We start from the raw sequence: 140,091 nt of genomic DNA, 5'->3' as shown, positions 1-140,091 counted from the left end.
AATCCCCATACATTTTATTATAAGATGGTCGTCCATTTTTAAAGGGCTCGGCGTTAAACTGCGCGTGCGCGTAAAATTCCATGTCGCAGATTTCTGGCGACTGACCTGGGAAATAGATATTATAATTCTATTGTTTTCTTTGAATTTGTCTTACTGTCAGTAAACCTTATTTCAAGGTTTCTGATTTCACTCTAGCTTGTGTAGTTTGTATAAAGATGATGTTTATAGTTAGATATTCGAGTATAGTATATCTAGAAATTGCAATGATAGTATTTTTGATGAAAAAATGATAACATTGTCTCGTATTGTACCAGGTGTTTATTCTAGCTGTTTGTATATTATTACTTCATTATTTAAAAAAAAACTATTGCTTTGAAATGCAATGCAAGATAAAAAAACTGACCCCAAATGAACATTTCTTGAAGAATTCTGATACATTTTAATTTTACACTGTGTTAACGTGTATGTATACATAAGTTTTTTCTTTGATTCTTGTCTCGGGTATTTAGAGCCGTAATTCGTGTAATTCAAGCCTGCAATTTTTCGGTTCGTGTTTTTTCATTTGTTTTGTTTGGTTCTACGTTATAGGAACAATCGCTTTTTCAAATTTCCAAACTGCGCATGCGTATAAAGATTTTTTATAGATTTTTGCGTATGTGATATACCTATTAACTCATATTGGATAAAGAAACAGTCACTAGTTGCATTTGACGAAAGAATTAGTACATGCTATGAATATGCGGCTACAAGAGGAGATTTTCGCAAGTTGTTCTCCGGTCCCACATGGGACACAAATCTTAGCTCATAGTGAGGGGGTGGGATGTACTCGTCGACCAGCTGCACATGACGAAAGAATAGGTACTATCAATGCGCGGCGGCGTTATCTGTGGCCTTGGGTCCCGGTAGTAACCTCCCATGCAGTCAAGTGAAGGCACCGTCAAGTTCCTCGGAACTACAAAAGACCTTTTAAGGCGCCCCGACATTCGAGGAAGGCCGAAGGTTCAAGCACTCGCTTTGCAGAGAAGAGTCGCAACTTCACCTGTAGGCAGAGACTTGTTCTTTTGTGCTGTGGTCTAGGGGATCTCCACAAATAATTCAAAAATAGTACTTGGAAGAACACGGCCATGATAAGACTCGTTATCATTCAATGCAAGGTCCAAAAGAAATAAGCAAGGTCATAAATTTCTCCATATCATATATTTTGCGTTACTCTGTATAGTTTATTCTAAGCTACAAGGGCATGAGAAAAGAGAAAATTGACGATATATTGACTAATTCAATTCCGTAGAACAATACGAATTTGAAACACGTAGTGACAGCAGTATAAATAGAGGATTTTATCTTCTCGTGTTGAAAATCTAAATCTAAATAGAGGATTTGATCTTCTCGTGTTGAAAATCTCTCACTCGTTCGCTACGCTCCCTCGTGAGAGATCTTTTCATAAAATTCGTATCTCCAAGCGGCCATATAATATTCTGTTTATCATATAATTATCAATGAAGTATGTTTGGTTTTTTCAGGCAATTCTTTCCGTGTATTTTTGAATAGCAATCGCAATGGTGTTATCTTCACACTTGAAAATAATTTGTTATTTTCACGTGTGAATATATATATATTTTTGATTTTTTTTTTTTTTCATTGGTAATTATATAATAAATTAGAATAATACATTACGACACTCGAAATATACTGTACCGTGATACGTATGACACGCAGTGGTACGGGTATACGTATCCAGGTACTAAATGACACGCGGTGACACAGAGTATCATGATTCTGATACCCCATGACACTCCATGTACCAACGTATCAAGACCAAGAAATTCTCTTATACTCTACGTATCATGATACGTTGCGTTCATTACTCATGACACGTGAGATTTCAAAAAGATTTCCATTGTCGGAAATTCCAGGATTTTCATTATTTCATGCAGTGGTTTGTCTTAAAAAGAAACGATATATATGCATTTTAAAAACACAAGACAAGTAAAAGGGTGCGCTGTTTTTTATTTCTTTATTTATTTTAGATTTCGCCGAATCATAATGCTTGAATATTGAAAGAATCTGTTTACCGAAAAATTAGTGATCACACGTAATTCGCTTTCAATTTCCTACACCTTGATACTTTTCTCGTCTTTTTTATTACTTTTGTTTTTCACGCCAGGTCAACTGTTTCAATTTTCATATCACTTCATTGAAGCCAAAAATATCTTGGTGTCGCGGGCTTTTTCGGGGAGACTGGTGACTAGCTATTTTGCATATTAAACAGAGCGTAATTTGAGTTATGGAATAGCGCTGGAATGTACAAAAATAAGACGTGTGTACAGTTCATATAAAGAGCTTTCTTTTTATACCAAACTCGTGTATGCAGCTATTATACCCGATTTTTTAGTTAAGTTGAAATGTGAAGCTTCTAGCGAGGTCTATAGATTCTCTTAAAATGAGTATTTTTCGGCTTCAATACGTTTCTTCGCGAATGCGTTTAGTCGACTGTTTTACGTACTACTCTCTTCTATAATCCTTTGGTAAGCATCGTATGTTTTTATTTTTTGAGATAATTGCTTCGTAATTCTAATTTTTCCATACACCTAACACTATGTATGTTGGTGTATATCACTTAACGTTCGGGTACGATGCCAAAACACTACAAACGCTTTGCAGTTGGCGAGTTTATGAAAAATAAGCGAGAACTTGCACTGCAGGCTGCTAAGGAAAAGGCAATTGCTTTATCGGAAATTAAGAATCACCAGCAAAGAGTTCGAAGAGTCAAGACAAAGGTAAGGTATTTGCTATCAAAATCAGTGCAAATTGGTCAAACTTGTATTGGATAACTTCAATATTAACACTCGCTTTTCACAAAAAAATATCTTTATACGTGAAAAATATTGCTTTATTGTCTCTGTATGATATCAAGGCTAGTTTTATTTCTGATTATAAATTTCAAATTTTATTGCTTGGGTTAGATTAGAAGGTAATGCTGATGCAAAGCAATTTCTTGATCTATATGCAAATTCTTCCATCCATATTAAGCAGCAGTAAGGGGGACTCGCGATCACCATTCGGAATCGCCCGGGAATTACCCATGTTTATACACTAGCGTCCCCCGCGGGAATTACCCGTGTTCTGTTATATGTTGCGCGAAAGTTGGGAATATTTGTCTTATATATGCATGAATGTAAAAAGTTCACCAATGACTTCTGTATAATTTGCCTAAGATCCAAAGTTAACATACCTAAGCCCAAGGGTTTCTGGTGTTGTGGTAAGAAAATGCAAATAGAAGACGACACGTCAGCGCAGTGTTACGAATGTGGTAAGAATATTCGTAATGCCGTACCAAATGCTACCAAAGAGCAGTATTATGCCAACGGAGGTCGTAAGAAAACGCCATACAAAAGAATAAAATACTTTAGGGACTGGATGAGTCATATCCAGGGTTTACGACCGGTATATTTAGACAACGAAGTAAAGAAGAAAATCATAGACCACTTAGAAGAGCCAACCCCACAAAGCCTACGGAAGACATTGAAAAAATTAAAACTAGGGAAATATTACAAAGCTATTCCCTATCTTTTGTCTGAAATTACCGGTAAGTCTATTCCCGAGGTTTCTGATATGACAAAAGCCGAGTGGATGTTTTGTCGTCTGGATAAGGATATTCCTTATTACCCTGACGTAATTTACGAAATATTTTACAAAATAGACCCCAACCACCCCCTGTTAGGATGGATTCCGAGAAGATAGTGGACGATTACGTCACATGTTTTCGGCCAATCAAAACCTTCACAATTTTCTTTCACATTTGTGAAAACGTTTCACATTTGTGAAATAGATTTGTGAAACTAATCTGCATATGAACCAGACAGCCGGCGTTCAATATGCAAATAGAATCCTGTCACGCTCTTTTCAAAACAGATGTTTACTGAGCGAGTTTTCTTTGAAGCTCTTCTTTCGCTTCTTGGTAGATCTTTTTGCGAGATTCCTCGGAAAGATCTTTTACGACTGTTTTTTTATTCCTTATATCCGACTTTAATTTCTCGTATTTGTCTTCTTCGGCCAGAATAAGCGAGAATTCTACTTCGTCTATCTTTCTGTCACGCAGAGCCTTTGAGACAAGATCGGTAATTGTATTTACTTTAGCCCTTGACAGAGCTATTGTCGTGTCATGCTTGGATATTTTTGTGGATAGCTTTTTCATAATGCCCGTAGCAACAGCCGAAATAATACCACAGGCTGCCCCAACGCCGGCCAAAGGAACTCCAACAATTACTCCAGGTCCAGTAAGCGAAGTAGCAACGCCGGAGCCCGTTAACACAACAGATATGGACCCTGAAGTTATCGCAATCTTATGTAGCGTACTCCGGGCTCTGACGTACTTTTTTCGGACTTTTTCGTAGTGTTTTGTCTGCCCTTCCAAGTAAGCCAGGATTAAGTTCGCTTTATTAAGCCTGAAATTCTCCGCGTTTAATTCGTTAGGACCTGTATCCTTAGTGGTAGCGTGATAATTGGGAACATCTGGGTACAACTTAGGTGCTGATGGTATAACATCCATTATATATACTAATGTACGACGCTTTTGGGAATGATATTGAGGAGCAGCCACATCACGACAACCGGGATTACTGGAACTGGAGGGCCTTTAGGAAGATGTTTCCGCATGCAGACCCTAGTAAGTTCGAAAGAAGACCCGATGGGATTTACTATAACGGCTCCAGGATGTACAGCAATGAGGATTTGAAACATTCAAAGCTGGAGCAAGTAGGTGATCAGGTGCAGCGATTGACGATTGTACACCCCGTTCATAAAGAAAGGCCACCAAAACCCGAGCATAAAGCACCTAATTTTCCTAGAAACTTATTGTTAACCACGGAAGATTACCCATTGTATGATGCTGAAGGTGGTATGAACGACTTCGATAAGTTGATAACGCATTTGAAGATTCCAGTGGGTCAGCAATCATTTGACGTAGTAGTAAGGGATATCTTTAAAGAGACGATGTTGAAGCATACGTCGGGTAAAGAGGCCAGGGAATGGTTAGCAGGACCCAATATGCGGTATTGGCCGCAGCAGTTAGACTTTGCTATTTGGGCTGCCACTAAAGGTTGTGGTGTTGCCGCAGACATGTTTCACATTTCATTTATGCGGTTTCACGTTGCCTTTACGGTAAGGAGGTTGTTGAAGGAGCTTAACGCACCCCTACCAGGAGATAAGGTATTTGATCCAATGAATAATCGCTATGACGCCGCAGCCCTGGAAAGGTTAATTAATGAGTTCAAACCACAGCAAAAAGATTTTCGTTATAAGGAGGGTAAGACGCATGGGCTGGGTATAGTTTACGTTTGGGGTGCCAATGGTGAGAAGCCGGCTGACTACGGACATCAGGAATACCCAAGTAATGAGTTAGAGTTCGGTGATATGGGCGGCGATAAGGGTAATAATTCATTAATTACTAGAATTCAAACAAACTACCCCGGCACTTGGGATCCGTTCGTGTTAATGAAAGGAAAAGGTTTAAGGAACCTAGCCAGGATTAACCGTAGCATAGAAGCATTCGTGTACTGCATTCTAGGGGCGCAGGTAAATACCCGCAACCCCATTGTTGGATCCCAAGGCGCTTCACAGGAAACGCAACAAGAATTCCTAACTTTATTTGAGTCTGCAATAATAGAAAATGACATATCTAAATCGGTGCAGAGATATCAATTAGCGGTGCAGCAGTCTAAAGTGCGACTGGATTACGCTTTGTCGCCTGGTTGTTGGTTATTGCCAAGTAACTTGGTTATTAACGCCAATTCCGTTGTGGGTTACAACAACAAGCTGCAGCGAGCTACTAAGGATATGAAGTTTGGGGTGAATGACGTGAACTCTGACATGACCAAGGGCATTACTCACTTCGTAGAGAAGCCAAAAAAGTCACACGAAACGAAGCTACCCGTAGTTAAGAAACCATCAAAGAAGGTTATGCCTGCGATACCTGAGGAATATGACCATAACTTATTAAAAGCCGGCCTAGCAGTCGCGGGTGTTGGTCTGAGCTATTATATATGGCGATGAACAACCCCCACGTAGCTGGAGTAGATTGTGTTTATACGACTTACACAGGCGAGAAAAAATACACCCAGGCATCTTGGGTTGATGTCACCGGAATGTCTGTGAATTTGAACTACTCAGGAAAGAAGTTAATCCTTTGTAGTATTTGCATTGGCACGAGCAGCCATGCCAATGTCGGCTTTAGGTTCCTGGATGAGAATGGTGTACTGCAGCCTATGAGAAATAAGACAAACAACAGGGAGCCTACGCATTTCTCAGTAGAGCCGCCAGCGAATAGCTCTGAAAATCATTCCGTTTGGACTTTTCACATGGTTGCCGATTGCCACGGGAAGGTAAAGCTGCAGATAAGAGTAGACGATACGGGAAAGGTTACGGTAAATAGCATAGAGGATCAAAGAGATTACGTTTATAATCACAAGAGCATTAGCACTCTTACGGTGGTTAGCCTTTAAATATATGAATAACCCACATGTAAAGGAAGATTGGTTCCTTCATTACTTGGAGGAGAAGGACTACGTAAATGATGAATGGTTTGACACCGAATTGTGGGTAAAGGTTGGAGGTCTGGGATTAATCATGCGTACTATTAGTATTTCAACGGGGTGGTCATGTAATGTTGGGTTTAGGATCGTTGATGAGAGTAACCGACCATTACAGCCTTACAGAAAAAAAGACAACAATAGGAACCCAGTTCATTTCTCATTTGAACCCTATCCAACAAGCGCAGAAGACTTAACGCCGGTAACTTTTCACATGATAGCCAATTGCCAATATGCGAAGTTACAGATTCGCCCTAGTGATAAGATGACGTCGGGCGCCGATGTCGGTAAGCTGGGTCGCGTTCAGATAAATGCCGCCCCGTCAAAAAATCCTCCGACTGATGCTATTTGGAATCATAAGCCCATTAGCACCATGAGTGTGCTGCCGCTAATACCAAATTATCAAGGCGGTGCGAATACTGTCTTTACTTATCCCCAGCCGAGGACGCCTCGGATACCCGACGACGATAAGCCACCAGTAATACACAAGGATAAGATTAACCCTTCATCTTCTTCAGGAGTACCACTCCAATAGCAACGACCAAGATCCAAATGTTGTTACCCACGAACTTCAACAGTTCGCCGCCGGCCTTCAGTGCCAAGGAAACAACCGAACCCAGCAGCCCAGGCAAGCCGGCTGCCATCTTTTTTCCCAAGTCCGTCAGCCCATTACCTAATTTCTTTACACCCGCGCCTGTGGCCTTAAGCGCGGACAAGATCACGCCTACTACGCTTGAAATAGCGGCCGCGAATGCAAGGGGAATACCATACTTCAAAAGGGCTCTTTTTATCTTTTCCTTGGTGGTAAGCCCCAACTCCCTTTCCAGGTTTTCCTTTTCCGCCTGTAATTCCGCAAGGTGTATTTCAAGCATATCTACTTCCTTTTGAGCTGCTTTCCTTTCTTCTTCGGGACGAGCCTGGTCCGCAACTACTTCTTGCTGCCGCTCTATTTGCCCCTCCAGGTCTTCGATGGCCTGATCTCTTTGCCGGATTTGCTCCTCTTTAGTGTTGATTTCGGCAACCAACTGCCGCCGTTCCTCCAAAGAGCCGGTTATGGTGATATGCAAGTTTTTAGCTTCTTCCTTGCTCATATCCAGGTCTTTTAGAGCAAGATTGAAGGCGTGCCTGGCTCGGTCTCTTTCGTCTAAAGCCGTTTCAGCTTCTCGCTTGAATTGCAGTATGACTTCGTTCTTGCCCTTGATTTCTTTCTTTTGAGCATCGGTTAGCTGCCGTATTTGTCTTTCGTACTTTGCTTCCTTTTCTTTTAACGTTTCTTCTAGCTCGATAACGCGTCTTTCTAGCGCAATCCTTTCATTCAGGGCCCCCAACCTTTCTAACGCACTTCTGGTAGCTAGTTGAAAGCCTCTTAATCTTGCCACGTTAACCTTGACCGAGCCATTTTCGTCGAAGAGGATTTGTGGTTTGGTCCAGCGGTTTTTGTCGGGATATCTCATGTCTTGGACGCTTATGAGGACTTTGTTTCCGCGTTCTGTGAGCCTTACGTCGTCGGCCTCGAAGTGGGAATAGCGCATTCGTAGCTCTTGCGTTGCCCACTCTACGGTTTCCCGCGCGGTTGCTCCCTGCTCACCCATGTTTCGAAGTTCCATGTACTCGGGGGCGGACTCACCGGGGTTCTTTTCGTGCCACATGCGATTCAAGGCTGCCTTGAAGCTTTTCCACCTATTGCCATACTTGTTTTCTAGAGCCATGTCGTAGATTAGGGGGTCGGTTTCCGCGCCTTTAGTCCATGCGTCGTATTCTTCGTCGTTAATGTCTACTTGACCTTCTTCGGTGGTGGGGTCAAAGTCTTCGACTTCCATTATATATGATAAGCTCAAAGTTAAACCCCAACGTATTACCTAAGCAGGTTGGTGGGCTGAAAGCAGAACGCACCTTTCACCGGGTCACCTTTACTCCTAGCAGCGCAAAACCAGGGGAGACGCTGTATGTAGGCGTGCCCCGTCTAACGGATAACCTAGTCTTAGTACCCGGCACCCTGGCTTTGAGGTTTGACCTAGCAATACAACCAAGCACCAAGGACAAGCGCTATGCCGTCAATAACGTGGGCAGGAACCTCGTCTCTAAGATGAGAATCAAGTTCGCAGGGGAATCCCTCTTGGATTTGAATAGGTACGATTTGTTCACCACGTATAAGGATCTGTGGTTGACGACCTTTGACCGTGCACAAAAGATAGAGCAGGGAATTGGAAGCGTTATTCTTCGTAAGCTTCGCAGCGACACCAACCCGGCGCCTACTGACTCCAGCGGAGCAACCGCAGTAGCAGACGCAACAAGGGTAGTAACTGCGTACGGTACCAAATACGTTATCCCTTTGGACTTTGAGGTGATTACGAATCATGGCGCGTATTATCCCAGACAGCTAAGTGAGTTACAGTTTGAAGTAACCTTGGCGGACACCACGAACGTCATAGGAGGAATGGACAGCGCAATTAGCGGGGCTGTTGATCCTTATTCTATCACCAACTTAGAGCTGCAGTACGAAACCGTGTACAGCGAAGAGCTGGCCCGTAGCGCTGGCATGGAGTACAGCTCTGGCAAGGCATTCCTTTACGACCACGTAGTGATGTATAAGACATTTAGCTTCTTGGATAAGACGGACGAGGTCATCAACCAAAGCATAAATGTTCCCCGAAGAAGTCTCACGGGGTTAATGCTGGTGTTTGCTAAGCCCTACGAGGCCGGTAAGCGCGACTCCGAGGCCTTTCATAACCCCAACATTACCAACGTTGGCGTGAATATCAACGGGGTTCCAAACAAGGTGTACTCGCAGGGAATAAAGCCTGCAGACGTCTACAGGGAGGCAATGCGTAAGTTTGGCGACCAAATTAGCCCCGAGGAATTCTTTAAGGATAAGTATGCGCTGTGGATCGACATGCGCACAACGAACGATGAAGACCTACATGGTCAGGGTTTACGGTTGGTAAATACCCAGGATGGTATTACTTTGGAGATCAAGCGCACAAAGAATGCCTCCGCGGGCGACGGCGACAAAATAAATGCGTATGTCTTCGTAGTCTCAGACGCGCAGCTGAGCGTTGAAATGAACCAACTAAAGAGCGTTGCGTATTGAAAAAAGTTAAAATATTTCTCAAATATACAATGCTTCGCGTATTCGAAAACAACAACACCAAACTGCAATGCGTAGTGCAAGGCGACAAACTGTACTTCAAAGCAAAGGAGGTGGCTTTAGCGTTGGGTTATGAGCGCCCGAGAGATGCAATTAGAGCACACGTATCCGAGAAATACCAAAAAAGGTTGGATGAGCTAAAGGGGGCTGCGAATCACCGCTCCCTTGCTAACGCACAGCCACATTCCGTATTCATATCCGAACCTGGGTTGTATGAACTGATATTTAGTTCTAAGTTACCCAAAGCTGTGGAGTTTCGCGATTGGGTCTTCGAAGAAGTCCTACCCGCGCTGCGTAAGGAGGGTCGATATGCAATAGAAAGGCGCTTCGATGGTCCAAATAAGTTGGTATTCAAGATCGAAAATGAATTCGACCTGCATAAGAAAGTGGTGGATTACATCCGCAGGTTCTACCCCCAAATGCTCGTGACCCCTGGTCTAGGCGAACTGCAGGATTCAGACGGTAAACGTTTAAAATGTTGGCAGAAAGGATATCAACGGGGGCAACCCGACATAATGATTCTGAATGCACACGTGCGTTACCGCGGATTCTGCATCGAGCTGAAGACCCCAAAAAGCAACGGGGTACTATCTGAGGATCAACGCCGCCTCTTACAGAGGTACGAAGAAAACGGCCACAAGGTAATCGTCAGCAGCGACTACGATGTCATCTGCAGGGAGATCGCGGAGTACGCAGAGCGTCTACGAATTCCTTGTAAGTTGTGCTGTAAGTCTTTCAAGACCTCCGAGACTTTGGCAACGCATTTAAAGATATTCCATAGGTATAATGGACCAGAACAAATTCGCTGAGTTAAAGTTTATACAAACGCACTGGAGGGATTTGGCGGTAGGGGAGATCTACGAGATAAAGAATTACGTAGTCTTCGAAGACATCGACCGCCTGCGCTTGGTCTTAAAAAATAAAAAAAGAAGATACATCCTTTGGGCGCCCGATAGGATAAGATACGCTATCGAAGGCCAGGACGTTACCCATGTTATGAGTCATGGTAAGAAGGATGGCAGGTGGGTATTTGACATAGTCAAGTATGAACCTGAAAGTCCACTACATTCGTAACAGCTGAGCACTTATGCTCTTCGAAATATACCCTGCCACAATGAAGGCAGGTATTTTTTTTGCGCGGTTTAGGTTTGGGCGTCGTGATGCAATCTGCAGGGGGTTCGCACGTAATACAGTCCATATATTGAAAGGGTGATTAGAATACCTCCCAGAAAGGCAGCTGCGTAGGCTAACATATACCTAAAAAAATATGCCTGTGAATGTTGACGATTAGGTTAAATAATTGTTAAGGCAACCTAGGAAAGGATTTCAAAATATGCCCCAGAATGTTGACATTTAGGTTAAATAATTGTTAAGTCTGCTTGGGATCTATTTCAAAAGATGCCCCAGAATGTTGACATTTAGGTTAAATAATTGTTAAGGCAGTTGAAGATATGTTCCTCTTCTCTTATGCAACCACAGGTATTACATTCCTGCCTCCAATACTCTCTTTTAGTCCACGGAACTCCTTCGGCACGTTCAAAGGAAGGGAAAGTACGTATTATCATCTTACGGTAATCTATGCGATTCCTTAAATAATCCTCTTTATGCGGACAGCGACTCATCAAATCCGCACATTGGTAACAATCCACACCTTCTAAGTCATATCTTTCGAAGTGGAACTTATAACTTCCCTCGTGTGTCTTTCGGTGTGTCTGTAAACGTTGACGACTACTAAGTATCTTATTACAGAAACCACACTGCCTGGTCTCATCACAAACTCCTCTCTTTAGATGTTGCTGCATCCCCAAAGGGAATTCCTTATTACAGCCCTTACAAAGTATACAAATACGCTTGTTTCTGTGTTGCTGCATCTTTTGAACAGTACTGAATTCCTTACCACAATCCTTGCAAGATTTACTTGATTCCTTTGTGCAAACTCCATTACGAACGTGGTATTGTAGTCTTTGCTTGGTGCTGAACACCTTCTTACACAACGAGCAGTCCATATATACTTAACAGTATCTTATCCTCCATTTAACATACGATTATTTAACCTAATTGTCAACATTATCAGACATCTTTTAAGATTCTTTCCAGGTAGTCTTAACAATTATTTAACCTAGATGTCAACATTATCAGACACCTTCACCTTTGGGTTCCGTCATAGACTTAACAAATATTTAACCTAATTGTCAACATTATCAGACATCTTTTAAGATTCTTTCCAGTTAGTCTTAACAATTATTTAACCTAGATGTCAACATTATCAGACATCTTTTGGAATTCTTTCCATGCTCTTACAGCCAATCTAAGTGATGGTTTAACTCGCTTTGGGTTTCAAATGCTTGTCCACACTCCATGCAAACGTAATCCATATACTTACGGGGGATATCGTATAAAGTCCTTAACTGACTCTTTAGCCCACGTTGCCATCGTCACCAGCGCACCAAACCTCTCCGCGCGCTTCAGACCGCACATTTCATCGTACAACTCCTGCACGCGCTCTTTTAACCGGTCTATCTCCTCCCTTTGCCTTTCTATGGTGTCTTTCTTATCTTTTGCGTCGGTGGCAATCCTCCTTACAGCTTCCACTGGCTCCATCTATATATGAACCCAGATCACATGCCTTGTAACGCTCTGATAGTAGGACCCACCGGCTGCGGAAAGACCCAGTTCATCGTGGAGCAGCTATTAGGACCCTTTAGATACCGCTTTGACTATATCGTGCTATTATGCCCCACCTATGTGAATAACCGCACCTGGGGAGGCATAGGAGTGAAAGATGACGACTTCTTTGTAGATATCTTAGACCCTAACGAGTTATCTGGACATCTTAAGTTTTGGCACAAACAATTCCCTAAAGATACGCAAACCTTGCTCATACTGGATGACATTGCCTGCGGGGACGACGTAAAAAAGCGCACCTCCGAGCTCGTTAAGCTCGCCTTCAGCGGTAGACACGACAATATCAGCGTTTGGTTGCTCTCGCAGCAGCTTACCAGCGTCTCTAAGCCTTTTAGGGAAAACATAGGCTCTCTCGTAGTATTTTATACGCCCAGTAAGTCTGATCTGGAAACCATCTTAAGCGACTACGGCGGCGAGATATCCAAGGAACAGTTGCATGAATACATGCGGCATTTAAAAACGCACCAACATTCCAAGATGATCTTCTCCTTAAGGTTTCCTTATGACGTTAATGTATATGGACATTGAGCAGCTCTTAGATGAAGTCCCCACACAGTTAGATGAAAGTAACCTTAAGGAACAACTCAACATCCTTGTGTCTTCGGGGAAGTGTAAAGAAATGATAGGTAAGGAACTTACCCATGAGCAGGTTAATAAGTTGTCGGAAGAAGAAGTCAAGAAGTTCCATAAGAGGTACGAGGCCGCCCTTGCAAGTAAGACCACGGATGCCGTAGCAGACTCCGCTATCCGACTTGCGACTAAATTGCTTGGACTTGCACTGCCTATAGACGACGTGGAGCAACTACAGAAGGACATAAGCGAGGACTATGTCATCGCCCAAGAACTTAAGATAACCTGTGGGTGGTTGTCTTTGAAGTGCGGTAAGTTAATGGCAGTCGCCTCTGCGGCTTTGCACGTGGCTCAGCACGTCGACTTGAAGGAACTTACGGGCACCTTTGGTGCCTCTTGGAAGGACTTCAAGAAGGACAGAGAAGTCGAAAAGGTCTTCCAGGCGGCACTTGCTGAGGTACCTGATCAAGTCACCTCAAGTACTTAATCATAATAAGCTTGATAATACTTCCGGCGCCTAACATGGCAGCCACATATTCTTTGTCTGTATATACGTTATTGTTTTTTATGGTTTGTCGCTGTTATGTAGTCCCTTTTTCTTATATTGATAATTATAACATTAATCGTCATTTGGATCTTGAAAGAAGTAAATCTCTGCACTTTGGTTTAGTGATTAATTCAGTGGTTTCAAGTTCATCTCCCTGGAATGTTTGTCAGTTAACTTCGTTTCGTCTCAAATCTGGTTTCTACAAGTCTCGTATTGCCGTTGGAAAAATATCTAAGCATGGTTATACTTCATTATCTATTCCTGGTCATGATCCTCCAACTGATATTACTATTTCTATGGATATTCATCGTAATCCTGGCCCTTCTTCGTTTAACTCTGACCTCAAGACTACGGTTCAACGACTTCATATGGTTCATCACACTAATAATTATCATCGTTTATTGGATACGCCTCGTCTTTCTTTACAACATTTAACATCTACACCTGTGTTATCCCATGTCTTTTATGGCCATAACAGAACATCGGTCCTTAATTACAATAAAGAAATCCTGGATTCCACAGCTGGAAATTCAAATCTTAACCGTCAACTGCCGTTAATAACATACTCAAGAGCAAATCTTTTCGAACTTCGCCGTAATACAAAAGCTCCTTCATCTTGCTGCTCCTCTGCTCTTAAGGAATTAAAGCTTTTTCGATTTCGTGGCAAGCGAGGTGGTCATCGTACAGATCGTTCTACAATTTCATCATCACCTGCTTCAACAACAAACATTAAAATTCCTGCATCACTTGAACCTGCTTCAATTTCTACCTCAACTGCAAACTACATGAAATTTTGTCTCTTAAATGCTCGTTCAATAAACAATAAATCTCTTTTAATTAAGGATTATGTTGTTGAAAGAGACATCGATATTCTCGCTATAACTGAAACCTGGCTAAAAAATACTAATTCTGATTTTATTGTGCGTGATATTTGTCCTACTGGTTATTCGTTTTGTCATGTTCCTCGTCAAAATCGTACTGGTGGAGGTGTTGGCATAATGTATAAAAATAGCCTGAAAATCAATCATCATGTAACAATGTCTCACACGTCTTTTGAATTTATGGAAATGCTACTTCATCATCAATCGTCTACTTATCGTATTGTTATTGTTTATCGTCCACCCTCTTCAAATAGCTTGCTATTTAATGATGATTTCACTACTCTCTTGGAACGACTGGTTACATCTTCTGGCAAACTGGTAATTTCTGGAGATTTTAACTTTCACATCAATGACACTAAAGATAATAATGCTAATCGCTTTATGGATTTACTCGATTGTTTTAATCTGACTGTCCTTGATCCTGTTTCACCTACACATAAAAGTAATCACGTTTTGGATCTAATCATTACAAGATCTGATGAAAAATCTGTGACCAACCTTACTGTACACGATCCTGTTTTATCTGATCATTATGCTGTTCATTGTATGTTATCTGTAAACAAGCCTCTACTTCAATCAAAAAGCATTTCTTATCGCAAGCTTCGTGCAATAGATGCTGATTGTCTCCAACAAGATATTATGAACTCTGCACTATATCAATGTCCTGCTACTCAACTATCTGATTTGTGTACTCAATATGACTCTGTTTTATCGTCTATTTTAAATAAACATGCTCCTTTACGTTCTCGATCCATCTCCCTTCGCCCAAGAGCTCCATGGTATACTGACGAAATTCAAATTAATAAAACAAAGCGTCGTAATCTAGAAAGACGTTGGCGACGTTCCAAATTAGAGGTTGACCGTGAATTATATGTTGATCAATGTAATGTTGTTAAAAAACTGATTTTTGATGCAAAAATGAATTTTTATTCTAATTTGATTACTGATGCTGGTTCTAACAGTAATGATCTATTCCGTTCTATTGATCGATTGCTACACCGTATACCTGAGAAAAAACTACCAACCTCAACTTCATCCACAGATCTAGCTAACAATTTTGTTTACTTCTTTAAAAACAAAATCGTTAACATCAGAAATGGCTTCGTTCCTACGTCACATCTTTCAAATGATTTCTCTTATCTGGATTCACCTAAACTGGATTGTAAAATTGATTCATTTTCGCCTATCTCTATTGATGAATTATCAGCCATTGCGAAAAAGATGTCATCTAAATCCTGTAGTCTTGATCCTTTTCCTGCAAGTCTCCTACTTGGACATTTTGGTGCATTACTGCCTACTATATGTGAAATCGTTAACCTGTCACTTCAAACTGGTGTTGTTCCATCTTCTCTTAAAGTTGCTGTTTTAAAACCGTTACTGAAAAAACCATCTCTTGATCATGAAATTTTTGGAAATTATCGCCCTATCTCTAATTTAAAGAATATCTCCAAGATTATTGGAAAAGTCGTTTCCCTTCAGCTAAATGATTATCTGTCTCTGAACAATCTCCATGAACCATTGCAGTCTGCATACAAAACATTTCATAGCTGTGAAACTGCTCTTCTTCGAGTACAAAATGATATCCTCCACTCCATTGACAATCGTTCTTGTGTTGCCATGCTACTCTTGGACCTATCTGCTGCATTTGACACAGTTGATCATCAAATTCTTCTAGATCGTCTCCATACAAAATTTGGCATTTCTGGCATAGCTCTTCAATGGTTTAAGTCCTACCTCACTGATCGCTTTCAATTTGTTTCCATTGATGATTTTTCTTCTGAAGCCCTTCAACTTGATTGTGGCGTACCTCAAGGTTCTGTACTTGGTCCTTTGTTGTATCTCCTTTATACTTCTCCAGTAGCTGATATCCTCCGAATACACAGAATGTCTTTCCACCTTTATGCTGATGACACTCAATTATATATTCCTTTCTCCTGTAATGATGATTTGTCCCTTAATGATTCCATGAATCTGATTGAAAAGCTGTCTATCTGATATTGATGCTTGGATGACTACAAATAAATTGAAACTAAATAAAGGCAAAACTGAATTCCTGTTATTTTCTTCAAAGCACAGCCCACAGTTAACTCTTCCTTCTCTTCAATTTGGTTCTGATGTGATAATGCCCTCAATGCATGCTCGGAACATTGGTGTCATATTTGATACGCATCTTACTTTGGTTCGTCATGTGAATAATATTTGCAAGTCTTCTTTTTATCATCTCAGAAACATTGCTAAAATAAGAAAATACATCTCTTTGAAAACAACTGAAACTCTCGTCCACGCGTTCATATCCTCCAAACTCGACAACTGTAACTCTCTGCTCTTTGGCTTACCAAACAAACTCTTAGATAAACTACAATCTGTACAGAATGCTGCTGCCAGAATAATCACTCTTTCCCATAAACATGACCACATTACACCTATCCTCGTTAATCTGCATTGGCTACCAATTGAATCTAGAATCAAATATAAAATCCTATTACTTACTTTTAAAGCTCTTCATGGCCAATCTCCTATCTATATCCGGGAACTCATTTCAGTGTATAAACCGAACCGTAATCTTCGTTCTGCATCACAAGTTCTTCTATCAGCACATTCTTATAATCTTAAATCTTATGGTCATCGCTCCTTCTCTGTGGCTGCTCCTGAACTCTGGAACTCACTTCCAATATCTCTCCGAAATGCATCAAGTCTAGCCTCATTCAAAACTGAACTTAAAACTTATCTCTTCAAATTAGCATATTCTTTGTAAATAATTTTATTTTGTCGTTGTCTTTGTCGTTTGCTTACTAGCGCTTAGAACAGATTTGTATTTGCGCTTTATAAATAAATATTATTATATTATTATTATTATTATCAAGTCGTTGTCAAGTCACCTCAAGTACTTAATCAAGTCGTTGTCAAGTCACCTCAAGTACTTAGTCAAGTCGTTGTCAAGTCACCTCAAGTACTTAATCAAGTCGTTGTCAAGTCATTGCCAAGTCATTGTCAAGTCGTCATCAAGTTACTTGTCAAGTCCTTCAAGTCCCTTAATATAAGATGAGTGGCACCGAAGAACAACCACCCGTAGAAGATACCAAGATTACCAAGGCTAAATCTCCAGGCAGAGTTGCCGCGGGAAAGAAGCTCGCGGAGATGAATAAAAAGAACAAAGCCAAAAAAGAAGAAAAGGTGGAGGAAGAAGAATCCTTTATTAATCCTGGGTACGTCATTGGCGCGTTAGGAGTTGCTATAGCAGCAGGCAGCCTCTACTTACAATGGCGGGCTACGAAGCCAAAAGTAAAGTGGGAGGCCGCAACATATCACGCACCTGTGGAACCGGCTGTTAGAAAAAGTAAGATCCCTGAAATGGAGTAGATTTATCACCCGCGGCGACCTAGATTTTCCTTCTCGCTTTGTAATATAATGTCGACCGCGTTGTTAAAAACTGTTGAAGAAGCAGCTATTATTACTTCCATCGTTGCGGGTATTGGTTGGGTTGGTAAGAAAGTGCTCAAAGAAGACTTTACTGAAGACCCAAGCAAGAGCTTCGCTAATTTTGCTAAAATGACTGCTGCCGTAGGCGGGGCTATCATGGTAAAGGATTACCTACGGAAGGAAAAGTACCTACCTACGGTGTAATATATAATGGCTAGCGTGGTCGCAGGTGGAGTTATTGCAGCTTTAGCATTCACTGGAGCTAATTATGGTGGTCAGTATTTGGATAGATTAGTTAGAGGCGATAAAAGCGGAGATTTAGCCGCCGAAAGGAAAAGGCATGATTTAGCGCTGGAGAAATATCAGCGAGACGTGGCGGCTTGGAATGAAAAAAGACAAGCTTACAGGGATTGGTTGGACAAGAACTACCAAGACAAAATGCAGGCGGATAAGAACTTCGAAAATACAGACTACGCCTTTAAGCTCTATGCGCAGGCGCACCCCGCGGCATTAACGGGGTTAAGAAAGCCTCAGTTCAAGGATTACTACCAGCCTTCTAAGAAACAAAAAGACAATGAGCTGGTCTTCGTAGGAGTCGCAAGGACTGGCGGGAGGCGTAGCTTTGGCGTATTTAGTCTAAGCAGTGGCGCCTTTGGCGCCTAGAATATAATGATCGTCTTTTTGGAAAGCGACAAGAATAACTTTACCACTTATCTGAATCCCCCCATTAAAGCCCATAAGGTTCGGCTGGTTAGTTGCTCTTTGTACAATTCTTGGTATAATCTAGTCAATGGTATGGTCACCGTGCATAAGGGGTCTAACAATTACCAAGGCGTAATGCTGCCCGATGGACATTACACGCCAATCACCCTTGCTAAGGAATTAGCAAAACACGGTTATACTCTCACCACGGGATTGCCGTACGAAATGACCTTCAAACATAATCTTCCTAACAATTTCTCGGTAACCCTAGGAAAAACTGATGCATTAGGATCTTTACTAGGTGTCTCAGGCAAGGAAATTACCAACACAGCCATACCTGTAAATTGGAAAGTCGCATCCTCTTACGAAGTCTATTGCGACTTGGTTCATAGTTACAACAATGGGGAAAAGTCTTCTCTTATGTCCAAGTTTCTGCCCAAAGGTAATCCATTTGACTCAGAAGAATACACTCCCATTTCTTTAAGCTATGACTTGTCTAATTTGGTAGAAAGCATAAACATCACCATTAAAGTGGACGGAAAGACGGTGGATTTCAACGGGCGAAAGATCAATCTTGTCCTATCCTTCGCTTGAATCAAGCGAAGCGCGATTCTATTCATATAATGGGCCGCGTAGAGGACAAACTTAAAAGGATTTACTATGGGCCTGAAGGCTATTGGAAAGGAGCGTCAGCCATCAAGAAACTCGCGACCGCGGCCAGGGTATCAGATGAAACGGCTAAGAACTGGCTAAGAAAACAAACCCTCTGGCAGGTTTATCTTCCCGTGCCCAAGTACATTCCCAGGCCCAGCTTCACCGTAAATGCCCCCAACGAAGTTCATCAGGCGGATTTGCTTTTCTTGCCACACGACAAGGTGAGAAGAAAGACCTATAGGTACGCTTTGACCGTAGTTGATATCGCAAGCAGATACAAGGACGCCGAACCCATAACCAGCAAGGATTCTGGAGAAGTCGCAGAAGCCCTAGGTAGGATTTATAAGCGCGTCTTGAAATGGCCTAAGCTGCTGCAAGTGGATGCGGGGACAGAGTTCATGGGCGTGGTTACTAAGACCCTGAAAGACCACGACACTAAGATTAGAAGAGCCGAGGCAGAGTACCACAGGGGTCAGAGCATTGTCGAAAGATTCAATAAAACCCTGGCTGAGCGTCTCTTTGGGTACCAGTATTGGAAAGAGCTGGAAGATCCCTCCAAACGCAACAGGGAATGGACTCAGAGGCTCCCCCAGGTCGTCGCGGCTTTGAACAACGAGGCGGCCAGGGCTACGGGGATAAAACCCAAGGATGCCATAAAAAAGAAACACGTGGAACACAAGTCCTACGTCAGAAGTTCGAGGGCGGTCGGACTGAAGGAAAAAAAGCTCCCCCGCAACATAGTGGTCAGATACCTCTATCAGCCGGGGGAACTCGAAGGTGGCAGTAAGAGAGCCACGGATCCTAACTGGTCTTTGGAAACGTATGAGATTTCGAAGTCCGTCACCAAGGAAGGGCAACCCGTGTTGTATTACCTAGATGGCCCAAGTCGCGGATTCGTCAAGGAAGAGTTGCTCATAGTCCCCAAAGACTCAGAGTAATGCTGCTCCACGCGCCCGATTACACTCTAGGCATGTCAGTCTTACATTGCCTCTGCAATGCCCGCGTTTATTATTTATGCGATCCACGGAGAACTGCTGATCGTCATTTGGGTCAAACCTCCATAGTAGAGGTATGTTACATTTGGCACACCTTGCCCCTTTCTTATAGACGTCGTCCACGCATAGGTCGAACGTCATATTTTTTTCTTCGTCGTGCCGCTTGTAGCGAAGGAGTTTCTTAGCAATGTTCTCCTTAGCTACGTCCTCTGGGGTGCGGTCGTAACGCAGTTGCGGCCCCCAGGCTCTTTTTAACTGTTTGGCATATTCTACGCGGCTTACGGCGGTGTAGATAAGGTTGCTCCAACACAGCCGCTGGTCTATGATCCATAAGGTTTCTTTTATGGTAAGCCCTTGCGCACTGTGGACTGTCATGCAATAGCCTAAGCGCCAATCTGGATGGGAGGTTATTTTTTCCACCTTTTCTATGGGTACCCAGGCTTTATCGTGCGTTACTGCGTTCTGCAGTTGGATGTCGGTACCGGGTACCCAGACGTCTCTTTTTTGCATGCGGGTGTCGTGGGGTTTGTAAGAAACGGGCACCAAATGCGTAGGGAAGCGCTCTCGGTGTATATTGAGTAAGTCTTTCTGTATGCGAGACTGTGCCGCGCGTTTGCTGCTCAGCACCAGATCCTTTGGATGCCATGGGTATAGAAAGTCCTCGTATTTCTTCGCTCGTACGCGTTTGCGCAGCGTCTTGCATTGCTCGGCGTCACTAAGGCCCCTTAATTCTGCCTTTAATTTCCTTACTTGATCCTTGCTGCGGTAGTCGGCGTTAATTTCCTCCGCATGGTCTACCATTTCTTTTAACCATTCATGGGGCATTTCTCCGGCTATAGGAGGTGGTTGACATGGATCTCCGGCAAATACAACTTGGCACTTTCCGCGGAGGAATTCTACGAACTCCTGCAGGATTTCCAAAGGAACGGTGCAAACCTCATCCCAAAGTATCACCGGAGGTATGTCGTGGATGGCTTCTGGTACCCACTTTTGGCCATTCCAGCGAAAGAAGCTGTGGTAGGTTTGTGCGTCGTGGCCCTGACTGCAGAGTTCTCTTTCCAAACGGTGCGTTGGCGTTAGCACTTTTAAGGTCGGAAAGAGTTCCAAGACGCGCGTAGTCTTACCGCTGCCTCCCGTACCGTAAAGGTAAGAGAAGCGTTGGTAGGAAATGGGGTCCTTTACGGTTGGCATGGGCCTCATTGTGGGCATTACGACGCCCCAAGTATTTTCTCCGTGATATTCTACACGTTCTCTCCATGCTTTTATCTCCTCATCCTTAACGCGCCATTGACCACTTTCCGCCAACTCATCTTCGGTGTAGAATTCCTTCATCTTTTCTAACACTTCGGGCTTTACGTACAAGGAATCCATAGCTACGCGCGGGATGTCCTCTTTGTCAAACCGTAGGAGCATCGCAAGTAGGTTAATGTGCGCATATGCGAGCATGCTGGCACGCAGATGATAATACTGCGGTCGATGGTCTTGGTAGTAACACAAAGCATTCCATTTGTGTAGTTTATCATCTACGAGGTAATCCCATTTCTCTACGGATACCATCGTTCCTTGGTCATGCGCGCGTTTGATGAGGAAGTTTAACTCACCGACGTCTGTTATTAGGCGCCGTTGCATATGTTTTTCGCCTTCTTTTGCGCCCTGTGTGAATTTACCTATGACAATCCGCGCTGTGGGGTTGTGCTCTGGGAGCCATTGTGTGAGGGAGGAGTGACAGAGAATGGCTTCATGCGCTGTGTATTTTAAAAGCTTGCGCTCTTCGAGGAACTTCAGTAGAGGTATGGGAATCCATTCCTTTTCCTGCAGGTGCTTTCCATACCACGCGTAAATTATGGGATGTAAGTCTTTTGCTAACTCCCAGGTGGTCAGTCTGACGAATCCTGTTGCTGGGGCGTCGTAGTGGCCGTCTAACGCAACGCGAAAGAATTGGGAGTCTGGATGTCCGTAACGGTCGTAATATTCCTTACAATCCCTAGACCTTTAAAACTTGCGGGGTAACAATGTTTCATATCCAGCGACACGTACTCGTCTTCGTCGTACTCCATGTTCCACAGACCACCGTGACCGTGTTCTACACAAGCTTTGGCTATGTCTTTGAACTCCTCCGGCGTGGATTTCCACCCATTTCTCTTTTTGGCCGCTAAGAAGTCTAAGCTACGGGAGCTAAGCACTTCGTCAGAGAAGTCTTCTCCTAAGGTCTCGCAGGCGCTTTGAATGCGCTGTTGTTCAATTTCGGGTCGATACAAAGTGCCGTCTTGCGTCATAAATTGACTTCCTTCTGAATCCATCAACCAAATGGAATTCTCATGGATTAACTCTGCCAATGGAGAATTCTTATAGACCTTCGTTTCTTTCTTCCTTGGGAACCGCAGTTCGCGCCACGCATGTGCGTTATGCTGGTAAATTACGATAGGCGCACCCCGGCCCCCATACTTGTGCGTCCCGGAGTAAATGAAGCCGTCGGTGATGTCTTTCACGTGTATGCGCCTTTCTAAAGCAACCTCTAACTTCTTGATGTTTTGAATGGTGGCTCCTGCCCTACGAGTAGCATGCTCCCATTTCCTGATGGCTTCTCTTCTCTTCAACGTAAGCTTACCTCCCCTAGAGGAATCCTCGAAGAACTCTCTAACTAACTTACCCACGCAGTTACCCGGATGCCGCATTGGTTTGAGCTTCTTAACGTCTGGGTTCTTAATTTCATACGCACCGTAAACAACCACGGTGACCGGGTAAGCAACTTCGTAGAACAACATGTCGATGCCCACCAGCGCCCCAGGACGCGTGTCCTTGTTTAAAACGAACAGGTCCTTCCTGCCAGATGCCCGTATTGGATTCCTGCCCTTTTCTATTATCCACTCGCCGTCTAAATACTTTATAAACGTCAACTCCAGGCGGTAATTACCTTCGGGCATTAAGTCAATTATCCTTTCTGCTCTTTCCTCGCTCATCGTCTCATCTATATCTCCCTCCATAAACGTTGTGAAGGCAAAGTCGGCGTCTAAGCGGTCCAGCACCTGAGTTCGCAGTCGGCGCACAGTCTTGTTACTAATGCTTTTGATGGTGTCCATCTATATCTAAGGAATATTTTATCCTCCGTTTGCGACACAAACATAGCAGCAGTAAGGAAATCTTCGTGCAACATATAACAGAACACGGGTAATTCCCGCGGGGGACGCTAGTGTATAAACACGGGTAATTCCCGGGCGATTCCGAATGGTGATCGCGAGTCCCCCTTACTGCTGCTATATTACAATGTTTGAATTAGTCAAGTAAGGAGAATATACCGTCTGATCTTAAAGTTTGTATATGCAATTTATTTATTTCAAGGAGAAAAAATTGAAAGAGAGCTTTGGAGATTTGCCTGGAATTTTAGGAAAAGAAAATAAACAGGTTAGTTACTAATTTTGCCTCAAACTACTCTTTAATTGTAATTTTATCCATCTATCCTTTTTTATTCTAACAGCAGAAAACCAGATCTATACCAACTAGCATTGAAGGTATCAATAAACCAGCCACTTCAGCCAGAAGAGTAAAGGAGACCATTCAGGCAGCATCGATAATACATGGTGCCACTTCAACTAATAAAAGGCCTGCACTTGATGGTCTTTTTGATACCCTTCAAAAAAGGTGTAAGATTAATGAGTTAGGTTATTATGTGCTCTCCAACAGCAAAGTAACAGAATATGTAGTCAATGAAGTCCAAAGGAAACAACAGCAGGAATTTTATAAATCCCCAGTTAACATCACTAGAAGCATTGCAACATATTACAGTGCAGGTGTTATGGGTAAACGCAAGTGTCAGACTGTTCGATTAGCATCCACGTTGAAGGCTAGTGCCAAAAAAAGGGGAGGGAGAACAGCCATTAATTTTTTGCCAAAGTGCCCAATACCCAAATTGCTTACCTACAAAGCCCTTATTGATGAGGTTAACAACATTGATGTGGGGTCAGTTCTTTCTGTGAAAGATAAATTTACATCACCTGATTCTGATGAGCAAGTCAGTGGGTGCTATAGGGATCTTAGGAACTTTCTTCCGAGGCTAGCCTCCTATTTAAAAACACAAACCTCTCGCAAAAAATCACTTCAATGGTTTGGGGAGACGGAGGGAACTTTCATAGTTGCCCTAGGGGGAGATGGTTGCCCATTTGGCAAACATGAGACAGCATGTTCATTTTTAGCTAGTTTCATTAATGCAGGGAAAAGGGTTGCTTCTAAGCAGCGATAATTTTTTAATATTCGGTGCCAACTGTGAAGAAACATCAGAAATTGTGCACAAATATATTTTAGAGCTGTGTAAACGAATTGAAGATTTGAAAGTTACGGTTTTTGAAATCAATGGATTGCATGGAAGCTTATAACAAAAGGGTCATTTTCTGTTATGAATTTCTTTAGCTTGAAAGACTTCTTTAGCAGATTCCTTACTTCACTTCGCGTGAGCAAAGCCAATTTAGACAAGTCTCGTATCAAACGTTTCTTTTCAGTAAATGTTATCACATTTTGGTCCAAAACAATCCCAAAAGTGGATGCTCCTCCTGCAACAGCATTTCTAATGCTTTTAAACACTTCTTCGGGGAGATCGCACTTGAACTCAACGGTCCATGGATTTCTCGGTGATGGGTTTGCACGCATTCTCCTCTTGATGTTCTTAATCCAGAGCTGCACCTCCGAAATTAACCATCGGCCGAAGATTAGTGGAGCCTGAAAGAACCTTTTCAGCATCATTACGATTTGAAATCTCGTGGCGTTGGAATAAGTTATCCAAACACCTTTCAGCTTCTTCACGAAATCGAGTGTAATTCACCATTTGGTGCCTCAACGGGTAAAAATTTGCCAAAGAATGTTTAATTGCATCTTCAAGACTTGGCACTGGACCACTTTCTTCTTCATCGCTGCTTCTATCTTCGTAAATTGCTTCATTTATAACCTCTTCAACACTAAAAACACGGGAGTCATGCGAGTCTGCCATTTTGTTTTAAAAGGTAATCCGCTGACTATTACGATATTGATCGCGGGGGCTAAATGATATAAAAATAACAACAGCTGACCCGGCGTGTTTGTCTTATTTCGCTTTTGTCTTTAGCGGTTTGTCTTATACTATTATGATTATTTAATCATGTTTTTTTAAACAAAACTACTTTAACTTTAAAACTCCGGAAAAACCATGAAAATCATGTAAAAAAGCGAGAGCTTTCACTGACGATGTCAGTAAAATACACAGGAAATCACTGTTGAGCGGTACACTACTGAGTCTGCGTACGCTCAGTTTCCGACTCCGTTAACAGAAAAGGAAGGATACGCTTTTTCCGGTTGTTGCGGTTCTTGCATTGCAAGATTTATCGCTTTCTTCCTTACAATCAGCAAACGAATTTCATCCGGATGGATTGATTTAAAACTTATTTAAGCATCAATCATTACATGATTACAGTTTCATTAACCCAGACCAAACACTACCCTGACGCATTTTATTAAAATTATGTCATTAAAACACCAACATGCATCAAATTATAATATGTTCGCGGTAAAATTCTGAAACTTTGGATACGCTGAAATGGCTTCTTAGACCAAATTTTCACGCCTCGTTCTTGCTGATACATGATTGACTCCTTTTGTAAATACACCGATCCCGCTTGTCAATCTCCGTAATAAAAGTAGCCAATCAGAAGTCAAACTTTGAAAACGCCAGTTCCGGTTTGAGACGACGCCATTTTGTCGGACAAGTTATTAAGGTCTGTGGAGGTTGATACCTTTGATATCTGAGTAATATTTTCAGTAAATATTGCTTTGAGGCTTGCTATTGAAAGTTTTTAAGTTCCGAAAAATAACTAGAGGTATGGTCAAGCACTGCTGCTATGGTACTTGTAAATCTGATTCAGGGAAAAGTGATATATCCGTCGTGTTTTTCCCCTTCCCAAAACCCAAAACAAGGCATGAAGACTGCCTTCGTTGGATTAAAGCTTGTGGAAGGCCTCACAGCGATTTTAACATCCAGAAAATTACGAAGGACACATATATATGTTCAAAGGTAAGCAATAAAATCTGAATAAAATAACCAAAAATAATAAGAAGTGTAAATATAACTGCTGACGAAAATAAAGATTTTATCTTTGTGTTGATCAGTTTACCTTTGTTTTGTTGTTTTGGTGAATACAGGCCTTTTTTTTCCTGTCGCATAGCGTTTTGCCTTAGCCAAGATCATATTAACGACAGGTCGGGGTTTAATTTTGGTTCCTCTGGGCCTATGCCATTGCTGGGGTAAACTAGTACAAGACAAGGAAGTCGGTACTTCCTTCAGTCCTTTTTGCTGGTAGTGTATCAACGTGAAAACCAATGCAAGAATATGGGAACACGTTCCAGACATACTAAAAAGAGATGCCACATTAGAATCTGATGATCTCACTTTTAAGTTATAAAGAAGATGAAGAGATACATGCTTACCCTGCCACGCAAACGCAATTACAATCTGTAAAACGACGTTCCTCTGTAGAAATATCCATATGGAGTTTGTGTGGTGTTTAATTTTTGCGCATCGATTGGTAATGTTTTTCTTCAGATGTTTGCAATTTGACATCAAAGACATAACTGTTTAGGAAATAGTTATATCCTCTCTCCTTAGATCTTAACATGAGAGGTCGTGATCCGAAGAAATTTAATCCAAAATCTTTGGGTAATGCATTCATCGATGTAACGCCAGGAACCGCCATATTGGATTTAATGTCCGAGGTTGCCTGGTTGCTATGCGTTGCTATGAAGGGGCGGAGCTTGAGGGATCGGTGTATTGATTAGTTTTTGGTTTAACTTCCCATTCAGAGAGATTTCCTAGTGAGAGGTTTCTCAAGTTCGGTCGCCGATATGCGGAATAACTACCCATTGTTTGATAAAAGCCCTATTGTTTTATCAAGAATGATGTCATGCTTCGCATGGCCTTACGAAAGGGGAAGATGAAAGTTAGTCTATTTCTTGGCATTGCTTCTACATACATCGCTTCTCTTCGAAACATGGAAAATTTATCTCAATGTGCATCAATGGCCTCTGAGCAGGACAGCCAACCGTCGAATTCACAGTTGACAACAGATAGCCAAGAGTTTGAAGGCGAAATCTGTTAATTTAGAACGGAAGATCAGTTTATTAGTTTGACAAATTATACATTCGATTGTGTTGGATATGTTACAAGGGAAAGAGAGAACGAGGCAGAGGGATTTTTTTTGATGTCAAAAAACGACAAGAGCAAATGGAGAAAATTAAGTAAAAGCTATTTTTTCTTTCCTTTCTTTTTGAAATGAAGGGCTATATATGTTTCACTACTTTGATGTTTTGACAGTGAATTAATGTCATGTACTCTAGTACTTTGAATATAAGAAACCAATTTACATGTAATAAACCTTTCTTTCTTCTTAATCAATTTTAAACTGAGGAGCCTGTCTACATAGAGACCTATACTTTCTTTATATCTTTGTAAATTAAGTCACAGACGCACCTAAACTCTAATGGCAGTAATTCAAGTCAGGAAAGTGAATGGTAGAGTGCATTTACTTCCACTTGCCTATCAAGCCTACAGGCTCTCTTCCTGATTTCAAAGCCATTAAATATAAATACAAGAATGGCTTTTACTTTTGTTATGACATCTTAGTGTTTTCGTTGCCGCGATATTCAATATAGAATTCACGAAATGGTGACGTAACTATGAAGGATCATTGTAAAAAGTCTAATAATCAAAATCAATATCTCTTTTAGAATTAAACGTTTGATGGTCATAGCGCATCATAATCTACATAAGATTCAGTCATTCTCAGCTTATTGTCAAAGAGATATTGAATTTACTACTTTTATTTGTTAGCATATGCGATTCATTCATTCTCAATAAACCCATTTTTGTAATTTATAGGCAAACATATCATATCACATGGCATGATATGTTAGCATGTTGGATTTTACCAGTACTACACTTTGGAATTCTCTTTAGTGTTACACGTAATCACAATATCGAGGTGCTGCTCGTTTTAAGATCTAAAGGGGAAGGTTATAGGATTCCTTTTGCGGGTTATCCAGGGCCCCGGTTGCATAACGCTCTCTTAAGATAAGAGCATCCGTAAGTATTGTTCCAAAACAATAGGCAATTGTACTAAGACAATACTTACGAGTGTTTTTAAGCTTTTTTATCTTATGCAACTGGGCCCAGGCCCCTGTTATTTACAGAACAACAAATCTTCTTTTAGCCACCCCCAATTTGTGCGGAAACCAATAACGGAATTGTTGTTTAATGCTAATGATTCTGATTCCGCTGATGATAAGCGACTTCGAAAGTTCAAGGAAGCTGTCTCTCGTAAAAGTAAGCCGAGGAAACAAAACCCAAGTTATGGAGATACCGTCTTTAGATAACGACGTGGGTCAGCGTCTTTTTCGTGGTAAGATGGTTAAGTTTTCAGTTGATTTTATTTCCAATATTGTAAGCTTTCTACCTCTAGTACATCCTTATTTTTTCTTTGAAATTTTCACTGATTTGTTGGGTCCGCAAACCAACCTACCATATATCTTTCTCAGTCTGTTCTGTTCTTAATATAAAAGGTAAATAATATACGTTCGTTTGAACGAATTGAATTAGAACGTAACTTAGCTTTCACGTTAGATGATACTGAAATTACTTCCGATCATATGGTTATTCATGTGTAAAAACGCAAAAACGACCAGTATAGGCAAGGTTATTTTTCCTTGTTGGCAACAACACGTAATCTGACTTTGCGGCTACAGAGAAATTATTAGCTAAGTTACCGTATTGATCACCTCCTAAAGTTCCCCCTATAAGGCGCATCATCAAGTGCAGGTCCTACGAGTATTTTCACTCTAGTAAGGGGATAGCATACTCTACAGTAAGAGATGAATTTAAGAACTACGTTAAGCCTTTTGTTTTCAATATCAGTAGTTTTGGAACTCTTAGCATGAGGTTCGGCGCAGCATCTAACTGAGCACGCAAGGTTTCTAGTGACCTTCTCGATTAACATGTAGGTTGGTGTTCATCCCCTTCTAAGAACAGATATATCAGATGCAGATGCAGATAGGTTGATTTTTGTGGCTACTGTCGCCTAGGCGAAGAAGCCACTATGCTATCGTGTAGTGTCCGTGAGTAAGGAACCCCAAGGAACTAAATCAATTTACTGTACTAACCAATCGGGATCCCCGAGTGCTGATCTCTCGTCAAAACGAAACGGTGAATACCTAGTCGGATCCTCTCGCGAACTACTTTGAGAACAATACATAGACTTCGGAACCAATCACGATGGAGAATGGCGATAGACGAATGTCGTCACTCGTTACGTCGTTTTGCCGATGTCACCACAGGGTTAGTTAGTCGGTTGCAGAGGGCAACGTGTTGTAAGCGTCTATTTGCAAGCAGAGAAATGAAAGGTTTTCCAGGTTTTAAGCTCGTTATAAAGCGACGTTTACGCCGAGATCAATCGAGAAAGCAGCCGAACCGTTTGCAGAAGCAAAACACGATAGTCCAAAGACGAATTTCTGTTGGAGGAATATATCGGCCCCATTGCGAGATAACTGAGCCTCGAAAGAGGAATATTGAGCCCCATTGCCGGATAACTCGATCTGGTAAGACAAATTTTGAGCACTACAGAATGATTCCCTCTATTAACCGGATTAATAAAGCCGTAGGGAGAATCAATAAAAGGCCATTATATTTCAAAAGAATAGTACCTTTCATCCGTAGGACAATGAAAGCTAGTGATAAGTAACTGTTATGACTTAATTTATGTTGATAATTCTTCAAAAAAAGTCCAACAATTGCATGCAATTACAGATCTCGTGTTAGAAATATACATCCACTTTGTCCACACGTGCCTCGTAGAGACAGAGAACCGTCCAGAATTCAAGTAGAAAAAATTTTGCGAACACTGAGAAGAAAAACCAGACAGAAATAGAAGATAATGCTTAGAAAAACAATTCCTGCCTTATCTAAGCTACATTATAGCTCTTATCGTAGATGAGCACGCCACCTCAACAAACCAGCGGTATCGTGATGAACGTTGCATCAAAACGAGACTATCGGGTCAAGCTTCGGATAATTTGCTAAGAAATATACTACAAATATTCGAGAGATCAGTACATTTTGATAGACATCTTTGATATACAAAGTATTTTGTAGTATTTCTAACTATATTCAAACACTATTTATCTTTTGGATGTACGGAAAGAGTTTTGGAGATAGAAGGCAAGGAATGCGATCGGCATTTGTCATCGAACAAAGTTCGTAATTTGCTGCAGAAAAGCCACTGAGAAAGAACACTCCAAGTAACACAATTTCTTATATTTGTAGCAATAATTTCAAAGCTAAATACTTCTTTAAGCCAAATGGAGAATAGGGGGGTTTGTTTGAAGCCAGTATCTATGCCACAAAGTTCGCTTTTACCTTAAAAAAGCTACAGAGATAGAAACGGAGTAACCGTTAGTAAGGCATAATAAACGTAAGCATTGTAAACCTTTGATTACGGCAGTCGACTTTTGGTAATTTAAAAAACTTGAATCAAACTATCCTATGTTTGTTAAAAAACAATAAGTGATACAGAAGAACTTTACTAAGTCATATTCCATGAAAGTTTTGGTAATGTTTATGGTCTTTTATGCTGGTCACGAAGTGTATAAAAGCTCTTCGTTTTCTATTTCTGAACGAAGATAGGATAGTTAAGATTTGAACAACCCTTTTTAACATACTTGAGAACTACAGAACGAAATTGACTGCCGTACACATAGACTATTAGAGCCTTCGCATGCAGTGTTTTACTGAGACCCTCCTTGCATAGTGTGGACAGTATTTAAAAAAATTTGGACTGCAAAGATATCGGCTTCGAATAAATTTTCTGTCATGCCAGTGGCTTAATAAAGCATTCATCTTCTAAATGCCAACTATAAATGTGAAATTTTTTGGTAACTCGGTTCTCTCTACGTATTTTGACTGATGAGCCATGCCATTTAGCCACCCGATTCGCTCAGATTAAATGGGCTGAACCCATATTTATAAATTTAAAATTACGGGCTGAGCCAATAGAGTGTTGTAATCTCGTTCGCAAATCTTCTACGTCATAAACTATCTTTTGTTCATTTGACCAATCAAAACGCAAGAAAATATGTGTCTCGGCCTACTTTGTGGTGCTACTAAAAAACATGGCGTCGCAATCACGAAAAAGACCTCGTTTAAGACTCTTATCCCTTGATATCAAATTTGTTACCCGAAAGGGAGTTAAAAAAGAAAATATTAGCCTGGCACTTGATTCCAATACAGCAAAGCCTTCTCAAAGCTATTCTTTTGGCTCAAGTGACGATAAACAACTTTCTGCATTTGACGTCCCGGCAACAGACGAACAAAGATCTTGTCTTTCTTCCTACGAAAGAAGAAAAGTTGTCGAAGATTTGAATTGGTCTACCATTAGACCAACTCTCCTTGAATGCGGCATTGAAGAGTGCAGTCTTCCACATGGAGCTTTATGTGTGGTATGTGAGGATCTAGCCGTTGCCCGTTGTACGTTCTGTGGCCCTCGCTAATACTTTTGCCATGCGTGTGTATTGAAAGAACACGCTACAATGAAACTATTTTCATGTTATGGACTTGTGGAAGGTGAGTATATTCAGATCCCAGAAGATTCGTAAGATAGATTTATTGGATAAATTTCTCCACACCTGACATACAAGGTTTTTTTGCGTATTCGTCATTCGATCACTGTTACCAGATCCCCTATATTGTGGAACCTGCAATGAAAACATGGTCCTCGATAAACAAAGGGAGAGCCATATCGATGGATATAGTTGGTAAGAATGACAAGATAGATAATAATAGTTGACAAATTAGATTCTCCTCATATATACTCCGCATTATGACCTCATTGTGCGATCCTCTAACGCGCATGCGTGCTAACTCACTGTTCAAAGTTGCATTGTTATGCAAATTACGAGCCTATATAAACAAGGGAGCATGTGATATCGTCTTCTTCTTTCATGCGTCAAGCGTTTCAGGTCAGTAAGAACTCACTTTTGCTTATTGTCGTCGTTCCTTACGACGAGTTGCACACAGACTACATCTGTTTAACTGCCTATGTTTTGAATGTTTTCCTCTCGTTTTTCTTGTAGAAAAACTGAAGTGCTCCAAGGGAGATTGTTAGAAATAATGTCCTCAAGTCCCGATCACGAGAATGAAAACGATTTCCTGAATGAAGATCCAGCAGAACCTTCGACAGTTCAGCCGCTCAATGCTCAGCAGGTTTTACAGCTTCAACAAGATCTGGGGATTCACAAACTCTCCAATGCTGTAGCTGATTTAACGGACTTTATTAAAGTCCATCTAAAAGAGTCATCCACCCGGTCTGCTTCGGAGACTCCTGAATTATCAAGGTCACCTAAGCGTAAGCGATAGAATGACTCAACATTTGATCCTTCTCTCGCAATTGTTGCTGTCACTCAGGTATGCGTTCCGAAAGTCAATGAAGCTCTTTGGAGCGAACTCCCTAGAGCCGCCAAGCTCAGGGACCTTGGAAATTCAAAAGAGTATTGCCAAGGTGTCTCAAATAGTTGCCGCTACTACAGAATCTGTAATTAAGGCACAAAAGAAAAAAGAGCCACTAGATAACAAAGCCCTACTGAGCTCTTTGTCTGATGCTTTATCCTTTCTGGGAAATGCATGTTTCCAAACTTCCATGAAACGAAGTGACTTTTTGAAGCCTGAATTGAGCAAGGGTTTTCGTACTCTCTGCTCGTCTTCCACGCCATTGTCTAATTTCTTATTTGGCGATGATTTGTCCAAAAATGTGGATGACATATCCAAAGCTAACCGAATTACTGCCAGAGTGATGAGTAGTTCCAGTTCTTCAAAACAAGGCTCCACAAAACAATCCAAGAAAGGTGGTTCGCTTCCTTTTTTACAGGACAGAGGAGGCCGCCAGGGCTACTACTCCAGAAATCAGTCCAACAAGGATTCAAAAAACTATCCACCCAGGAGGTCTCAAACGAGGAACCAGTCCCAGGAGACCAACACGAAAAACAACTAACTCATGCAAGTGTTAAGGCTGGAAGACTAGCCTCTTGTATTCAAAACTGGCGTCAAATCACCTCAGATCCCTGGATTCTCCAGGCAGTTCGAGGTTATAGGTTAGAGTTTGACTCTCAACCAACTCAATTCCGATTTCCAATTCGACCAAGCTTCTCAGCAGAAGAAATATCCGCTGTTGATAAGGAAATAGCCAAATTATTAGAAAAAGGTGCCATTGTTGCAACCACGCACTGTTTGTAGAAATTTATTATCTAAATTATTATCTAAATTTATTATTAAATTCTATTATCGCTGCTACCTACATCCCTTCCTATCTATATTATCCATACCACACTCATTCCCTTCCAATGCCCTCGTGCTCCATTGACACTCTCTCACATTCCTTAATACTTTACGCACAACAACCCCTTCCACTGTCCCCTTGCTTGAGTCCGAATACCTGTGTCTTCCACAGCATTCTCGGATTAAATTCTGAGATTCTGTGCTTTAAATTTCCGGTTTAACCTGAATTTTGAAACTGTCAATGAATAGAATAAATAATCCAGACGGGATTGGTAGTTACTGTATTGTCCAGATTATTTTTGATGAAGATTCTTCATTGCATATCAGTACATTATATGTAATAATATTATGATAATATTATTATATCTTGCCATCATGAAATGCATGCTTTTTGTTGAGACTGATGAATTGTCTTACGGTAGTCATCATGTCTGGATAGCATTTGTGCAGTGTGATATGAGACGCCTTATATGCCAGGAAACGCAGGTATACGCCATTAGGCGGCGCTTGAAACGCTTTGTCACTGTTGTAGAACAGTCTTTTGAAACTTCGCTTCAGCTAAAAAACATCGACTCTACTCTGAACTCTACTGCTAATACCATGGACCCAGCGACGTCTTCGAGCTCTTCCAGCTCCGGTAGCTCTAGTGAGAGCGAAAGGGAACCAAGTCCCCTGAGAACCAGGACTGCGAAGAGAGAATTTTGGCTTTTAAAGTATCGGGTAAAGTGTATACCCAGAGGTGTATTAAAGACAGACATGAATAATTCCGGCAGGACAAGGTGGATTTCATTTTCGCCAAAGTTAACAAAAGATCAATTGGGGGATCTCCTGAAATCTTGTCATTAGACCGGTAAGTGACCTTGCGAACGAACATTATAAGACGAATAGAACTCCGATCTCGTAACTTAATATTTAAGCTAAACAATCAACAAAGAATCATCATCACAACCATTTTTTTAACATGCATCAAATTGTTTATTGTTTGTGCATTCAAAATATTCGTACTTGTCCGAAATATATTCACCAGATTGCAAGTGTTTAGATCCACTTCAAGAGGGTCAAAAATGGACAGGTTAGCAGACTCTCTCCCTAGTGCGAATGAGATGCTTTCCGCTGATGAAAGGAACTAAATCTAAGAAGATTTTCTTGTATCACAAAAAAGGTAATTGATGCAGGGGGAATATATTAAATTACTCGAAATTTTAAGAAGTTTTTGATCAAAGTTGCTCTGCTTTACCTCATGTTTTCATGTCATTCTTTTTGGATACGCGATTGCAAGCCATTTGAAGATTTTTTCCCCTAATAATAAAAAATGCCTCAGTTGGTCTTGAAGTTGCGTGCATAACGAAAAGAGAACCATATCCTAGTTCTTAAAAGATAAGTTAATCATTAATATTATTAATTATCTAAGGGTAAACCACTGTTTGCACACTTTATTGGTTTCAAAAAGCCTACATGCAATATTGTATGGTGAGAAGGTATGTTTTATCAATCGATCAGTTCTGGTTGCAGTAACATTTGCATGCAGTTATGATTTATATATACAATTACTGTTGTTGGGTTTTTTTCTCAGCAGCAGCAGCATCATCACCATTGCCATCATTCAAGCAAAAAAACAAAAATCACACACCATGTACACGTTGCATACAAAAGTTTAATGAGTGCACGAATGCAGTCGTTATTTTCTGGTATGTTTTGCTCATTTATCATTCCTAAGTCTTGTGAGATTTTTAACAAATCAAAGTGTCTGTGTTCTTATCGAACATAGAATGTCAGCAAACAATCCAAACTCAAGTGGAACCACGAAGTAGCATGCAAAATTGTGTGAAATCATCGAATCGAATCATCCACCCATACATCCATTCCTCCATCCATCTTTCTGTCCAACAATCCATTCATCCACCTATTTATTGAATATATTTTTCAGCAACATCAGCATCAGCATCATCAAGAAAAGCATTAACACCAAAGCTTTTCATAAAGCACACACCATGTAAGTTGCGTGCAAAACTGATTATTGTGTTCAAGATGATATTTGGTTTCGCATATGATCATGTTATTCATTTTTAATTTTTCTTTATATTCTCAATAACTATCTATGTATTCTCACATGCACAGGACTATCTGTTACATTATATAAGTAAATATGTATTATATACTGGTCACCGATTAATACCAGTCTTTCAATTGTTTGACTGACTGGTCTTATTAGCTTAAAGAAAGTTAATATTATTATTAAGCTGATTTATATATATATATTTTTTAAATAGTGCTTCTAAATTTATTTATAGCAATGGTTGAATACTTCGTTCCATGAAGGTGATGGAATCATAGGTAAGTAAATTTTATTTCTTTCATTTTATTTATTTATTTTTTACAGGCCCTTTTTAATATAATCATTTGAATTTCATGCAATAAATAACAAATAACTAACAATGATTGTTTTTAGTTATTGCGCACAGTAGGCTTTAAAGTTAGAATCTTGTTGGGCCATGTTAGTATCCTCCATACATGTTCCTTATTGGAAATCAAATGTTCTATACATACAACTCTATCTCAACCTGCATCGTAATGTTTATGGAGTGAATGGCAATGTTTTAGCACAGTGCGCTACCCATCGTATATCCACATTTTAAAGATTTAGTGTAGCTGTACATTAGTATGTTATGTAATCTCAACATGATTTTATTATTACAGTTGGAAGAACTTTTTAGTGGTATTGACATCTGCTAAAAAGACCTTACGGTTTACAAGCTGATGTAAAGGTAAGAAACTAATTATATCGAACTAAGATTACTGAATCAGGATTAAAATATGCAAATTCATACCATTTACCAAGTTTTTGATATTTTATATATATCTGAAATATACCAGTTACTGTTTATTTATTAGGTTGGACTTTAGACTTAATAACTTTACTTTTCGAACATTGATTGACAAGATGCGTGCGGGCGGAAATGAGAGACTTCATTTTGTAGTGCCCATAGGAAAAACGATGGTGGTGACGAGTTTGGAGAATGTATGACTTACTCGCTCTTTTTTACATAGAATTTTTATACCTTGACATGAATATATTTTAAATTTTACATGTAATAAATATTTTCTGCAATTTTAATTTGAATGGAAGTATTTATTTTTTGATTCTCCCACCCCCTACTCATAGCTTTGTCATAGTCAGTCGACAGATCAGTAAGACAGCGTAAAAATTTATACAGGCAGAAAAGAGCAATGTGAAAAACACCATCTTTGATCCGTTACAAAATATCTGTCATTTGCGACTAGAAATAAATATTCATTTTCCTAATTCGATACTAGTGGTAAGGACCTAGCACCCCGTCTCACACTCAAACTTCTGCCAGTCCTGATCCGCAGCAGCTTCCAGTTGAAACCGATCCCCCCAAAAGGTAAGATGTGGAACTCTAATCACGGTTAATGGTCAACTGTCATACTAATGCAGAATTTTATTCTCAAAGCACCAAGCCCAAGAGTGCAGAATTTTATTCTCAAAGCACCAAGCCCAAGAGCACAGCATGATCAAGTGAGGACACTACTCTCATAAAGAGGAAGATGCGGCATCTCTTAAGAGCGAAATTGATGCCCTCGCGCAGCCTCATCAAAGCGGAGTTTGTGCAAAATCTGCCAGGTCTTTGGGCACAAGAGAGCTCGAGGGAATGGCAGGGACGATGTGTAGAGAAAGTATGAAGCCTGTGGAAGAGTTCGCACTAGTGATTCCTGTCATTCCCTCAAACTCTCCACGTAGTGTAAACAAAAGTAACAATAAAACATTAAATAAATGTTTGGGTTGGTCTCGGAAGGCTAAAAGTCAAATGGTATACTGTCTTCGGTAGGTTGGTTCGAATCCAACATGACTCTCCAACGAGACCACTCAGCACAGTAGGCCAATCACTTTTATAATCCTGGCACATATATCAGTATAACTGCAAAAGTGAAAAGACGGAATCTGTAACGGGCACCTTAAAGTGTTTTGGCTCCCTCAAATCATAGCAAATCATAGCATGAGCGCCATGATAAAGGCAGATAAAACCCTGAAAGCCTCCCAAGGGGTTCAACGGATTGTTTTAGGGTTCTAAGACAGCACCTGTACATGAAAACCTCAGTCTAGAACCTCTTATAATACGAATCTCCACCGCTAGTGTGAGTACACAGTAAAAACAAAATTTCCGGACGTTTCCACTGTGACTTTATCCGGAAAAAATGTGACTTTGTCTGGAAAAGTGTGACTTCGTCCGTGTGTGACTGTGACCATGTCCGTAGATCCAGGCCCTGCCCCTGCCCCTAACCCTAATCCTAACCCTAACCCTCTCCCTAGAGTCTCTCGTCCCCAAAGAGGACATCCACTCTTTATCGCTCCACTGTGCCTGAGACGTCTCGACCAGCCGCGGTGATGTCCACCTGCTGTGGTCCCGGCAGGCCCTCCAGAGTCTGGTCAACACCCGTGGGAAATTGTATTCCCCAATGTCCATCCGGGGAGTGCGAACTTCCAGAGCAACCAGGACTCGCGTATGATGGACATTGGGGAACCGCTCAGACCTATCTTCGCCACCACTGCGCATTGCAACTTCCTCCAGTTGTACTGTAACTCACCGCATCTACACATGACGGCTGCGTACAAGCATCCCATCAGCGGCAGTGTGGTAACGTGCGGCGTCTTACACCCAAATACGAACAGGGAAGTGATACACCGGGCTCTGCGGTACCTCGACCACTACCGTGACCTTACGCGCAAGACGGCCCGCATGATGAAAGCCAGACTAGAAGGGGTCATGTACCTTACCGATAACTTCCCTGACGTCCTCTCGCCCTCTTTCCTCATCGACGAAGCAGCCCTCGTCCATCTCCTGACCTCCAAGGCCATGCTGCTACCGATCCACCAGATGGATGAGACGTCTCCCCTAACGTTCACCACCGTGCTAACCGCCATGCTGGGCCATCTGCTCCACCAGCTGCAAACCATCTTCGACAACAGCCGCGGGGTAGTTGGTTACGATGCCTCGTGGCTGGCGTACCAGTGCAAGCTGGCGCTGGAGTACTTTTTCCATGGCCGGCCCATCTGCCAAGAAGACCGCCAGCTCGCAGTCTCCCTGGGCGTCCACCCATGCCACGAGGATAGTGCCACCTACCAGAGAGGCATCTTGGGGCTGGCCCCACATCAGAGCGCCTCCTGTTGGCCTCTCCCCGCCTCCACTGAACAACTGGACCCTTCAGGAACGGCAGAGGCTGCCCATCGAACGGGTTTTCGAATTTTGCGAAAACCTGGACGCTGCCCCTGCCGTGGTGGGAGAGGCCTTCGTGAAGCTGGTCTTGCAAGACCTGTACCAACAGAACGACCGCCTGATGCTGCCTTCTCTGGGACCGTCATTTTTCAAACCTCCTGGAGTCTTAGCTGGGCATATGACCCTCGAAGAGCTCGTGAACAAATTGCTTGACCCGAAAAACAAGTATCCCTTCCCTGCCACCTTGGGGAGGGCCGTCGATTTGTTGAAGAGGAAGGGGCTGGACCCCAAGGAAATCCTGAACCTGGGCTTGTCGTCAATGCGCCTCAAGTATTTCCCAAAAGTAACGACTGTGGACCGCCAAAAGAACTATGTGCTGTCCTGGAAATTCCACCGTTACGTCCAGATTTCGTACACACCTGAAGATCTGCCCCCCTAAGAGAGAGCTGCCGGGTACGTGGAGGACGTCCTCGACCTTCTAGAGAGACGCAACATGTCCTATTCGAGGAATATAAACGTGTACCGCAACCATGGCTGTCCGTGGATGTCCCTGGTGTACCAGCGCCTCAACGTTGCCCAGTACACCAGGGACCAGGCGATCACCATCTTCGTCTACGCATCTTCAATTGCAATGCTGCTTAACAACGATTACGTGGACTACAAGGAGATAGCAGCATTGCAATTGGAGATGCCCATCAACATCTATCGGCTCCAGAGGCTCCGCATCCTATCTCCGCTCATCTTCAGACGACTAATGGGCAGCCCGCTGTACCGATTGGCAGACGACATTCCGTTCAGAGTATCCACGACGAGGCCTACCAACATGGGCGGCTCCTTCGTGCCTCATCCCGAGGACCCGGCCTCTTCATTGACTGAAGAGGCGAATGTGCAGCTGGCTGCACCGGAGGAAGAGGGGGATGAGGTGCGTAGGATGCCGCAGCGTTTCCTATCAGCAAACACCAGCAGACACATCCCGTGGTCAGGACTGGAACTCTCTTTCGTGAACGTCGATAGCTCACTGACGCATGCAGCGGCCTTTGCCATCTACAGGGATCGGGCCATAGCCAACCCAGTGCCAATCAGGACTCTCGACGCCTTCAAGAGACAAAGGCGAAGGTTGATGCAGTAAGTTAAAACAAAAAACAAAAACAAAAATACCATAAAAAATATAAAACAAAAAAAACCCACAAGTACAAGGGACCCAAAAACATTCTTAGCCTCTGAGCTGGTCTCGGAGGCACCCAAGTCTACCGGACTACCTATACTTTAGGTAGGTGGGTTCGACTCCCACAAGACTTTCAACGAGACCAGCCATTTTCATTTTCACTCTTGAATTATATACAAATATTTCTGACATATAACCTCTAGTACCTAGTCATAACCATGGGGGGCAATCATAGAAGGACTTGATGGATCGACGTGTGCTTTGGTATGCCTGTAGCCCACCGTTGGGACAACACGTATACGAAGATTGAGGGTCGTGGGTTGAATATTCGAGTGCCATTCACATTTTCAAAACTTCAAAAATTCATTTCTACCCCTCCATTTGCTCCTATCGCTCTGAGACTTCCACAATCATGGTGTACTTTCTCCAGGGCTATCCAACGGTGCTGGTTTGGTGGTACCATGTAACCTCGCCGAGATATCGCATGTCAAACATGGCACAAAACGTACAAGTGACCACCCCAAAATAAGTGACTTTTCACACTTTTCGAGATTCAAAAATTCATTCCCCCCCTGGATTTAACTCTGTTGCAAAACGCTGAGACATGTAAATTAGTTCTTGAACAGGGCTATCGAATCATGTAGGTCTTGTTCCCACAGTGTCTAACCCCGCCCAGTTATTAGCGATCCAAGATGGCCGACATTCAACATTTTTGAAACTTCAAACCCCAATTTCCCCCCCCCCTGGATTTGCTCCAATCGCTCTGAAACTTTTTAGCACCATGTTTCTACTTTCTTCTGAGCTTTCCAAAGATGTAAATTTCGTCTCTCTACGATGTAACCTCGCCGAGAACCAGTACGACGAAAATGGCCCAAAATTTGGCCATTTTTCATACATTTTCTCAAAACCGCCTGTGCCCTAAAAATGACCTCGTTTTGGACCATCTTTGAAGCCGTGTAACTTGGCAACGATGACAGATGGACACCTGACACTCCAGGAACGCAATCTCGCGAGGGTGGACAAAGTCCTCGAACAATAAAATTCCGGTGCCCCCCCTTTTTTCCTCAAGTTTAGGGGTGGTCCAAAATCGCAATCTTTGACTTCAAATAACTTATTAAATATGCAAATTTATGCATATCGTGGCCCATTTTGGGCGTGTCCGGACCTCCCCGGCTAGGGGGGGGGGGGGGGCACGGGTACTAAAAACTCCCTTACCCTAACTCTAATCCGGAACAGCGGAAGAATGCACACTTGAAAATCTGCTTTTTTGTTTTAAGTCAAAAGTGGATGTTCTTGGTATCATTGGAAAGGTCTTTGCCTCCTCTACATAAAGGTCTTGGTTTGAAGTCTTACCCACGTGATCTGAAGAAATTATGGGCTGTTGAAAAAAATTTCGCGGAAAAAAACACATGACTTTGGACCACGGAAAAACCAATTAGTGATTCTGAAAGCCCGTTTCAAGCTCTACAAGATGGATATAATTAAAATTACCCGGGGCTATTGTTGTGGGGTAATTATCCAATCGGCCGCAAATGGGTACTAAGGTATAGGAAACTGTGACCGGTGACACAAACTCATTTTTTTAAGAAACCCTAATTTTCTAACTTCTTTATTTCAAGTCCGATTAAGCTCAAACTTGGTACACATATGTGTCATGAAACATAGGATGATCCTGTGAAGGAATCTGAGTTTGGTCAAATTCGGGGGGAGTTACGCTCACTTAACCTTTTTTTTGGAAAGTGCGTTTTTCCGCAAATTTAGGTTTCGATTTTTGAAAGCTTTTCTAAAGTGCTGTGCCAATAATTTTTAGTGTGTGGATAGGTCTCGAAGAGGCCTTTCTTTTCATCATTACGAATTTGAAAAATATTAAAACCCTGATTTTTCAGAAGCGGTCAAAAATCACATTTCCGCAAAAATGCACACGACGTAAATGCGTCTAACTACCTTGCTTTTAGTCTTACCGGAACCAAAGTACCTTTGTTGTGTAGAACATAATAATAGCTATCTTTTTTATGGGAAACGTTTTCTGATTTAAGTTAAAGGTTCATAGTTATAAGGTACACAAGTTACCTTAAAAAAAACAAAAAAACAAAAACAACTTCAGTTTTCCACCCTTTAATCAACTTCTATCAAAACACCAAGCACATCCCTTGAAAGGTATCACTAAGACCTATTCACATATGAAATTTAGTTTAAGAATCTTTTATTCTGAATTTTTTACGGATTTTTAAGTGTTTTTTAGGAAAAAATTCATAAATGCTTAATTATGTATGCAAATGAGCTATGACGTCATATGTATGTTGCTCTTGTTAATGTCTACTAGTTGTATTAGTTTCATATCATTTAAGTGTAATGCAAAGGAGTTATACGTTGTCAAAATTTCAACATTCGGCCACCAATTTCGTGACCTTGACCTTGACTTTAACCAATAAGCTTTCAGTATGTTAAAGCTCTACTGCGGTTCTCTCAAGATACAAAGTATCAGAGCTCTAACTTGTTACACGAACGTGTGAGAATTTTTTGGAAACGGCCTTATTTCAAACTTTGAAAAATCACTTCTCAGCGGCACTTTAAGGAAATGATGCGCTGAGCACATGTAGGTGATCTACTCACTGAGGTCTATTCTAGCTCCTTCTAGCTATTATCCTTCTAGTAGAACTAAGATATCGGTATTGCACATGCGCCGTACAATGTTCCCACGCTGCCACCAATACCACGTGATTCCCCACACCACGTTCGCACATGTTATGAGGTTAACTTAAACGTTTGTGAGGAATAAAGAAATTAAAAGTATATCTCCCTTGTTTTTCACTAAGTCTATATCTCGTGACCCTCCCCTCCCTTGTTTCTCTTTTGTCCAGACGTTTCAAAGGTAAGACATGCTTTTTTGACACCTCAGTTTTTCATTTCTTGCTCCCCACTACTGAATCTTTTGCAATTTTCAAACCATGTACGTCATGCATAACGGCAAGAGGAACATTTTGATACCAAGAAAAGTGTAATAAGTTGTATAGTTAGTTCCTAATTAGTGATTTTCTATCGTGTGAAAAGTCACACGTGTAAAACAATAGTAATGGCGGACATAGGGGGAGGGGAGGGGAGGGTAGGGGAGGGTTACTAAGGGTACTGGTATCCGAATAAACACTTCCCTGTTTCTGACTATATCTCTGGAGTCCGTAGGCCGATCGATATGAAATAAGTATCATATTAAAGCTCTTGAACAGGGGAAGACAGCGAGGGTAGTCGTATGGGGATGGCTTTTAATGCGCACGCGCAATATAGACTGCAATGTCTTTTCACATATATCCCTGGTATCGACACTTATTTTCTATTACATATTAGTTAAAGATGAAAGATAAAAATTTATTCGATCAACAAACTGATCCACCAACTCTACAACTTAAAGTGCTGCCTTCGCGCAAGCGAAGGAGGTCGGCAATCGACCACTTCAGAAGCTTGTAAGTACGTTAATTTCAACCCTAACACTCTATAAATATGAATGATGTTAAATTTACATACATTCTTTCTTTTTTTTTCCCTCGAAAGCTCCTACGACAATACACGATTGTCGTCCAACTTTTGACTTCAATGGGCTACGACAAGCCCATCCACGATATTCGTGTGCCGAAATCTATTCCTATAGGAGAGGGAATAGACATGGAAGACATGGGTAAGTACGACTTTAATGGGATGAAATTTCTCTTTATATTTTGCTCACACTTACTGTTAATTTTGATTTCAGAGGAAATAGACTTCTTGTTGTTTCCATTACGAGAAGAGGGCCTGTATGTCGAGGCGTAGGAGCAGTTTACCCCTATAGATGGTAAGTAAACAAAAGGAGGCGTTATTGCTGTCGAAAATGTTCTAAGTGCTAAGCCTAGCCATCGTACCTGCCATTTTGTAGATAAAGATTACAAATTGCTGGGCCTCGACCCCGACACAGAGAAAAAGAAAGAAGAGGAGCAGAAGAAGGAGGAAGCGGCGTACGTGTTAGGTGTCAAGGCGAGACAAGAGAGGAGGAAGAAGAGGATTATGGAGATAAAGAAGGAACTGGGGAAGCATGGGATACAAGTTGAGAGGGCTGGAGTTGACAAGGTGCAAGAGGGGGCTGAGGTTAAGACAGATGTCAAGGTTGTTATTAAGGATTGTTGGGGGATGATGATGGAGTGGAGTAGAAGAGAAAAGGAGGAGGTTGTTGTTGTGGGTGATGATGGTGTTGATGATAAGGGGAAGGAGGAGGTTGACGTGGTAGATGAAGTGGTCGAGGGAGTAGGTGATGGCGATGATGGTGAGGATGTTGATGATGGTGAGGTTGAAGTGGTTGGGGAAGATTGTGTTAATGAGATTAAAGTTGAAGTAGAAGAGGTTTAGGTGGGTGCAAGTAAGAGGGGTAGTGCTGGTCGCTGCCCCGTGTGTCTAGAGCACAAAACATACGTTGTGCGCCACCTGCGTCTGGTCCACAGGTGGACCAATGAAAAGATAAAACAGCACAGACATGAAACGAAGCTGCGCCAGCCGCAAAGGTCTTCAAATCCGCTGAGAAAGTGCCCCTTTGTGGGATGTAATACAATGCTTACGAAATTCCAAACACATTGGAAGATCGCACATCACGTGGAAAAGGAGACAAAGCCTGAAAGGTAATTACCCTAGAGCTCTAGATTAACCCTCACCAAAAGGTGTATAACTTTCAAACTCTTTTGTAGATATGCACAGCTCCTCAAAGCCCTCAGAGTGCAGCAAAAGCAGTATAAGGAAAACATCACGATGATTATGAACAAGCAAGAAGTAAAGGAAGAGGAGAAGGATCAGAATGTTGGAGATAAAAGAAAGGCAGAAGAAAGTGGTATGTATACTAAATGGTGAACAATTATTGCTGAATGGACAATATACTCATAGTTGGATTTGGACTATTTTTGCAGTAGTTGAGACGAGGAAAAAGAAGATTGTTTTTGACATTGAGGAGGAATCCGACTCTGACCCAGACGATGTGTATGAGGTATCCATCCATCCATCCATCCATCCGTCCGTCCATCCATCCATCTTTCGAGAGCTAGCTAGCTATCATGGCGGAAGGACGCGATTTTAACTCTCTCGTCGAAACTGATTTAAAATCAAATTTACCACTCAAACTAGAAAGCGACCGCGGTAAGCAAAGGATCAAATGGCTTGGTGATTTTGAAGATTTAAAGGAATTTGCGAATTCAAGCCTTAAACTTAGTGGAAATTGGTTTTTTACGAGCAATAACGGAGGATTCCATGTTCTTAAGTCCGACACTGTAACTCTGTGTTTCTACCCAAACACGAAAACCTTGAATGTTCAGGGAGCGAAACAGGAAACAATGAAGAAAAAGATTATATCTTTTATTTCTGAGGACAGCGAGGAACAAAATGGAAACTGTAATGTAGAATCAAGTCCCGAATCAAGCTCTGAATCAGAAGATGAATCTGAAGAAGAAGAAGAAGAAGAAGACAAAGATGGCGTCGAGGAGGGACAAAAGAAGACCGAAGAATATGTTTCAAGTAAACCGAAACACGATGATATTCAAGTTCTTTTCTCAAGTATTAAGCCTCCCACTGGGGATAATCAATGCCCTGACTGCCAGAAAAACGCCAAAGATATCGAGGACTTGAAACGAAGACTACAAACTCTCGAAAGAAGATTTATGGAGTCAAATACTCCTTCCTATGAGGTTCTTCAAGCAAAATTCCAAATGCTTCAAGAAGAAAGAAACAATCTTTTATCATTATTATACTCGTCCAGATATTCAGCTCCAATCCAAAATTGGAATACTCCTCCATGTCCAATGTTTAACGGAACGTCCGTATATCACTCTGACGAAGCTAACTTTAATGGAAGCACTCTTAATTCACAACCCAAGAAGCAGAAAGTTGCACAACAACGCAAAGAACGACAGACAACCAGAGAGATGAACCAAAACTCCGTTCAAAACGAAAATCAAAATAACGAACCCTCAACCATCAAAATACCCGAAGTATTCGTTATTGGCGACTCAATGCTAAAATACATCCAAGGAGATAAACTGTCAAGAGATCAAAAAGTCAAATGTATGTCGTATGCTGGTGCCACAGTGGAGGACGCTGAGGATTTCATCAAACCTTCCATAAGGAAAAAGCCTAAGAAAGTGATAATACACTGCGGAACGAATAATTTGAACAGCGACAAAGATCAAGAACAAGCTTATTAAATTAATTGAGAACGTTAAGAAGGAAAGTTCAAGTACTGAAATAGCCTTTTCCTCCATTATACGTCGAAAGAACAATCAAGTAATTAATAACAACGTAAATCAGGTAAACCAACTATTGAAGAAATATTGTGAAAGCAATAACATAAGTTTTATTTGCAACGACAATATTGACGATAGTTTTCTCAATAGAGGAGGTATCCATTTAAATCGTCAGGGGGTAATTAAGCTAGCTTCGAACTTTAGGAATTATATTAATAATCATTGATTTAATCAAGTTGTCAGTGCATTACCACATTGTTCATTTTCAAAGCTTTTCCAGACTAACGGTTTTTAAATGGGAATCTTAAACATAAATAGTTTAAGAAAACTTATCGATGAGCTCAGAATTGTTATGTCCAATGACATCTTAGATATATTAGCCATTAACGAAACTAAATTAAATAGTAATGACTGTGATTCTCAGTTTTCCATCCCCGGATACGCGCTGATACGTCGAGATAGGAATAAACATGGAGGTGGAGTTTGTTTTTATATTCGTGACTCAATTAGTTTTTGTAGGAAAAAGAACCTAGAGGATGATGAATTGGAAATAATAATTATTGAGATTAGAAAGCCAAATTCTAGTCCCTTTCTCGTAATAACATGGTATCAACCTCCGAAACTACCTTTAGATTTCTTTGATAAATTCGTAAACGTTCTTCATATTATAGAAGATAAATACAAAGAAATTTACATTTTGGGGGATTTAAATTGTGATCTGCTTTCTAATCCCCCCGAGTTGCATACTTCACGGCTCAATGATATACTTGATGAATTTCAATTGGAGCAAATAATCAACGAGCCAACTAGGGTTACGAAAAAGACAGAGTCCTTAATCGACCATGTAATATCAAATTGTAAGAATAATATTATTCAGTCTGGAGTTTATGCACTATCTATTAGTGACCATTATTTGGCTTTCGCCATCAGGAAAATTGGTATCCCAAGAGGAAGACCTAAAATTATTGAAACGAGAAATTTTAAAAATTTTGACTGTGAAGACTTTGAAAATGACCTTAAAAACACTGTTTGGCCACTCTTCGACCAACTAAAAAACGTGGACGAAGCATGGGCAAGCTGGGAAAAAATCTTCTTAAAAACTATTGATAAGCACGCTCCCACTAGGTTGATTAAAGTGCCCAACAAACCCTCTCCCTGGATAAATGCTAATGTTAAACAAGAAATGCATAACAGGGACTTCCTAAAGAAAAAGGCCACGAAGTCTAATGACCCAGAAGACTGGTCTTGTTAATCAATTAGTTACTAAGACGAAAAGGAAATTTTATCAAGATCAAATTGAAAAACACTCTTGTGACACCAAGAAAACTTGGAAGACAATAAATAATCTCAGGGGCAAGAGATCACAAAATGTTGAAATCAGCGAAATTAGGCAGACTGTGCAAAATACTGTTACTAATCCAAAGGATGTAACAAATGTCCTTAACACTTATTTCACAGAAATTGCCGGTAAATTAGCTTCAGAAATAAATTCTAAACGTGCCAGTAATGTAAATTTCGCTGATTATGTTAAAAAAGTAGACCATGTGTTTACTTTTCGCTTGATCTATTCCTCTAGAGTACTTGAGCTTCTGCATGTAACTCTTTTGGTATACCTCAGGGGACAATTTTGGGCCCAGTTATCATTTGTTAATACAGTTTTTACGGCCTCTAGGTAGAGCAACATTAAGTTTTTTATCTTGATATTGATAGAGTTACCGTGCTTAAATAAAGATTATTATTATTGTTATTATCTATCTATCTATCTATCTGTCTATCTGTCTATCTATCTGTCTGTCTGTCTGTCTGTCTGTCTGTCTGTCTGTCTGTCTGTCTGTCTGTCTGTCTGTCTGTCTGTCTGTCTGTCTGTCTGTCTGTCTGTCTGTCTGTCTGTCTGTCTGTCTGTCTGTCTGTCTGTCTGTCTGTCTGTCTGTCTGTCTGTCTGTCTGTCTGTCTGTCTGTCTGTCTGTCTGTCTGTCTGTCTGTCTGTCTGTCTGTCTGTCTGTCTGTCTGTCTGTCTGTCTGTCTGTCTGTCTGTCTGTCTGTCTGTCTGTCTGTCTGTCTGTCTGTCTGTCTGTCTGTCTGTCTGTCTGTCTGTCTGTCTGTCTGTCTGTCTGTCTGTCTGTCTGTCTGTCTGTCTGTCTGTCTGTCTGTCTGTCTGTCTGTCTGTCTGTCTGTCTGTCTGACTTATCAATATTAGTATTGTCTCAAATACTAATATTGATAAGTCTGACGGTGATAATAGACCTCATTCTATTCCTAATGTTAGAGGTTTTAAAATGGCCTCTTTAAATATAACTAGTCTTGTAGCTCATATAGATGAACTGAGATCATGGGTCATTCAGCAAAATTTTGATCTTCTTTGCATAAATGAGTCAAGGCTCGATCCATCAATCCCAAGTTCAATGGTGAGCATCGAAGGCTATGACATCCATAGGTCTGATAGAAACCGCAATGGAGGGGGAGTTTGTTTATACTTGAAAAAGGGCGTAAATGGGAAAAACCGTAGTGACTTAACTGATGATAAAGTAGAGTCCCTGTGTTTTGAAATCATGAAGCCAAATAGCAAGTCTTTTGCCGTTTTAGCCTGTTATAGGCCTCCTAACTATGATACACGCTCATTTTTCAATATATTTGAAAATGTGTTAACAAAAATAGATTCTGAGTTTAAGGAAATTTATATCCTAGGGGATTTAAACTGTGATTTATTATCTACTAATATTAATCAGCAAACCCGCTATTTGAATACGACTGCTGAATTGTTTCAACTTACGCAGTTAATCACAGAACCAACTAGAGTCACTGAAAAAAGTAAAACCCTCATTGATGTGATCTTAACGAATAGCCCAGATAGGGTAGTCCGAAGTGGAGTGGTTCACATTGGTATCAGTGACCATAGTCTGGTTTATACAATACGGAAAATAGCAATTCCGACAAACAACAATCACTGTAAGATCTCATTTAGATCGGCTAAAAACTTTGACTCCGACAAGTTTCTTATGGATTTAGCAACACTCCCTTGGGATTGTTTGGATAATAAGGAAAGCCCGGATGACATGTGGGACAGATGGAAAGAGTTATTTCTCTCTGTTCTTGACTCGCACGCTCCGATCAAAACAAAACGAATAAGAAACAAGAAGTCTCCCTGGATGACAACTGATTTGAGGAAAGCTATGTACGATAGAGATAAAATGAAACAAAAAGCTACTCAAACGAATTCGAGGGACGACTGGAGTGATTATAAGTCTATTAGAAATCGCGTCAACAACGAGATAAAAAGAGCCAAGAAGTCATATTATGAAAATCATTTTGCACAAAATTCAAAAAACTCAAAGGAGGTCTGGAAAGCTATTAATGAAGTCCTCTCACGAAGGACTAAATCTGGCTCTTATGTAACATCTATCAAAACAGGTGATACATCGATGTGTGACTCGAAGGAAATAGCTGAGGTATTCAATTGTCATTTTTCTGAAATTGGGACTAAATTAGCTTGTTTAATTCCCGATGGACCGACTGCTTATAATGATTATCTAATTAGAATTGGCTCAACATTCACCTTACGACACACATCAGTTGATGAACTTATGAAAATCATTAATTCTATTGACGTTAAAAAAGCGACAGGTCTTGACGGTATACCATCTCATTTCATCAAGATTGCTTCACCAGTAATAAGTCAATCACTAGTGAAGCTATTCAATCAATCAGTTGATAAAGGGATTTTTCCTAACGGCTTGAAACTTGCGAAAGTTACGCCAATTCATAAAGCTAATGACAAAGATGATTTGAATAATTACCGTCCCATTTCGGTCTTACCTACTATTGCTAAGATTTTCGAGAGAATAGTTTTTAACCAGTTATATGAGTATCTAAACTCAAATAATTTACTTTCTCAAAAGCAGTCGGGATTTAGACCGCTTCATTCGACTACTACTGCACTCCTAGAAGCCACAACGGAGTGGCTTACCAATATGGATGAAGGTAAATTGAACTGTGTCACTTTCCTAGATTTTAAAAAAGCTTTTGACACAGTAAATCACTCCATACTTCTCCACAAATTATACTATTATGGGATTGCAGAAGAGTCGATAAAGTGGTTCAAATCTTACCTCACAGATCGTAGTCAGAGATGCTACATAAACCATACCTTATCTAGCTCTAGAACACTCGATTGCGGCATCCCTCAAGGCTCAATCCTTGGGCCATTATTATTTATTATTTACATAAACGATCTGCCAAATAGTGTCAAATTTTCAAATGCTAGAATGTATGCTGATGACACAAGTCTCACCACTTGTGGCACATCACAAAAGACTCTATTTGACGAGGTGAACGCTGATATTTCCAATATTCATAACTGGTTGAAAGCTAACAAACTTAGCTTAAATTCAGCTAAAACAGAGCACATGTTTATTGCTTCTGACGATAAATTGAAAAAAATTACCTCCGAACCACACATATATTTAAATAGCAAACCAATTACTAGAGTCTCTACAGCAAAAACTCTGGGTGTTGTGATTGACGAACGGGTGTCTTGGGTTGCTCATATTGATTACATTTGTAAAAAAATATCCTCTGGATTGAGTGGCATAAGACGAGTCCGCGATTACATCCCCTTGGAGACAGCTATTACCATATATGAGGCTCTCGTTTTACCTTGGTTTGACTATTGTGACGTGGTATGGGATAATTTACCAGTAACGTCTGCTGAAAGATTGCAAAAAATGCAAAATAGAGCTGCAAGAATAATAACAAAAAGCAGCTACGATGTCAGATCTAGTGATATTTTAACTTCTTTAGGCTGGAAAAGCTTACAAAGAAGAAGAAAGGAGCATAAAGCAATAATGATGTTTAAGACTTTAAATGCACTTGCACCAAAATCTGTAAGGGAACTCTTTTATTTTCAAGAAAATACCTACGATTTTCGTGGTAGAGAGAAGTGCTTAAAGTTACCGAAACCCAGCACTGAGTTTTTAAAAAGAGCTCTCTCTTATGACGGTGCAAAAGTGTGGAACTCGTTACCCCAAAGTGTCAGACTGTCCAATAATTTAAAATCTTTTAAGAGGAATCTTTCGTCTGTTGGTCCTTAACACTTTAATTACTATAATATTTTTGGGGGGTAGATGAGAATGTATTTCATAAATCTGTCTATATATTCTTAACGTTATTATTAATTTTTTATATATATTACCTATGAACTCGGTTTTCATGAAAACCAATTTGTACATTGATGAAATTTCCCGAGATTAAATAAAAGACATCTCTCTCTCTCTCTCTCTCTCTCTCTCTCTCTCTCTCTCTCTCTCTCTCTCTCTCTCTCTCTCTCTCTCTCTCTCTCTCTGTCTGTCTGTCTGTCTGTCTGTCTGTCTGTCTGTCTGTCTGTCTGTCTGTCTGTCTGTCTGTCTGTCTGTCTGTCTGTCTGTCTGTCTGTCTGTCTGTCTGTCTGTCTGTCTGTCTGTCTGTCTGTCGTCTGTCTGTCTGTCTGTCTGTCTGTCTGTCTGTCTGTCTGTCTGTCTGTCTGTCTGTCTGTCTGTCTGTCTGTCTGTCTGTCTGTCTGTCTGTCTGTCTGTCTGTCTGTCTGTCTGTCTGTCTGTCTGTCTGTCTGTCTGTCTGTCTGTCTGTCTGTCTGTCTGTCTGTCTGTCTGTCTGTCTGTCTGTCTGTCTGTCTGTCTGTCTGTCTGTCTGTCTGTCTGTCTGTCTGTCTGTCTGTCTGTCTGTCTGTCTGTCTGTCTGTCTGTCTGTCTGTCTGTCTGTTCTGTCTGTCTGTCTGTCTGTCTGTCTGTCTGTCTGTCTGTCTGTCTGTCTGTCTGTCTGTCTGTCTGTCTGCTGTCTGTCTGTCTGTCTGTCTGTCTGTCTGTCTGTCTGTCTGTCTGTCTGTCTGTCTGTCTGTCTGTCGTCTGTCTGTCTGTCTGTCTGTCTGTCTGTCTGTCTGTCTTGTCTGTCTGTCTGTGTCTGTCTGTCTGTCTGTCTGTCTGTCTGTCTGTCTGTCTGTCTGTCTGTCTGTCTGTCTGTCTGTCTGTCTGTCTGTCTGTCTGTCTGTCTGTCTGTCGTCTGTCTGTCTGTCTGTCTGTCTGTCTGTCTGTCTGTCTGTCTGTCTGTCTGTCTGTCTGTCTGTCTGTCTGTCTGTCTATCTTTAGATTCATGGATGGCCCTAGTGTAACCTAATAATAGATAGCATTTTTCGTACTCTTAAAAACGTACTATTTCAATCCAAATACAGTGGATTGACAGATATTGATGCTGTTTCTCCTCCCTAGGAGTCACTCTTTCATTGCTTTCGTTTTCAAATTTTACTAACTTCACAAACCCAGCTATGTTACATTAGGGAACATGGTCGTGGATTCTGCGGTTTCTTAATCGATCAAAAACCCAATATGATACGAAATCAGGTTAGATCATGCTTAACACTGTCTACTGATGCCCCCAAACATCCACTCAGTATTTAAGTTTCATTAGGAAATCGGGACGAAAATTTCAAGTAAGTTCGTATAAACTTCACTAGGTCCTAGGGTTTGAAGAAATTTCAAAATGATCAAAAAACGTGCATCTTCATGAAAAACTGCAATATCTTTCCACCGTTTTAATGTAGTCCCATCAAATTCAAGCACATACATTTTAGATAAATGTACTAGATGTCCTCAAAATTCCATGCAAAAATATTGAGTAGCTTTTGAGTTAGAAGGATTTTCTTGGCCAAAGTTCTCAAAATTTGCGTAACCGAAAAGCAGCTGTTTTGAGCAAATCTAACCATTCCAAGCGGATAATGATAACTTCTTACAAACATTACGGATAGGAATGGATTTTATACCAGTTGATAAGAGGTTTCTTCCGCACACTACACCAAAGGTGGAGGATAAAATAACATAATTCTAGGAAGTTATGATTTTTTATATGTACCCCTGTAAAATGCCGCTCAAGTTACAAATGGGAAAGTTAGGGTTAAGTTGGAATAAAGTTTTCTCCAGGTTCCATTTTGTTCGCGAAACTGAATCTCTTGCCATGAATAGAATCGATTCGGTGAATCCTAATACACAATTGAGTCGCTTTCGCTAATTTGCTTGTTTTGAATTTTTAATTTCCAACATTAAAATGTTACAAAAGGGAACATCGGCGAAAAACACCGAAATTATAGCTTCTTCTACACGACTTTTTTGTAAGACTTTTTGATGTAGAACTCTAATATGCGCATCACCAACTTGTTAAATAGTTGGTAAGAGTGTAGAATGGTGCCTTGTCTTTGGGAAATACGGCGTTTCTCCCTTGTTTTATCTGTAAGCATTTAGATACATTATTCGCACGTTTTTGCTTTCATATGTTAGTAACCTTTTATCTGTAAAAATTACAGCTACTTCTAATAGTAACATTAGTTCATCATTTTTATCATTGCATTCGTTTAAATCGTTTCATCAGTGCATTTGCGCATTTACGTAAGAGGCTCATCGCTTTCATATGAAAGAAAACGGAGGATGAGCTATATAGTCGTGATTTTTGAATTTTAAAACATTTTACTAAATAACCTTACTTTACAAACTCAAGGCAGTCAAGGTGCTGACACACGGTGCAACATTGCATGCAACATTGCACGCAACAGGACTGCTGCAGCGTGTCTTCCCCATGTTGTTGCACGCAATGTTGCATGCAACAATTCTGAAGTTAAATCGCGCTCTGCTGTTCCAACATTGTGCGCAACAAATGTCATCATGTGAACATGTCTGCAACATTACCTGCAACATTTTGAAATTTTAAGCGAAACAGCTTGTACCAAATTTATGACTGCGGACCAAATATCTTAACATAGCAGGCTGACATAAGCGATGTTGCATGATTTTATTCCAATGTCACTCCGATTCAAATTCGCTGCTTGCTGATGTTGAGTGCAATGTTGCACCGTGTTTCAGCAACTTAAACGCCATTGAAATCTTGATGATAACATAAAGACCATAACTATAATAAGTATAGCTGAAGTTACTTGCACTACTTCAATCGTTTGTTGCATTGCACTGTGTAAAAATACCATTAAACGTCAAGGAAACAAAACACAACCAAACACTGGGTACCACTAGCACTAATAACGACTTCTAAAGTAACGTAAAACTTAGTTAAAAAGTACGATAGAGGCCAAACTACTATGTGGCTGTATTTATTTCGATAAAAAAAATTGTAGTTTTTAGTCAAAACTCTGCGCATGGGCAATTGGTGTAAGATATTTGTTATCAGTTTCAAAGAACATCATATCAACACAAGACTTAGTGAAAGGTTACAATAGGCAACTATTACAGCGAGTGGTTGTAATACTATTTTTTAAATCGATTTTAATCCCGGAAAAACATTTCCCAAATAGAAAACAGTAAGATAATGGTGTTCTCTAAGCATTCCGATCAACCATATTGCACTTTTTATTTAAAAAGAATAAAAAGGAATGACAAAAAATTGAATGAAAATATAGAGTTACATAAGGGAACTATCGAAGTAACTGGTTTTAGTACACTTTTTATAATCGATTTTTATCCCCAAAAAACTTTCTCAGAAAGTGAACAACTATGATAATACTCTTCAAAAAGCATTGCGATTTACCATGTCACCTTTTTTATTTGAAATAAATAAAAAAAAATGACAGAAAATTGAAGGCGAATGTAGAGTTACATAAGGGAACGCCTAGAGTTACAAAAGGGAACCTCCGGTTACATTAGGGAGCGTGTCAGGTTACATTGGGGAACATCAAGTTACATTAGGGAACTCGTGAGGTTACATTAGGGATCGCGATCCCTTTTGTAACCGCAATGAGTTACAAAAGGGATCAAATGTTACAAAAGGGAGCGTGTCAAGTTACATTAGGGCCCCATGAATCTAACTATCTATCTATCTATCTATCTTCAGATTCATGGATTCTATGTAAATAGAATCCCGTCACGCTCTTTTCGAAGCAGATGTTTACTGAGCAAGCTTTCTTTGAAGCTCTTCTTTTGCCTCCTGGTATATCTTTTTGCGAGATTCCTCGGAAAGATCTTTTACGACTGTTTTTTTATTCCTTATGTCCGACTTTAATTTCTCGTATTTGTCTTCTTCGGCCAGAATAAGCGAAAATTCTACGTCGTCTATCTTTCTGTCACGCAAAGCCTTTGAGACAAGATCGGTAATTGTATTTACTTTAGCCCTTGACAGAGCTATTGTCGTGTCATGCTTGGATATTTTGCTTGACAACTGTTTCATAATGCCCGTAGCAACAGCCGAGATAATACCACAGGCTGCCCCAACGCCGGCCAAAGGAACTCCAACAATTATTCCCGGTCCAGTAAGCGAAGTAGCAACGCCGGAGCCCGTTAACACAACAGATATGGACCCTGAAATTATCGCAATCTTATGTAGCGTACTCCGGGCTCTGACGTACTTTTTTCTAACTTTTTCGTAGTGTTTTGTTTGCCCTTCCAAGTAAGCCAGGATTAAATTTGCTTTATTCAAACGAAAGTTCTCTGTATTTTCAATGGGTGCCGTAGTGTGATAATTGGGAACATCTGGGTACAACTGAGGTGCTGATGGTATAACGTCCATTATATATACTAATGTACGACGCTTTTGGGAATGATATTGAGGAGCAGCCACATCACGATAATCGAGATTACTGGAATTGGAGAGCATTTAGGAAGATGTTTCCGCATGCAGACCCCAGTAAGTTCGAAAGAAGACCCGATGGGATTTACTTCAACGGCTCCAGGATGTACAGCAATGTGGACTTGGAGCCAACGCTGGTGGGGCAAATAGACAATCAGCTGCAGCATTCCACGCCTACGGTACCTGTGCAGCATCCCACGGTAACGCCTAAACCAACCTCTAAGGGTTGGTCAAAGGAATTATTGCTGGGCAGCAGTACTTATCCAATACCCGCGGTTTCATTTGATGAACATCCAAGCTTGGACCTAACGTTGAACATGCGGATCTCTAACAACCATTCCTTTCCGTTAAAGGTGCGAGATATCTTCAAAGACGTACCCATTGTCCACACCACTGCAAAAGAATCTCATGAATGGTTAAGTGGCCCTAACATGCGTTATTGGCCGCAGCAGCTGAACTTTGCGGTTTGGTGTGCCACTAGCGGCTGTGGTGTAAGTGCAAACTTGATGAAGAATTCAATATTTATGTTTCATTTTCACTTCACGGTTAGAAGAATACTGCATGAAATGGGTGTTATTGCGCTGCCAGGAGATGCCGCGTTCTATCCAAGAGATAACAAATACGACGTTCCAGCCTACGACAGACTTTGTAAGGAGTTTGGTGTTGTAGGGAAGGATTTCAGGTGCACCGTGGGCACTAACAATGGGCTGGGACACGTTTGGGCTTATTGGGGGATTGGTGGGCACGAGCTAAGCGATAAGGAAGAGCATACGCTGCGGTTGCAGTGGGACACTGGGTATCACAAAGAAACCTACGACAGCAGCACCTTCTTCGAACCAAATACCAAAACTACTAAGGAAGTTAGAGACGGGCCTCTGTTTAAAGACGAGGGTGGTAAGTATGCCGGGGCTAATCCACTGATTATTAAGATTACCAACGACGAGCAAACGAAGCAATATTTTAATTTCATACCCAAAGTAGGCAAAGGACTAACTAGAGCTGGTCTTGCTCGTTTGAATCGCAGCATAGAAGCTTATGTGTATTCTATCCTTGGGGCTCAGGTAAACACCCGATCAAGTATAATTGGGAATACGGGCGCCGCAGAAGAAACGCGAGCCGAAGCCTTGATCTTATTCGAAAGTTCGATCTTGGAGGGTGACATTAGCAAGGGCGTACAGCGTTACCAACTAGCTATACAAGATTCTAAGGCAAGGTTGGATTATGCAGTAGCCCCGGGTTGTTGGTTAATGCCTAGTAATTTATCTATAAATACTGGCTCTGTAGTAGGTTACAACAACAAGCTGCAGCGAGCAACCAAAGACATGAAGTTTGGGGTGAATGATGTGAGCTCTGACATGACCAAGGGCATTCCTCACTTCGTAGAGAAACCAAAAAAGGAACACGCAGAAAAACCCGAACCAAAGAAGAAACCATCAAAGCATATTCCCGCAACCATACCTGAGGAATATGACCATAACCTACTAAAGGCCGGCGTAGCAGTTGCAAGCATTGGTCTGAGTTATTATATATGGCGATGAACAACCCCTACGTAGCTGGAGTGGATTGCGTTTACACGACTTACACGGGCGAGAAAAAATACACCCAGGCATCTTGGGTTGATGTCACGGGCATGTCTGTGAATTTGAACTACTCGGGAAAGAAGTTAATCCTTTGTAGTATTTGCATTGGTACGAGCAGCCATGCCAACGTCGGCTTTAGGTTCCTGGATGAGAATGGCGTACTGCAGCCTATGAGAAATAAGACAAACAACAGGGAGCCTGTGCATTTTTCCGTAGAGCCAAACCCCCTGAGCACCGAGAATTTATCGGTTTGGACTTTCCACATGGTTGCTGATTGCCATGGGAAGGTAAAGCTGCAGATAAGAGTAGATGACACCGGGAGTGTTTGCATAAACAGCATAGAAAATCAAAGGGATACTATCTACAATCACAAGACCATTAGCACTCTTACGGTAATGAGTCTATAGAAGGGAATTTATTCCCTGAAATATATGAACCCACACGCGAAGGAAGATTGGTTTCTTCATTATTTGGAGGAGAAGGAATACTTAGAACAGCATTGGTATGACACGTTGAGCGTTGCCTACTAGGACATTTTTGATAAGAAAATGTCATACGTATACCATGCTTCGCGTATTTCAAAACAACGACACCAAACTGCAATGCATAGTGCAAGGCGACAACCTGTACTTCAAAGCAAAGGAAGTTGCGGCTGCGTTAAGCTACACGAACTCCAGGAAGGCTGTGTCAGACCACGTATCGGAGGAAAATAAGGTAACTTTAGGGGATATAAAGGGTGTAACTCAAAATGACACCCTTAACGCGCAACCGCATTCCGTGTATTTAACGGAGGAGGGCCTTTACGAATTAGTATTTGGATCTGAAAAGCCCATAGCTAAAAAGTTTCGCAAGTGGGTGTTGGGTGACGTCCTTCCTACGTTAAGAAAAACGGGTAAGTATGCGCTTGACGGTCCAAACAAGTTGGTATTCAAGATCGAAAACGAATTTGACCTGCATAAAAAGGTAGTACACTACATTCGCAAATATTACCCCCAAATGCTCGTAGCGCCCGGCTTGGGTGAGCTGCAGGACTCGGACAGCAAGCGCATAAAGTGCTGGCAGAAAGGATATCAAAGGGGTCAACCTGACCTTCTTATCTTGAATGCACATTTGCGATACCGCGGTTTCTGCGTGGAATTAAAGACGCCAAAGGGTAATGGGGTGTTATCCGCGGATCAACGCCTGCTGCTGCAGCGGTACAAAGAAAATGGCTATAAGACGCTGGTGAGTAATGACTACGATGACATTTGCCGCGCCATTGCGGACTATGCGCAGGGAATTCGCCTGCCCTGTAGGCGGTGCTGTAAGCGCTTCCGAAGCGCGCAGACTCTGGGAACGCATTTAAAGATATTTCATAGATATAATGGGCATAGTTCAGCAAACGCAGTGGCGAGATTTGACGGAAGGCATCGCATATGAAATAAAAAATTACGTTGTCTTCGAAGAGCCAAACCGCTTACGGCTGCTTTTGAAAGACGAGCAGGGCATAGAGTATTCCCTGTGGGCGCCCGATAGGGTTCGGTACGTCATACAGGGCGAGGAATTCACCCATCTGCGCTCGCATGGTAAGCAGAAAGGGCGCTGTGAGTTCGACGTAGAAAGGCGGGTTACTCCGTCTCCTCTGCATGGGTAGACGCGTCCAAAGGTAGGGTGCGTTGCGCCTTTGGGTCCGCTGAGCACCAGTGGCCGGTAAAGTCGCTTTCTAAAAATGCGTTGCCGCAATGAAGGCAGTCGTATTTTTTACACGGTTTGGGTAGGGGCTGCTTACGGGGGCCAGCAGGTTCACAGGCGATGCAGTCGGCGGCAGGTTCGCACGTAATACAGTCCATATATTGAAAGGGTGATCAGGAATCCTCCAAGGAATGCTGTGAAGTAGCATATACTCAGGGCTCTGCAAGGTCCTCTTAAAAGGGGTCCTCATAATTATTGTTGATTGTTAACAGAACAACAATAAAAATAAGATCAAGGTTTGAGACTCTTTGCGCAAACCGAGATCTTCGTTGTTCCCTTTCTTATCCCTTATGGGCTTTCTCGACCGCCTCATTACTCGCATGCCAACTATTAAAGCGATCTAAGTACTCTTTAAAGCCGCCTTGACCCTCATACAGGCAATGCCAAATATGTTGGTCACTTCTTTGACAGCCGCAGCGCTCGCAGTCTGCCTCCCAATATTCCCTGTTTTCCCAGCGCACACCTTCCGCGCGGTCAAACATTGTGAAGATCTGATCTATTTCTTTCTTGCGGCGCGTTAACTCCTTTGCGGTGTCGGTGGGACAACATCGAGCCGCAACGTCACCATGTTTTGAGCATGCTACGCCCTCTAAGTCGTAACTGCGACATCGGTGAAGATGCCATGCGTCGGTAACTTCCTCGTCGCAGCGCACGCATACGTTCTTTAAGCACACCCTTTTGCTGCGGTGATACTCCAGCGCCTGTACGCTACTAAACTGTTTATCACAGTCCTCGCAAATCGTAACGTTAACCCTCTTTTTATCGCATACCCTTCTTTCGACGTGGTATTCCAACCGCTGTTTGGAGCTAAAGCCCCTACCACAATTCTTACACTCCATTATAACTAAGTGTTATTTAACCCTTATAAGGGATGCCGCATGAAGTCCTTAACGGACTCTTTTGCCCAGCCCGCCATCGTCAAGAGCGCACCAAAGCGTTCCGCGCGCTTCAGACCGCACATTTCATCGTACAACTCCTGCACGCGCTCTTTTAACCGGTCTATCTCCTCCCTTTGCATTTCTATGGTGTCTCTTTTATCTTTTGCGTCGGCGACAATTCTTTGCACTGCTTCCATTGGCTCCATATATATCAGGGAACAAGTTCCCTTCGAAAGAAGGGATATAATGAACCCAGATCACATGCCTTGTAACGCTCTGATAGTAAGACCCACCGGCTGCGGAAAGACCCAATTTGTGGTAGAGCAGCTATTAGGACCCTTTAGATACCGTTTCGACTACATAGTGCTATTATGCCCCACCTACGTGAATAACCGCACCTGGACGGGCATAGGAGTGAAAGATGACGACTTCTTTGTAGATATCTTAGACCCTAACGAGTTATCCAGCCACCTTAAGTTCTGGCACAAACAATTCCCTAAGGATACGCAAACCCTCCTTATACTGGATAACATTGCCTGCGGGGACGACGTAAAAAGGCGCACGTCAGAGTTTGTTAAACTTGCTTTCAGCGGCAGACACGACAATATTAGCGTTTGGTTGCTCTCGCAGCAGCTTACCAGTGTCTCCAAGCCCTTCAGGGAAAACATAGGTTCACTTGTCGTATTTTATACTCCGAGCAAGTCTGATCTGGAAACCATCTTAAGCGACTACGGCGGCGAGATATCCAAGGAACAGTTACACGAATACATGCGGCATTTAAAAACGCACCAACATTCCAAGATGATCTTCTCTTTGAGGTTTCCGTATTCCATTAACATATATGGATATTGAGCAGCTCTTAGATGAAGTCCCCACACAGTTAGACGAAAGTAACCTTAAGGAACAACTTAACATCCTTGTGTCATCGGGAAAGTGTAAGGAAATGATAGGCAAGTAACTTACCCATGAGCAGGTTAATAAGTTGTCAGAAGAGGAAGTCAAAAAGTTCCATAAGAGGTACGAGGCCGCCCTTGCAAGTAAGACCACGGACGCCGTAGCAGACTCCGCTATCCGACTTGCCACCAAGCTCCTTGGACTTGAGCTGCCTATAGACGACGTGGAGCAACTACAGAAGGACATAAGAGATGACTATGTCATATCCCAAGAACTTAAGATAACCTGCGGGTGGTTGTCGTTGAAGTGTGGTAAGTTAATGGCAGTCGCCTCTGCGGCCTTGCACGTACCTCAGCATGTTGACTTGAAGGAACTTGCGGGCACCTTTGGTGCCTCTTGGAAGGACTTCAAGAAGGACAGAGAAATCGAAAAGGTCTTCCAGGCAGCACTTGCCGAGGTACCTGATCAAGTCGCCTCAAGTACTTAGTTAAGTCATCCCTAAGTACTTGGTCAGGTCGCCTCAAGTACTTAGTCAAGTCGTCCTTAAGTACTTAGTCAAGTCCTATCAAGTTACTTATCAAGTCCTTCAAGTCCTTAGATATAAATGAGTGAATCGAAGGTAGAGCAGCCCCAAGAGGAGCAAAAGATTACCAAGGCTAAATCTCCAGGCAGAGTTGCTGCCTGTAAGAAGCTCGCGGAGATGAACAGGAAGAACAAAGCCAAAAAAGAAGAAAAGGTGGAGGAGAAAGAAGAGGAATCTTTTATTAATCCTGGGTACGTCATTGGCGCGTTGGGAGTTGCTATAGCAGCAGGTAGCCTTTACTTACAATGGCGGGCTACGAAGCCAAAAGTAGAACCCATGCGTGTGCCGCCAACATATCACGCACCCGTGCAGGAGCCCCCTAAGAGAAGCAAAATACCCGTGATGGAGTAATAACCTTCTCGCTCTGTAATATAATGTCAACCGCGTTATTGAAAACTGTTGAAGAGGCAGCTATCATTACTTCCATCGTTGCGGGTATTGGTTGGGTAGGTAAGAAAGTGCTCAAAGAAGACTTCATGCGCTGTGTATTTTAAAAGTTTGCGCTCTTCAAAGAACTTCAATAGGGGCACCGGTATCCATTCTTTCTCCTGCAGGTGCTTCCCATACCACGCATAGATTATGGGGTGCAGACCCGCTGCTAATTTCCAGGTGGTCAACCGTACAAACCCCGTTGCTGGGGCGTCGTAGTGACCATCCAACGCAACACGAAAGAACTGTGAATCTGGATGTCCGTAACGGTCGTAATATTCCTTACAATCTCCTAGGCCTTTGAAGCTTGCGGGGTAACAATATTTCATATCCAGCGACACGTATTCGTCTTCATCGTACTCCATGTTCCACAGATCACCGTGACCGTGTTCTACACAAGCTTTAGCTATATCTTTGAACTCCTCCGGTGTGGATTTCCACCCGTTTCTTTTCTTTGCGGCTAAGAAGTCCAAACTGCGACTGCTAAGCACTTCGTCAGAGAAGTCTTCTCCTAAAGTCTCGCAGGCGCTTCGAATGCGCAGCTGTTCCACTTCAGGACGATACAAGGTGCCGTCTTGGGTCATAAATTGACTTACCTCCGTGTCCATTAACCAAATGGAATTCTCGTGCATTAGTTCTGCAAGCGGTGACTCCTTGTAAACGCATGTTTCTTTCTTTTTGGGGAACCTTAACTCCCTCCACGCATGTGCGTTATGCTGGTAAATTACGATAGGCGCACCCCGGCCCCCATACTTGTGCGTCCCGGAGTAGATGAAGCCGTCGGTGATGTCTTTCACGTGTATGCGCCTTTCTAAAGCAACCTCTAACTTCTTGATGTTGTCTATCGTTCCTCCAGTCTTGTAAGTGGCGTTTTCCCATTTCCTGATGGCTTCTCTTCTCTTTAAAGTTAACTTACCACCCCTAGAGGAATCCTCAAAGAACTCTCTAACCAGCTTTCCTACGCAGTTACCAGGATGGCGCATTGGTTTAAGCTTTTTAACATCCGGGTTTTTAATCTCGTACGCGCCGTATATAACTACGGTAACCGGGTAAGCAACCTCGTAGAACAGCATGTCCACACCTACTAACGCTCCCGGTCTGGTGTCTTTATTCAGCACGAACAAGCTTTGCTTACCCGACGCCCGTATTGGATTACGCCCCTTTTCTATTATCCACTCACCGTCTAAATACTTTATAAACGTCAACTCCAGACGGTAATTACCTTCGGGCATTAAGTCAATTATCCTTTCTGCTCTTTCCTCGCTCATCGTCTCATCTGTATCTCCCTCCATAAACGTTGTGAAGGCAAAGTCCGCATCCAGGCGATCCAACACCTGAGTTCGCAGTCGGCGCACAGTTTTGTTACGAATGCTCGTGATGGTGTCCATCTATATCTATAAAATATCTTAACCCTCATTTGCGACCTTGCCCATCGTTTCGGCTACCTTTGATTCCTAACATAGCAGCAACATACAATGGGACACGGGTTATTCCCGCTGCCGACCCGTTCCTTAGACCGCCTGTAAAACCCGTAAATCTTCGACACTGACCGCGAGTCCCCCTTACTGATGCTTATGCAACATTGCACGCAACAGGACTGCTGCAGCGTGTATTCCCCATGTTGTTGCACGCAATGTTGCATGCAACAATTCTGAAGTTGAATCGCGCTCTGCTGTTGCAACATCGTGCGCAACAAATGTCATCATGTGAACATGTCTGCAACATTACCTGCAACATTTTGAAATTTTAAGCGAAACAGCTTATACCAAATTTATGACTGCGGACCAAATATCTTAACATAGCAGGCTGACATAAGCGATGTTGCATGATTTTATTCCAATGTCACTCCGATTCAAATTTGCTGCTTGCTGATGTTGAGTGCAACGTTGCACCTTGTGTCAGCAACTTAAACGCCATTGAAATCTTGATGATAACATAAAGACCATAACTATAATAAGTATAGCTGAAGTTACTTGCACTACTTCAATCGTTTGTTGTATTGCACTGTGTAAAAATACCATTAAACGTCAAGGAAACAAAACACAACCGTACACTGGGTATCACTAGCACTAATAACGACTTCTAAAGTAATGTAAAACTTAGTTAAGAAGTACGATAGAGGCCAAACTACTTTGTGGCTGTATTTATTTCGATAACAAATATTGGAGTTTTTAGTCAAAACTCTGCGCATGGGCAATTAGTTATATTGGCTTTTGTTTCTAAGTATCTAATATCGAATCAAGAATTATCACTAAATCAGACCAATATCGAAGCTTTGTGGTTGAACATAAATCCCTTTAATTCAAAAAGGAGCAAATTATTCGGTGCTATTTATCGTCCACCGTCAGCAGACCAACAATATGATTTGGCACTTGGGAAAAACATTGAAAGTGCATACATCAAAAGGAGAGGAGAAATACACATCGTTGGAGATTTTAATTTGGATTTTTTGAAGCCAAGTTACAAGAAACATCAACTGGCTAAAGTACTCAAGGGCTTGGATTTCGTTCAACTCGTCAATTGTGTTACAAGACCATCATCTAAAACATGTCTGGATCACATTTACTCATCGCATCCTCAGTACATTTCTGATGTTATAACTCCAAATATTGGTCTATCAGATCATTTACCGATTTTCTGCCGACGAAAGTTTATTAGATCAACAAAGAACGCAGATCATACCATATGCAAATACCGAGTGACAAAAAACCTTAATCCTGATATGTTACTTGCTGCACTCTCATCAGTCCCTTGGGATGAAGCTTGGACAAACGATGGCGTCGACGATTCGTTACAGGTATTTGAAAAGATGTTGAATAGCGTGTTGGATAAGCATTTACCTCTGAAAAGTAAACAAATTAAAAGAAGATTCCAACCCCCATGGTTCAATAAAGAAATCAAAACTACAATGATGGAAAGAGACAAATGCCTAAAAAGAGCTAGAAAAACAAATGTTCCTAAAGATTGGACATTGTTTAGGCACTTGAAATGCAAGACTAATAATCTTATCAAGAAAGCTAAAAGAAACTATTTTCGGACGACAATTGAGAAGAATAAAGGAAACCCAAGGGGAATCTGGAACACAAAAGTGTTAAATGGAACAGCAAAAACATCAACAAGGATTTCTGAGTTGAAGATTGACAATGAAAAAATCCAAGATCCAAAACACATCGCGGATGCTATGAACCAGTTTTTTGTGAATGTCGCCTCAACTTTCTCCAATGAATTGCAGTGTAATGACAATAACTTCACTGATGATAAATTAAGATATTTCATATCATCGAGGCTTGGGGAAGAGGATGTCTTTGAAATACCATTTATAACATGTGAGGAAGTTAAAGATCTTATTCAAAAACTCCCTATTAATAAAGCAACAGGCCCTGATGGAATCAGTACAAAGATCCTAAAAACTGGTTGCCCTTGTGATAGCTGATCCTATTTCCACGCTTTTCAATAAATCGATAGCCAAAGGCACCTTTCCCAGTCAATGGAAGATAGCCGAGGTTAGTCCAATCCACAAAGCTGGGCCACGTGAGGAATGCTGTAATTACCGTCCTATTTCCGTCTTATCTGTTATTTCAAAAATCTTTGAAAAGCATGTTGCCAGGTCACTGAACTCATTCCTTCAAGAATTTAACCTTCTTTACAAATATCAATCAGGATTTAGAGCTAAACATTCAACTGCCACTGCGCTTATTCATCTTACCGATCAGATCCTTTTTAATATGGACAGTGACAAAGTCACCGGCTCGTTATTCATCGATTTTAAAAAGGCTTTTGATTCCATTAATCATGGTATTCTTCTTAGAAAACTGCAAATGTACCAATTTGAGGATTTGGCATTTCAGTGGTTTACCTCATATTTATCTGGCCGACAACAATATGTTAAAGTGAACTCTACAACATCCTCTCTTCTAGAGATACAGCATGGTGTCCCACAAGGTTCCATTTTGGGACCAATCTTGTTCCTGATCTTTATCAATGACATGCCACTTTACATTTCAAACTCGAAAGTAACAATCTACGCAGACGATGCTACTTTATCATTAAGTTCAAAGGTAAATAGCCCTGTGTTATCTAGCAAGGTGAATGAGGACTTGAGTTCTATCAGTCAGTGGTCTAGGATAAATAAGTTATTTGTCAATGATTGCAAGACAAAGGCCATGCTTGTCGCTGGTAAACGCCTACGGAAACGCATGAACAGTGAACAATCCCAATTCAACTTAACAATCAATGGATCAAATATAGAACAAGTTGAAAAGCATAAACTTCTTGGTGTGGTCTTAGACGATGACTTAACTTACGAAGCACATGTCGAGGAGCTATCATCTAAGGTATCTAAGCGTATTGGTGTTCTGCGAAGGATTAGTCCGTATCTGAAGCGTTCACAAAGGGAAATCTACTACAGTACTATTATAAAACCAACTCTAAGTTACGCTTCTCCTGTCTGGTCATCATGCTCTTCAGATAGTCTTAATAGACTATTCCGTCTTCAAAAGAGGGCTGCAAGGATTATCACAGAAGCAGATATGAACTCTAGATCGATAGACTTGTTCAATTCTCTCAATTGGATACCATTTTATCAAGAAACACTTATTACTACCGGAGCACTTATGTATAAGAGAATTAATGGACAGACCCCTGAATATATGAATGAAAACCTTCTTACGAACGCTGATATACATAATAGAAATACTCGTTTTAAGAAATATAATTTTAGGTGCCCCCTCTTTCATCGACAGACCGAGGGTGGTAGAACGTTTACTGTTAGAGCCATTAAATTATGGAACAGTATGAACAATGACATTAAGCAATCACAATCAATTAAGGGCCTCAAAAAGGGTTTGTACGTTAAGTACTTAGGATATCAGAAAGAAAGTTTAACATTTTATTAGATTATTAGATCAATTGTATGAAAGTCATGTTCATTTTAGTAACGATGTAAGGCGTTTGTTCTGAGTCATGGGGGCTCCGTGCCAGCTTCACCCCAGGTCTTCCAGGTTGCGGCCTGAGGACTTGGAGTGGAGCTGTGCTGCGGTGCTCTTATGGCTTGGAGGAAACGTCTTACGTTATTTTTTTTATATTTTTTATTAGAGATTCCCTAATTTTATTTATTTTTTATTCACGTTTAGTTTGTTGTTAAATTTTGTTGATTTATTTCCTTTTTTTTTTTTTTTTTCGATTATGTATTTTTTAGTATTTCTTAGTTTTTTATTGTTATAATTTTCAGAGGGCCACTGGGTTTTCAGCACGATGTGTTTTATTGTAACTGTTGTGTGTCCCCTCTTTAAATAAAGTTTTATTATTATTATTATTATTATTATTATTATTATTATTATTATTATTATTATTATTATTAGCCTTATTATTAGATTTTATTTTCACCATTCATTTCGGGCACCCTGTGGTTTCACATATATACCAGTCTTGCTCGGTCAGTGCTATGTCACACAGTTTGAAAAATGGCGGACGGGTGCTGAAGGAAGGAGCTCTTCAAAAGCACTTTTTTTTCTCCCTCCCTTCTTCTTCTGGCTTTAAATTAGACTTCAGACGAGAGAGGGGAGGGAGAAGGCACCTTAAAACAGAGAATAAGCTAAGAAATTTTCAAAAGGTTAGTACGAAAAAGCCATTTTTTCCTGGCAGCGTTTGGCTTTGCCATTTAAATGGCTTAACATTTCTCACCACGATGTATCACTTCCCGTCCGCAAAAGCATCCAGCGATGCCATTGGCCATCTGCATGACCACCGAAAAACATGCTACCACTTGCACAGCTCTTCTCGTGGCTAACTTGCTCTTCAAATTCCTTCTTCATCCTCCTTCGTTGGATTCCTCCAACTAAAGCTACATTTTAAACCATGCTCCCGTCGAAGCTGGTATGTTAGAATTTTTCTGACAGCGACCGCGATTTTGCAGAGATGGCCAAGAAGATTTCCTTGGACTGAACAGTGCTAACTCCTGCCACATGCTTCAACAGCAGTACAAGACCGCATCAAACAGCAATTCTGTGAGAAGAGCCATGCATTATCCCACCACTCAGACAGTTGCCACAGAAATGGACCTGCTGCCTGCCTCAATCCCTATTAGCTTCGAGGACACTGACCAGAATATAGTAATAGCATATAGTGAAAGGTGTCTTGCGGGTCACAGTGACAACTGATCTTCCATCAAACAATGACTCTAATTTCTTTCCAACACCAGATAGAACCTTTTTGAAATGCCTGTAAGCAGCAGTAACGGGGACTCGCGGCCACCCCCCGGAATTACGTGGGTATTCCCCGCGCTCACGTACGTGCGTCGGCCGCGGGTATTACCCGTAAGGTCGTTCTGGGTATTACCTGCGTAATTCGATTCGAAAAGCTCTCTACGGGTTTTACTGGTGCCCCACATTACTAAGTTAAAATATTTGTCTTATATACGATGCATGAATGTAAAGAATTCAGTCCAATTTATGACTTCTGTATAAAGTGTTTGAAACCTAAGTTTATGCCCACTAAACCAAATAAGTATATTTGTTGTGGTAAAAAAATGCAAATAGAAGATGACACGTCAGCACAGTGTTACGAGTGTGGTAAGAATATTCGTAATGCCGTACCAAATGCTACCAGAGAGCAGTATTACGCCAATGGAGGTCGTAAGAAAACACCTTATAAGAGAATAAAATACTTTAGGGACTGGATGAGTCACATCCAAGGTTATCGACCGGTATATTTAGACAACGAAGTAAAGAAGAAAATCATAGATCACTTAGAAGAGCAAACCCCGCAAACTCTATGGAAAACGTTGAAAAAATTAAAACTAGGGAAATATTACAAAGCTATTCCCTATCTCTTGTCTGAAATTACCGGTAAGTCTATTCCCTGAGGTTTCTGATATGACAAAAGCCGAGTGGATGTTTTGTCGGTTGGTCGGTTGTCCTTATTACCCTGACGTAATTTACGAAATATTTTACAAAATAGACCCCAACCACCCCCTGTTAGGATGGATTCCGAGAAAATAAAAATGCAAAACTGTCGTTGCCAGAAACCCCACTGGGGAATGCATCGCGCAGGACACCAAGCTATCCCCAGTGGGGTTTTTTGCATTTTGGGCTTACGGGGCTTATTTCATCCCACGCCAGAGGCCCTCTAGTACATACACATATATCTTTCTTACGACCCACCAGAGGGTGAACTCTGGACAGCGTCCCGAGACACCCCCTGACTTTTCCAACTTTTCCTCACGAAACCCCCCATCGCGGGGTTGAATCGCACTTTCTATTTTTTCTTTTCCACCCCTCCCCCACGGTTGCTGTGAGTGGGGGAGGCTTTTTTTCTTCACTCACAGCAACCGGTCCAAATGTGTCTGCAGCGAGGCTTGAACTCGGGACTCTGGGCCTCCCCAGATCCAAAGTCCACGATCACAAGCGAACGCCAGACACACAGGACGCTTACGTATGTGAAAATTATTATATTTATGTCTTACACTCTAATTTGCATATGAACCAGACAGCCGGCGTTCAATATGTAAATAGAATCCTGTCACGCTCTTTTCAAAGCAGATGTTTACTGAGCGAGTTTTCTTTGAAGCTCCTCTTTTGCTTCTTGGTAGATCTTTTTGCGAGATTCCTCGGAAAGATCTTTTACGACTTTTTTTGTTCCTTATGTCCGACTTTAATTTCTCGTACTTTTCCTCTTCCGCTAAGATAAGCGAGAATTCTACATCGTCTATCTTTCTGTCACGCAAAGCCTTTGAGACAAGATCGGTAATTGTATTTACTTTAGCCCTTGACAGAGCTATTGTCATGTCATGCTTGGATATTTTGCTTGACAACTGTTTCATAATGCCCGTAGCAACAGCCGAAATGATACCACAGGCTGCCCCAACGCCGGCCAAAGGAACTCCAACAATTATTCCCGGTCCAGTAAGCGAAGTAGCAACGCCAGAGCCCGTTAACACAACAGAAATGGACCCTGAAGTTATCGCAATCTTATGTAGCGTACTCCGTGCTCTGACGTATTTCTTCCTAACTTTTTCATAGTGTTTTGCCTGCCCTTCCAAGTAAGCCAGTATTAAGTTCGCTTTGTTAAGTCTGAAATTTTCTGCGTTTAGTTCGTTAGGAACATCTGGATACAACTGAGGTGCTGATGGTATAACATCCATTATATATACTAATGTACGACGCTTTTGGGAATGATATTGAGGAGCAGCCACATCATGACAACAGGGATTATGCCAACTGGAGAGCATTTAGGAAGATGTTTCCACATGCAGACCCCACTAAGTTCGAAAGAAGGCCAGATGGGATTTACTTCAACGGCGAAAGAATGTACAGTAATGCGGACTTGGAGCCAAAGGCGACCGTCAAGCAACCAAAACCCGAGTATAAAGAAAGGCAACCTAATTTTCCAGAGAATTTATTATCGACAACAGAGGATTACCCATTTTACGACAACAAAGATGCGGAAGACTTTGCTAAGATGGTTACCTCTTTGGAGATTCCCGTGGGTCCTACGACTTTCAAGACAAAGGTCAGAGACATCTTTAGAGAAACTGCCATGAAACATAACTCAGGGAAAGAATCCAGAGAATGGTTATCAGGTCCCAACATGCGGTATTGGCCGCAGCAGTTAAACTTTGCTGTCTGGGCTGCTACTAAAGGATGTGGCATAGCCGCGGACATGTTCCATATTCCTTTCCTAAGATTCCACGTTGCTTTTGCTATTCGTAGGATATTGTTTGAGTTAGGAGCGCCACTTCCTGGTGACACTGTCTTTAACCCAAATGATAATAAATATGACAAAGTCGCATGGGAGCGATTAAGGAATGAGTTTAAGCTTACCAACCCTGATTTTCGCAACAAAGAGGGTGCCGCCCATGGTTTAGGAGAGACTTACACCTTTGCTTCGTATGTTGGTGCCAGCATAGAAACGCCGGGCATGAGATATCCTAGCTCTTACGAATTCTCGGACTTAGGAGGAAGCGGAACAAAGGGTAATCTAATTTACTTCATTCAGAGCAAAGAGAAGTATCCTTGGGCGCCTTTCTTTGCCGCAAAGGGCATTGGACTGAAAAACCTAGCAAGGATTAACCACAGCATTGAAGCCTTTGTTTACTGCATTCTAGGAGCACAGGTTAGCACTCGCAGCCCCATCGTAGATGCCAGTGGTGCGTCGCAGGAAACACAACAAGTATTCCTTGTCCTCTTCGAAAGCGCTGTTATCGAGAATGAGATTTCTAAGTCAGTTCAAAGATATCAATTGGCGGTGCAGCAATCTAAAGTGCGGTTAGATTACACCTCGAGTCCTGGTTGTTGGTTAATGCCAAGTAATTTGGTCATCAACACTAATTCCGTTGTGGGTTATAACAACAAACTTCAACGAGCTACTAAGGATATGAAGTTTGGGGTGAATGACGTGAACTCTGACATGAGCAAGGGCATTCCTCACTTCGTAGAGAAGCCAAAAAAGTCACACGAAACGAAGCTACCCGCAGTTAAGAAACCATCAAAGAAGGCCCTGCCTACGATACCCGAGGAATATGACCATAACTTACTAAAGGCCGGCTTAGCCACCGCAAGCATTGGTCTGAGTTATTATATATGGCGATGAACAACCCCTACGTAGCTGGAGTAGATTGTGTCTATACGACTTACACAGGCGAGAAAAAATACAACCAGGCGGCTTGGGTGGATGTCACCGGGATGTCCGTGGATCTGAACTACTCTGGGAAGAAGCTGATAATATGCAGCATTTGCATTGGTACGAGCAGCCATGCCAACGTGGGCTTTAGGTTCCTGGATGACAATGGCATACTGCAGCCTATGAGAAATAAGACAAACAACAGGGAGCCTGTGCATTTTTCCGTAGAGCCAAACCCCCTGAGCACCGAAAATTTATCGGTTTGGACTTTTCATATGGTTGCCGATTGCCATGGGAAGGTAAAGCTGCAAATGCGCGTAGACGATACTGGAAAGGCTACGGTAAATAGCATAGAAAATCAAAGAGATACGGCTTATAACCATATGACCATAAGCACTCTTACGGCGCTTAGCCTCTAAAAAGGTAACTTTGTTGCCTGCCCCTTCTAACGAAGGGGACTTGTCCCCTGTAATATATGAATCCGCATTTAAGTGAAACGCGCTACGTTCACTATTTAGACGCGAAGGAGTACAAAGGGCATAAGTGGTTTGATACGGGAATATGGGTTGAAGTTGGGGGCTCTGCGTTAGTCATTTGCACCATTTGCATTAACACGGGAACGAGCGCGAACGTGGGGTTTAGGCTCGTTGATGAGAATGACGAGCCTTTGCCTCCCTATCGGACTTCCTCGAACAGCAGAAGAGCGGTCCACTTCTCAATGGAGCCAAACAAAATTAGCTTAGAAGATCTAACGCCGGTCGCGTTTCATATGGTAATTAATTGTAAATATGCTAAGTTACAAATATTTCCCGATGATGGTACCAGCGATGGGTCGGCGTTGGGCAACGTAAGGATAAATAGCATAGGCATGGGTAGCAATATTACCGACGCGGTTTGGAGCCATAAACCCATTTCCACTATAAGCGTGTTGCCGCTAGTTCCGTATTATCAAGGCGGCGCGAATACTATCTTTACTTACCTCAAGTCGAGGATGCCTCGGATGCCTGATGACGATAAGCCCGACATAATACACGAGGACAAGATTAACCCTTCATTTTCTTCAGGAGGACCACTCCAATAGCTACTACCAAGATCCAAATGTTATTCCCCACGAACTTCAACAGTTCACCGCTGGCCCTAAGTGCCAGGCCAAGAACACTACCAAGCAGCCCAGGCAAGCCGGCTGCCATTTTTTTCCCTAAGTCCGTTAATCCACTGCCTAACTTCTTTACGCCTGCACCCGTAGCCTTAAGCGCGGACAAGATTACCCCTACTACGCTTGAAATAGCAACCGCAAATGCCAGCGGAACACCATACTTCACCAGAGCTCTTTTTACCTTTTCCTTGGTGGTAAGCCCCAACTCTTTTTCCAGGTTTTCCTTTTGCGCCTGTAATTCCGCAAGGCGTACCTCGAGGGTTTCCACTTCCTTTTGGGCTGCCTCCCTTTCCTCTTCGGGACGAGCCTGGTCATCGATTATTTCCTGCTGCCGCTCTATTTGCCCCTCCAGGTCTTCGATGGCCTGGCTCATTTTTCTGTTTTGCTCTTCTTTAGTATTGATTTCGGCAACCAACTGCCGCCGTTCCTCCAAAGAGCCGGCTATGGTGACATGCAAGTTTTTAGCTTCCTCCTTGCTCATATCCAGGTCTTGCAGGGCAAGATCGAAGGCCTTTTGGGCTTGGTCCCTATCGCGTAGGGTATTGTCTCTTTGTTCTCTAATTTCTATCATTTGCTGATTCTTGTCGTTGACTTCTCTTTTTTGAGCATCGAGAAGCAGTTGGTTCTGTCTCATGTAATCTGCTTCCCTTTCCTCCAGTGTTTCTTGCAGCTCCTCGACGCGTTTTTCTAACGCAACCCTTTTATTCAGGGTTGCCAACCTTTCTAACGCACTTCGGGTAGCTAGTTGAAAGCCTTTTAATCTCGCCACGTCACCCCTAACGACACCATTTTCGTCGAAAAGGGGTGGCAGCCTTGTCCAGCGGTCTTTGTCAGGAAATCTCAGGTCTTGGACGCTTATGAGGACTTTGCCGTCGCGCTCCGTAAGCTTTATGTCATCGACCTCAAAGCGGGAATAGCGCTGCGTTAGCTCTTGCTTTGCCCACTCTACGGTTTCTTGTTCGGGTTCCTCATTTATGTTTTGAAGTTCCAAGTACTCAGGAACGGGGCCGCGGTTTTTTGATTGCCACATGCGATTCAAGGCTGCCTTGAAGCTTCTCCACCTACTGCCATACTTGCTTGCCAAGGCCATGTCGTAAAGCAAAGGCTTTGCCTCCGCGTTTTTAGTCCATTCATCAAATTCTTCATCGTTAATATCGACTTGGCCTTCTTCGGTAAGGGGGTCAAAATCCGTTCCTTCTACTTCCATTATATATGATAAGCTCAAAGTTAAACCCCAACGTATTACCTAAGCAGGTTGGTGGACTGAAAGCGGAACGCACCTTTCACAGGGTCACATTCACGACATCCAGCGCAAAGCCAGGAGAAACCTTGTACGTAGGCGTACCCCGTCTAACTGGATAACCTAGTATTGGTTCCTGGTACCTTGGCTTTAAGGTTTGACCTAGCAATACAACCAAGCACCAAGGACAAGCGCTATACTGTCAATAACGTGGGTAGGAACCTCGTCTCTAAGATGAGAATCAAGTTTGCCGGGGAATCCCTCTTGGACTTAAACAGGTACGATTTGTACGCCACGTATAAGGATCTGTGGCTAACAGCCTTCGACCGTGCACAAAAGATAGAGCAGGGAATTGGTAGTGTTATCCTACGTAAGCTTCGCAGCGACACCAACCCGGCGCCTACGGACTCCAGCGGAGCAACCGCAGTAGCAGACGCAACAAGGGTAAAGACCGCTTATGGTAGCAAGTACGTTATCCCGCTGGACTTCGAGGTGATTACGAGTCATGGCGTGTACTACCCCAGACAGTTATCCGAGTTACAGTTTGAAGTAACCTTGGCGGACACTACGAACGTCATTGGAGGCATGGACAGCGCAATTAGCGGGGCTGTTGATCCCTATTCTATCACCAACTTAGAGCTGCAGTATGAGACCGTGTACAGCGAAGAGCTGGCCCGTAGCGCTGGCATGGAATACAGCTCCGGAAAGGCATTCTTATACGACCACGTAGTGATGTATAAAACATTTAGCTTCTTGGATAAGACGGATGAGGTTATCAACCAAAGTATTAACCTCCCCCGAAGAAGTCTCACGGGGTTAATGTTGGTGTTTGCCAAACCCTACGAAGCCGGCAAGCGCAACTCCGAAGCCTTTCACAACCCCAACATTACTAACGTGGGGGTGAATGTCAACGGCGTTCCAAACAAGGTCTACTCCCAGGGAATAAAGCCCGCAGACGTGTACAGGGAGGCAATGCGCAAGTTTGGTGACCAAATTAGTCCCGAGGAATTCGTTAAGGATAAGTATGCGTTATGGATTGACATGCGCACCATTAACGACGAAACCATGCACGGTCAGGGTCTGCGGCTGGTAAACACCCAAGACGGCATCACTTTGGAGATCAAGCGCACAAAGAATGCCGCTGCGGGCGACGGCGAGAAAATAAACTGCTACGTCTTTGTCGTGTCTGACGCGCAACTGAGCATAGAAATGAATCAGCTAAAGAGCGTTGCATATTAACGACTTCGTTACCTCAGTCGTTCTAGTCGCTGCGCTCCCTCATCCTAGTTACCCTGAAAAACATAAAATATTTCTAGTGTATACGATGCTACGCGTATTCCAAAACAACGAAACAAAACTTCAATGCATAGTGCAAGGCGAAACTTTGTACTTCAAAGGAAAGGAAGTGGCTGCTGCATTAGGATATGAGCACCCCAAGGATGCTATTAAGGTGTACGTTCGTGATAAGTATAAGATAAAAGTCAGTGAGCTTAGAAGGGAGGCGATTCACCTCCCTTCCAAGTTACACCCAGATTCCCTGTACGTAACCGAATCTGGCTTGTATCAATTAATATTTAGCTCTAAGATGTCGACGGCGGAGGTGTTTCAGGATTGGGTGCTCGAAGAGGTCCTTCCCACCGTTAAGAAAAACTGGAAAATACGCAATAGAAAAGCGGTTTGACACCCAAAACAAGCTGGTTTTCAAGATCGAAAATGAGTTTGACCTGCATAAGAAGGTGGTTAACTATATCCGCAGGTTTTACCCACAGATGCTCATAACACCAGGTTTGGGTGAATTACAGGACTCGGATGGAAAGCGCATTAAGTGCTGGCAGAAGGGCTACCAACGTGGTCAGCCTGACTTAATGATCATGAATGCGCATGTTCATTACCATGGGTTCTGTATTGAATTAAAAACGCCAAAAGGTAATGGGGTGCTTTCCCCGGATCAACAGCTGAGATATGAGGAAAACGGGTAAAAGGTGCTCATAAGTAATGACTACGACGACATTTGCCGCGCAATTAACGCATACGCAGAGCAAATCCGCATACCTTGTAAGTTCTGCTGCAAAGCCTTTAAGACTTCCGAGACGTTGTCGACGCATTTAAAGATATTCCATAGGATATATGAACCGGCTTACATCGAAAGGGCAATTGGTACAAACACAATGGCGTGAATTAATCGAAGGTGTTTCATATGAAATAAAAAATTATGTCGTATTTGAGGATTTGAACCGCATGCGGTTACTCCTCAAATACGACGGCGTCGAATATTCTCTCTGGGCGCCTGACAGGGTGCGCTACATACTACAAGGCGAGGAATTCACCCACCTGCGTTCGCACGGCAAGCGGGATGGGCGGTGGGTGTTTGACATTGAAAGAAGGGTTGCCCCGTCTCCTCTATGTGGTTATGCGCGTCTAAAGTAGGGTTGTCGACAATGAGGGTCGGCGACTCTTTTAACGATGCAGTCAGCAGGGGGTTCGCATGTAATACAGTCCATATATTGAAAGGGTTATTAGGAATCCTCCTAGGAATGCTGCTGCATAGGCTATCATATATCCATCCCAGAATGTTAAATGGTGGTTAAGATTTTGCTAAAAAAGGTCGGAAACTATTTCAGAAACCATCTCAGAATGTTAAGCTGAGGTTAAAATATTGTTAAATGGGGTCGGAAACCCTCAAAAAGAATGCCTCAAAATGTTAAGCTGAGGTTAAATCTTTGTTAAGGCAGTTAAAGATATGTTCCTCTTCTCTTACACATCCACATCTCCCACACTGCTGCCTCCAATATTCCCTGTTAGTCCATGGAACACCTTCTAACATGTCAAAGTGTGGAAGGGTATGACTTATCTTCCTAAAATAGTCTATCCTATCTCTTAGGTAATCATCCTTATGCGTGCAACGACTCATAAGATCCCCACACTGGTAACAATCCACCCCTTCCAAGTCGTATCCCTTTGAAAGGTATTGATACGATCTTTCATGCTTTTCCTCGTGAGTTTGAAGCCGCTGACGACTACTTAAAACCTTTCCACAGTAACTACACTCCGTCGTTTTACGACAAATACCCTTATTTACGTGTTGTTGCATCTTTTGAACGGTGCTGAACTCCTTATTACAATCCTTGCAAGCCTTGCTGACTAACTTCTTTGTACAAACCCCATGGTAAACGTGGTATCTTAACCTTTGCTTCGTACTAAAAACCTTCTTACAGACTAAGCAGTCCATATATACTTAACAATATCTTAACCTATATTTAACATTATAAGGCACCTTTCTTAGGAGTTTCCGACACCATTTAACAATATCTTAACCTATATTTAACATTATAAGGCACCTTTCTTAGGAGTTTCCGACCCCATTTAACAATATCTTAACCTATATTTAACATTTTATGGTGGATATCTCATAAAGTCCTTAACGGACTCCTTAGCCCATGAGGCCATCGTTAACAGCGCACCAAACCTTTCCGCACGCTTCAGACCACACATTTCATCGTACAACTCCTGCACGCGCTCTTTTAATCGATTGATCTTCTCCCTTTGCATTTCCATGGTGTCTCTCTTATCTTTTACGTCGTTAACCATTCTCTGCACTGCTTCCGTAGGCTCCACATATATGAACCCAGATCACATGCCTTGTAACGCTCTGATAGTAGGACCCACCGGCTGTGGAAAGACCCAGTTCGTGGTAGAGCAGCTATTAGGACCCTTTAGATACCGTTTCGACTACATAGTGCTACTTTGCCCCACCTACGTGAACAACCGCACCTGGACGGGCATAGGAGTGAAAGATGACGACTTCTTTGTAGATATCTTAGACCCTAACGAGTTATCTGGACATCTTAAGTTCTGGCATAAACAATTCCCTAAAGATACACAGACACTCCTCATATTGGACGACATCGCCTGCGGGGACGACGTAAAAAGGCGCACTTCCGAGCTCGTTAAACTCGCCTTTAGCGGCAGGCATGACAATATCAGCGTTTGGTTGCTCTCGCAGCAGCTTACCAGTATCTCCAAGCCTTTTAGGGAAAACATAGGATCTCTCGTAGTATTTTATACTCCGAGCAAGTCTGATCTGGAAACCATTTTAAGCGACTACGGCGGTGAGATATCCAAGGAACAGTTACACGAATACATGCGGCATCTAAAGACGCACCAACATTCCAAAATGATCTTCTCTTTGAGGTTTCCGTATTTAGTAAAGATCTGCGATCTTTAACTCCTAATGTATATGGTGATTGAGCAGTTGATATATGAAGTCCCCACACAGTTAGATGAAAGTAACCTTAAGGAACAACTCAACATCCTGGTGTCTTCTGGGAAGTGCAAAGAAATGATAGGCAAGGAACTTACCCATGAGCAGGTTAATAAGTTGTCGGAAGAGGAAGTCAAAAAGTTCCATAAGAGGTACGAGGCTGCCCTTGCAAGTAAGACCACGGACGCCGTAGCAGACTCCGCCATCCGACTTGCGACTAAATTGCTTGGACTTGCACTGCCCATAGACGACGTGGAGCAGCTGCGAAAGGACATAAGCGAGAACTATGTCATCGCCCAAGAACTTAAGATAACCTGTGGGTGGTTGTCTTTGAAGTGCGGTAAGTTAATGGCAGTTGCCTCTGCGGCTTTGCACATAGCTCAGCACGTTAACTTGAAGGAACTTACGACGTCTTGGAAGGACTTTAAGAAGGAAAGGGACATTGAAAAGGTATTTACGGCAGCACTTGCCGAGGTACCTGATCAAGTCGCCTCAAGTCCTTCTTAAGTACTTACCCAAGTCATTCTCAAGTACCTAGTCAAGTCATCCCTAAGTACTTGGTCAGGTCGCGCCCAGGTTATTTCCAAGTCGTCCTTAAGTTACTTGCCAAGTCCTTCAAGTCCTTAGTATAAATGAGTGAACCAGAGTCGAAGGCAGAGCAGCCCCAAGAGGAGCAGAAGATTACCAAGGCTAAATCTCCAGGCAGAGTTGCTGCCGGAAAGAAGCTCGCTGAGATGAACAGGAAGAACAAATCCAAAAAAGAAGAAAAGGTGGAGGACGAAGGCGAATCCTTTATTAATCCTGGGTACGTCATTGGCGCGTTGGGAGTTGCTATAGCAGCAGGCAGCCTCTACTTACAATGGCGGGCTACGAAGCCAAAAGTAGAACCCGTGCATGTGACACAGGAGCCTAGAAGCAAAATACCCGTGATGGAGTAATAACCTTCTCGCTCTGTAATATAATGTCAACCGCGTTATTGAAAACTGTTGAAGAAGCAGCTATCATTACTTCCATCGTTGCGGGTATTGGTTGGGTAGGTAAGAAGGTGCTCAAAGAAGACTTTACTGAAGACCCAAGCAAGAGCTTCGCCAACTTTGCTAAGATGACCGCTGCCTTGGGCGGGGCTATCATGCTAAAGGACTATCTGCAGAAGGAAAAGTACATCCCTTCCAAGATATAAATGGCTCCTATGATAGGAGGTTCACTAATTGCTGCTTTAGCATTCACTGGCGGCAGTTACGCAGGTAAGTACATAGAAAAAGCGGCAACTGGCGGAAGTAGTCTCGAAGCCGAAAGGAAGAGACACGACTTAGCGCTGGAAAAGTATCAAAGGGACGTGGCAGCTTGGAATGAAAGAAGACAAGCTTATAGGGATTGGTTGGACAAGAACTACCAAGACAAGATGCAGGCAGACAAGAACTTTGAAAACACAGACTACGCCTTTAAGCTTTATGCGCAAGCACACCCCGCGGCATCGACGGGGTCGGTGCCCCTTAGAATGAGAAAGCCTCAGTTCAAGAATTACTACCAGCCTTCTAAGAAACAAAAAGATAGCGAGTTGGTATTCGTACGAGTTGCAGGGCTGGCGGGAGGCGTAGCTTTGGCGTACTTAGTCTAAGCGTAGCTTGCTTCTAGAAAGGGGACTTGTCCCCTGTAATATACGATCGTCTTTTTGGAAAGCGACGAGAATAACTTTACCACTTACTTGAATCCCCCCATTAAAGCACATAAGGTTCGGCTGGTTAGTTGCTCTTTGTACAATTCTTGGTATAATTTAGTCAATGGTATGGTCACCGTGCATAAGGGATCTAACAACTATCAAGGCGTAATGCTACCCGATGGACATTACACACCAATCACCCTTGCTAAGGAGCTCGCCAAACGCGGTTATACTCTCACCACGGGATTGCCGCACGAAATGACCTTCAAACACAATCTACCAAACAATTTTTCGGTAACCCTAGGAAAATACGAGGCATTGGGATCTTTACTAGGTGTCTCAGGCAAGGCAATTACCAACGCGGCCATACCCGTGAAATGGAAAGTCGCATCCTCTTACGAAGTCTATTGCGACTTGGTTCATAGTTACGGCAATGGAAAAAAGTCTTCTCTTATGTCCAAGTTTCCACCTAAGGGTAATCCATTTGACCTGGTAGAATACACTCCCATTTCTTTGAGCTATGACTTGTCTAATTTGGTAGAAAGCATAAACATTACCATTAAAGTGGACGGAGAGACGGTGGATTTTAACGGACGTAAGATCAATCTCGTCCTGGAATTCATATAATGGGCCGCGTAGAGGACAAACTTAAGAGGATTTACTATGGACCCGAAGGCTATTGGAGAGGAGCGTCGGACAAATATGGCAGCCCAGATGATACACTAATTGATGATAGTCGATAATATTATGTTCGTGTAACTATCGATTAACCATCTACTACCGATAACTAATCAATATTAATCAACTAATTTTAACGATTAATAGGAAAGTGAAACCAGCCAACCCTTATATGCACTTTAAAGTACAGGGTGTTTTCACTTATCAAATATGAAGTCTGTTTGCATTCAAATAAAATTGATGTATTTCACCAAACATATTTTTTACCTTCAAGGAAATTTTAATCTCATAGCAAATGCAAATGAAGATAAATTAAATATAAGATCAAATTTAAGATTACAAGATTAGTAAGAGAAACATTGGGCAGTTGCATTTTTAGTCCGCACGCCCCCTATTGAGGACATTTGGAAAATCCAAGGGAGGGGTGGTCTGTAAAAGTTGGATTTCCAAGGGAGGGGTATCTTGAGTTCTTTGGAAAATCCAAGGGAGTGGTTGGTCTAAAACCGTTGGATTTCCAAGGGAGGGGTATCTTGAGTTCTTTGGAAAATCCAAGGTAGGGGTTGGTCTAAAACCGTTGGATTTCCAAGGGAGGGGTATCTTGAGTTCTTTGGAAAATCCAAGGGAGGGGTGGTCTGAAAACGTTGGATTTCCAAGGGAGGGGTATCTTGAGTTCTTTGGAAAATCCAAGGGAGGGGTGGTCTGAAATGAAAATCCAAGTTATGGTTTATTGTATGGTTGATTGGAATCCTGGCAATGTTGTTAAAAGATGGATAACTCAATGATAGAAATGAAAGGGGTCAATTAAAATCGTCAATTATCCTTGGGAAGATTAATTAATCAACTAAAATTAATAAACTAATTAATTTACTGGAATTACAGGAAGATGAGAAAGTGTCAGGTTTTCAGTAAAATTTCAAAATTTTTTGAAATATCTGCTTTTACTCAATGCAAAGCAAATATATCAGAAAAAGTGGCAAATCTCATTATCGATCGTGGCCCACATGGGTATATAACTGATTTAGATTCAAAATTTTTGGTTTTAATTGTAACATGTAGACCTTGTATACGGCAAAATGCAACTGCAAACAGTATTAAAACAGTATACGATGTTTAATAGTTTGCAAAATTCAAAATTATGAGGTAAATTCTAAGACACAAACATAGTAAAAACTAATAGTATTGATTTATTACATGTAAGTTTGAATTTGTTCATGTCTTTTCATATTTCATAATTTAAAACCAAATACACATATTACAGCTGGTTCAGTTGGGGTAATCCTTGAAAATAAACATCCCAATCATCTGTTATGCCTGGGGGGGATACTGAAGATGGAACCAGATCGTAATCGTAGTCGTCTTCCTCGTCAAAGTCAATTGGTTCTTGGGCTTGTTGGTATTCTGCATAGAACGTTTCTTGTCCAGGGTCGTCTTGCTCCCGATATCGATAGCTATCACTTTCTTCACTGTCATCGTGGTTTTCATTGTCCTTGCAGTCTTCCGAATCCTGTGCACTACAGGAGCTTCTGCTACCGACATTTATTTCTTGATCCTTTATATTATCGTTTTGTTCCTAAATTTATAAAAAGACGCGTATAAATTTACTTGTTTTAGTAATATTTAGATGATACTTCAACACGTACAACGGCAGCAACAACGGCATTTGAAAACACTTCCAAATAGACGGATAAAAAATCGGCTTGAAAAAAACAACCAAGGTAAAATAGTTTTCATAGTTATCTAGCGACAAACAAACTTCCTAAACATATTTTCAAAATCAGTTCAAATTCAATCATTTCGTATTAAAAGTAGCAATGGCAAGCCGAATGCTTTACATTGTCCAAAAAGAGTTTGTTGTGGGTACCGAGTCTTGGGTCAATAGTATTTACAAAATTTTGAATCAGGTTCCCAAACGTGACAACATAATAGACTGAAATGACACTTATCTCCACGCCACTCTGAAAAGCCGCTGTCACTGTGTGTCTTATAAAGTCGCATATGATTGATGGGTATATAATTACTTGTCGTAATGAAGACGTGAATGTTTGCCAACCTCGGACTAATATATTGATTCCTACTAGCCTTTAGTTTGCGCAGATGACTATTCGGGATAATTCCTGCAAGAGTCCGGGCAACGTTTTCGCTTTTGCATTGTATGCAGTAAATGCAAGGCATGACAATGCCACCTCCCACTTCAAATAAACCTTTGTTTGATTCTCTGAGGCCGGCTGTGGGGGAACTGAAAATAGTAAAAAAAAAATCGTCAAGCTTTTGCATTTTTATTTTTATTTTATTATTTTTTAATATGAATTTTTACTTACCACACGATGCACAACACTTGCCCCCGAACTTTAAATGGAGCAATAAGTCTCGCCAGCTCTCTTGGCATAGATGCTTGGATAGTCCCATCCTTACTTAAAACAAAAAATGCATTCTCATCATGCACGGAATTCATTTTCGTCAGAATATATTCTTTGCCCACTTCAAGCACAGCTTGAGTGGCATGAAACCCTTTTAAAACGCTGTTCACACCAACAAAAAGAGCGGACATATTTTAGATTTGCCTTATATATCAATAATTTCGTTGATGCACACTCGTAGTGGGATGTGTATGGCTAACACTGATTGGTTTGATCCTCCCTATTTCCTGCGGATATGACTAATACGCCGAGTATAATGGGTGGGCTGTTTTCGCTAATTGGATTTCATCCGTAGGGAAGCATAAAAGCGCAAGTTTAAACTATACTCATCACCAAGTAATTATGGATGTTTTGACTTTGAAAAATGATGAAAACGATGTGCCTTCCAGTTCTCTTTTTGAAGTTAATCCAGAATGTTTTCTTTCGGATTTGAGAACTAGAATAATGGAAGAAGTTCCGGATTTGCTGCCCCACGATTTTCGATTCCTTTTTCCTTCATCTGGCGTTCGTATTTCCCTACGACAAGAGGCACACGTCGCAGTTAAAGCGGTCTCATACACTGAGGGAGAAGGCCACTACATGCGTTTTGTTGAGGAAAAAAGAGATGCTACATATCCTCCGGAAAAGAAAGAACAAACCGTCTTCGACCTTGGTGAATCAGTGTGCCCACCCACATCAACCTCTTCTGTGAAGCAAGTCTGTGAAAAAGAACCAAACAAGGAACCTATCCCTGAGCAGGCTACTGTAATGGGCCTTAAATCACCCGAAGCATGGCTACTTAAAGGGATCAAAATATACAAGGAAAAGGAGATTGAAGATGCACGTGGCAAAGAAAAAGAAAGGCGAATCTTCTGGAATGCAAAGGCCAAAATTCTTGCCAAGTCTGACTTGAAAAAAACTCAAATTTATGAGGAAATACACAAGGCTTGGCGATTAAAGAAAACTGAAATCCTTTTAGGAGAAAGCAGTGGTGTCCGTATGGCATCCACGAGTATGAAGAAAGGAACATTAGAAAAAAATAAAGAAAGATTTCAATTAGCTAAGAGAGAGTGTGAAACTCTAAGTGACAAGATAAAGGAGCTAATGAAGACTAAGTCTGCCAAGACCGAGCAACAAATGATTGAACTAAGAGAACTCCAATCGAATTTCGATATAGCTCGAAGTACCCTAAGAAAAGCCCAAGACGCTTTAAGAAAAAACATTAAAAAATCAAGCTAAATACTTGGTTTAAACTGAATTTACCTTTTTTAAATGATATCCTTGTTATTGTTCATTCCTTTGTTTAGTTTGATTTGAAATTACGAATTTTAGTAATCTTTTATGTAGCATAATTCAATTCCATGACTATTTTTAGGATCAATCCCAGAAAAAAAAATTATGGTGCTAAGAACATTTTTGGTATAATTTCAAAGAAACGAAATGTAAGAAAAAATGAAGAATAATTTTTTTAATTGCTGGTTCTGTTTTTGCTGGTCACTGGGCCCCGTCCACACTATGCCGGATAAATTTGAATCCACAACTTTATTTATCCGGTTAGGCCTTCCGTCCACACTAGTCCGGACGAATCCGGAACAATTTTCCACCAAAAACGGAACTTAACATTTCGTAACCGGAACTTTTCGAATACGCTGACGTCATGATTTCATGTGATTTTCCTGCCCGATTAAGACCTTTTTCCTTCGTGTAAACAACGCTCAAATAGCGGGATAAGTTGGCGGGAAGGCTAATAATTTACCGCGAGCTCAATTTCGGATTCATTGTCAAAGTAATTATGCATATAAAGATCGAAAGCAACTTTTAATCATATTTCTGTCAGAGGGGTCCGACAAAGCTCTATTTCCGGTATTTTGTAATCTATAAGGATTAACACAGAAAAGTCTGTGTGTTCCGTGAAATCTTATGCAAGCTGTGATTTCCGGTTTCTTCTCCAGTATTTATTAACACCCTCTCTTGACCCAATATTCATTTATAATTTTTATACCGTTAGTATGACACAGAAAATGTATGCAACAGTGCATGTGATCGACGAAAACCAAGATTTAGTTATAGAGTTTCCGAGTATCGCTCTAGATGACGCTTGAGAAATTAAGAGAATTAATTTCTAAAGAAAAACCGTGCATGAAAGCAATCTTCAAGTTCACCCATAGAATGGTATCGTTGTCCACGAAACAAGAGAGCATCCTGCGGCTGCGACAAGTGATGACCAATATTGAAAATTCCCAGCCACCAGTGTCCCAAGTTCACATGCGATTTACTGAGAGGCCTTCAACATCGGGTAATTGTTGTGCTCCACCTCAAAAAAGATGTTTTGATCCTTCCGAATCCAATTTGGATCCACGGAAGCGAATGAAGACCTACAGCAAGGTAGAGATTGATACGCCAAGCATCACCTGGTTTGAGCGGCAAAGAAGGGAATTTTGGAACGATTTTGGAAAAAAGATTAGCAGGCATCCCATTTATGGTTCGTGGTCCATTCAGGAGCAACATGGAATAATTGACACTGAATGGACTCTAAGATACACAGAACTACTAAAAGTAGAAGCTGATAAACACTTAATAAATGATGAAATAGGCGAGCAGAGGAAACAAAACCTACTGAAAAATAATGAAAAACTTTCGAAGGCAGATTTTGATCGAAATGCTGCATATCAAAGAATTGTAGAGCTAAACCAAGTCACTGTAAAAAAAAAGGAAATCATTGAAGCTGAAGAAAACGTACTTCATGACTTATTTTCTAAGCTGAAACTTGCTCAGGCTGATCTAGTGAAAAGCTTAAATTGGGTAGGCCGGGGCAAAGCTAAATATGAAGACACGGGGACAAATGACGGAAAAATAGAAGAGCTCACGCCTGATGAAACTGAGGGGCTGGCAAAAAATATCAAAGAAGAACATGATATTGATGTTTTATAAGATCTTATGTAAATAGTTAAGAAATTGTAATTAGTTTTTCTTGAAAGTTTCTATTTTCTCGCATTTATGGAATGATTCTATCATAGGAATAAACATCATTTTTTGGGCACATACTATTTGATTTCTTTTATTATACGGCCAAAATTTCTTAATGTACAGCTGCCAAATCGGGGTTCGCACAATGACCGACTCAGTAAATGATTTGCACAATTATCACGGTAAGGCGAATCGTCGCACATAGATAAAAGTCGGCATTGTTTTGTATTTATCACTTATTACTTCGGTAGTAGTAGAAGTGAGTGCTTGCATCGGATTACGGAGTTACTCAATTTAAAAATGAATATTCCAAGTGAAAAAACCATCAGCGCAGATTTGTTTACTTTGAAGCGAGCAATTGAAGCTGGAAATAGAGATGTTGCTCTTTACCTTGTAGAGGTATATGAAAAGTATCTCCCGAAGAGTGATCAGACAAGCACATGGGACAGCACGTGGAAAATTGATGAATTATCTAGGTGCATAATGCCAAGAGATATTCCCCCCGATTCCACACCAATCAAGTCAACTGGCAACGGAAACTGTCTCTTTAATTCTGTTTCTTTACTACTATGTGGAGAAGAAATTTTAAATGCTGTGCTTCGTCTCCTGACCGCTGCAGAGTTATTCTTAAATGCCGACTTCTACGCAAATCATCCAAGGTAAGCAAAGACAACAGTACATGCCGAAAAAGCAGATATTCATATTAAATGACAGAAATAATAATTCCACTCCAGTTGATCAGACATATAAAGGCTTCTGGTTTTCTGTAAATATATGACAAGTGAAGCCAAATTTAAAACTTTGCACGCCAAAGTCCCCACAAAGTTTTTACCCTGACACCGGAAACAACAAATGTCTGGTATTTTGAACAGGGTCGCACTAGAGATCTATACCGATTTTTGAATGTCAACGTTCAACAGAAGTAGTAACGGGCGCGTAATCAATGCGTACCTAAAACTGTGCTCATTTGTTGTCCTTCTTGTAGTTTTGACTCTATAACTTTTAAACAAATTGATTTGGTTTTACACGATGCGATATCTGAATGTCTTGAATCGAAATGTATCAGCCCGCAGTCACTAATCAACTCGTAATTGATAGAAAATAATCTTTTTTTAAAGTTTTTGTAGGATTGTATCCTTTCAGAACACATTTTAGGGGCATAATAATCACTCTCTGGTTTTATTCTAACAGCCATACTGACAAGCGATGACAGTTCTCGCTGTGATTTCTATTGTTTAGAGAAACTTTGACCAAAAGTTCCAGCTTCGAACATGTTCGACAGCTCCTTTGATAATTTGGTCGCTTGGCAAATTTTTCGTGGACGGGCAAATTTACGGTCGCACTAGAAATCGTCTTGCGATGACAGATTCAGTCGGATTAAGACACCAAATTCTACCAAACCTAGTGCGACCCGGGCCAATCACGATATGTTGACAGAAATATGACAGATACTGACTTAGTCTGTAACTTCGTAATTTTTTAACTTCGTAATTTTGTAACTTCGTAACTCGTAAGGCTATTTCCAGGGAACCGAAAAGTCCAGTTTCTACCCTGGCCGACTTCGCCTTTGACATTTCAGTCAGTTGGCAAAGATTTGATGGACGTTTAAATCTACGTTTGCACTAGAAATTTGGACTCGTGACTCCGGGCGCGAACAGTAAAAAAAAAAATTCAAATTTCAAATTTCGAAAATCGATATTTATTAGATTTGAAATGGTTTCAAGAATTTATTACTTTAATGAAGCTAAGTGCTCTAGATTAGATTCCCGCGAAAAGCGATAATTCCTTCGGTTAGATCTATATGAAGATCTGGTCAACATTTCTCGTTGAACCTTTGTTTCTGGCTAAAAAGTGCCTTGCTGCTTAATTCTTTAAGCGAATTTAAATATGTAGCTCTATGTTTTGGTTTCCTGGTGAAAGGAATATTAGAAAATTTAAATTATGCAAAGAAAATTAATATTACATGTTATATATATAAATTAATTAATCTCAGGATTTTGTACGATTTTAACATGAAACATGTAACTTTACCAACAAAGGTTTACAGACGCAAGTACAAACTACAGCACAACATCGCTTCGTGATGTCTCTGTTGGTCGACGTAATGGATGGACATAAAAGACTTCATTGCTTAAAACAACAAGCAACACAAACATGTATACAAAGAAATTGGTCTGGTTTAATACATATGATGGTGCTTTCATCTATCGTTGGTATGCCAATCTTTTCCGTATATCCAGAGTTAAATCTAGCCATCAGACCACTTTTCCATGGCCTTATTAATCCTCGTGGTAAAAAAGGGGCGACGGAGTACTTCACATAATGTTTACTAGAGACGGCAATCTTGATAACAATAAAGGAAAGCATTCCAGCCGAACCATTTCTGCCCTATTTTTCCATTTCAAAACGATACTATTTTTACAGAGTTTGATTTTCCACCACTAGTACCTTCTAGCACTGGCAAGAAACAAAAAAGAAAACCTTTACCACAGAAAAAAAGGAAACAAGAGATGAAAAAGAAGTGCTCAATTCCGCGTGCCTCTGTGTATATAGATCTTGATAGTGATGAGAACAGCAAAGACAAAGATGACGATGGTGTAGATAATTCTTCGCTTGCCTCCCCCTCCTGTGCCTCTGTACCTCCTGTGAATATTGATAGTCACGAGAACTGCAAAGACAAAGATGACGATGGTGTAGATAATTCTTCTCTTGCCTCCCCCTCCTGTGCCTCTGTACCTCCTGTGAATATTGATAGTGACGAGAACAGCAAAGACAAAGATGACGATGGTGTAGATAATTCTTCTCTTGCCTCCCCCTCCTGTGCCTCTGTACCTCTTGTGAATATTGATAGTGACGAGAACAGCAAAGACAAAGATGACAATGGTGTAGATAATTCTTCTCTTGCCTCCCCCTCCTGTGCCTCTGTACCTCCTGTGAATATTGATAGTCACGAGAACAGCAAAGACAAAGATGACAATGGTGTAGATAATTCTTCTCTTGCCTCCCCCTCCTGTGCCTCTGTACCTCTTGTGAATATTGATAGTGATGAGAACAGCAAAGACAAAGATGACGATGGTGTAGATAATTCTTCTCTTGCCTCCCCCTCCTGTGCCTCTGTACCTCCTGTGAATATTGATAGTGACGAGAACTGCAAAGATAAAGATGACGATGGTGTAGATAATTCTTCTCTTGCCTCCCCCTCCTGTGCCTCTGTACCTCCTGTGAATATTGATAGTGACGAGAACAGCAAAGACAAAGATGACTTCTTTTACGTTTCAATGCAAAGTTTGTCACGGTCTTGGTATAATACTAGAGGTAACCAATTGGAGCTTCGTAATACCAATGACGAAAACGGAAATCTTAAATCTTTGCTATCTCTTCCATTAGTTTCGCGAAAATGGTATCACGCGAGGGGAAACAAGACTGCGAGGCCTGCAACTAATGTTCCAAATAAAGATGATGGAAGAGGAATAGCAATTAATAAAAAACACGAAGAAGAAAATTTAAGATATCATGACAAACCCAAAGACATGCAGATAGCTATGAATGCAGTCACAAAGAACTGGTTGGGAAAGCGAGGTAGGTTGGCTGCAAAGAATTGGAGTCAAACGACGGAAACGAATAAACATTCAAGAAATGGAGGGAACAGGTTTCAATTTGGTATTGCGAAAGGAACGATGGAAAAAAACATTAATGATATAGTTACAGAGATTTCTATTAAAACTGGAAGAAAAAGAACAGCTGAGTTATCGGGATTGCTGGCTGTGGGAAACTTTATCAAATCTTCTGCAGTCATTGCGGTTCAGGAGGCAGGAAAAGTATACGTCGCAGCCAAACAAGAAAGTGAAGGAATCTTCTCAGAGAAACTCCGTGCCATGCCTTCGTCATACCTATTTTCTTATTTCGGACGATACTTTAACATTGTACAATTTTATCTTAATGGAAAATCGTAAATTATGGAAAACAGAAACCAAACGTTCGAGGTAGTAATAGAACAGTTGCAAAAATTATCAATTGATTCCCAATATTCCATGAACAATGACATAGATCAGAAAATTTGAGGAATTTTCAACAAGTCTCTGGAGATGATGGATACCAAAAGGGATCGAGACATTCTTAAAGGAATTTTCACACATGCTACAAGTGTTAACTTCGTTTCAAAACTCCAAGGCGTAAAAAATAAGACCGCAGTAATGAATTGCAGAGACGAGCTTAAAGGTAATATTTCAAAGTTTCTTGACATCAAGATTACGTCCCAATGTGTCCGTAACGACATGAAAAACAGTCAGCAAAGCCGTCTCCAGAAAAGAATAATCAAAGCTAGAAAGGATAAGGAAATGAAACTCAATATAGAAAGTAGAGGAAGAATGATGAAGTGCGAGGAATGGCCTGAGCTAGCCAGTGTTTTAGAGTACGTTTTTGGTGAAGCGGATCAAAGAGAAAATTCAGGAGGAGGATTAGAGGCACACCCCCGACTAAAGAATGATGTGTTGTTTAGAAGTAAAGATAACAACACTTTCATGAGGCAAGCTTTAGAAGTAATACTCCCTTTGCTAGATCGCGTAAGACCGCTGGAAAAAGATATTGGGGCGCGCTTCGATAACTTGGAATCGAGGCTATCCCTGTATACGAACTCATCTCTCTGTGACAGATATAAGAGGTTTTTAGTATTAGTTGCTGTTAAGAAAGCTTTTTGATCGTTTCAACGACTTATGGAGGTAAATAATACTAACAAGAAAAGGCAAAGAAGCCGAGGAAAGCAATGTGCAGCAGCAGCTTGCAATAGCTTTGAATACTTGAACGATGGAAGCCGTTCAAACATTCGGTTTTTCCAGTTCCCAGCGAAGGTATCTTTGCGAACTCGCTGGTGCAACTTGATCAAGAGGCAGCATGGGAGAGATGGATTTTATGTTAAGCCATCTACAGTGGTCTGCGATAAACATTTTCAGCAAGAAGACATTTACAAACCTCCAGGAGGAACGCGACATAGGTTACGGCCAGGTACGTGAGCTAAGTGATTATCGATCAAGCTGGATTTACTTTGTTTGATTGTTTCATTCAAAATGCTTACTGCATGCATGGAGCCTATGTAATGGCTTATAACATGTTCTTTCAGTCAAATGATAAGTAAAAAGTCAGATACATTAAATTCTACTTTCCTTGTGCCCATTATAGACTAGCTCGAACCTAGTAGCTTACTCAAAACTCGTTTCACTGTTTAAAATTACCTATTTATCACTATCGTTTCACTGTTGTTGCAGGTGCAGAGCCATCGATTTTCGAGTGGTCACCTCAACCCAAGAAAAAGACAAGAAGAGTTTTGACAAGAAGAGTGTTAAAAAGTAAAGAAAATGTGTCACCAAAGCCTCAAGAACAAAGCGTTTACATTGACATTGAAGAGAAAAAGGACCTTGAAGAGAGCCCCAGTGAACCTGCAGTAAATGTATGCGAGACTGACGAAACTGATATGCCTCAGGTAGTTACATACAAACTATTATGAATGTTTTTTTTCTTTTGCCCAAAAAATATACCCTTGGTATTATGGGTTTACCTTGCGAGTATAAAACTAATAAGTCTCATTTTATGTTGCACTGATAGCAGCACAGAATGCCATCCAAGTGCTCAAATATAAATGTTTGTAAAACTTATAAATGTGTTGTGCTGTTTTAAATAACTACCCATAATGTTATTGTTGTTCATTGCTATATTTATTATTATATATTTATGAGAGTAAACTTGACAAAAAACTTTCTTGTTGTATTGCAGGTACAAGAAAAATCCACACAGACTGACTGGTCATTTGATTTTCCATCATCTTCAAAGAATAATGACCATGATTATGCCTTCACCTTTACTCAAACACCTAAGTACCCTTGCGAATACCAACAGACTATGCAGGAAAGGCTAGAAGTCAAGTCAGAGATGTTGAACAGTCTTAGGGTTAAAGTGGGAAATTTACAGAAAGAACTTGATGACTACAAAGAAAGGGAATTCAGCCTTCAGAAATTTAAAGATGATGACTCTGCCATTCAGTTTTACACTGGATTCCCCAACTATGATACACTTGTGCACTTTTTTAATTACATTGAACCAAAACTTGAAAAAATGCAGTATTGGGGCAGTGGTGATGTAAAAGATTCCCAGACATATCAAGAACAAGGCAAAAAGAAACCAGGTCCCAAAAGGAACATAACATTTATAAATGAGTTTTTTATGGTATTAGTTAGACTTAAAGTTGGTCTTTTTGTCAGGGATTTAGCTGATAGGTTTAACATCTCTATGGGTCATTTTTCCAAGATTTTTTGTACCTGGATAAATTTTTTATATTTTGAATTAGACCAGTTATTTCCATTTCCTTCTCAAAGTGCAGTGAGAAGAAATATGCCAGAGCAGTTTGCTCTGTATCCAACAACAAGGGTAATAATTGATTGTACAGAGATATTTGTGGAGGTTCCCTCTTCTATGACAGCGCAATCATTAACATGGTCGAATTACAAACACCACAACACTTTTAAAGCTTTAATTGGTATTTCTCCAAATGGTCAAGTAACCTTTGTTTCTAAACTGTGGGGTGGAAGGGTTTCAGATAAGTTTATAACTCAGCAATCAGGCTTAATCCAATTTCTTAATACTGGGGATAATGTCATGGCTGACAGGGGGTTTGATATTGGAGACATCTTACCTCAGGGAGTACATTTAAACATTCCTCCTTACAAAGGTAGTAGAAATCAGCTTACTGCTGAAGAAGTTCAAGAGACAGTGCATATTGCATCTGTACGCATTCATGTGGAGCGAGCAATAGGGAGAATAAAGGGATATCATATTCTTGATGGGACCCTGCCTTTAAGTCTATCTCATGTAGCTAATCAGATATTTACTGTTTGCTCCTATCTAACTAATTTTTTGCCACCTTTACTCCCACCAAAATGTATCTGATAAATAATGAGATTATTATTAAGATAATTACAAAAGTATTTTTCTACTATAAAAGTCTTCGAATGACTATTTAGCTATCAAGTAACCAAGAACTTTTTGTACATTTCATACAAATCATGTATGTAAGATTTAGTAATAAAAATACAGTGACTTGTTTTGTCCAAAAACGTTTTTCTTAAAAACAAACCATATGTTGATAAAAATTTGTGCAAAATTGTTAATAGCCTGCAGTCAGTATACCCACAAAATACATGTACATGTAACTACTGACTGCACTTTAACTATATTTTACAAGGCTAAACACTTCTTTTGGCCTTTTGTGTCTTCTTGAAACTTTTCCAACCACCATGCTTATAAAGTGGGATGCCATGCTGAACTCTTCTTGTAAACACTTCGGGGAGAAATGCCCTTCGATAGAAGTATTCGATCCTTGGTAGAACAAAACTAAACCACCACTGTCTATCAAAGTATACTCTTTCAATGTTCAAGTTTGCTGGACCAAACCAAACTACAAAATCAATCCATTGTAGCTCACAGACAAACATTTGTCCCTGGACTTGATAGTAGTATTGATGACCATGTTTTAGTTTAGGAACTTGACCGTCTCGTATTGATAAACAGAAGTTTTTGTCCTGGCATGCTTCTTCAACAGACATTCCTTTCTTCGAAAAAGGACATTTCACTTCTAATCCACCCTGCTTCTGCCCATTAGCATTCTGGTCGAAAACCATTCTGTCAAGGCTTGCCCCATATCCTGGCCTGACTTTTGAAATAATTGTTCCTACTTCCCAGACTTTCAAATTTGCATTCCCCTCTCTAGCTTTCACTGCAATGTAGTCTTCAACTGCAACAGATTCATGCAACTGTCCATATTCAAGTGCTGGAACAGGCTTTCTGACATCAGGGATATACATCATCCTCTTTAGCAGCTTATCAGGTTCTGACGTCCTGACTGCTGCAGATTTGAAATTTGAAGCAGTCAGTTTAATCCTCTTTAATTCCCGCCAAGATGCATTTGCACTCTGTCCTCTTGTCATCCTCTCAATTGTTTCTATTTCATTGTCATCAGCTTTCTCAGTATAAATGTCAATCATTGACTTAAAATTCATAGTTGAAATGTCATAAAAATCATTGAATGGCAACTCAATATCTTGTTCTATTTCAATATCTGGTGCACTTTCAGGAACTGACTCACAAACATTGTCAATAATCAAATTCTCATCATCAACTTGCAGAGGCTTGATATCATGAAACAAGAAAAATGAAGAGCTTTGCATAGATTGAGCAAGATTGGAACACAGTGTTTCAAGTCTTCCTGTGTTTATTTGTCTGTCATCTGGAGCCCTTGGATCATACAGGCTGTTTTTTGCTTTTTTTCTTGCTTCTTTTCCAAAGCTATACTTTGTAATTACGATGTCATCCACTGGCTTAGGCTGTATCCGAACATTTCGAGGTACATTCCAACTACATAGCCTTGATGTGCATGACACTGGCTCACAGCTTTCCTTCAAACCTCTATGGGAGAAGTCTTCCATGGCAAATAAGACCCCACCAACATGATTACAATGGCCACGACCATGTACACCCCTCCCTGCTGGGCACATACAAGCAGCTTTTAAAACATCTCCAAGATGAGTGAAAGAGATAATGGCCTTGTATTTCTCTTGCTTCATGGAAGCCAACACTTCTGCTTCGACATACGTAACTCTCGTAGAACAACCGACTCGAATGTCTTTGATATGTCCCTCTTTAAAAAACTGATACGCTTTGAGTTTTTTGTAAGCTGATGTCTGAATAGATGTGTGGTTATACTTGGATGTCTTGGTTACAAGGTAATCGTAAAGCTGCACAAGGTTAAACGTGGGTAGGTTTCGTAAGTCCTTGCTCCACTGGCAGTGTGAACATTCACGCGATAGCTTTTCGTAGGTTGTTTCTTCGTTGCTTTTAGTGTTTGATACGATATTTACTAATGCTTGCTCTCTGGCTTGCGGTTTTACATAATGATCCTTGGTCTCAGCATCTCCTTGTAATCTTAAATCTTTCCTTTGGAAAGTTGTGTGACATCGAATCACAAGGTCAGACTTGTTTCCACTCGACGTCTGATTTTCACGACGTAAAATCTCGCGTAATTCCTTGACAGTAAACTTTTTTAGCTCATCAAGCGATGGAATGGTTTCCATTGAATTAGTTCACTTAAAAATTTCAAATAAAATCACCGTATTACTGACTTTTGCTACTACTTGGAATAAAAAACACACTCGTTGATAAGGGATTGTTGTTGTTGTCACGCCAGCAATACAGGGATAGCCTCGTTTTCGCGTTAGAAGCGAACACGCGGCTTAGAGTCCAGCGGTCGCTAACCGAGAACTCGAAACTGGAGTATTAACGCCGTTTCACCTCCCTCTTTTCACATTTCTCTCAGTACTTGTTTCAACTACACAATGACATATTAAAAAAATTCTGCAAGCGCCTTAAGACATCATCATGGAAAGGAAGTCAACGCTAAAATTTCCTTGCACCACCAATCCAAAACTCTTGTAAATAAACTTGTAGTAAATCTCCACTACAGCACTGCCAATGTAAATTATATTTGCGATTTAAGTGACAAAAGAAAAGACAACGTACTTATTGATTCTAAAGATGCCAAAAAAATTGTATGTGGTGAAATAACTCCTGTTCAAAAGCCTGGAAAAGCTTGGAAGACCATCGAGTGCCCAGAGCACGATTGGAACCAAAGCAGAACAGGTGCAGTGACACCTATGACCCACCTGTTCATGAAGACGTTGATAACAAAACGTGAAAGCATTCCGTCCTCTCTTACTGTTAATGACCTCCATTTGAATCTGCGTAGTTCTAACACTCTTCTTCATGTTACTCATACTGGAAAAGCAGTGACGCTTTTAAATCCATCTTTGTTGGAGCCCGATACAACTATAAAATTATTTAATGAGCTCTTTCTTCTGATGTCAAAACCATCTTTGGATTGTGTTTTCTGGGACCCCTCGAAAGGAAGTCTCAAGACAATTTTTGTTTTCATTGTCGACAACGGTCCAGCTGAACAGCCAGCAAGTCCCCTGGTTCAAATGCTCCTTGTTAGACTTTTACGTCTTCTTAATTTTGACAAGACTACACAAGTATCTTTTGCGGAATATCACAGCAAGAGAAACTTCGTTGAACGTGTTCACACCATCGAGGACGAGGCTCTATCTCGCCACGGGCCATTTTCGGCTCACAAAGTTTACCAAGGCCAAGTAGACCCTGGGTCTAACAAGCACAAAGAGAACATGGAAGCAATGACAAATGATGTTATTTCCTGCCTTAGCCAGGCGAAATATGGGGGGGAGGCGTTGGAGGCCTACAGGGGGATAAGGTCATCAGAATATATCTTCAACGACGAGGAACGCTTGAAAAACTTTCTGTCGCTTTCAGAAGAAAATAAAGAAGAGTGTGATTGGTCATACAAAGTAATAGAGGAGAGCTGGGTTTGGAAAGACATTGAGCTAATTTGGAATTTGAAGCAGGAAAATATTTCAGGAAACTATCTGGATGACTACCAGATGATTAATAATAATTATACTCAATTTAGAACTGCTTGGGTTGACAAGTATGAGGCTACCTTTTACAGGCCAAACGAACAGTGGCGAGGGGAAGCACTGCCAAGAAAAGAAATGCAACCAATTCCTGATTATATGAGATGGCTAGCTACTGGCGGAGAACTTCATTATCTGTCATTTGATAGAAATCAAATAATCTGCGGACCCTGGGACGAGTCTCCAGGGCTCTTCAGACCTGAGAGACTTCTGGATATGAGTGCGATGAATTGTGACCCTCCTGATAGTGTCTTTCCTGCAATATCATTTTTGGTGTGGCTTCCTGAAAAAGAGGTTGCTAGATATTTTCAAGAGGAAGGGGAAAGAATATCAACAGAGGTGATCGAAGATCAAGAAAGGGAACGGTGGAGGAGACATAAACGGTTCTCTAAAAATGTTGCAACCTTAAGGGATGTTTGTAAAAAGATGGGTCTTTCAACAAAAGGGCAGAAACACCACTTAGTGGAACGAATTGCAACGTCAGAGGGAGACGAGCCACCATTAAAAGAACAGCTCTATAATGGAGATTTTCAGACAGTTCCATCATCCATACCACGTCTAAGAAAATTACCTGTAGCAAAGCTGAGGTACATTCTTCACTATCATGGCTTACCAACCCAAGGTAACAAAGAAGAACTGTGCCTGAGGATATTCTTACTGAGACAAAACCGATACCAACTTGCCTTTAAAAGCCATGAAGACGAAATAAGAAGAATGCTTTCTCTAATTCCTAAAATTATTTTAGAGGAGAGGAGAATGGCAATATTGAACCCAACTGACAAATTCAAAAAAAGGACCCACTCGTCAAATATCAAAGATAAAAGCTTCCTTCCAGTTCCTGACAGTGTCGATATAAACAATATCCATTTAGAAATGTTAAGACACCTGTATGATTATTTAAGTATTTTAAAGGAAAGTCGGAGACAGAAATGTGAAATGCTACAAGCCAAGCCGCTATTTAATCAAGATATGCCAGAACCTGAAGCTCCCGACCATGAACAATTCTTTGTGGTCGGGAAAAAAGTGAAAGTCAAGTGGTCAAGAGAAGAAATTGGAGATAGTGGTTGGAAAGTAGGATGGTACTCTGCAGCAGTCCAAGGTTTTTCCATTGAAAATGACACAATAGACATTGTATATTTTGATGAGGAGGAAAGTGTATATACAATATGCATATCAGAATATTTGTCACAAGGGAAGCTGATGCCCGTACAAAAGTGAAGACCGTTGTAACGTTAATTTGGCTGTTCTATTGTCCAACCATGACGATGATGTTGCTGTTCTCTTGTCCAAACATGACGATGATCTGGCTGTTCCCTTGTCCAACCATTAAGATGATCTGGCTGTTCTCATGTCCAACCATTACGATGATCTGGCTGTTCTCATGTCCAACCATTACGATGATCTGGCTGTTCTATTGTCCAACCATTACGATGATCTGGCTGTTCTCTTGTCCAAACATGACGATGATCTGGCTGTTCCCTTGTCCAACCATTAAGATGATGTTGCTGTTCTCTTCTCCAACCATTACGATGATCTGGCTGTTCTCATGTCCAACCATTACAATGATGTTGCTGTTCTCTTGTCCAACCAATACGATGATCTGGCTGTCCTTTGCTGGCGTAAGATTTCTCTTGATGATGATAATCAAACTGACCATTGGTAGATAACAAAGATCATTCTTGTCATTGAATTGCATATTGAAAAAATAATCTCTGATCTGATTAGAAGCGCTGCAATCTAGCAGAATTCAGTTTCATACATAAATGTAAGGAACTGTTTCAAGTTACACCTAGTTGCAAGAAGGTTGTCATAGGAAGAAAGAACTTTTGTAATTTAGTGAGGATTTTAATTAGTGATTTACTGAGAAAGGATTGTATTAAAAAGACAAAATAAATCACTGGAGCTGATCTCTTTCTTTTTTTTAATAACCAAGACATTCCTTAGGGTTAGGGTCAATCACTAATAATTTAATTATTAAATTCCTCACTAAATTACATAAGTTCTTTCTTCCTATGAGGCTTCTTTCAACTAGGCCGTGTATGTAAAAGCAGTCGAAAAACAAAAAGAATGTAGTTTGGAAATAATTTGAAACACTTTTCCAATAAGGTAAATTTTTAAATAAGACAAAACACATATTTTATGTCAAATAAGGGAAAGGGTGTTAAAATTAAGTAGAAATGTGAGGGGTATTAAATTTGGAAGTGGAAATCCAGTGGAGGGGGGGATTGAGGGCACTGGAAAATCCAGGGGGGGGGGTATTAAATTTGGAAGTGGAAATCCAGGGGAAGGGGGTTTGAGGGCACTGGAAAATCCAGGGGAGGGGGTATTAAATTTAAGTGGAAATCCAGGGGAGGGGGGGTTTGAGGGCACTGGAAAATCCAGGGGAGGGGGGAACTGAAAAGTTATGTCCTCAATAGGGGGGGTGCGGACTAAAAATGCAACTGCCCATTGTGAATGAGTCAAAAGCTTTAGCAGCGAAGAAAACTGTTGTGTGAAAACAAGATTGTTATATCTCCTCGAAACCATCTCCTCAATGAAACCAAAAATACCAGGATTTTGTAAAGATTCATTGCTTGCTTGCCCAAATCCTCAGCAAAAAATGGGTTTTTATCTCCAAAAATGATTTATTTAACCCTTCACTCCCAAGACTCTGAAGGTGAAGCTGAAGAGTCATGGGCAGCAGCTCTTTCTAACTTTGATCGACAAAAGTTTATCTATTCTTCCAAGACGAACTTTAGGCGAGTTCTCAATCTACGATCTCAAGGGACTTGCAGTGATCTTTGGATTTGGAGAATTATGATATCTCTTATTCTCATAATGACTTGTATTTATTTCGTATTTTAGTCTGACTCGAAGTTCATTGAAGATTCCAAGCGCAAACAAAAATCAAACGCCGAACGAAAACTGTTTTCAATAGTCTGTTTGATGAGGCCGTAAAATCAAAACAAAATCGCACAAAATATAGATAATTTACCACAAAACATTGCTAAATTCCTAAAGAAGCATTAAAGCATCATTTATTTGGGTTATTTAAGTTTTTTCAAGCAATAAATCGTTCAACTTGAAGCTAAATTGTTGAGAATGAATCCCGCAGAAACATGGCGACAAGCAACCGAACTCTTCACGCTCAATTCAACTCTAAAATATCGCTCTAAATAAATAAATTTAACAATAAATGTCTAATATAATAGGTTATTTACCTTTAGGATGCAGTATGAGCCCATAAAGATCCATATTTGAGGATAAAAAGAAGGATTTTTAGTCAGAAAATATCCACACAACAACTTTTCTCGTCGACTGCTCCTCTGATACCACGTGACTACCTCGTTTACATGTCAACACAAACCAAAACCACGGGGGAGGGGAGGGAATTGATTCATGGTTCAGAGTGACTTTGTAACATTTTTCGGAGTGAAAATAAAATATTTCCGACAAACAACTCAAAAATATCTTTTTCCAAAAGCACTACAACGATTATGAGACACTTTTATTTTATTTACTTGAGAAAGTAAATCATTTAAACAAAATAAATTCTTGCTAAATTTCCCGCTAAATTTTTAAAGTTCTGAGTGTGATACAACTAGCCTGCGTCACATCCAGAATTTTCTTCGGAATTTTCTTCGGAATTTTCTTCGCAGGCTATGATACAACACATTGAATCAATGTTTCTATCTCGGGAAATCGTGTACGATCTCGCACCCAACACGATCAGATGAGTTTCATTCGTAATGCGGTAAACGATCAGCTTGGACATCGTGCAAGGTCAGTTATGGATATCGTGCACGAATACGTAATAAACCTTATTCGTGGTGTGACAATGTTTTCCCAATTCAGTGTGGCAAACCTCTAGGGAAAAGAAGAGCTGTTGTTTTGAAACTCGTCGGGATATCATCGTTATTCCTTTCGTATCCTTTGGGATACTCATGAATTTTTCGAAGAGTAAAAACAAAAGAAAATTAATCCCCTTGACGTTCGTCACGCTGAATTAGGAAAACATTGTCACACCACGAATAAAGGTATATTATATCAATCACTTTTCGGTTTGGATTTGCTTTCAACTCATTCCTATACTAGTACGTCCCCAACAAATGTTCGTACATATGATATCATATGGAAAACGATTGAATGAAAAACGCTATCAGGTTTTTTAAAAACACCACTGAATGTTTTAAAATCCCGCGGAATTTAGATAACGGCCTTTTAACTGTATTTGTATTTTAATAATATTTGTATAATATTTGTACCAGATCACTTAACACTCGAAGAGAGGCCGTGCTTGTAATTTGTTAAATAAAAATGTAAATGTAAATATAATCCTCATACTCATTAATACTCACCCTATCAATGGTTAGACTGCGACTGAAGGCTCTCTATTTCCTTTGGTCACTTCGGTGATCCAACGAGAACCGGTTTTTTCTCGGTGGTATGGCCGTAGACAGAAGAGATTGCACAACTTATGCTACTTGATGCTGCTTCACCATTTCAGAAGTTACAAACTTTTCTAGAACGGAACAAAATACCACTAAAAAAACAAAAAGAAAACAAAAACAGCAATGAATACAGTAGTAAAAATTAAAAGTTGAACGAATAAAGTGAAATGAAGTAATTGAAAAGTCAAAGGGAATAAAATGAAAAGAAGTTTGTAGCACCAGTTATTCCCAGTTGGTCACCCATCCAAGTACTACTCTGGCCCTACCGAGTTTCACTTCGGTGATCGGACGAGAACCGGTTTTTTCTCGATGGTATGCCCGTAGACAGAAGATTAGAGTAGTGAAAATTAAAAGTTGAACGAGTAAAGCGAAATGAAGCGATGGAAAAGTCAAGGGGACAAAAATAACAAAAAGAAGACAACAACAGCGATGAATAGAGTAGTAAAAATTAAAATTGAACGAATAACTTGAAATGCTGCCATCCCAAAGTCAATGGGAATAAAATGAAAAGAAGTGTACAGCACCATTTATTCCCAGGTGGTCACCCATCCAAGTACTACCTTGGCCCTACCGAGTTTTACTTCGGTGATCGGACGAGAACCGGTTTTTTCTCGGTGGTATGGCCGTAGACAGAAGAAATTGCACAACTTATGCTACTTGATGCCACTTCACGATTTCAGCGACTACAAGCTTTTCTAGAACGAAAAAAAATACCACTAATTAAAAGAAAAAGAAAACAAGAAAACCAATGAATAGAGTAGTAAAAATTAAAAGTTGAACGAATAAAGTGAAATGTAGCAATGGAAAAGTCAAGGGGACAAAAAAAAAAAAGAAGTCTGTAGCACCATTTATTCCCAGCTGGTCACCCATCCAAGTACTACGCTGGCCCTACCGAGTTTCACTTCGGTGATCGGACGATAACCGGTTTTTTCTCGATGGTATGGCCGTAGACAGAAGATTAGAGTAGTGAAGATTAAAAGTTGAACGAATAAAGCGAAATGAAGCAATGGAAAAGTCAAGGGGACAAAAATAACAAAAAGAAGACAATAACAGCGATGAATAGAGTAGTAAAAATTAAAATTGAACGAATAACTTGAAATGATGCCATTCCAAAGGCAATGGGAATAAAATGATAAGAAGTCTACAGCACCAGTTATTCCCAGGTGGTCACCCATCCAAGTACTACCTTGGCCCTACCGAGTTTTACTTCGGTGATCGGACGAGAACCGGTTTTTTCTCGGTGGTATGGCCGTAGACAGAAGAAATTGCACAACTTATGCTACTTGATGCCACTTCACGATTTCAGCGACTACAAGCTTTTCTAGAACGAAAAAAAATACCACTAATTAAAAGAAAAAGAAAACAAGAAAACCAATGAATAGAGTAGTAAAAATTCAAAGTTGAACGAATAAAGTGAAATGTAGCAATGGAAAAGTCAAGGGGACAAAAAAAAAAAAGAAGTCTGTAGCACCATTTATTCCTAGGTGGTCACCCATCCAAGTACTACGCTGGCCCTACCGAGTTTCACTTCGGTGATCGGACGAGAACCGGTTTTTTCTCGATGGTATGGCCGTAGACAGAAGATTAGAGTAGTGAAGATTAAAAGTTGAACGAATAAAGCGAAATGAAGCAATGGAAAAGTCAAGGGGACAAAAATAACAAAAAGAAGACCATAACAGCGATGAAAAGAGAAGTAAAAATTAAAATTGAACCAATAAGTTGAAATGATGCAATCCAAAAGCCAATGGGAATAAAATGAAAAGAAGTGTACAGCACCAGTTATTCCCAGGTGGTCACCCATCCAAGTACTACCTTGGCCCTACCGAGTTTTACTTCGGTGATCGGACGAGAACCGGTTTTTTCTCGGTGGTATGGCCGTAGACACAAGAAATGGCACAACTTATGCTACTTGATGCCACTTCACGATTTCAGCGACTACAAGCTTTTCTAGAACGAAAAAAAATACCACTAATTAAAAGAAAAAGAAAACAAGAAAACCAATAAATAGAGTAGTAAAAATTAAAAGTTGAACGAATAAAGTGAAATGTAGCAATGGAAAAGTCAAGGGGACAAAAAAAAAAAGAAGTCTGTAGCACCATTTATTCCCAGGTGGTCACCCATCCAAGTACTACGCTGGCCCTACCGAGTTTCACTTCGGTGATCGGACGAGAACCGGTTTTTTCTCAATGGTATGGCCGTAGACAGAAGAGATTGCACAACTTATGCTACTTGATGCTGCATCACGATTTCAACGGCTGCAAACTTTTCTAGAACGGATGAAAATACCACTAAAAAAACAAACAGAAAACCAGAACAGCGATGAATAGAGTAGTAAAAATTAAAATTGAACGAATAACGTGAAGTAATGCCATCCAAAAGTCAAAGGGAAGAAAAAAAAAAGAAGTATAGAGCACCATTTATTCCCAGTTGGTCACCCATCCAAGTACTACGCTGGCACTACCGAGTTTCACTTCGGTGATCGGACGAGAACCGGTTTTTTCTCGATGGTATGGCCGTAGACAGAAGAGATTGCACAACTTATGCTACTTGATGTTGCATCACGATTTCATCGGCGGCAAACTTTTCTAGAACGGATGAAAATACCACTAAAAAAACCAACAGAAAACCAGAACAGCGATGAATAGAGTAGTAAAAATTTAAATTGAACGAATAAAGTGAAATGAAGTAATTGAAATGTCAAGGAGAATAAAATGAAAAGAAGTCTATAGCACCAGTTATTCCCTGCTGGTCACCCATCCAAGTACTACTCTGGCCCTACCGAGTTTCACTTCGGTGATCGGACGAGAACCGGTTTTTTCTCGATGGTATGGCCGTAGACAGAAGAGATTGCACAACTTATGCTACTTGATGTTGCATCACGATTTCATCGGCTGCAAACTTTTCTATAACGGATGAAAATACCACTAAAAAAACCAACAGAAAACCAGAACAGCGATGAATAGAGTAGTGAAAATTTAAATTGAACGAATAAAGTGAAATGAAGTAATTGAAAAGTCAAGGAGAATAAAATGAAAAGAAGTCTATAGCACCAGTTATTCCCAGGTGGTCACCCATCCAAGTACTACTCTGGCCCTACCGAGTTTCACTTCGGTGATCGGACGAGAACCGGTTTTTTCTTGATGGTATGGCCGTAGACAGAAGATTAGAGTAGTGAAAATTAAAAGTTGAACGAGTAAAGCGAAATGAAGCTATTGAAAAGTCAAGGGGACAAAAATAACAAAAAGAAGACAACAACAGCGTTGAATAGAGTAGTAAAAATTAAAATTGAACGAATAAGTTGAAATGATGTAATCCAAAAGCCAATGGGAATAAAATGAAAAGAAGTGTACAGCACCATTTATTCCCAGCTGGTCACCCATCAAAGTACTACCTTAGCCCTACCGAGTTTTACTTCGGTGATCGGATGAGAACCGGTTTTTTCTCGGTGGTATGCCCGTAGACAGAAGAAATTGCACAACTTATGCTACTTGATGCCACTTCACGATTTCAGCGACTACAAGCTTTTCTAGAACGAAAAAAAATACCACTAATTAAAAGAAAAAGAAAACAAGAAAACCAATGAATAGATTAGCAAAACTTAAAAGTCGAACGAATAAAGTGAAATGTAGCAATGGAAAAGTCAAGGGGACAAAAAAAAAAAGAAGTCTGTAGCACCATTTATTCCCAGGTGGTCACCCATCCAAGTACTACGCTGGCCCTACCGAGTTTCACTTCGGTGATCGGACGAGAACCGGTTTTTTCTCGTTGGTATGGCCGTAGACAGAAGAGATTGCACAACTTATGCTACTTGATGCTGCATCACGATTTCAACGGCTGCTAACTTTTCTAGAACGGATGAAAATACCACTAAAAAAACCAACAGAAAACCAGAACAGCGATGAATAGAGTAGTAAAAATTAAAATTGAACGAATAACGTGAAGTAATGCCATCCAAAAGTCAAGGGGAAGAAAATGAAAAGAAGTCTACAGCACCAGTTATTCCCAGGTGGTCACCCATCCAAATACTACGCTGGCCCTACCGAGTTTCACTTCGGTGATCGGACGAGAACCGGTTTTTTCTCGATGGTATGGCCGTAGACAGAAGATTAGAGTAGTGAAAATTAAAAGTTGAACGAGTAAAGCGAAATGAAGCAATGGAAAAGTCAAGGGGACAAAAATAACAAAAAGAAGACAACAACAGCGTTGAATAGAGTAGTAAAAATTAAAATTGAACGAATAAGTTGAAATGATGTAATCCAAAAGCCAATGGGAATAAAATGAAAAGAAGTGTAAAGCACCATTTATTCCCAGGTGGTCACCCATCCAAGTACTACCTTGGCCCTACCGAATTTTACTTCGGTGATCGGACGAGAACCGGTTTTTTCTCGGTGGTATGGCCGTAGACAGAAGAAATTGCACAACTTATGCTACTTGGTCACTTATGCTACTTCACGATTTCAGCGACTACAAGCTTTTCTAGAACGAAAAAAAATACCACTAATTAAAAGAAAAAGAAAACAAGAAAACCAATGAATAGAGTAGTAAAAATTAAAAGTGGAACGAATAACTTGAAATGATGCCATCCCAAAGTCAATGGGAATAAAATGAAAAGAAGTCTACTGCACCAGTTATTCCCAGGTGGTCACCCATCCAAGTACTACGCTGGCCCTACCGAGTTTCACTTCGGTGATCGAACGAGAACCGGTTTTTTCTCAATGGTATGGCCGTAGACAGAAGAGATTGCACTACTAATGCTACTTGATGCTGCATCACGATTTCAACGGCTGCAAACTTTTCTAGAACGGATGAAAATACGACTAAAAAAACAAACAGAAAACAAGAAAACCAATGAATAGAGTAGTAAAAATTAAAATTGAACGACTAACGTGAAGTAATGCCATCCAAAAGTCAAGGGGAAGAAAATGAAAAGAAGTCTACAGCACCAGTTATTATCAGGTGGTCACCCATCCAAGTACTACTCTGGCCCTACCGAGTTTCACTTCGGTGATCGGACGAGAACCGGTTTTTTCTCGATGGTATGGCCATAGACAGAAGATTAGAGTAGTGAAGATTAAAAGTTGAACGAATAAAGCGAAATGAAGCATTGGAAAAGTCAAGGGGACAAAAAAAAAAAGAAGTCTGTAGCACCATTTATTCCCAGGTGGTCACCCATCCAAGTACTACGCTGGCCCTACCGAGTTTCACTTCGGTGATCGGACGAGAACCGGTTTTTTCTCAATGGTATGGCTGTAGAAAGAAGAGATTGCACAACTTATGCTACTTGATGCTGCATCACGATTTCAACGGCTGCAAACTTTTCTAGAACGGATGAAAATACCACTAAAAAAACAAACAGAAAACCAGAACAGCGATGAATATAGTAGTAAAAATTAAAATTGAACGAATAAGGTGAAGTAATGCCATCCAAAAGTCAAGGGGAAGAAAATGAAAAGAAGTCTACAGCACCAGTTATTCCCAGGTGGTCACCCATCCAAGTACTACTCTGGCCCTACCGAGTTTCACTTCGGTGATCGGACGAGAACCGGTTTTTTCTCGATGGTATGGCCGTAGACAGAAGATTAGAGTAGTGAAGATTAAAAGTTGAACGAATAAAGCGAAATGAAGCAATGGAAAAGTCAAGGGGACAAAAATAACAAAAAGAAGACAACAACAGCGATGAATAGAGTAGTAAAAATGAAAATTGAACGAATAACTTGAAATGATGCCATTCCAAAGGCAATGGGAATAAAATGATAAGAAGTCTACAGCACCAGTTATTCCCAGGTGGTCACCCATCCAAGTACTACGCTGGCCCTACCGAGTTTCACTTCGGTGATCGGACGAGAACCGGTTTTTTCTCAATGGTATGGCTGTAGACAGAAGAGATTGCACAACTTATGCTACTTGATGCTGCATCACGATTTCAACGGCTGCAAACTTTTCTACAACGGAAAAAAAAACCACTAAAAAAACAAACAGAAAACCAGAACAGCGATGAATATAGTAGTAAAAATTAAAATTGAACGAATAACGTGAAGTAATGCCATCCAAAAGTCAAGGGGAAGAAAATGAAAAGAAGTGTACAGCACCAGTTATTCCCAGGTGGTCACCCATCCAAGTACTACTCTGGCCCTACCGAGTTTCACTTCGGTGATCGGACGAGAACCGGTTTTTTCTCGATGGTATGGCCGTAGACAGAAGATTAGAGTAGTGAAGATTAAAAGTTGAACGAATAAAGCGAAATGAAGCAATGGAAAAGTCAAGGGGACAAAAATAACAAAAAGAAGACAACAACAGCGATGAATAGAGTAGTAAAAATTAAAATTGAACGAATAACTTGAAATGATGCCATTCCAAAGTCAATGGAAATAAAATGAAAAGAAGACTACAGCACCAGTTATTCCCAGGTGGTCACACATCCAAGTACTACCTTGGCTCTACCGAGTTTTACTGCGGTGATCGGACGAGAACCGGTTTTTTCTCGATGGTATGCCCGTAGACAGAAGAAATTGCACAACTTATGCTACTTGATGCCACTTCACGATTTCAGCGACTACAAGCTTTTCTAGAACGGAAAAAAATACCACTAATTAAAAGAAAAAGAAAACAAGAAAACCAATGAATAGAGTAGTAAAAATTAAAAGTGGAACGAATAAAGTGAAATGAAGCAATGGAGAAGTCAAGGGGACAAAAATAACAAAAAGAAGACAATAACAGCGATGAATAGAGTAGTAAAGATTAAAATTGAACGAATAAGTTGAATTGATGCAATCCAAAAGCAAATGGGAATAAAATGAAAAGAAGTCTACAGCACCAGTTATTCCCAGGTGGTCACCCATCCAAGTACTACCTTGGCCCTACCGAGTTTTACTTCGGTGATCGGACGAGAACCGGTTTTTTCTCGGTGGTATGGCCGTAGACAGAAGAAATTGCACAACTTATGCTACTTGATGCCACTTCACGATTTCAGCGACTACAAGCTTTTCTAGAACGAAAAAAAATACCACTAATTAAAAGAAAAAGAAAACAAGAAAACCAATGAATAGAGTAGTAAAAATTAAAAGTGGAACGAATAAGGTGAAATGAAGTAATTCAAAAGTCAAGCGGAATAAAATGAAAAGAAGTGTACAGCACCAGTTATTCCCAGGTGGTCACCCATCCAAGTACTACTCTGGCCCTACCGAGTTTCACTTCGGTGATCGGACGAGAACCGGTTTTTTCTCGATGGTATGGCCGTAGACAGAAGATTACAGTAGTGAAAAGTAAAAGTGGAACGAATGAAGCGAAATGAAGCAATGGAAAAGTCATGGAGACAAAAATAACAAAAAGAAGGCAACAACAGCGATGAATAGAGTAGTAAAAATTAAAATTGAACGAATAACTTGAAATGATGCCATCCCAAAGTCAATGGGAATAAAATGAAAAGAATACTACCGCACCATTTATTCCCAGGTGGTCACCTATCCAAGTACTACCTTGGCCCTACCGAGTTTTACTTCGGTGATCGGACGAGAACCGGTTTTTTCTCGGTGGTATGCCCGTAGACAGAAGAAGTTGCACAACTTATGCTACTGGATGCCACTTCACGATTTCAGCGACTACAAGCTTTTCTAGAACGGAAAAAAATACCACTAATTAAAAGAAAAAGAAAACAAGAATACCAATGAATAGAGTAGTAAAAATTAAAAGTGGAACGAATAAAGTGAAATGAAGCAATGGAGAAGTCAAGGGGACAAAAATAACAAAAAGAAGACAATAACAGCGATGAATAGACAAGTAAAGATTAAAATTGAACCAATAGCGAGAAATGATGCAATCCAAAAGCCAATGGGAATAAAATGAAAAGAAGTGTAAAGCATTATTTAGTCCCAGGTGGTCACCCATCCAAGTACTACCCTTGCTCTACCGAGTATTACTTCGGTGATCGGACGAGAACCGGTTTTTTCTCGGTGGTATGGCCGTAGACAGAGGAAATTGCACAACTTATGCTACTTGATGCCACTTCACGATTTCAGCGACTACAAGCTTTTCTAGAACGGAAAAAAATACCACTAATTAAGAGAAAAAGAAAACAAGAAAACCAATCAATAGAGTAGTAAAAATTAAAAGTGGAACGAATAAAGTGAAAAGTAGCAATGGAAAAGTCGATTGGACTAAAATAACACTAAGAAGACAACAACAGCGATGAATAGAGTAGTAAAAATTAAAATTGAACGAATAACTTGAAATGATGCTTTCCCAAAGTCAATGGGAATAAAATGAAAAGAAGTCTACAGCACCAGTTATTCCCAGGTGGTCACCCATCCAAGTACTACGCTGGCCCTACCGAGTTTCACTTCGGTAATCGGACGAGAACCGGTTTTTTCTCAATGGTATGCCCGTAGACAGAAGAAATTGCACAACTTATGCTACTTGATGCCACTTCACGATTTCAGCGACTACAAGCTTTTCTAGAACGGAAAAAAATACCACTAATTAAAAGAAAAAGAAAACAAGAAAACCAATGAAAAGAGTAGTAAAAATTAAAAGTGGAACGAATAAAGTGAAATGAAGCAATGGAGAAGTCAAGGGGACAAAAATAACAAAAAGAAGACAATAACAGCGATGAATAGAGAACTAAAGATTAAAATTGAACGAATAAATTGAATTGATGCAATCCAAAAGCCAATGGGAATAAAATGAAAAGAAGTGTACAGCACCATTTATTCCCAGGTGGTCACCCATCCAAGTACTACCCTTGCTCTACCGAGTTTTACTTCGGTGATCGGACGAGAACCGGTTTTTTCTCGGTGGTATGGCCGTAGATAGAAGAAATTGCACGACTTATGCTACTTGATGCCACTTCACGATTTCAGCGACTACAAGCTTTTCTAGAACGGAAAAAAATACCACTAATTAAGAGAAAAAGAAAACAAGAAAACCAATCAATAGAGTAGTAAAAATTAAAAGTGGAACGAATAAAGTGAAATGAAGCAATGGAAAAGTCGATTAAACAAAAATAACAATAAGAACACAACAACAGCGATGAATAGAGTAGTAAAAATTAAAATTGAACGAATAACTTGAAATGATGCCATCACAAAGTCAATGGGAATAAAATGAGTTGAAGTCTACAGCACCATTTATTCCCAGGTGGTCACCCATCCAAGTACTACGCTGGCCCTACCGAGTTTCACTTCGGTGATCGGACGAGAACCGGTTTTTTCTCGATGGTATGGCCGTAGACAGAAGAGATTGCACAACTTATGCTACTTGATGCCACTTCACGATTTCAGCTACTACAAGCTTTTCTAGAACGAAAAAAAATACCACTAATTAAAAGAAAAAGAAAACAAGAAAACCAATGAATAGAGTAGTAAAATTTAAAAGTTGAACGAATAAAGTGAAATGTAGCAATGGAAAAGTCAAGAGGACAAAAAAAAAAGAAGTCTGTAGCACCATTTATTCCCAGGTGGTCACCCATCCAAGTACTACTCTGGCCCTACCGAGTTTCACTTCGGTGATCGGACGAGAACCGGTTTTTTCTCAATGGTATGGCCGTAGACAGAAGATTAGAGTAGTGAAAAGTAAAAGTTGAACGAATGAAGCGAAATGAAGCAATGGAAAAGTCAATGGGACAAAAATAACAAAAAGAAGACAACAACAGCGATGAATAGAGTAGTAAAAATTAAAATTGAACGAATAACTTGAAATGCTGCCATCCCAAAGTCAATGGGAATAAAATGAAAAGAATACTACAGCACCATTTATTCCCAGGTGGTCACCTATCCAAGTACTACCTTGGCCCTACCGAGTTTTACTTCGGTGATCGGACGAGAACCGGTTTTTTCTCGGTGGTATGCCCGTAGACAGAAGAAGTTGCACAACTTATGCTACTTGATGCCACTTCACGATTTCAGCGACTACAAGCTTTTCTAGAACGGAAAAAAATACCACTAATTAAACGAAAAAGAAAACAAGAAAACCAATGAATAGAGTAGTAAAAATTAAAAGTGGAACGAATAAAGTGAAATGAAGCAATGGAGAAGTCAAGGGGACAAAAATAACAAAAAGAAGACAATAACAGCGATGAATAGACAAGTAAAGATTAAAATTGAACGAATAGCGAGAAATGATGCAATCCAAAAGCCAATGGGAATAAAATGAAAAGAAGTGTACAGCATTATTTAGTCCCAGGTGGTCACCCATCCAAGTACTACCCTTGCTCTACCGAGTATTACTTCGGTGATCGGACGAGAACCGGTTTTTTCTCGGTGGTATGGCCGTAGACAGAGGAAATTGCACAACTTATGCTACTTGATGCCACTTCACGATTTCAGCGACTACAAGCTTTTCTAGAACGGAAAAAAATACCACTAATTAAGAGAAAAAGAAAACAAGAAAACCAATGAAAAGAGTAGTAAAAATTAAAAGTGGAACGAATAAAGTGAAAAGTAGCAATGGAAAAGTCGATTGGACTAAAATAACACTAAGAAGACAACAACAGCGATGAATAGAGTAGTAAAAATTAAAATTGAACGAATAACTTGAAATGATGCCTTCCCAAAGTCAATGGGAATAAAATGAAAAGAAGTCTACAGCACCAGTTATTCCCAGGTGGTCACCCATCCAAGTACTACGCTGGCCCTACCGAGTTTCACTTCGGTAATCGGACGAGAACCGGTTTTTTCTCAATGGTATGCCCGTAGACAGAAGAAATTGCACAACTTATGCTACTTGATGCCACTTCACGATTTCAGCGACTACAAGCTTTTCTAGAACGGAAAAAAATACCACTAATTAAAAGAAAAAGAAAACAAGAAAACCAATGAATAGAGTAGTAAAAATTAAAAGTGGAACGAATAAAGTGAAATGAAGCAATGGAGAAGTCAAGGGGACAAAAATAACAAAAAGAAGACAATAACAGCGATGAATAGAGAACTAAAGATTAAAATTGAACGAATAAATTGAATTGATGCAATCCAAAAGCCAATGGGAATAAAATGAAAAGAAGTGTACAGCACCATTTATTCCCAGGTGGTCACCCATCCAAGTACTACCCTTGCTCTACCGAGTTTTACTTCGGTGATCGGACGAGAACCGGTTTTTTCTCGGTGGTATGGCCGTAGATAGAAGAAATTGCACGACTTATGCTACTTGATGCCACTTCACGATTTCAGCGACTACAAGCTTTTCTAGAACGGAAAAAAATACCACTAATTAAGAGAAAAAGAAAACAAGAAAACCAATCAATAGAGTAGTAAAAATTAAAAGTGGAACGAATAAAGTGAAATGAAGCAATGGAAAAGTCGATTGAACAAAAATAACAATAAGAACACAACAACAGCGATGAATAGAGTAGTAAAAATTAAAATTGAACGAATAACTTGAAATGATGCCATCACAAAGTCAATGGGAATAAAATGAGATGAAGTCTACAGCACCATTTATTCCCAGGTGGTCACCCATCCAAGTACTACGCTGGCCCTACCGAGTTTCACTTCGGTGATCGGACGAGAACCGGTTTTTTCTCGATGGTATGGCCGTAGACAGAAGAGATTGCACAACTTATGCTACTTGATGCTGCATCACGATTTCAGCGACTACAAGCTTTTCTAGAACGGAAAAAAATACCACTAATTAAGAGAAAAAGAAAACAAGAAAACCAATCAATAGAGTAGTAAAAATTAAAAGTGGAACGAATAAAGTGAAAAGTAGCAATGGAAAAGTCGATTGGACTAAAATAACACTAAGAAGACAACAACAGCGATGAATAGAGTAGTAAAAATTAAAATTGAACGAATAACTTGAAATGATGCCTTCCCAAAGTCAATGGGAATAAAATGAAAAGAAGTCTACAGCACCAGTTATTCCCAGGTGGTCACCCATCCAAGTACTACGCTGGCCCTACCGAGTTTCACTTCGGTAATCGGACGAGAACCGGTTTTTTCTCAATGGTATGCCCGTAGACAGAAGAAATTGCACAACTTATGCTACTTGATGCCACTTCACGATTTCAGCGACTACAAGCTTTTCTAGAACGGAAAAAAATACCACTAATTAAAAGAAAAAGAAAACAAGAAAACCAATGAATAGAGTAGTAAAAATTAAAAGTGGAACGAATAAAGTGAAATGAAGCAATGGAGAAGTCAAGGGGACAAAAATAACAAAAAGAAGACAATAACAGCGATGAATAGAGAACTAAAGATTAAAATTGAACGAATAAGTTGAATTGATGCAATCCAAAAGCCAATGGGAATAAAATGAAAAGAAGTGTACAGCACCATTTATTCCCAGGTGGTCACCCATCCAAGTACTACCCTTGCTCTACCGAGTTTTACTTCGGTGATCGGACGAGAACCGGTTTTTTCTCGGTGGTATGGCCGTAGACAGAAGAAATTGCACAACTTATGCTACTTGATGCCACTTCACGATTTCAGCGACTACAAGCTTTTCTAGAACGGAAAAAAATACCACTAATTAAAAGAAAAAGAAAACAAGAAAACCAATGAATAGAGTAGTAAAAATTAAAAGTGGAACGAATAAAGTGAAAAGTAGCAATGGAAAAGTCGATTGGACTAAAATAACACTAAGAAGACAACAACAGCGATGAATAGAGTAGTAAAAATTAAAATTGAACGAATAACTTGAAATGATGCCTTCCCAAAGTCAATGGGAATAAAATGAAAAGAAGTCTACAGCACCAGTTATTCCCAGGTGGTCACCCATCCAAGTACTACTCTGGCCCTACCGAGTTTCACTTCGGTGATCGGACGAGAACCGGTTTTTTCTCGATGGTATGGCCGTAGACAGAAGATTAGAGTAGTGAAAATTAAAAGTTGAACGAGTAAAGCGAAATGAAGCGATGGAAAAGTCAAGGGGACAAAAATAACAAAAAGAAGACAATAACAGCGATGAATAGACAAGTAAAGATTAAAATTGAACCAATAGCGAGGAATGATGCAATCCAAAAGCCAATGGGAATAAAATGAAAAGAAGTGTAAAGCATTATTTAGTCCCAGGTGGTCACCCATCCAAGTACTACCCTTGCTCTACCGAGTATTACTTCGGTGATCGGACGAGAACCGGTTTTTTCTCGGTGGTATGGCCGTAGACAGAGGAAATTGCACAACTTATGCTACTTGATGCCACTTCACGATTTCAGCGACTACAAGCTTTTCTAGAACGGAAAAAAATACCACTAATTAAGAGAAAAAGAAAACAAGAAAACCAATGAATAGAGTAGTAAAAATTAAAAGTGGAACGAATAAAGTGAAAAGTAGCAATGGAAAAGTCAATTGGACTAAAATAGCACTAAGAAGACAACAACAGCGATGAATAGAGTAGTAAAAATTAAAATTGAACGAATAACTTGAAATGATGCCTTCCCAAAGTCAATGGGAATAAAATGAAAAGAAGTCTACAGCACCAGTTATTCCCAGGTGGTCACCCATCCAAGTACTACGCTGGCCCTACCGAGTTTCACTTCGGTAATCGGACGAGAACCGGTTTTTTCTCAATGGTATGCCCGTAGACAGAAGAAATTGCACAACTTATGCTACTTGATGCCACTTCACGATTTCAGCGACTACAAGCTTTTCTAGAACGAAAAAAAATACCACTAATTAAAAGAAAAAGAAAACAAGAAAACCAATGAATAGAGTAGTAAAAATTAAAAGTGGAACGAATAAAGTGAAAAGTAGCAATGGAAAAGTCGATTGGACTAAAATAACACTAAGAAGACAACAACAGCGATGAATAGAGTAGTAAAAATTAAAATTGAACGAATAACTTGAAATGATGCCATTCCAAAGTCAATGGAAATAAAATGAAAAGAAGACTACAGCACCAGTTATTCCCAGGTGGTCACACATCCAAGTACTACCTTGGCTCTACCGAGTTTTACTGCGGTGATCGGACGAGAACCGGTTTTTTCTCGATGGTATGCCCGTAGACAGAAGAAATTGCACAACTTATGCTACTTGATGCCACTTCACGATTTCAGCGACTACAAGCTTTTCTAGAACGGAAAAAAATACCACTAATTAAAAGAAAAAGAAAACAAGAAAACCAATGAATAGAGTAGTAAAAATTAAAAGTGGAACGAATAAAGTGAAATGAAGCAATGGAGAAGTCAAGGGGACAAAAATAACAAAAAGAAGACAATAACAGCGATGAATAGAGAACTAAAGATGAAAATTGAACGAATAAGTTGAATTGATGCAATCCAAAAGCCAATGGGAATAAAATGAAAAGAAGTGTACAGCACCATTTATTCCCAGGTGGTCACCCATCCAAGTACTACCCTTGCTCTACCGAGTTTCACTTCGGTGATCGGACGAGAACCGGTTTTTTCTCGGTGGTATGGCCGTAGACAGAAGAAATTGCACAACGTATGCTACTTGATGCCACTTCACGATTTCAGCGACTACAAGCTTTTCTAGAACGGAAAAAAATGCCACTAATTAAGAGAAAAAGAAAACAAGAAAACCAATCAATAGAGTAGTAAAAATTAAAAGTGGAACGAATAAAGTGAAATGAAGCAATGGAAAAGTCGATTGAACAAAAATAACAATAAGAAGACAACAACAGCGATGAATAGAGTAGTAAAAATTAAAATTGAACGAATAACTTGAAATGATGCCATCACAAAGTCAATGGGAATAAAATGAGATGAAGTCTACAGCACCATTTATTCCCAGGTGGTCACCCATCCAAGTACTACGCTGGCCCTACCGAGTTTCACTTCGGTGATCGGACGAGAACCGGTTTTTTCTCGATGGTATGGCCGTAGACAGAAGAGATTGCACAACTTATGCTACTTGATGCTGCATCACGATTTCAGCGACTACAAGCTTTTCTAGAACGGAAAAAAATACCACTATTAAAGAGAAAAAGAAAACAAGAAAACAAATGAATAGAGTAGTAAAAATTGAAAGTGGAACGAATAAGGTGAAATGAAGTAATTCAAAAGTCAAGCGGAATAAAATGAAAAGAAGTGTACAGCACCAGTTATTCCCAGGTGGTCACCCATCCAAATACTACGCTTGCCCTACCGAGTTTCACTTCGGTGATCGGACGAGAACCGGTTTTTTCTCGTTGGTATGGCCATAGACAGAAGAGATTGCACAACTTATGCTACTTGATGCTGCATCACGATTTCAGCGACTACAAGCTTTTCTAGAACGGAAAAAAATACCACTATTTAAAAGAAAAAGAAAACAAGAAAACAAATGAATAGAGTAGTAAAAATTAAAAGTGGAACGAATAAGGTGAAATGAAGTAATTCAAAAGTCAAGCGGAATAAAATGAAAAGAAGTGTACAGCACCAGTTATTCCCAGTTGGTCACCCATCCAAATACTACGCTGGCCCTACCGAGTTTCACTTCGGTGATCGGACGAGAACCGGTTTTTTCTCGATGGTATGGCCGTAGACAGAAGATTAGAGTAGTGAAGATTAAAAGTTGAACGAATAAAGCGAAATGAAGCAATGGAAAAGTCAAGGGGACAAAAATAACAAAAAGAAGACAACAACAGCGATGAATAGAGTAGTAAAAATTAAAATTGAACGAATAACTTGAAATGATGCCATCCCAAAGTCAATGGGAATAAAATGAAAAGAAGTCTACAGCACCAGTTATTCCCAGGTGGTCACCCATCCAAGTACTACGCTGGCCCTACCGAGTTTCACTTCGGTGATCGGACGAGAACCGGTTTTTTCTCGATGAGCAGCAGTAAGGGGGACTCGCGGTCAATGTCAAAGATTTACGGGTTTTACAGGGGTTTAAGGAAGGCGCCGGCAGCGGGAAATACCCGTGTCTCGTTATTTGTTGCTGCTATGTTAGGAATATTTGTCTTATATATGCATGAATGTAAAAAGTTCGCCAATGACTTCTGTATAATTTGCCTAAGATCCAAAGTTAACATACCCAAGCCCAAGGGTTTCTGGTGTTGTGGTAAGAAAATGCAAATAGAGGACGACACGTCAGCACAGTGTTACGAATGTGGTAAGAATATTCGTAATGCCGTACCAAACGCTACCAGAAAGCAATATTATGCCAACGGAGGTCGTAAGAAAACGCCATATAAGAGAATAAAATACTTCAGGGACTGGATGAGTCATATCCAAGGTTATCGACCGGTATATTTAGACAACGAAGTAAAGAAGAAAATTATAGACCACTTAGAAGAGCCAACCCCGCAAAGTCTGCGGAAGACATTGAAAAAATTAAAACTAGGGAAATATTACAAAGCTATTCCCTATCTTTTGTCTGAAATTACCGGTAAGTCTATTCCTGAGGTTTCTGATATGACAAGAGCCGAGTGGATGTTTTGTCGGTTGAATAAGGATATTCCTTATTACCCTGACGTAATTTACGAAATATTTTACAAAATAGACCCCAACCACCCCCTGTTAGGATGGATTCCGAGAAAATAAAAATGCAAAACTGGTGTTTATTTTGCCAGAAACCCCACTGGGGAATGCATCGCGCAGAACACCAAGCTATCCCCAGTGGGGTTTTTTGCATTTTGGGCTTACGGGGCTTATTTCATCCCGCGCCAGAGGCCCTCTAGTACATACACATATATCTTTCTTACGACCCACCAGAGGGTGAACTCCGGACAGCGTCCCGAGACACCCCCTGACTTTTCCAACTTTTCCTCACGAAACCCCCCATCGCGGGGTTGAATCGCACTTTCTATCTTTTCCACCCCTCCCCCACGGTTGCTGTGAGCGGGGGAGGCTTTTTTTTCACTCACAGCAACCAGTCCAAATGCGTCTACAGCGAGGCTTGAACTCGGGACTTTAGGCCTCCCCAGCTCCAAAGTCCCACGATCACAAGCGAACGCCAGACACATCTGGACGCTTATGTATGTGAAAAATATTATATTTAATCTGCATAATTTCTAGACTGACGTTCGATATGTAAATAGAATCCCGTCACGCTCTTTTCGAAGCAGATGTTTACTGAGCAAGCTTTCTTTGAAGCTCTTCTTTCGCTTCTTGATAGATCTTTTTGCGAGATTCCTCGGAAAGATCTTTTACGACTGTTTTTTTATTCCTTATGTCCGTCTTTAATTTCTCGTATTTGTCTTCTTCAGCCAGAATAAGCGAGAATTCTACGTCGTCTATCTTTCTGTCACGCAAAGCCTTTGAGACAAGGTCGGTAATAGTATTTACTTTAGCCCTAGACAGAGCTATTGTCGTGTCATGCTTGGATATTTTCGTGGATAGCTTTTTCATAATACCCGTAGCAACAGCAGAAATAATACCACAGGTTGCCCCAACGCCGGCCAAAGGAACTCCAACAATTATTCCCGGCCCAGTAAGCGAAGTAGCAACGCCGGAGCCCGTTAACACAACAGATATGGATCCTGAAGTTATCGCAATCTTATGTAGCGTACTCCGGGCTCTGACGTATTTCTTCCTAACTTTTTCGTAGTGTTTTGTCTGCCCTTCCAAGTAAGCCAGGATTAAGTTCGCTTTATTGAGCCTGAAGTTTTCGGCGTTTAGTTCGTTAGGTGTAGTATAGGGAACATCTGGGTACAACTTAGGTGCTGAAGGTATAACATCCATTATATATACTAATGTACGACGCTTTTGGGAATGATATTGAGGACCAGCCACATCACGATAATCGAGATTACTGGAATTGGAGAGCATTTAGGAAGATGTTTCCGCATGCAGACCCTAGTAAGTTCGAAAGAAGGCCCAATGGTATTTACTATAACGGCTCCAGAATGTACAGTAATGAGGATTTGAAACCTACGCTGGTTAATCAGATAGACGATCAACTGAAGAATTCTGGTTATGTTGAACATAAGCCTAAGCCAACGCCAACATATGTTGAACACAAGCCCGTGCAAGGTTGGTCAAAGGAATTATTGCTTGGTACCAGTACTTATCCGATACCCGCAGTTATGTTTAATGAACATCCAAGCTTGGACCTAACGTTGAACATGCGGATCTCTAACGATCATTCCTTTCTGTTAAAGGTGCGAGATATCTTCAAAGACGTACCCATTAATCATACCACCGCTAAGGAATCTCATGAATGGTTAAGTGGTCCTAACATGCGTTATTGGCCGCAGCAACTAAACTTTGCAGTTTGGTGCGCCACCAGCGGTTGTGGGGTAAGCGCGAACTTGATGAAGAATTCAATATTCATGTTTCATTTTCACTTCACGGTTAGAAGAATACTGCATGAAATGGGTGTTATTGCGCTGCCGGGAGATGCCACGTTTTATCCAAGAGATAACAAATACAGCGTGCCGGCTTATGATAGACTTTGTAAGGAGTTTGGTGTTGTAGGGAAGGATTTCCGATGCACTACGGGCGCTAACAATGGCTTGGGGCACATTTGGGCTTATTGGGGGATTGGTGGACACGAGCTAAGTGATAAGGAAGTTCATGCGTTGAATCTACGATGGAATACTGGGTATCACAAAGAAACTCACGACAGTAGCACCTTCTTTGAACCAAATGCCAAGACCACTAAGGAAGTCAGAGACGGACCTCTGTTCAAAGACGAGGGTGGTAAGTATGCCGGGGCTAACCCGCTGATTATTAAGATTACCAACGACGAGCAAACGAAGCAATATCTTAATTTCATACCCCCAGAAGGTAAAGGACTAACTAGAGCCGGCCTTGCCCGTTTGAACCGCAGCATAGAAGCTTACGTGTATTCTATCCTTGGAGCTCAGGTAAATACCCGATCAAATATAATTGGAAATACCGGCGCCGCAGAAGAGACGCGAGCCGAAGCCTTGGTCTTATTCGAAAGTTCGATCTTGGAGGGCGACATTAGCAAGGGCGTACAGCGTTACCAACTAGCTATACAAAATTCTAAGGCAAGGTTGGACTATGCAGTAGCCCCGGGTTGTTGGTTAATGCCTAGTAATTTATCTATAAATACTGGTTCTGTAGTAGGATACAACAACAAACTTCAACGAGCTACTAAGGATATGAAGTTTGGGGTGAACGACGTGAACTCTGACACTCTTAGGAACATTCCTCACTTCGTAGAGAAGCCAAAAAAGTCACACGAAACGAAGCTACCCGTAGTTAAGAAACCATCAAAGAAGGTTATGCCTGCGATACCTGAGGAATAGGACCATAACTTACTAAAAGCCGGCTTAGCCGCCGCAGGCGTTGGTCTGAGTTATTATATATGGCGATGAACAACCCCTACGTAGCTGGAGTAGATTGTGTCTATACGACTTACGCAGGCGAGAAAAAATACAACCAGGCATCTTGGGTTGATGTCACGGGCATGTCCGTGAATTTGAACTACTCGGGAAAGAAGTTGATCCTTTGTAGTATTTGCATTGGTACGAGCAGCCATGCCAACGTCGGCTTTAGGTTCCTGGATGAGAATGGCGTACTGCAGCCTATGAGAAATAAGACAAACAACAGGGAGCCTGCGCATTTCTCCGTAGAGCCCAACCCCCAGAGCGCCGAAAATCTATCGGTTTGGACTTTCCACATGGTCGCCGATTGCCATGGGAAGGTAAAGCTGCAAATGCGCGTAGATGACACCGGGAGCGTTTGCATAAATAGCATAGAAAATCAAAGGGATACTATTTATAATCATAAGACCATTAGCACTCTTACGGTGATTAGTCTTTAAATATATGAACCCACACGCAAAGGAAGATTGGTTTCTACATTTTTTGGAGGATAAGAGCTACACAGACGATAATAAATGGGTTGACACCGGGCTGTGGGTAAAGGTTGGAGGTTTAGGGTTAATCATATGCACTATTAGCATATCGACGAGACATACCCCTAATGTTGGGTTTAGAATCCTCGACGAGAACGATCGGCCACTGCAGCCCTACGGGGTAAGTAGCGGCAGCAGGCGTTTAACGCACTTTTCGGCGGAATTAGTAAAAACCGCCGAAACGACGGCGCCGATAAGCTTCCACGTGATAGCGAGTTGCGAGTATGCGAAGCTTCAGATTAGTTACGACATTTCTACGTCGGTTACCGACCAATATGTTTTGATAAACAGGGTCTTTTGGGGCCCGAATGTCGTTTATAATCATAAGACCATTAGCACTATGACCGCCATACCGCTAGTTCCGCATTATCGAGGCGGTGCGAATACTATCTTTACTTATCCCCAGTCGAGGACGCCTCGGGCGCCTGACGACGATAAGCCATCAGTAACGTACCCAGATAAGATCATCCCCGAATCTTCTTCAGGAATACCACTCCAATAGCTGCGACTAATATCCAAATGTTATTCCCCACAAATTTTAGCAGTTCTCCGCCGGCCCTAAGTGCCAAGGAAACAACCGAACCCAGCAGCCCAGGAAGACCGGCTGCCATCTTTTTTCCCAAGTCCGTCAGCCCATTGCCTAATTTCTTTACGCCCGCGCCCGTAGCCTTAAGCGTGTTAAGGATTACCCCTACTACGGTGCTAATAGCGACCGCAAATGCCAGTGGAACGCCATACTTCAAAAGGGCTCTTTTTACCTTTTCCTTGGTGGTAAGCCCCAGCTCCTTTTCCAGGTTTTCCTTTTGCGCCCGTAATTCCGCAAGGCGCACCTCTAGATCTTCTGTTTCCCTTTGGGCAGCCTCCCTTTCCTCTTCGGTACGAGTTTGGTCCGCAACTACTTCTTGCTGCCGCTCTATTTGCTCCTCCAGGTCTTCAATAGCCTGATCTCTTTGCCGGATTTGTTCCTCCTTAGTATTGATTTCAGCCATTAACCGCCGCCTTTCCACCAAAGAGCCAGCTATGGTGGTTCGTAGGTTTTCGGTATCGTCTCTAATTAAGTCTAACTCTTGCAGGGCGAGGTTAAGAGCCCTTTGAGCCTGATTTCTTTCACGCCGAATTCGGGTTCTTTGGTCTACCAGCTCACTTATTTCTTGATTTTTAAATGCGACTTCCCTCCTATGTGCGTCGGCGAGCCGCTGGTTTAGCTTCATGTATTCTTCCTCCCTTTCTTCCAACGTTTCTCGCAGCGCTTCCGCTGAGGCGCCAGAGCTTTTGGCCTCCTCCAGGTCCCTTTGCGCTTTATCTCTTTCGCGCAGGGCTTTATCCAACTGGTTTCTCATTTCCATCATTCTTTCGTTACCGAACTTTTTTTCAGCATCAACAATTAGCTGAGTTTGCTTTGCGTATTCTTCCTCCCTTTCTTTTAACGTTTTTTGCAGTTCGATAGCGCGTTTTTCTAGCGCGACCCTTTCATTTAAGGTCTCCAGCCGCTCTAACATGCTTCTGGTGGCACGCTGAAAGCCCTTTAATCTTGAGACGTCACCCCTAACGTCACCATTCTCATCAAAGAGGGGTTGCGGTTTCGTCCAGCGGTCTTTGTCAGGAAACCTCAGGTCTTGGACGCTTATGAGGACTTTGTTTTCGCGTTCTGTGAGCCTTACGTCGTCAACGTCAAAGTGGGAATAGCGCTGCGTTAGCTCTTGCGTCGCCCACTCTATGGTTTCCCGTGCGGCTGCTTCCGGCTCGCCCATGTTTTGAAGCTCTATGTGCTCACGCGGAAACGTGTACTCGCGTGCTTTGGGATGTCTTAGGGCCTTTGCAATCCTATCCCTTAGGGAATCGTCGACTTGTTGGGTGGGAAGCAGCGGTTCTTCGTCACCGTCGTTGATATCAGCCTGACCTTCCTCAGTGGTGGGATCGAAGTCGGGGTCTGTTCCTTCTACTTCCATTATATATGATAAGCTCAAAGTTAAATCCCAACGTATTACCTAAGCAGGTTGGCGGACTGAAAGCAGAACGCACCTTTCACCGGGTTACATTCACGCCTTCTAGCGCGAAACCAGGAGAGACGCTGTATGTAGGCGTACCCCGCCTAACGGATAACCTAGTCCTAGTACCCGGTACCTTGGCGCTGAGGTTCGACCTAGCGGTGCAGTCAAGCCCCACAGATGAAAGGATTATCGTTAACAACGTGGGTCGCAACATTGTTTCTAAGATGCGCGTAAAGTTCGCAGGGGAATCCTTGCTGGACTTAAATAGGTACGATCTGTATACCACGTACAAAGACTTATGGTTGACAGCCTTTGACCGCGCGCAAAGGATAGAACAAGGAATTGGTAGTGTTATCCTGCGTAAGGTTCGCACACCTACGAAAACGCAACCTACTGACGGCAGTGGGGAAACCGCAGTAGCAGACGCAAAGCGAATAAAGACCGCCTATGGTAGCAAGTATGTCATACCACTGGACTTTGAAGTAATCACGAATCACGGCGCGTATTACCCAAGACAGTTATCCGAGCTACAGTTTGAAGTAACTTTAGCAGATGCTAATAACATCATTGGTGGGCTAAGCAGTGCACTTACCACGACAACCCCATACTCTATTACCAACTTAGAGCTACAGTACGAAACGGTATACAGCGAAGAGCTGGCCCGTAGCGCTGGCATGGAGTACAGCTCTGGCAAGGCATTCCTTTACGACCACGTAGTGATGTATAAGACGTTTAGCTTCTTGGATAAGACGGATGAGGTTATCAACCAAAGCATTAACCTCCCCCGAAGAAGTCTCACGGGGTTGATGCTGGTGTTTGCCAAACCCTACGAGGCCGGCAAGCGCAACTCCGAGGCCTTCCATAACCCCAACATTACTAACGTAGGGGTCAACATAAACGGCGTTCCAAACAAGGTCTACTCCCAGGGAATAAAGCCCGCAGACGTGTACAGGGAGGGCAAAGCGTAAGTTTGGCGACCAAATTAGTCCCGAGGAATTCTTTAAGGATAAGTATGCGTTATGGATTGACATGCGCACCATCAACGACGAAGACCTACATGGCCAGGGTCTGCGTTTGGTCAACACACAGGATGGCATAACATTGGAGATCAAGCGCACCAAAAACGCCAGTGCCGGCGACGGTGATAAGATAAACTGCTACGTTTTCGTGGTGTCGGACGCGCAGCTGAGCGTAGAAATGAATCAGCTAAAGAGCGTCGCCTATTGATCCACTCGCTCATCCTTTTGATAAAAAAATATCGTTGGTATATAATGCTTCGCGTATTCGAAAACAACGAAACCAAACTGCAATGCATAGTGCAAGGCGATAAACTATACTTCAAAGCAAAGGAAGTGGCGCTGGCGTTGGGTTACGAACGCCCAAAAGATGCAATTAAGGTGCATGTTCGTGAAAAGTATAAGGTAAAGCTTAGCGAACTTAGAGTGGAGGTGAATCGCCTCCCCTCGTATTCACAGCCTAATTCCCTGTACGTAACCGAATCTGGGTTGTATCAACTAATATTTAGCTCTAAGATGCCAACGGCAGAGACATTCCAGGATTGGGTCCTCGAGGACGTTCTTCCCGCATTGAGAAAGACAGGTAAGTATGAAATAGAAAGGCGGTTCGATAGTCCTAACAAGTTAGTCTTCAAAATGGAAAATGAGTTTGACCTGCATAAGAAAGTCGTGGACTACATACGCCGCTTCTACCCACAGATGCTCATAGCGCCCGGCTTAGGGGAATTGCAGGATTCTGACAGCAAACGCATAAAATGCTGGCAGAAGGGTTATCAAAGGGGTCAACCCGACCTCTTAATACTGAACGCGCATTTAAGGTATGAAGGGCTTTGCATCGAATTAAAGACGCCGAAAGGAAATGGCACACTCTCCGCAGACCAACGCAAGATAATTTCGCAGTATGACGCGAATGGTTACCTGACCATGGTTAGCAACGATTATGACGTCATCTGTCGTGCCCTTAGCAACTACGCGGAAGGCATCCGTATTCCCTGTCGGTGGTGCTGCAAACGCTTCAAGACTACGGAGACAAGGGCAACGCATTTAAGAATATTTCATAGATATAATGATCGTCAACCAAATACACTGGCGTGACCTGATTTGCGGTAAAGCATACGAAATGAAAAATTAAGTCGTCTTCGAAGACATCGACCGTTTACGGTTAGTCCTCAAAGACTTAGAAGATAAGGAATATTCCCTTTGGGCGCCGGATTGCGTGCGGTACGTAATTCAGGGTGAGGAATTCACCCACTTACGCAGCTATGGTAAGGTAAATGGCCGATGGAAGTTTGACATTGAAAGAAGAGTCACTCCATCTCCTCTTTGTAGTTAAGCGCGTCTGCTAAAGTCCGCTGCGCTTTAGGATCCGCGGAGCACCAATGCCCCACAAAGGATCCTTCGGGGAATACCCTGTCGCAATGAAGGCAGGTGTATTTTTTACGCGGCTTGGGTATCGGCGGCTTACAAGGGGTAATGCAGTCGGCAGGTAGTTCGCAAGTAATACAGTCCATATATTGAAAGGGCGATTAGGAATCCTCCTAAGAAGGCGGCTGCGTAGGCTAGCATATACCTTTAAAAGGGGTTCTTATCTTTATTTATTATTATTAGATTATGCAAGCGCCCTTAAAAGGGGTCTTTATTTTTATTTATTATTATTCGTTATCCTTAATAATAATAAATAAAAATAAGAATGGGATTTGAGACTCTTTGCACAAACCCTACTTTACTATCTTAAGCCGCCTACTAATCCTTACGGGCTTTCCTTGCGGCCTCATTGCCGGCATGCCAAGCTTCGAAGCGATCTAAGTACTCCTTAAAGCCGCCTTGGCCGTCGTAGGGGCAATGCCAAATATTTTGGTCACTTCTTTGACAGCCGCAGCGCTCACAAGTTGCCTCCCAATATTCCCTATCTTCCCACCTTACGCCTTCGACGCAGTCAAACTCCGTAAAGCGCTGGTCAATTTCCTTCTTCCGGCGCGTTAACTTCCTTTGGGTTTCCTTTGGGCAACATCGTGCGGCAACGTCGCCGTGCTCCTCGCAAGCCACGCTCAGCAGGTCGTAATTACCGCGGCATCGATGTCGGTGCCATTCATCGTTCTTGTCCTCCTCGCAGCGCTCACATACATTCTTTAGACAAACGCGGTTATCAACGTGGTAATCCAACATCTGCGCGCTGCTAAAGAGGCGATTACACTCCTTACAACGCCTTTCGCGTGCCTTCTTAGCGCATACCTTCTTTTCCAGGTGGTATTTTAACATTTGCTTGCTGCTGAACTCCTTGTTACACCGCTCACACTCCATATATAATAAGGATTTAATAACCCTTATATGGGATACCGCATGAAATCCTTAACGGCCAGAAACTATTTCAAAAGTGTCTCAGAATGTTGACGTTTAGGTTAAATCTTTGTTAAGGATGCCTGGAAACTATTTCAAAAGTGTCTTAGAATGTTGACAATAAGGTTAAATCTTTGTTAAGGATGCCTGGAAACTATTTCAAAAGTGTCTTAGCTTTACTATTTTGAATCCTGCAAGCGCCCTTCAAAAAGGGGTTCTTATTTTTATTTATTATTATTAAATATTCTTAATATAATAATAAATAAAAATAAGAATGGGATTCGAGACTCTGCGCAAACCCTACTTTACTATTTTAAGCCGCCTACTAACCATTACGGGCTTTCCAGGCATCCTTAACAAAGATTTAACCTTATTGTCAACATTCTAAGACACTTTTGAAATAGTTTCCAGGCATCCTTAACAAAGATTTAACCTTATTGTTAACATTCTAAGACACTTTTTAAATAGTTTCCAGGCATCCTTAACAAAGATTTAACCTTATTGTTAACATTCTACAGGGGATATCGCATGAAGTCCTTAACGGACTCCTTAGCCCACGTTGCCATCGTTATCAGCGCGCCAAACCGTTCTGCACGCTTCAGACCGCACATTTCATCGTACAACTCCTGCACGCGCTCTTTTAACCGGTCTATCTCCTCCCTTTGAATTTCTATGGTGTCTCTTTTATCTTTTGCGTCGGCGACAATTCTTTGCACTGCTTCCACTGGCTCCATCTATATATGAACCCAGATCACATGCCTTGTAACGCTCTGATAGTAGGACCCACCGGCTGCGGAAAGACCCAGTTCGTGGTAGAGCAGCTATTAGAACCCTTTAGATACCGCTTCGACTACATCGTGCTATTATGCCCCACCTACGTGAATAACCGCACCTGGACGGGTGTAGGAGTGAAAGATGACGACTTCTTCGTAGATATCTTAGACCCCAATGAGTTATCTGGACATCTTAAGTTCTGGCACAAACAATTCCCTAAAGATACGCAGACACTCCTCATATTGGATGACATCGCCTGCGGGGACGACGTAAAAAGACCCACCTCCGAATTAGTGAAGCTCGCCTTTAGCGGCAGACATGACAATATCAGCGTTTGGTTGCTTTCCCAGCAGCTTACCAGTGTCTCTAAGCCCTTCAGGGAAAACATAGGATCGCTTGTCGTATTTTATACTCCGAGCAAGTCTGACCTGGAAACCGTCTTAAGCGACTACGGCGGCGAGATAAGCAAGGAACAGTTACACGAATACATGCGGCACCTAAAAACGCACCAACATTCCAAGATGATCTTCTCTTTGAGGTTTCCGTATTCCATAAAGATCTGCGATCTTTAAAGTCTTTGATTCCTAATGTATATGGATATTGAGCAGCTCTTAGATGAAGTCCCCACGCAGTTAGATGAAAGTAACCTCAAGGAACAACTTAACATCCTTGTGTCATCTGGGAAGTGCAAAGAAATGATAGGCAAGGAACTTACCCATGAGCAGGTTAATAAGTTGTCAGAAGAGGAGGTTAAGAAGTTCCATAAGAGGTACGAGGCCGCCCTTGCAAGTAAGACCACGGACGCCGTAGCAGACTCCGCTATCCGACTTGCGACTAAATTGCTTGGACTTGCGCTGCCCATAGACGACGTGGAGCAACTGCGGAAGGACATTAGCGAGGACTATGTCATCGCCCAAGAACTTAAGATAACCTGCGGGTGGTTGTCTTTGAAGTGCGGTAAGTCAATGGCAGTCGCCTCTGCGGCACTTCACGTAGCTCAGCATGTCGACTTGAAGGAGGTACTGGTGTCTTGGAAGGACTTCAAGAAGGACAGGGACGTTGAAAAGGTCTTCCAGGCGGCACTTGCCGAGGTACCTGATCAAGTCGCCTCAAGTACTTAGTCAAGTCATCCCTAAGTACTTGGTCAGGTCGCGCCCAGGTTATTTCCAAGTCGTCCTTAAGTCATTCTCAAGTACTTATCAAGTCCTTCAAGTCCTTAGATATAAATGAGTGAACCAGAGTCGAAGGTAGAGCAGCCCCAAGAGGAGCAGAAGATTACCAAGGCTAAATCTCCAGGCAGAGTCGCTGCCGGAAAGAAGCTCGCGGAGATGAACAGGAAGAACAAAGCAAAGAGAGAAGAAAAGGTGGAGGAAAAAGAAGAGGAATCCTTTATTAATCCTGGGTACGTCATCGGCGCGTTAGGAGTCGCTATAGCAGCAGGCAGCCTCTACTTACAATGGCGGGCTACGAAGCCAAAAGTAAAATTGGAACCAGCACATTACGCACCTGCGGAGCCGCCCGTGAGAAAAAGCAAAATCCCTGAAATGGAGTGATAACCTTCTCGCTTTGTAATATAATGTCAACCGCGTTATTGAAAACTGTTGAAGAAGCAGCTATCATTACTTCCATCGTTGCGGGTATTGGTTGGGTAGGTAAGAAAGTGCTCAAAGAAGACTTTACTGAAGACCCAAGCAAGAGCTTCGCTAATTTTGCTAAGATGACCGCTGCCTTAGGCGGGGCTATCATGGTAAAGGATTACCTACGGAAGGAAAAGTACCTGCCGACGACATAATCTAGAAGCAAACTGTGTTTGCTGGTATATAATGGCTAGCGTGGTCGCAGGTGGAGTTATTGCAGCTTTAGCATTCACTGGAGCTAATTATGGTGGTCAGTATTTGGATAGATTAGTTAGAGGCGACAAAAGCGGAGATTTAGCCGCCGAAAGAAAGAGACACGACTTAGCGCTGGAGAAATATCAGCGAGACGTGGCGGCTTGGAATGAAAAAAGACAAGCTTACAGGGATTGGTTGGACAAGAACTACCAAGACAAAATGCAGGCGGATAAGAACTTTGAAAATACAGACTACGCCTTTAAGCTTTATGCGCAAGCACACCCCGACTTTAGAATGAGAAAGCCTCAGTTTAAGAATTACTATCAGCCTTCTAAGAAACAAAAAGATAGTGAGTTGGTCTTCGTAGGAGTCGCAGGGCTGGCGGGAGGCGTAGCTTTGGCGTATCTGCTCTGAGCTGCGCTCAGATCACTAGAGGGGAACTGTGTTTCCTGAAATATATGATCGTCTTTTTGGAAAGCGACAAGAATGACTTTACCACTTATCTGAATCCCCCCATCAAAGCCTGTAAGGTTCGGCTGGTTAGTTGCTCTTTGTACAATTCTTGGTATAATCTAGTAAATGGTATGGTCACCGTGCATAAGGGGTCTAACAATTACCAAGGCGTAATGCTACCCGATGGACATTACACACCAATCACCCTTGCTAAGGAGCTCGCCAAGCGCGGTTATACTCTCACCACAGGGTTGCCGCACGAAATGACCTTCAAACATAATCTTCCTAACAATTTCTCGGTAACCCTAGGAAAAGCTGATGCATTGGGATCTTTACTAGGTGTCTCAGGCAAGGAAATTACCAACACGGCCATACCCGTGAAATGGAAAGTCGCATCCTCTTACGAAGTCTATTGCGATTTGGTCCATAGTTACAACAATGGAGAAAAGTCTTCTCTTATGTCCAAGTTTCTACCCAAAGGTAATCCATTTGACCCAGTAGAAGTACACTCCCATTTCTTTGTGCTATGACTTGTCCAATTTGGTAGAAAGCATAAACATCGCCATTAAAGTGGACGGAGAGACGGTGGATTTCAACGGACGCAAGATCAATCTTGTTTTGGAATTCATATAATGGGCCGCGTAGAGGACAAACTCAAAAGGATTTACTATGGGCCTGAAGGCTATTGGAAAGGAGCTTCGGCCATCAAGAAACTCGCGACCGCGGCCAGGGTATCAGAAGAAACGGCTAAGAACTGGTTGAAAAAACAAACCCTCTGGCAGGTTTATCTTCCCGTGCCCAAGTACATTCCCAGGCCCAGCTTTACCGTAAATACCCCTAATGAAGTTCATCAGGCGGACTTGCTTTTCTTACCGCACGACAAGGTGCGAAGAAAGACCTATAGGTACGCTTTGACCGTAGTTGATATCGCAAGCAGATACAAGGACGCCGAACCCATAACCAGCAAGGATTCTGAGGAAGTCGCAGAAGCCCTAGGTAGGATTTATAAGCGCGTCTTGAAATGGCCTAAGCTGCTGCAAGTGGATGCGGGGACAGAGTTCATGGGCGTGGTTACTAAGACCCTGAAAGACCACGACACTAAGATTAGAAGAGCCGAAGCTGAGTACCACAGGGGTCAGAGCATCGTTGAAAGATTCAATAAGACCCTGGCCGAGCGTCTCTTTGGATACCAGTATTGGAAAGAGCTGGAAGATCCCTCCAAACGCAACAGGGAATGGACACAGAGGCTCCCCCAGGTCGTCGCGGCTTTAAATAACGAGGCGGCCAGGGCTACGGGAATGAAACCCAAGGATGCCATAAAAAAGAAACACGTGGAACACAAGTCCTACGTCAGAAGTTCGAGGGCAGTCGGACTGAAGGAAAAAAAGCTCCCCCGCAACATAGTGGTCAGATACCTCTATCAGCCGGGGGAACTCGAAGGTGGCAGTAAGAGAGCCACGGATCCTAACTGGTCCCTGGAAACGTATGAGATTTCGAAGTCCGTCACCAAGGAAGGGCAACCTGTGTTGTATTACCTAGATGGCCCAACTCGTGGATTTGTCAAGGAAGAGCTGCTCATAGTCCCCAAAGACTCAGAGTAGTGCAGCACCACGCGCCCGATTGCACTCTAGGCATGTCAGTCTTACGTTGCCTCTGCAATGCCCGCGCTTGTTGTTGATACGATCCACGGAGAACTGTTGATCGTCATTTGGGTCAAACCTCCATAGTAGAGGTATGTTACATTTGGCACACCGCGCCCCTTTCTTATAGACGTCGTCCACGCATAGGTCGAACGTCATATTTTTTTCTTCGTCGTGCCGCTTGTAGCGAAGGAGTTTCTTGGCAATGTTCTCCTTAGCTACGTCCTCTGGCGTCTTATCGTAGCGCAATTGCGGACCCCAGGCTCTTTTTAACTGTTTGGCGTACTCCACGCGACTTACGGCGGTGTAGATAAGGTTGCTCCAACACAGCCGCTGGTCTATGATCCATAAGGTTTCTTTTATGGTAAGCCCTTGCGCGCTGTGGACTGTCATGCAATAGCCTAAGCGCCAATCTGGATGGGAGGTTATTTTTTCCACCTTTTCTATGGGTACCCAGGCTTTGTCATGCGTTACTGCGTTCTGCAGTTGGATGTCGGTACCAGGTACCCAGACGTCTCTTTTTTGCATGCGGGTGTCGTGGGGTTTATAACAAACAGGTACGGGATGCGTAGGGAAGCGCTCTCGGTGTATATTTAGCAAATCCTTTTGTATGCGAGACTGTGCTGCGCGTTTGCTGCTCAGCACCAGATCCTTTGGATGCCATGTGTAAAGGAAGTCCTCGTATTTCTTCGCCCGTACGCGTTTGCGCAGTGTTTTGCATTGCTCGGCGTCACTGAGGCCCCTCAATTCCGCTTTCAGGTTTCTTATTTGATCCTTGCTGCGGTAGTCGGCGTTAATTTCCTCCGCATGGTCTACGAAATCTTTTAGCCATTCGTGGGGCATCTCTCCGGCTATTGGAGGAGGCTGGCAGGGATCTCCGGCGAATATCACTTGACACTTTCCACGGAGGAATTCTACGAACTCCTGCAGGATTTCCAAAGGAACGGTGCAAATCTCATCCCAAAGTATTACCGGAGGTATGTCGTGGATAGCTTCAGGTACCCACTTTTGACCATTCCAACGGAAGAAGCTGTGGTAGGTTTGTGCGTCGTAGCCCATTTCGCAGAGTTCTCTTTCCAGACGGTGCGTTGGCGTTAGCACCTTTACTTTTGGGAATAACTGCAGTACGCGCGTCGTCTTACCGCTGCCTCCCGTACCGTAAAGGTAAGAGAAGCGTTGGTAAGAGATTAGGTCCGCAACCGACGGTAATGGCTCTTCCGTCGGCGTTACGGTGCCCCGGGTGTGCTCGCCGTGATATTCTACGCGTTCTCTCCAAGCTTTTATTTCTTCATCTTTGACACGCCATTGACCACTTTCTGCGAGTTCGTCGTCGGTGTAGAATTCCTTCATCTTTTCTAACACTTCGGGCTTTACGTACAAGGAATCCGTAGCTACGCGCGGAACGTCCTCTTTGTCAAACCGCAGTAACATCGCGAGAAGGTTAATGTGCGCATATGCAAGCATGCTGGCACGCAGATGATAATACTGCGGTCGATGGTCCTGGTAGTAACACAAAGCATTCCACTTACGTTCTCTCTGCTCGGCTTCTATGAAATAATCCCATTTCTCCACGGACACCATCGTTCCTTGGTCATGTGCGCGCTTTATAAGGAAGCTTAGTTCGCCTTCGTCTGTTATCAAGCGACGCTGCATATGTTTTTCACCTTCTTTAACGCCCTGTGTGAATTTACCTATAACAATCCGCGCTGTGGGGTTGTGCTCTGGGAGCCATTGTGTAAAGGCGCTATGACAAAGTATGGCTTCATGCGCTGTGTATTCGAGCAGCTTACGCTCTTCAAAGAACTTCAATAAGGGCACCGGTATCCATTCTTTCTCCTGCAGGTGCTTTCCGTACCACGCATAAATTATTGGATGCAGGCCCGACGCTAATTTCCAAGAGGTCAATCGTACAAACCCCGTTGCCGGGGAGTCGTAGTGACCATCTAGAGACACACGGAAGAATTGGGAGTCTGGATGTCCGTAACGGTCGTAATATTCCTTACAATCTCCTAGACCTTTAAAGCTTGCAGGGTAACAGTGTTTCATATCCAAAGACACGTATTGGTCTTCGTCGTATTCCATGTTCCACAGACCACCGTGACCGTGTTCTACACAGGCTTTGGCTATGTCTCCGAACTCTTTTGGGGTAGGTTTCCATCCATTTCTTTTCTTTGCGGCTAAGAAGTCCAAGCTGCGACTGCTAAGGACCTCGTCAGAGAAGTCTTCCCCTAAGGTCTCACAGGCGCTTTGAATGCGCTGTTGTTCAATTTCGGGTCGATACAAAGTGCCGTCTTGCGTCATAAACTGACTTCCTTCTGAATCCATCAACCAAATGGAATTCTCATGGATTAACTCTGCCAATGGAGAATTCTTATAGACCTTCGTTTCCTTCTTTCTTGGGAACCGCAGTTCGCGCCAGGCGTGCCCATTGTGCTGGTAGATGACTATAGGCGCACCACGGCCCCCATATTTGTGTGTTCCGGAGTAAATAAAGCCGTCGGTGATATCTTTCACATGGATTCGCCTCTCCAGCGCCGTTTCTAACTTCTTGATGTTGTCTATCGACCCTCCGGTCCTATTAGTATCTTTTTCCCATTTCCTGATGGCTTCTCTTCTCTTTAAGGTCAGTTTACCGCCCCGAGAGGAGTCTTCAAAGAACTCTCTTACTAACTTCCCTACGCAATTACCGGGATGTCGCATCGGTTTCAACTTCTTAACGTCTGGCGTCTTTATCTTGTACGCACCGTAAATGACTACGGTAACAGGGTAAGCAACCTCGTAGAACAGCATGTCTATTCCTACCAATGCTCCCGGGCGTGTGTTTTCGTTTAAGACAAACAGGTCCTTCTTACCAGACGCCCTGATAGGATTGCGCCCCTTTTCTATCATCCACTCGCCGTCTAAATACTTTATGAACGTTAGCTCCAACCGGTAGTTACCTTCGGGTTTAAGTTAATTATTCTTTCAGCCCTTTCTTCTGTCATCGTCTCGTCCGTATCTCCCTCCATAAATGTTGTGAAGGCAAAGTCAGCATCCAGGCGATCCAACACCTGAGTTCGCAGTCGGCGCACAGTTTTATTTCGAATGCTTGTGATGGTGTCCATCTATATGTAAAGGATATCTTAACCTCCGTTTGCGATATCTTTGATTCCCAACACAGCAGCAGTAAGGACTTGTCGCGCGGGTATTTCCCGCTGCAGGCGCCTTCCTTAAACCGCCTGTAAAACCCGTAAATCTTTGACATTGACCGCGAGTCCCCCTTACTGCTGCTCGATGGTATGGCCGTAGACAGAAGAGATTGCACAACTTATGCTACTTGATGCTGCATCACGATTTCAGCGACTACAAGCTTTTCTAGAACGGAAAAAAATACCACTAATTAAAAGAAAAAGAAAACAAGAAAACCAATGAATAGAGTAGTAAAAACTAAAAGTGGAACGAATAAAGTGAAATGAAGCAATGGAGAAGTCAAGGGGACAAAAATAACAAAAAGAAGACAATATCAGCGATGAATAGAGTAGTAAAGATTAAAATTGAACGAATAACGAGAAATGATAGTAGTATAGGGAATGGGGGTTCCAGCGCAATCTCAATACGGGGTAAGACCCGCGTCAAAAATCCACCTACGGACGACCCCCACTCCAAGTGTGGTTGAGGGCAACAGCGCACTTAAATATGTTAGTCTATATATGGAGTGCGAAGATTGTAAGAGAACTTTTAAGAAAGAAGCGGATTTGAAAAAGCATTTAAAAATGAAGACGAAGTGTATGAGCAGTTATGATTGTGGATGTGGTAAGAAGTTTGAGACTAAGGTTAATTGTTTTGGCATTGTCAGGACTGTGAGTACGACTACGACGACCTAAAAAGTGCTTGGTATTAGGTATAAAATATTTCCTATTATATAGATGGAATCCCAAAGCAACTTCAGCACGGTGTCAATACCCGGTAACGGTGAGATTGACGTTAGACAGTTTTGGCGTCAGTCAGAAAGGAAGGTTAAAAGGACTCTCCGAAAAGGTATAGAAGAATTAGGAGCCCTGAAAGCGAGCATAATGGTAGAAGTAAGTTTGTCAAAAGACGAGGTAATGACGACAGCAATGTTGCGATCAAAGTCGTTAGTGATATTAGAATCCACGAATCTGGATAGGTCACTCAGTGAAGCCTTAGAAGCAATAATGGAGTCGCTGTCTAACTACACGAAAGAAGGATCGGGTTGGACAGTAGAGGAGGTTGAAGGAATAGAGATAAGTATAGCCAGGTACGTACCCATACGAGGGGGGAGTTACGTACCGCTACCAACGTGGGTAGAAAGGAAGAAGGCTATTGTAAACGTGAAGAATGAAGACAATCGATGCTTTATGTGGGCAATCAGGTCTGCACTGTATCCAGCAGAGAAGGATCCCTGTAGGACAAGTAAGTATCCCACAGATGATTTAGAGTGGGATGGTGTGGAATTTCCCATGCAGTTGATAGACATCCCCATATTTGAGGAAATAAACGATCTAGCAATTAACGTTTACGGAGTCAGAGAGCAGACGATAGTACCGTTAGTTCTGTCAAAAAGTAAAGGAGAGCGCGTACATTTATTCTACCACGGCGGACACTACTCATGGGTTAAACACATTAGCAGACTATTCTACAGACATACTAAGCACAAAGGCAAAAAGTACTTCTGTGACTGCTGCTTGCTGTCATTTACATCCTTAAATGCCCTAAAGAAACACGATGAGATCTGCCGCGGAGTCGAAGAAGTGGCGCAACGGATCCAGATACCCACCAACAAAGAGCTTTCATACGCAGACCATCAAAAGCAGATGCAAGTGCCTTACGTGATATATGCAGACTTCGAAGCGTTGATAACTAAGGAAGAGCAGAAACGTGGTGCCACGAATAAGGTAGGATTACACGAGATCTGCTCCTTTGGTTACATAGTAGTCAGATCAGACGGTAAAGCAAACCCTCCTGTGATTTACCGAGGTAAGAACGCAGCTAATGAGTTTCTAGAAGCATTGCGAGAAGAGGAGGGGGAGATTAGAGAACAATTAAGACGTCCAAAGAAGATGGAATTTACCAAAGAGAACCAGGAGGCTTTTAACAAGGCAAAAAAATGCCACATTTGTCAACATACGCTTCTTCAGTTTGGAAGACGAGCCAAGAAAGCGTGGGATGAAGATGGAAAGTATCTAGGAGAAGCTCATTTTAAATGCGGGAAGTATGCTAAGAAAGGTGAGAAGCCGGGAAAGCCCTCCACGCACTGCATTCACTGCCACAAAGCATTTGTTGAGGATTTCTATGTGGATAAGGTTAGGGATCACTGCCACATCACGGGTAAATACAGAGGAGCGGCTCATTGGAAATGCAATATAAACTTCAAAGTAAATCCAGACATGGAGATTCCGGTGTTCTTTCACAACCTCCGCGGTTACGACTCCCATTTGCTACTACAAGGAACAGACGGCTCCGACGTCAAATGCATACCCAACAACAAAGAGCGCTACATTTCCGTAACTGTGGGTAAGCTAAAGTTCTTAGATTCGCAGCAGTTTATGGCGGACTCCTTAGCAAACCTCGTAAAGTATAACACCAACTTTCCCATTTCCAGTCAATATGGCGCGGAAAGGAAAGGAGTCTACCCATATGAATACATGGATTCCTGGGAGCGATTCGAAGAACCCCTACCACCCAAAGAGAGATTCTACAGCACCCTAAACGAGTCCGGCATAAAGGATGAGGAGTACCAGCATGCGTTAGACGTGTGGGAAAAGTACTCCTGTGAGAACATGGGGGACTACCACGACATCTACCTAAGGTCTGACGTAGTGCTGCTTGCAGATGTTTTCCAAAGCTTCAGAAAGATGGCTATGGAATATTACGGATTGGATCCCGCTAATTTCTACACGGCTCCTGGGCTCAGCTGGAGTGCTTTGTTAAAGAAGACAAATGCGCAGTTGGATCTCCTAACGGAATACGACATGTACCGCTTTATGGAAGACGGTATCCGCGGTGGCGTATGCGGGCCCAGCCGACGTTACGCCCGCGCAAACAACCCCTTAGTAGAGCACGACCCAGAGAAACCAACCACATACATTTACTACCTGGATGCGAATAACCTTTATGGTTGGGCAATGTCACAGTACCTACCTGTGAGAGACTTCGAATGGGATCCAGTGAAGCCGATAGACTTCTACATGCAGGTAGGAAAGGAGGAAGACAAGGGTTACGTCTTAGAAGTGGATCTGGAGTACCCAGAGCGCCTGCACGACGAACACAATGAGTTCCCCTTAGCACCAGAAGCGATAGAGATACCATTTAAGCAGCTAAGTCCGCTGCAAAAGCAAATGTGCCCTGGTTACAAACCGTACAGGAAACTAACTATGAACCTGATGGATAAGAAGAAGTATGTGGTACATTACCGCAACCTGCAGTTCTACGTGCGACACGGAATGCGCGTAGAGAAGATCCACAGAGTCCTAAAATTCACGCAGGAACCCTGGATGCGCCCCTACATTGACTTTAACACGCAAAAGCGTACCGCAGCGAAAAATGACTTCGAGAAAAACCTCTTCAAACTGATGAACAACAGCGTGTTCGGAAAGACAATGGAGAACATCCGCAAGCGCGTAAGCGTAAAAATAGTCAGCACCAAAGAGGAAGCAGAAGCATACGTGTCACAGCCAGGCTTCGTTAGATACGTAGAAATGCTGAACTTCTACGTGATTCACATGAAAAGGGCAAACCTCTTACTAAACAAGCCCGTTTACACAGGCTTTACGGTGCTGGATCTATCGAAGCTGCTTATGTACGAGTTCTACTACGATAAGCTTAAGCCAAAGTACGGAGACCGCTGTCGCCTCCTGTACACAGACACCGACTCCCTAATTCTAGAAGTGCAAACGGAAGACGTTTACAAAGACTGCCTCCCCGACATAGACGAGTACGACACCAGCGGTTACCCGAAGGAGCACTTCCTTTACTCTGCGAAGAATAAGAAGGTAATTGGGAAGATGAAAGACGAAATGTTAGGAAAACCCATAGTAGAGTACGTGGGTCTGAAACCAAAGATGTACAGCGTGCTAAAGCTGGACGGTGTAGAAAAGAAAGCTAAAGGCGTAAAAAAGTACGTGGTTAAGAAGGACATTACGCACGAGTCCTACCTCAACGTATTACGAACACGCAAGGAACAGCGGCATAAGATGAACAGCCTGCGCAGCTATGGTCATCAGATACATAACGTCACGCAGGAGAAGGTGTCACTGTCTGCATTTGACGGTAAGCGATGGATGTGTGATGACGGAGTGCATACGATAGCATTCGGACATCACACGATAAGCAGTTCTTCCATGACGAACCCACGTGTGGGGCCATCGTGAAGGTAATACAAGATGGGCTGACCCTTCTTAGCTATTACGCTTCGGATCTGGTAAGTTTCCAAAGACCAATTAGGATCCGTAGCTCTTTTGGATCCTCCTTCTAATTCACCCGGTCCGTAGAGATATCGGACTGTGACATTACCTAATTTTTTTTCATGGGGGAAGACCGCCCTCGAACTTCTGACGTAGGACTTGTGTTCCACGTGTTTCTTTTTTATGGCATCCTTGGGTTTTATTCCCGTAACCCTGGCCGCCTCGTTGTTCAAAGCCGCGACGACCTGGGGGAGCCTCTGAGTCCATTCCCTGTTGCGTTTGGAGGGATCTTCCAGCTCTTTCCAATACTGGTATCCAAAGAGACGCTCGGCCAAGGTCTTATTAAATCTTTCGACGATGTTCTGACCCCTGTGGTACTCTGCCTCGGCTCTCCTAATTTTAGTGCTGTGGTCTTTCAGGGTCTTAGTAACCACGCCCATGAACTCCGTCCCCGCATCCACTTGCAGCAGCTTAGGCCATTTCAAAACGCGCTTGTAAATCCTACCTAGGGCTTCTGCGACTTCCCCAGAATCCTTGCTGGTTATGGGTTCGGCGTCCTTGTATCTGCTTGCGATATCAACTACGGTCAAAGCGTACCTATAGGTCTTTTTTCTCACCTTGTCGTGCGGTAAGAAAAGCAAATCCGCCTGATGAACTTCATTGGGGGTATTTACGGTAAAGCTGGGCCTGGGAATGTACTTGGGCACGGGAAGATAAACCTGCCAGAGGGTTTGTTTTCTTAGCCAGTTCTTAGCCGTTTCTTCTGATGCCCTGGCCGCGGTCGCGAGTTTCTTGATGGCCGACGCTCCTTTCCAATAGCCTTCAGGCCCATAGTAAATCCTCTTTAGTTTATCCTCTACGCGGCCCATTATATGAATTCCAAAACAAGATTGATCTTACGTCCGTTAAAATCCACCGTCTTTCCGTCCACTTTAATGGTGATGTTTATGCTTTCTACCAAATGAGACAAATCATATTCCAAAGAAATGGGAGTGTATTCTTCTGAGTCAAATGGATTACCTTTGGGCAGAAACTTGGACATAAGAGAAGACTTTTCTCCATTGTTGTAACTATGGACCAAGTCGCAATAGACTTCGTAAGAGGATGCGACTTTCCATTTCACAGGTATGGCTGTGTCGGTAATTGTCTTGCCCGAGGCACATAATAAAGATCCCAATGGGTCAGACTTTCCAAAAGTTACTGAATAGTTTGGCATATTATGTTTGAAGGTCATTTCGTGCGGCAATCCTGTGGTGAGCGTATAACCGTGTTTTGCTAATTCCTTAGCAAGGGTGATTGGTGCGTAATGTCCATCGGGCAGCAATACGCCTTGATAATTGCCGCCGCCTTTATGCTCAGTGATCAAGGCATTGACTAAATTATACCAAGAATTGTACAAAGAACAACTAACCAGCCTAACCTTATGGGCTTTGATGGGGGGATTCAGATAAGTGGTAAAGTTATTCTTGTCGCTTTCCAAAAAGACGATCATATATTTCAGGAAACACAGTTCCCCTCTAGTGATCTGAGCGCAGCTCAGAGCAGATACGCCAAAGCTACGCCTCCCGCCAGCCCTGCGACTCCTACGAAGACCAATTCGCTATCTTTTTGTTTCTTAGAAGGCTGATAGTAATTCTTAAACTGAGGCTTTCTCAATCCCGTCAATGCCACGGAGTGCGCTTGCGCATAAAGTTTAAAGGCGTAGTCTGTATTTTCAAAGTTCTTATCCGCCTGCATCTTGTCTTGGTAGTTCTTATCCAACCAATCCCTGTAAGCTTGTCTTTTTTCATTCCAAGCTGCCACGTCTCGCTGATATTTCTCCAGCGCTAAGTCGTGCCTCTTCCTTTCGGCGGCTAAATCTCCACTGCGATCGCCTCTAACTAATCTATCCAAATATTGACCGCCATAATTAGCTCCAGTGAATGCTAAAGCTGCAATAACTCCACCTGCGACCACGCTAGCCATTATATATTAGAAAATCACAGGGATTTTCACGAGTTATGTCGTTGGCAGGTACTTTTCCTTCCGTAGGTAATTCTTTACCATGATAGCCCCGCCTACGGCAGCGGTCATTTTAGCAAAATTAGCGAAGCTCTTGCTTGGGTCTTCAGTAAAGTCTTCTTTGAGCACTTTCTTACCTACC

General features: G+C 41.7%; 4 protein-coding genes, 1 long non-coding RNA gene, 22 other non-coding genes and 21 pseudogenes across 28 annotated transcripts; 2 read left to right on the top strand and 46 right to left on the bottom strand.

Moving 5' to 3' along the window:
- Nucleotides 1–25,703: 25,703 nt before the first annotated feature.
- Nucleotides 25,704–26,707, bottom strand: LOC116289835 (uncharacterized). The gene is made up of 3 exons (XM_031696765.2): nucleotides 26,637–26,707; nucleotides 26,324–26,560; nucleotides 25,704–26,237 (listed from the first exon to the last, which is right to left on the bottom strand). Exons 1-3 carry the CDS (start codon nucleotides 26,693–26,695, stop codon nucleotides 26,195–26,197), a joined length of 339 nt encoding a protein of 112 aa, XP_031552625.1. The 5' UTR covers nucleotides 26,696–26,707; the 3' UTR covers nucleotides 25,704–26,194.
- A 16,586-nt stretch (nucleotides 26,708–43,293) lies between these two features.
- On the bottom strand, nucleotides 43,294–99,663 carry LOC148908610 (uncharacterized). 2 transcript variants are annotated; one of them, XR_016120772.1, is made up of 3 exons: nucleotides 99,570–99,663; nucleotides 43,646–43,735; nucleotides 43,294–43,558 (listed from the first exon to the last, which is right to left on the bottom strand). It is a non-coding gene; the product is annotated as an uncharacterized LOC148908610 (long non-coding RNA). The 2 variants fall into 2 exon arrangements; XR_016120771.1 differs by lacking the exons at nucleotides 43,294–43,558; nucleotides 43,646–43,735 and adding exons at nucleotides 82,559–82,716; nucleotides 82,799–82,891.
- On the top strand, nucleotides 44,985–51,261 carry LOC148908613 (uncharacterized). The gene is made up of 3 exons (XM_089035225.1): nucleotides 44,985–46,118; nucleotides 47,097–47,104; nucleotides 48,364–51,261. The coding sequence occupies exons 1-3, from the start codon at nucleotides 44,985–44,987 to the stop codon at nucleotides 51,251–51,253; spliced, it is 4,032 nt and encodes a 1,343-aa protein (XP_088891351.1). The 3' UTR covers nucleotides 51,254–51,261.
- Nucleotides 90,393–92,933, top strand: LOC148908612 (uncharacterized). The gene is made up of 3 exons (XM_089035293.1): nucleotides 90,393–90,844; nucleotides 91,105–91,319; nucleotides 91,610–92,933. The coding sequence occupies exons 1-3, from the start codon at nucleotides 90,556–90,558 to the stop codon at nucleotides 92,777–92,779; spliced, it is 1,674 nt and encodes a 557-aa protein (XP_088891419.1). The 5' UTR covers nucleotides 90,393–90,555; the 3' UTR covers nucleotides 92,780–92,933.
- On the bottom strand, nucleotides 92,348–95,153 carry LOC148908611 (uncharacterized). Its single transcript, XM_089035291.1, has one exon. It carries the CDS (start codon nucleotides 94,957–94,959, stop codon nucleotides 93,076–93,078), a length of 1,884 nt encoding a protein of 627 aa, XP_088891417.1. The 5' UTR covers nucleotides 94,960–95,153; the 3' UTR covers nucleotides 92,348–93,075.
- Nucleotides 99,664–101,006: 1,343 nt separating the features above from the next.
- On the bottom strand, nucleotides 101,007–101,125 carry LOC148908609 (5S ribosomal RNA; annotated as a pseudogene).
- Nucleotides 101,126–101,311: 186 nt separating this feature from the next.
- Nucleotides 101,312–101,430, bottom strand: LOC148908608 (5S ribosomal RNA). The gene has a single exon (XR_016120974.1). It is a non-coding gene; the product is annotated as a 5S ribosomal RNA (ribosomal RNA).
- Nucleotides 101,431–101,632: 202 nt separating this feature from the next.
- LOC148908607 (5S ribosomal RNA) lies at nucleotides 101,633–101,751 on the bottom strand (annotated as a pseudogene).
- Nucleotides 101,752–101,937: 186 nt separating this feature from the next.
- Nucleotides 101,938–102,056, bottom strand: LOC148908606 (5S ribosomal RNA). Its single transcript, XR_016121031.1, has one exon. It is a non-coding gene; the product is annotated as a 5S ribosomal RNA (ribosomal RNA).
- A 202-nt stretch (nucleotides 102,057–102,258) lies between these two features.
- On the bottom strand, nucleotides 102,259–102,377 carry LOC148908605 (5S ribosomal RNA; annotated as a pseudogene).
- Nucleotides 102,378–102,563: 186 nt separating this feature from the next.
- Nucleotides 102,564–102,682, bottom strand: LOC148908604 (5S ribosomal RNA). The gene has a single exon (XR_016120961.1). It is a non-coding gene; the product is annotated as a 5S ribosomal RNA (ribosomal RNA).
- A 201-nt stretch (nucleotides 102,683–102,883) lies between these two features.
- Nucleotides 102,884–103,002, bottom strand: LOC148908603 (5S ribosomal RNA; annotated as a pseudogene).
- Nucleotides 103,003–103,201: 199 nt separating this feature from the next.
- On the bottom strand, nucleotides 103,202–103,320 carry LOC148908602 (5S ribosomal RNA; annotated as a pseudogene).
- Nucleotides 103,321–103,519: 199 nt separating this feature from the next.
- On the bottom strand, nucleotides 103,520–103,638 carry LOC148908601 (5S ribosomal RNA). The gene has a single exon (XR_016120970.1). It is a non-coding gene; the product is annotated as a 5S ribosomal RNA (ribosomal RNA).
- A 199-nt stretch (nucleotides 103,639–103,837) lies between these two features.
- On the bottom strand, nucleotides 103,838–103,956 carry LOC148908600 (5S ribosomal RNA). The gene has a single exon (XR_016120964.1). It is a non-coding gene; the product is annotated as a 5S ribosomal RNA (ribosomal RNA).
- A 186-nt stretch (nucleotides 103,957–104,142) lies between these two features.
- On the bottom strand, nucleotides 104,143–104,261 carry LOC148908599 (5S ribosomal RNA; annotated as a pseudogene).
- Nucleotides 104,262–104,462: 201 nt separating this feature from the next.
- Nucleotides 104,463–104,581, bottom strand: LOC148908598 (5S ribosomal RNA; annotated as a pseudogene).
- Nucleotides 104,582–104,780: 199 nt separating this feature from the next.
- LOC148908597 (5S ribosomal RNA) lies at nucleotides 104,781–104,899 on the bottom strand. The gene has a single exon (XR_016121025.1). It is a non-coding gene; the product is annotated as a 5S ribosomal RNA (ribosomal RNA).
- A 186-nt stretch (nucleotides 104,900–105,085) lies between these two features.
- Nucleotides 105,086–105,204, bottom strand: LOC148908596 (5S ribosomal RNA; annotated as a pseudogene).
- Nucleotides 105,205–105,412: 208 nt separating this feature from the next.
- Nucleotides 105,413–105,531, bottom strand: LOC148908595 (5S ribosomal RNA). Its single transcript, XR_016120959.1, has one exon. It is a non-coding gene; the product is annotated as a 5S ribosomal RNA (ribosomal RNA).
- Nucleotides 105,532–105,730: 199 nt separating this feature from the next.
- LOC148908594 (5S ribosomal RNA) lies at nucleotides 105,731–105,849 on the bottom strand. The gene has a single exon (XR_016120946.1). It is a non-coding gene; the product is annotated as a 5S ribosomal RNA (ribosomal RNA).
- An 86-nt stretch (nucleotides 105,850–105,935) lies between these two features.
- On the bottom strand, nucleotides 105,936–106,054 carry LOC148908593 (5S ribosomal RNA; annotated as a pseudogene).
- Nucleotides 106,055–106,253: 199 nt separating this feature from the next.
- On the bottom strand, nucleotides 106,254–106,372 carry LOC148908592 (5S ribosomal RNA). Its single transcript, XR_016121021.1, has one exon. It is a non-coding gene; the product is annotated as a 5S ribosomal RNA (ribosomal RNA).
- A 186-nt stretch (nucleotides 106,373–106,558) lies between these two features.
- Nucleotides 106,559–106,677, bottom strand: LOC148908591 (5S ribosomal RNA). The gene has a single exon (XR_016121024.1). It is a non-coding gene; the product is annotated as a 5S ribosomal RNA (ribosomal RNA).
- A 199-nt stretch (nucleotides 106,678–106,876) lies between these two features.
- LOC148908590 (5S ribosomal RNA) lies at nucleotides 106,877–106,995 on the bottom strand. Its single transcript, XR_016121037.1, has one exon. It is a non-coding gene; the product is annotated as a 5S ribosomal RNA (ribosomal RNA).
- Nucleotides 106,996–107,181: 186 nt separating this feature from the next.
- On the bottom strand, nucleotides 107,182–107,300 carry LOC148908589 (5S ribosomal RNA; annotated as a pseudogene).
- A 301-nt stretch (nucleotides 107,301–107,601) lies between these two features.
- Nucleotides 107,602–107,720, bottom strand: LOC148908588 (5S ribosomal RNA). The gene has a single exon (XR_016121030.1). It is a non-coding gene; the product is annotated as a 5S ribosomal RNA (ribosomal RNA).
- A 201-nt stretch (nucleotides 107,721–107,921) lies between these two features.
- Nucleotides 107,922–108,040, bottom strand: LOC148908587 (5S ribosomal RNA). Its single transcript, XR_016121036.1, has one exon. It is a non-coding gene; the product is annotated as a 5S ribosomal RNA (ribosomal RNA).
- A 186-nt stretch (nucleotides 108,041–108,226) lies between these two features.
- LOC148908586 (5S ribosomal RNA) lies at nucleotides 108,227–108,345 on the bottom strand (annotated as a pseudogene).
- A 721-nt stretch (nucleotides 108,346–109,066) lies between these two features.
- Nucleotides 109,067–109,185, bottom strand: LOC148908585 (5S ribosomal RNA). The gene has a single exon (XR_016120987.1). It is a non-coding gene; the product is annotated as a 5S ribosomal RNA (ribosomal RNA).
- A 301-nt stretch (nucleotides 109,186–109,486) lies between these two features.
- Nucleotides 109,487–109,605, bottom strand: LOC148908584 (5S ribosomal RNA; annotated as a pseudogene).
- Nucleotides 109,606–109,906: 301 nt separating this feature from the next.
- Nucleotides 109,907–110,025, bottom strand: LOC148908583 (5S ribosomal RNA). Its single transcript, XR_016120940.1, has one exon. It is a non-coding gene; the product is annotated as a 5S ribosomal RNA (ribosomal RNA).
- Nucleotides 110,026–110,225: 200 nt separating this feature from the next.
- On the bottom strand, nucleotides 110,226–110,344 carry LOC148908582 (5S ribosomal RNA; annotated as a pseudogene).
- A 186-nt stretch (nucleotides 110,345–110,530) lies between these two features.
- LOC148908581 (5S ribosomal RNA) lies at nucleotides 110,531–110,649 on the bottom strand (annotated as a pseudogene).
- Nucleotides 110,650–110,950: 301 nt separating this feature from the next.
- LOC148908580 (5S ribosomal RNA) lies at nucleotides 110,951–111,069 on the bottom strand (annotated as a pseudogene).
- Nucleotides 111,070–111,370: 301 nt separating this feature from the next.
- LOC148908579 (5S ribosomal RNA) lies at nucleotides 111,371–111,489 on the bottom strand. Its single transcript, XR_016120986.1, has one exon. It is a non-coding gene; the product is annotated as a 5S ribosomal RNA (ribosomal RNA).
- Nucleotides 111,490–111,790: 301 nt separating this feature from the next.
- Nucleotides 111,791–111,909, bottom strand: LOC148908578 (5S ribosomal RNA; annotated as a pseudogene).
- Nucleotides 111,910–112,210: 301 nt separating this feature from the next.
- LOC148908577 (5S ribosomal RNA) lies at nucleotides 112,211–112,329 on the bottom strand. The gene has a single exon (XR_016120939.1). It is a non-coding gene; the product is annotated as a 5S ribosomal RNA (ribosomal RNA).
- Nucleotides 112,330–112,630: 301 nt separating this feature from the next.
- Nucleotides 112,631–112,749, bottom strand: LOC148908576 (5S ribosomal RNA). Its single transcript, XR_016120984.1, has one exon. It is a non-coding gene; the product is annotated as a 5S ribosomal RNA (ribosomal RNA).
- Nucleotides 112,750–113,050: 301 nt separating this feature from the next.
- LOC148908575 (5S ribosomal RNA) lies at nucleotides 113,051–113,169 on the bottom strand (annotated as a pseudogene).
- Nucleotides 113,170–113,470: 301 nt separating this feature from the next.
- Nucleotides 113,471–113,589, bottom strand: LOC148908574 (5S ribosomal RNA). The gene has a single exon (XR_016121020.1). It is a non-coding gene; the product is annotated as a 5S ribosomal RNA (ribosomal RNA).
- A 606-nt stretch (nucleotides 113,590–114,195) lies between these two features.
- Nucleotides 114,196–114,314, bottom strand: LOC148908573 (5S ribosomal RNA). Its single transcript, XR_016120983.1, has one exon. It is a non-coding gene; the product is annotated as a 5S ribosomal RNA (ribosomal RNA).
- Nucleotides 114,315–114,615: 301 nt separating this feature from the next.
- On the bottom strand, nucleotides 114,616–114,734 carry LOC148908572 (5S ribosomal RNA; annotated as a pseudogene).
- Nucleotides 114,735–115,035: 301 nt separating this feature from the next.
- Nucleotides 115,036–115,154, bottom strand: LOC148908571 (5S ribosomal RNA; annotated as a pseudogene).
- Nucleotides 115,155–115,455: 301 nt separating this feature from the next.
- On the bottom strand, nucleotides 115,456–115,574 carry LOC148908570 (5S ribosomal RNA). Its single transcript, XR_016120938.1, has one exon. It is a non-coding gene; the product is annotated as a 5S ribosomal RNA (ribosomal RNA).
- Nucleotides 115,575–115,775: 201 nt separating this feature from the next.
- On the bottom strand, nucleotides 115,776–115,894 carry LOC148908569 (5S ribosomal RNA; annotated as a pseudogene).
- Nucleotides 115,895–116,095: 201 nt separating this feature from the next.
- LOC148908568 (5S ribosomal RNA) lies at nucleotides 116,096–116,214 on the bottom strand. Its single transcript, XR_016120975.1, has one exon. It is a non-coding gene; the product is annotated as a 5S ribosomal RNA (ribosomal RNA).
- A 186-nt stretch (nucleotides 116,215–116,400) lies between these two features.
- Nucleotides 116,401–116,515, bottom strand: LOC148908567 (5S ribosomal RNA; annotated as a pseudogene).
- Between the last annotated feature and the right edge of the window lie 23,576 nt (nucleotides 116,516–140,091).

Source organism: Actinia tenebrosa, unplaced genomic scaffold (assembly GCF_029948245.1).
Source record: "Actinia tenebrosa isolate PJP-AT-01 unplaced genomic scaffold, QUT_ActTen_1.0 PGA_scaffold3__52_contigs__length_22856419, whole genome shotgun sequence".
NCBI classification, from domain to species: Eukaryota; Metazoa; Cnidaria; class Anthozoa; order Actiniaria; family Actiniidae; genus Actinia; species Actinia tenebrosa.
The sequence above is the reverse complement of the archived record's forward strand: the minus strand, read 5'-3'. Positions and strand labels throughout refer to the sequence as shown.

What these genes read in the sequence shown, in the direction of transcription:
- LOC116289835 (XM_031696765.2), bottom strand. Translation starts at nt 26,695, where the DNA reads ATGGATATTTCTACAGAGGAACGTCGTTTTACAGATTGTAATTGCGTT. An exon ending in AATTGCGTTTGCGTGGCAGG is followed by an intron (nt 26,561 to 26,636) that starts GTAAGCATGTAT and finishes ATCTCTTTTTAG; the next exon opens with TATGTCTGGAACGTGTTCCC. An exon ending in ACCAAAACAACAAAACAAAG is followed by an intron (nt 26,238 to 26,323) that starts GTAAACTGATCA and finishes TATTTTATTCAG; the next exon opens with ATTTTATTGCTTACCTTTGA.
- LOC148908613 (XM_089035225.1), top strand. Translation starts at nt 44,985, where the DNA reads ATGGCGGAAGGACGCGATTTTAACTCTCTCGTCGAAACTGATTTAAAA.
- LOC148908612 (XM_089035293.1), top strand. Translation starts at nt 90,556, where the DNA reads ATGGAGGTAAATAATACTAACAAGAAAAGGCAAAGAAGCCGAGGAAAG. An exon ending in GCGACATAGGTTACGGCCAG is followed by an intron (nt 90,845 to 91,104) that starts GTACGTGAGCTA and finishes CTGTTGTTGCAG; the next exon opens with GTGCAGAGCCATCGATTTTC. An exon ending in ACGAAACTGATATGCCTCAG is followed by an intron (nt 91,320 to 91,609) that starts GTAGTTACATAC and finishes GTTGTATTGCAG; the next exon opens with GTACAAGAAAAATCCACACA.
- LOC148908611 (XM_089035291.1), bottom strand. Translation starts at nt 94,959, where the DNA reads ATGGAAACCATTCCATCGCTTGATGAGCTAAAAAAGTTTACTGTCAAG.